The sequence below is a fragment of the Papaver somniferum genome, chromosome 10 (assembly GCF_003573695.1).
Source record: "Papaver somniferum cultivar HN1 chromosome 10, ASM357369v1, whole genome shotgun sequence".
NCBI classification, from domain to species: Eukaryota; Viridiplantae; Streptophyta; class Magnoliopsida; order Ranunculales; family Papaveraceae; genus Papaver; species Papaver somniferum.
This window is the reverse complement of record NC_039367.1, coordinates 51,781,819-51,913,701: the sequence shown is the minus strand read 5'-3', so window position 1 is coordinate 51,913,701 and position 131,883 is coordinate 51,781,819. Positions and strand designations below refer to the sequence as shown.

The 131,883-nt window shown below is 36.6% G+C and overlaps 3 protein-coding genes and 3 long non-coding RNA genes across 8 annotated transcripts; 3 read left to right on the top strand and 3 right to left on the bottom strand.

Annotated features, from left to right (window-relative positions):
• Positions 1-69,432: 69,432 nt before the first annotated feature.
• Positions 69,433-70,346, bottom strand: LOC113317865. Its single transcript, XM_026565989.1, has 2 exons — positions 69,760-70,346; positions 69,433-69,484 (listed from the first exon to the last, which is right to left on the bottom strand). The coding sequence occupies exons 1-2, from the start codon at positions 70,310-70,312 to the stop codon at positions 69,450-69,452; spliced, it is 588 nt and encodes a 195-aa protein (XP_026421774.1). The 5' UTR covers positions 70,313-70,346; the 3' UTR covers positions 69,433-69,449.
• A 147-nt stretch (positions 70,347-70,493) lies between these two features.
• Positions 70,494-73,807, top strand: LOC113317866. Its single transcript, XR_003344066.1, has 2 exons — positions 70,494-71,282; positions 73,497-73,807. It is a non-coding gene; the product is annotated as an uncharacterized LOC113317866 (long non-coding RNA).
• Positions 73,808-82,315: 8,508 nt separating this feature from the next.
• On the top strand, positions 82,316-87,135 carry LOC113317468 (serine/threonine-protein kinase HT1-like). Of its 3 annotated transcripts, none has more exons than XM_026565583.1 (4): positions 82,316-83,467; positions 84,098-84,553; positions 85,113-85,211; positions 85,700-85,765. In XM_026565583.1, exons 1-4 carry the CDS (start codon positions 83,024-83,026, stop codon positions 85,745-85,747), a joined length of 1,047 nt encoding a protein of 348 aa, XP_026421368.1. In that variant the 5' UTR covers positions 82,316-83,023; the 3' UTR covers positions 85,748-85,765. The 3 variants fall into 3 exon arrangements, with proteins under 3 accessions (XP_026421368.1, XP_026421366.1, XP_026421367.1); XM_026565581.1 differs by lacking the exon at positions 85,700-85,765 and adding an exon at positions 85,923-87,135 and having other exon boundaries at positions 82,317-83,467; XM_026565582.1 differs by lacking the exons at positions 85,113-85,211; positions 85,700-85,765 and adding an exon at positions 85,923-87,133 and having other exon boundaries at positions 82,320-83,467.
• Positions 87,136-89,624: 2,489 nt separating this feature from the next.
• On the bottom strand, positions 89,625-90,722 carry LOC113319545. The gene has a single exon (XM_026567800.1). The coding sequence runs from the start codon at positions 90,584-90,586 to the stop codon at positions 89,900-89,902; it is 687 nt and encodes a 228-aa protein (XP_026423585.1). The 5' UTR covers positions 90,587-90,722; the 3' UTR covers positions 89,625-89,899.
• A 28,783-nt stretch (positions 90,723-119,505) lies between these two features.
• On the top strand, positions 119,506-121,676 carry LOC113315248. The gene is made up of 3 exons (XR_003342876.1): positions 119,506-119,671; positions 119,973-120,104; positions 121,312-121,676. It is a non-coding gene; the product is annotated as an uncharacterized LOC113315248 (long non-coding RNA).
• Positions 121,677-125,885: 4,209 nt separating this feature from the next.
• Positions 125,886-130,131, bottom strand: LOC113319697. The gene is made up of 2 exons (XR_003345757.1): positions 129,951-130,131; positions 125,886-126,204 (listed from the first exon to the last, which is right to left on the bottom strand). It is a non-coding gene; the product is annotated as an uncharacterized LOC113319697 (long non-coding RNA).
• Positions 130,132-131,883: the final 1,752 nt, after the last annotated feature.

Below are 131,883 nucleotides of genomic sequence, written 5' to 3'. Positions count from 1 at the left end.
TCACAAGAGAGGATGGGTTGATCTGTAGGAGGAAAGTTGGAAAATGTGTGGAATCAATGGTATTCAAAGATTGTGGGTGTGTGAATTCTGAATATGATAAGCTACGAATGATTGAAATTTCTCAATTGAGAGTAGTTGCTCAATTGATGAGTTGATGATCTCGTGTTGTCGATGAGACGTGAGATTAATGATACTGTTGATGTCGATGATTCAATCATGATTCAGAGACTTATTTATATTGCTGGAATTTTAGACACCATGATTTTGTGAAGTGTGACAGTTGATGGAATCAAGGAGTGGGTTTGAAACCAGTTGCTCAACGTGTGGAGACTTGGTCGATTTTCCACCCACTACCTCGTGAATTCCTTCAACTGATTGCACGACTTGCTCACATTCCATCGTGTGTTTGAACACACGTGCCGTAGACCGCCAGACCAAAACCCTAAGTGATATCCCCCCAAAGTGAAACGATTGACGTCTCGTGGTATGTTAGTCAATTGATGACTTCGTGGTTTGATGGGACGATGAGTCCATGTAGTTGCTGAGTTGAACATGATGTTCTGAAACTCATGAGTTGAACATGTCATGAGACAGAGGTATAGTTCTTACGATGAAGTGAGCAAGTATTGATCATTCGATGGATCATTGAATATTGATTATTGAACCAATATTCCTTGGTTTGAGCAAATATTTATCATCTGAACAAGTGTTGCTCATGTGATGAATTGTTGAATATTTGATCGTCTGAGAATGTGTTGCTCATCTGATGGATTATTAGCAGCGTACCAAAAATATTAATTAGAATACTGGTCATTGAACCGAGCATAATTAATAAAATTAATGACCATGAGGTCGTCGTAAAATTATTAAGGTTGGAATCTGGAATGATGATCCTTGGATTCAGAAACCCTAATTTGATCAATTGATGATCAATTCATGGTTCATCAGAATTTTAACCATGGGACGAAGGAGGGAGCGACTACATGGGACCGTGGATCAACCATGTAGTGTCCATATGCTCACTTGAGCAAATACAAAGAACTCCTGAAGAGTTGACGATTTGTTGGTGAAAGAATGATTAAATGCTGGTTTAATCATTTATTCAAAAATGTTCGTCTGAGCCTTAGGTGAGAAAACCTAATTAATTATGACGGAGTGAGGGACCGACCATGGGGTCATGAAACCGGCCCTGGGTAGTCACGTGACCGCCTGATGATCACTTCATGAAAATCCAAAGTGTTTGGAAGAGTCTTGGACCTAATACGTGCAATTTTGCAAATTAGGTCAAAACTGTGAAACTTGATGGGACCGGCTTCTATAAGCCAAAGAGCCAATCTTGGTCGGTCAAGATAGCACGCTCGTGTCCCCAAGGCGTCAGCGTATCATTCCTGAGAATTTTGATATTTTCTGGCGTGCAATTGGGCATCCATTCGAGAAAATATGTCAAAAATAGGGTTTCGGCGAAACTGAGGAAAACACCATGAGATGATGGAAAATAATTACAAAATAAGGAATAAGGAGGCGTGGGACCGCCGAGGCCAAGGCATGGTCGGTCGGTCGTGGCCACGGTCCCGTGGTGCCTTTTCCTTAATTTTATAATATTTTGATGATTTTATGAAAAACTCATGAATTTTGAGAAATTTGATGAATTTAGGGAGTTTCCATGAATTGAAGGAGTTTTCATGAGTTCAGGGAAGCAAAAAATATTAAAATAATAAAAACAAGGGCGTGTGGGATCGTGGAGGCGCGACCGGCCGGCTAGGGCTAGGTACCACGAGTTTTCATAATTTTTAATATTTTTTTTAGGTATTTTTTCATGATTTGAGGGAATTTTTCCAATTTGAGAGAAATACCATGAAATCAAGGAATTTGATGAATTCAAGGAAAATAAAAATAAAAATAAAACAAAGGGGCGTGTGGGACCGGCTAGGGCATGGTCGGCCGGCCAGGGCCCGGTCCCACAAGTTTTCATAATTTATTTTATTTTATTATTATTTGATGATTTGTGCAAAATACCATGAAATCAAAGAGTTTTTTCATGAAATTAGAGAAATAATAATAATGATAATAAAATAATGAGGAACCGTGAGATGTGGGGCCGGCTAGGACCAAGGCACGGCCGGTTGGCCCATGGTCACACCCCACACTCCTTTCCTTAATTTTATATTATTTTTTATGGATTTATGACAATACCATGAAACCGAGGAGTTTCCTCGAGACGAAGGAGATTTGATCAAATGGGAGAATTTTCATCAAATCATGGAAAATAATGTATTAAAAATATAAAACCGGCGTAGGACTGACCACGACACGGTCGGTTGGTCGTGTGTCCGTGTTCCCAGCACCTTGGTCAATATTTTTAATTATTTATTATTTTCTTCCCTATTTTGCATAGGTTCATCGTTTCGTTGTATTTTGAAATACTCGTTCGTGTGGTGACTGTTAGTGCATCGTTGTTGAACACACTTTCACCATTTGGATCGGGGCTTACTTAGAGGTAGCTCAGACGCCCGGTTGTTGATTATTTATTACTAATTGTGAAATTCAGTGGAGAATAATTCACAAAACTGAGTAATAAGATGTTTATTATTAATTCATAGGATCAGCTGAGGATTCGACTACGAATTCATAATAATAAAGTGAGCATTACCATTCCATGGGATCGTAGATTCGACCATAGAATCAGAGTAATTAAGATTTATCTATTACCATTTATGAGACCAGTTGTGGATTCGATCATGAAATCGGAGTAATGAGATAATATAGTTATTGTTATTCTATGAGATCAAGACGTGAATTCGATCATATAATCAGAGCAATTGTTTATTGCCATTCCATGGGACCAGTTGTGGATTCGACCATTGAATAGGAGCAATTGTTATTGCCATTCCATGGGACCAGTCGTGGATTCGACCATGGAATAGGAGCAATAATAGATTATTCTGGAAATTCAGTAGTGAATGTCACGGCAAAATTAATCTTAATTAGGAATAATTAACTTTGTGGCTCTATACTAGCAGAGCAAGCTCTCTAGGAGCATTAATTATCCCGATATGAGCTTTTCGGTAAGTCATATCCTTTATATAGTCAGGGTAAACTCGTTGTTTGTTCCTGAAAGACGTTATCGCTCTATACTAGCAGAGCAAGCTGTCTAGGAGCCGTCCATCTCGTGATACTATATAGAAATAATCACTGAAAGTGTTCAGTATTCATGAGATATGCCGTTGTCCAGTCGTGAGACTACATATCTACATGTACTCCGAGAGAAAGTACTCTCCGTTGAGAATTCGATGAGAGACCCGTGTCTCAATACTCACGTCTGATTGCTGGATCAGAGCTTCGTATAATTATGAGTTTACGATTTTATCCCTTGTCGAAAATCCACCATCTACACCTAAATATTACCTTAAAAGAAAAATATGAACTTGCCAACTAAGAATCACCAAAATACCATAGCTTCGGTGAATCTCGTGTTGAGTTATCTCAAAAGTCTCGTATATTGCATGTTCATAAAAATGTTATAGTAGAATATCTTTTCATGATGAAAAAGAAAAGAATTATCACTTTGCCAAAAGTGTATTCTTGGGAGATGTTAAGTGATCTCTTCAAGCTTTGTTATTAAAGTATTACAAAACAATACATCAAGGATTCCCATCTCATCATTTCACATTCTATCCTTGTGTGACTCACTAAGGCAGTTTTTCTTCGTTACAGGTAACTATGTTGTTCTTGATCCCCGGAAGTAAAAAGTGATTGGAAATAAGTCTTTTCGTGGAGTCATTTTGGCTAAATTGTGCAATCATGAATCTCTAAAGAAAAATCTCAAATTTAGAAAATCTTGCTAATCAGATGTTTATTACTTTCTCATATTTTTGAATTGATTTGTTTTTCTTTTCTCGAGAAAACAATAATTGTGATCTCTAACTGTTGAGCCTTACTTCAAAGATATGCGTCTATCTTTCAACAGGTTATGTGACCGGTTGATGGTTTTTGGTTTAAATGGCTTCAAAATATATTTGTTTTCATTATTTTCTTCTATGCACCGCTAATTATGAGTCAATATTTTACTCGATGCTACCACGTCGATGTACATCCAAAATGTAATGACTCGTTGTAGGTATCAACAGCTCTTGTGCTCCATGTTAAAATTATCCCCACCTATTTGACTCATAAGTAAGAGACGAGAACATGATCCATGAAAGTTTTTATACTGCAAGCCTAAAGGTATATATGTGCTAAAAAACTTATCTGGTCATATGTTGATATGTAAACTTATTTTCCACGAAATGAGATTGAGCTTTGACCATCTCGTCTCAAAATTGTTGGAGATTATATCTTGGATTGCACATGTGTCGTTCTCACATGCAAGGGATTAAGTTAAAGTAGTTTTTCTGGTTCATGAACCGTCAGGTGCATCCACTTAAAAGAAACGAGTATTTCTTGTTTCTATCTCCATTCACTTTCCTTCAAAGTTCTCGAACAGATAAATAGAAAGTAAAACCTAGGTTACAAAACCTTAGTCTCTACCAAGATCATTCTTACTCCAAATTTAATTTATTGGTATTGTCAGAGCATTGCTCGGTCGAACTCGCAAGCGTTGCTATCTCAAGCTTATTTGTCAAGTTTAGTTGCCAAAACTATAAGTCTTAATTTCTAGTTTACTTATAGCTAAGTCTCGGATTAGGATAGTAAGTGTATTTGAGCCTTAGACTCCACGGCGTTCATCGATTGAAGACGAAGAGCTACTCAAGGGAACTTGTGGAACTTCATTAACAAAAGGTATGTGGAGACTTGAACTTATCTATCACTCAAAAGTCTATCTATTTTATCTCCTATTTTGAGACAAAAGTCATATTGCTATATAGATTTCAATTATACATATTTGCTATTACTAGCCGAGTTTATCTCGCCTATCTATTTCTCGAAATATGTGTTGGTAAGCTTTCGCTTTGGCCAAGTTCATCTTTACTCGTGACGAAAGTCATGTCGATTATTTCAATAACTTGAAAATCGCTTTGATGAAAATAGTTTGTGAATAGCAACTATTTTAACATCCTCTAAAAAAGTTTCAATGATTGAAATGAGAGTTCAGATCATGTAACCATGTTTGGATATAAACATAGTGTGTTCTCACATTTGTATATAAGTCCAAAACCGGGAACCAAAGTATGCGTACCCGTACGCGTACTGGCGGTTGTTGGAAATCCAGGTGAGTATGCGTACCCGAACGCATACTGGCGGAAAGTTCGCGTCCGTGAATTTATGCTGGAGTTTGAAAGTGAAAAACAAACTCAATACGTTTATTTAAGTACCCGTACCCGTTTGCATACTTAGGTAAGTTACTTTCTAAAATCGGTTTGTTCATGAACTAAAACATTAATATAATAAGGAATTTAATTTTCGCAAATCGTGGCTATAATGTTCATGAATCGATTCGAGTGAATCAAAACCGATTTTGCTTTGATTGGTTCCTGTCACCTTGATTTATCAAAATACGAAACAAAAAACTCGTAGGTATATTAAGTGATACAGATTGTTTATCAAGTCTTCAATTTTTGGTCGTAGCAACTCTTAGTTGTGGGTGAGATCAGCTAAGGGAATCAAGTGTGTGGTATCCTGCTGGGATCAGAGACGTAAGGAGCACCACTGTACCTTGAATCAGTGTGAGATTGATTAGGGTTCAACTACATTCAAGCCCGAAGTTAGCTTTGTAGTAGGCTAGTGTCTGTAGCGGCTTAATACAATGTGGTGCTCAAATCTGGACTAGGTCCCGGGGTTTTTCTTCATTTGCGGTTTCCTCTTTAACAAAACTTCTGGTGTATGTGTTATTTCTTTTCCGCATTATATTTTGTTATACAATTGAAATATCACAGGTTGTGCGTTGAATCGATCAATTGGTAAATCCAACCTTCGGTTGTCGATTGAAATTGGTTGATCCTTGAACATTGGTCTTTGGTACCGTTCAAGTTATTTCTCTTATATTCAATCAGGCTCACAAATTCATATTTGTTTGATTGCGGATTTAATTGGGAGATTGAGATATAACTCTTTGATATACTTTTTATTAAGATTGAGTCTGACTGTCTAGTTGATTCTCTTGAAAGTATATTGGAGTTAGTCCATACAGATTGCTAAGCGAAATATTGGGTGAGGTTGTTAGACCCCCGCTTTTTCAGGTATCATTAGTTTCATTGCGAAATTCTCTACAACGGGTGATCTTCGATTACGACTTCTACTCCCAATTCAAGGAACCACCATTATCCACAACTAATGGACCGGGTGAGTGCTTCATTATACTTGGTGTTTCATGTTTAGGAAGAAAAGAAACGATAGTGGAGAAGATTTTAGTATAGGTAGAAAAATTGTTGATAATGATGATGAAAATGATACTAAGATGGTTCAACCGGAAGTCCATAAACCTTTCTTTAATCCAAGTTTCTATATAAAATTCAGTAGTAAGCTTGCTCGTAACAAAATCTTGAATTTAGTGCATGATATGTAGTTATGGAAATAATTTTTGGTCGGACACTCTGTGCATCCAAATTTATCTCTTTTATGGATAATCAAGAGTGGATTATATTCATCATGGTATTGGAAGTCGTTAATGAAATGAAGAGGGTACCAAGTACACCATAATCTTTTTGATATCAACCTATATGACCGACATCTTGTGTGATCTAATATAGACAGAGACTGTCAAGAAGATAGCAACCACAAGGTATACACTTGGTATATAGTACAATTTCGAAACCAAACCTAAATATAGGGATCAACCCAAGTGTTTTGGTTAACATACAAAGTGTATTTACTTTAATTATAAAGACAAGCTAAATAACGGGGAAGTAAAGTAAATAACACAACACAAGATTTTGTTAACGAGGAAACCTCACATGCAGAAAAACCATGGGGCCTAGTCCAGTTTTGAATACTCTCATAATTAAGCCGCTAGTTGAGACCAAGTAAACAACCCATGGTTACCTAGTTTCCTCAGTATCCTTGCGCCTATAACCAATCTAGCCAACACACATGAATCCTAAGATAGAGTCCACTATCTAACTTGCTTCACCTCCCTGTGAAGACTCCAAGCACTCAACTCCTTTTTATCATCTTCCGATATACTGAAGGAATAATATCTTTTCGGTAACCACTTTGATCAATCTCAAGAAGTAAATCAAAGATTATTATTGATTTAAAAAAAGTCTCTTCTGTTTAATCAAATAAACTCTTTTATTTGGTTATCAACCAAGATCTAGATTATCAAGAAACCATATCTAGGTTTACAAACTATCATATTCAGACACTGAAGAATACTACCAAATGATAATTTGTCGATTTAATACGACTAGCAATCAATTGTCTATCAAAGATAAACAACGCTTAGTCAGATCTTGAAAAGGCGAGGGTACCCAAATATACCTCAAGCTAAAACTTTTCCTACCTATAAGTCCTTTCTCCGAAAGTGAGTCGAGACAATACAACTAATCGGTTCACACTTCGTGTGATTGTCTATGGATACGAGATCGAGACAATACAACAACGAAGTATGTTTACTTGATACAAAGGTTCGGACTTAACCAAACACAATAGGATTTCTTATCAAGTAAATAGGAATTAACATTTGTGCGATTTACTTTAATTATAATAAAACAATTATAATGCGGAAATATAAAGTAAATGACACAACAAGATTTTGCTAACGAGGAAACCGCAAATGCAGAAAAACCCCGGGACCTTGTCCAGAATTCAATACTCTCAGGATTAAGTCGCTACACAAAATTACACCAACTTCGTATAGTTGAGTCCGAGCAACTAAACCTATAGTTCACCTAGTTCCGTCTGTATTCCCATGCCTCCAACTTATAAATAAGTCACATACTTGGAACAATTCCTTTGTTTCGTATTCCAAACATTAAAGGAACAACAAATCTGTTTGGTATCAACTCTATTCAACCAAGTGATATGAGTCGGACAAAGGCTCTTCCGTTTATATTAGCATAAACTCCTTCGTCAGGTCCTTAGATCTATCTTATATTCAATTACCAAAGTAATCGTTTAAGATTAAGCCAACAACACTCTTAATCCAAAGAATTGTGTTGATGTCGATCTACTCAATTAATCAATCCAATCTACCACAAGGATAAACCGATTATTAATTGGATTCTCTTTTACCAAAACAAGTATTGTGCACACCAAAGATTATAAAACCCAAGTAAGATCTTTAATATCTTCTTTGTCTTCAAATCTTCTTAAATCTTCAATAAAAACCTGCACACAATCACTTGAATCTCTTGTGGTTAGTCATGCACAGAACGGAGTCTGTTAACAATGGATTATCACAAGATCGTCTTTAGAACTCACAACAGTCTAAAGATCCCTGTCGAAACTCTGAACTAGTTTGAGTGAATCTTATATCAGAAGAGAATATTCTCAAGAATAAACAAACCGGGTGCAATCATATTTCAACCACCGTTAGTCAATCAAATCAATCGAAAACAAAAGATAAACAGCAATTATCTAGTTTCCCACCAACAGTAGAAGCTAGAGCTTCTCAATCCCAAAGAAGACTTTAAACTGAGCGGCCGTAAGAGATTTCGCCTAATTAGGTTACTCTCCTCTCCGAAGAGGCGGCTACACCAATAACAACAACAAAAGAGGAAGTCTTTTGTTACGAAGGATTAGGTTGCTAGAAAGGCAAACTTCAAGTATTTATAGACAAGGAAGTTTGGACACCAAGGAATTTCCAAAACCGAAAATATTCTCAAGATATTCATTAAAGCACAAATTCGGTTTTCATAATTCCTGGAAATGCCCTGTCCAAAAATAATGATCGAAATCTCTCGAAAAATATAATTAGTAATTGCACATTACTAATTCTGGAATTTCCCTACAAAATGAAATTAATAACCTTAATTAAAAGATTCTTAACTTACTTATGTTTCGATCTTGGGATTCTCTTCCCTTAGCAGTTAAGGAATATCTTTGAACAATTAAAGAAATAAACATTCACATCACATGTTCAAAGTATGTCGACATCCTTACTTTGTAAGTTCTCTTACACACTTACAACCTTGAAACCGATTTGTCACACTTCCAAACAAGTTTAGAATTGGTTCATCTGACTTTCAAGAACTATGTGATTGATCAAACCAACATTCAATCACAATCATGGGTTTAACGGTTCTACCAAAACAAGTTTCGGTTCTACCTCCATGTGAGTATTGTGCATAGTCACACTAGCTTTCCAAAATTCGGTTGACTAGGTACTAGGATAGGTTCCCCACATATATATGGTATCTAACTGTGTTGCACATGTCCATAGGATCAGTTCCCCTTTGCCTAAAAACGTGTTGCACATGTCCATAGGATCGGTTTCCCTTTCTGCTGTAAACCTTGTTGCACCCCATACAAGGATCGGTTCCTCTTTGTGATGTACTACACCTCTTACTAGGACCGGTTCCTCCCATATTTGGTCAGACAAAACACAAACCCGATCATACCATCTCAGGTGATTACTTAAGAACGGTTTCACTAATAAAATTCATACCAATACATAAGTCAGGCCTTTGTAAATAGTTCTACCAAGAACACAAACAAGTTGTGAGCGGGTATACTCAATCACACATATTGGTTGTTCATAAGATATGCAATGAATAACAAAACCAATAACACCTGGCAATTTACTTTGGGTACATTATTTATATGTCCCTACTTTTGACACCCAGTAAATATATCCTTATACAACAATACATATGTCCCTACTTTTTAATCACCTTATCCATTTAAAATTAGATTACCTTAATACCCTCACCCATATAATATTTTTCTTTATTTCAAAATGGAATAAATTTCTTCCTCTACCACTTCACTACCACCGATTCAACTACCATTCCACCACCACCGTTCAACAACCACCACCTACCAACCGCCGCCACCACTAATATTCCACCACCACTCCTTCACCACCACCAACAGTCCTCCACCACCACTGTCCGTCGTCGCCGCCACCACTAATCCACCGCCGCCACCACCACCGCCACCGTTGCCGCCGCCACCGCCACCACTGGTTCAGAAATTTTTGTATCAACAACAGTAGTTGATACAAAAAAAAAAATAGAACCAACAGTAGAAGTTGATCCAATTTAGGGAATCAACAATGGTAGTTGATCCAAAAAAAAAAGGATCAACAGTAGAAGTTGATCCAATTTAGGGGATCAACAATGGTAGTTGATCCACTAAATTGGATCAACAATGAAAGTTGATCCATGTAAATGGATTGAACTTGGCGTGAGTCGAACACGCATCATCTGACATGGAGTCAGTCATGCTACCATTGCACCACAAGTTCAACATTGGAATAAAATTACATGATTTAAACTACAAGCATGATTATACTTATCCAAAGGAAATATTGTCAACAATAGGAGTTGAAAGGATCAACAACATTAGTTGATCCCACAAAAATTTGGGTCAACAACATGAGTTGATACAATAAATGGGATCAACAACAGTAGTTGATCCCATAAAAAATTGGATAAAGAACAGGAGTTGATCCCATAAATGGATCAACAACCGTAGTTGATCCTTAAAAATCGAAACCAATTCAGTCAATTCAGAAATAATGAGGCAAATCAATCACTTAAAAAATTTAATTACATTTCTACACAGAACTGCCGACCACTACCAACAACTGTACCACCACCCACCAAATTCAGAACAAAAAATAATTTTGTATAAACATCAAAAGTAATATAATTCACTTTAAACCCCTATTACCATTTATTAAGTTAAGTTAATCAAACCATTAAAAACTGAAATCTGAGAGAAAAGACGAACCTCAACAAGCAGATCCACGAGCAGGGAAATCATTAGTTAAATCAACCTCAAACATATCAGCGATACCATCTTCCTTAATCCAGTTGAAATCGAAATAAATCTAAGCTCTGAAGTTAGGTTTACACGCATCGTTTGCCACTAGATTTATTTTTGTAGCTGAAGCAAGTAGCAATCAATCTAAATCGACTGTTTAGGAGGAGATGGTGGTGGTGATGGTGGTGGGATTAGGTTGATTTTTGGTGGTGGCAGAGGTGGAGACGAGATGGAGATATGGTGGTGGAGTCTCGTTCAGTAGATTTTTCGTGGTAGAAGTAGATGGTGATAATGCCGACGGAGATGGTGGTGGTTGGTTTGGTTTGATTATCAATTGAAGATCTCTCTCTCAATCTCGCATCTCTATTGAATCTCTTTTTCTGACACTTAAATGGTGGTGGCGGTGCTGGTTATGATATTGACGGTGGAGATAGCGTTGGCGGTGATGGTGGTGGGATCGATGATGAAGACAGTGGTGGTGGCGTTGTCTGGAAAGAGAGAACAAATAATAGTTTTGGATCAGGAATGAAAGGGAAGATATTGATATTCGATAGACAAGAGGGTACGTTTAGAAGAAATAAAAACTTTAATGGACCCATGATAGGCTTGTGGTTAGAGAGGGACATATTTATTATGTGATAAGGATATTTGTGAAGTTCATCAAAACAAGGGACAATAATTCAATTTCCACATTTACTTTTCGGTTCAGAAACAAGTTTATGAACTTACTTCCTTAGAACACATGTAAACATTGTTCCCTATGATGAAATCCTCACCTCATACCCATACATAATCACAATAGCAATCAAATGATTATGGCGATGTCTTATCTACAAAGTTTAATGGTTAAGAAATAAACCTCGTATTGTATTCCTTAATACTATGTCTATCTAGAGTTCAAATATGCTTCGCAGTTATGTTTTCAATATGCACGACTTGAAACATACCTTGGGGAATGAAACAGTTCAAGTCAAATATCACTAACCTCAAGTGGAAGGATGATTGTTGTCGTTGTAGCTCCTTGCTTCTTCACATCTTCAAGACTTCCCAATACTTGTAATGTCTCGTATCCTAATAATTTCAAGCTAACCTATACGAAGTTGACTCTAGTACATAATCAAGCGACTCTTAACATGAGTTTTGATTCACTAAAATATGACAACCAAACTTGACATACCAACGGTTGGTGGGTTCAACCGAGCCATGCTCTAACAGATCTCTTCTGATCGATCAAGTATGTGCTAGAAGTAAATCACAAAGATCAGAAACCAATAAGAAATCTCCTTGTATACAAGTATTCAATGATTTCAAATTACCTGCACAAACAAACTCGATGCCCTTGTGATCGATCACACACGTAAGGAAATCTGTTAACAATGGATGATCACAAGCCTATCATCAGATCTAAAAATGGATCTGGTCTACCGTTAATCCCTGATCTAGATTGAACGGCCTTATTATATCATAATAGAAGGTTCTCAAAATAAACAAACTTGGTCCAATCAAGGTTTAACAACCGTTAGTCAATCAAATCAATAACTAAAAACTAAAATAACAATGCAAATTCTAGTTTCCCACCAACGGTAATATTTAGACGCTTTTTGATCCCACAAAAGTCTTTAAACTAGCATACGTAAGAGATTTCGCCTAATTAGGTTACTTTATTCTCCAATATAATATTTCAAGTAATATTATTAGTCGGCTACAAAAGTGACTACAAAATGAAGTGTCTGCCTCAGGATAAGTTTGTAAGAAGAACAAACTTCACTATTTATAGACCAAGGTAGTTTGGACACCAAGGAATTTTCATAACCGAAAATATTCTCAAGATATGAAATATATTCTCATTTTCGGTTTTTTATAATTTGAACCAATATCCAACTGTAATACCAAAATTCCTCTTGGAATACAACTCAATATTATCTAGCATACAAGTATGCTTTACTAGCATATCTTCCAGAGATATGTTTTACTTGATGGAAAAATAAAACATATACATTCGAAAATCTTAATAAAAACAGGGACAGAGCCAAAAATCCTATACAAGAGGGGCTAATCCACAATAAATATATGCAGGGGGCCTTAGTAAGAAAATTTTCTTATAAATATTAACAACTTCAAAGCATTTATAATGAATCAAAAAAAATGGGGGGGGGGGGGACCCTTGAGCTCCATGTAGCTTTGTCCCTGAATAAAAATATTCACAAATATTTCAGTTTGGGATCTCACCTTGAGTATCAAGGAATATCTTTGAACAATAAAGTATAAGATTTTTGCATATGTTCAAATTACTCACAATGTCGACATCTTGAACTTTCCTATTTTGCAAACCCAACTTCCAAAATTACGCAAACACTAAAGTATACGTGATATGGTAAATTGGTTTTTCCATGGGGATTGGTCTTACTATAGATCCCCAATAGGTATTGGTCCTTCTATAGATCCCCAATAAGAACCAGACAATCTAATTGATTTCTTTCAACTACGAAATCAAACATAGTTTCTAGGCATGAAATCAATCTTAAGTTCATTACACAATCTAGTAACAAGTTACAAATATAGTATTTGTGTTGCAATTGCAAAGTTGAAAAGATAAGCGTTATACTTCGTAATTCATAAGTTACGCACTTAACTCTTTTGTTAGTACTTGGCTAAAGGAGGAGTAAAATTTTTTTGCAATAATGATCATTCCCATGATTACACTTTGTGAATGTATTGCGGGGATTCCGTAAGATGGTTTTTAATCAACGTTTTATCTCTCTCGATCTGTAACTGGTAGGAAATAAGGTTGAGACTTTAAGGTCTAGTCCATACATGGAAAAAAAGAATAAAATCGTATGTGAGTCATAACATGAAACTTACACTATTTATTCGTACTGGATAAGAGAAATAATTTTTGTTGATGAATATTTTTCTCGTAAAAGTAATGAATCTTGATTCATTTAAAATCCAAGACCATCATTTTAACTTCTTTGTTCGTAACTGGCGAAAACAAAGAAAAATATTTGGATACAATTACTTGATGTCCAAGAAATCCTTATATTGTTTTCTAGAAAGGTCATTCATCGTCATTCTCCTGTTATTACAAGTGGACCAACTTGTAAAAGTGTTCAACCTTTATTGGGTCAGGAGATTGGGATCGTAATTTATATCACCCCATGTTAGAGAACTGCTCGGTCGAACTCGCAAGCGCTGCTATATCAAGCTTGTTTGTCAAGTTTAGTTGATCAAAACCATATACTTGATTTCTAGTATACTTATAATTATGTGTTGGATTAGGATAGAATGTGTAGTTGAGCTTTATACTTCATGGCATTCACCAATTGAAGAAGAAGATCTACTTAGGAGATTGGAGGAACTTCATCAACAAAAGGTATGTGGAAACTAAAACTTATCTATCACTCAGAAGTCTATTCTATTCTATCTTCTAATGAGACTAAATCGTATATCTGTATAGACTTTTACATTATACACATTTGATATTTCGAGCTGGGTTTATCTCGCTTATCTATTTCTCGAAATATGTATTGGAAGATTTTTGCTTTAGCTATGTTCATCATATTCTTGACGAGTTTAGTTGGAAACAATTTATTTGATGGAAACTAGATATTAAGTCAAAAAATGATCATATGAAAATTACCTTGAACATCTTATATGATTTGTGTGAGACAGTCATTTGATGTTAGCTCGGGAAGTTTCGTATTGATCATTCGATCACTTGAAAATTACTTGAAGCTAATGGTATGTGTAAGATTACCATTGTCGTCTTCAAAGGATGTTTCAATAGTTGAAATGAGAGTTTAGAACAATTACCCATGTCTGGATACAACACGGTACGCATACCTAGTATGTGAACTGTATTGTGAGGATTCAGGTCCGGAACTCTTGTTTGCGCACCTAGTATGAGAACGGGTTTACCCGAGAAGGTCCAGAACTATTGTTTGCGTATGTAATATGCGAACGGGATTACCTGAGTTGGGTCCAGAATGGTTGTTCGCGAACCGGGTTTGCGAACGGCTTAACTAGGCCAAGGTATGAAGTTGTTGTTCGCGTACCTAGTTTGCGAACACAGTGGTGAAGTTCTAAAATAAGTTATGTGTGATTCTCATACTCATGAACTAAAACATCTATGATTTAAGGAATGCAAATTAACTTTTCAAACCGTGGTTTAATGTTCATGAATTGATTCATGTATAAGTACTTTGTACGATTACAAATCAAACCGATTTTGATTCAATTTGTTCATGAATATTTATATGAGATAGTGAACAATTGAACAACTCTGTTTGAAACACAATTAGATTCATTTGATTATCTATCATGATTAATTGATATTCATTTTTGATCTAGAAGTGTTAGATGAATACGTCTAAGATAAAAGTGTTCATACGACTAACTTCGGTAAACTGTTATTAAGCCAACTCAATGTACACGTTTAGGCACGGTAACCCATATCTAAATATAAGTATATTTCATTTGTGTGTAAAAAGCTAAGACCATATAATGGTGGAGATTAATTGCTTACTTTATAAGCAGACTTTGCTTGAATCTTAAATCAGGAGCTCATCTAACGATGAATATTGAATGCTTTGTTACTAAGCTATCTTAGATTTGATTGTAAGAAACCATGTTTTGAAAGACTATATAAGGGAGAACTCTAGCAACTGGAAAACCTAATCCCGACACTTTCTTGTGACCTAGTTGCAAACTAGAGTCGATTCTCCTTTAACCTAGGTTTTTCAAAACCATTATTAGGTTAACGACTTGAAGACTTAATTTGGATTCGTGAAGCCAGATCCAACTATCTTCTCTGTAGTTGCGTATTCTGATCTTACTGGTTCTATCGTGTTGAGTTTTATCTTTTTTAAGATTTACTCGAGATTTATCTCCGGTAGGTAAAATATAAAAAGTAATCACAACAGTTCTTAGTCTCAGACTCTTGTGATTCCGCAATAACTTCTTCTGTTAATCAGTTAGGTTATTGTGAGGTGACTAATATTTCTAGGCTGCTCCTCGGGAGTATAAGACCAAATTATTAGTTGGTTTCTGTTCACCTTGATATTTGTATCAAAATACGGAACAAACAGAATAAAGGATAAACATATATGTGAGAGACAAATTTGTTTATAAGTCTTCGACTTTGGGTCGTAGCAACTCTTAGTTGTGGGCGAGATCAGCTAAGGGAATCAAGTGCACGTAATCCGGCATGGTTCTAGAGGCATAAGGAACGCGACTGTACCGTAATCGGTGTGAGACTTGGTTAGGACTCAAGTACATTCCAGTCCGTAGTTAACTTGTAGTAGGCTAGAGTCTGTAGCGGCTTAATACAGTGTGGTGTTCAAATCTGGACTAGGTCCCGAGATTTTTCTGCATTTACGGTCTCCTCGTTAACAAAATTTCTGGTGTCTGTGTTATATCTTTTCTGCATTATATTTATTTATATAATTAGAATATCACAGGTTGTGCGTAGTTCAATCAGTTGATAAATCCGACCTTGATTGTTGGATATAACTTGATTGACACTTGGGCCTTGGTCTTTGGTACCGTCCAAGTTATTTCTTATATCAATCAGGCTCGCAGATTTATACATGTTTGATTTGTTGATTGTATTGAGAAAGGGATAAAAAATCTTTGATATAATTCTTGATTGAGTCTCTATTTTAAGTTGGTGCTCTCGGAATTAAATCGGAGTTTAGTCCATATAGATTGTCGAACGAATTATTGGGTGTGGTTGTTATACCCCCGCTTTTTCACCTCATACCAATCCTTGCTTGCATCTGGTTCTGTTGATGCGTGTGTTTCTATATATGTGGATGACAGTCCCCAAGCAAGATAATCCACACGCACAACACACTTATTCCTCGTGCGTGAGAGGGTTGGTTGATTGTCCACCCACTACTTTGCTAAATCCCTCAACTGCCTGCACGACTTACTCACATTTCTCATCGTGGATGAACACACGTGTTGTATACCGCTAGACCAAAACCCTAATGAATATCCCCCATGTGACGTGATTGATGTCTCACAAACGTGGAGTCTCCAAGGCAGACGTGTATCTGATCAGTCAGTCATTGACTTGATTAGACAATGAGTCTAGGTATTTTTCAGTGGAGCATGATTGTCGAATGCTCTAGGATACATGGATCAAGCGTCTGCTAGGATGCATAGTTCTCGAATGAATGATGTTGGTAGTCTGAGCAAATATTGCTCGATGACTTGTTGAATATTGATAATTGAATCAATATTCGAGCATCTGAGCAAGTATTGCTCATTCGATAAATTACAGAGTATTGATGGTTGAATCAATATTCGAGCATTTGAGCAAGTATTGCTCATTCTATAATTTACTGAATATTGATGGTTGAATCAATATTCGAGCATTTGAGCATGTATTGCTCTTTCGATGAATTATTGGTAGCGTGACCAAAATAATTAATTAAAATATTGGCAGTTGTACTGAATATTGTGTAATTAATCCCAATGTGGATTGCTGGGTCAACATAAAATTATTAGTATCTGACCTTGATCAGAATTATGATTTGTAGAGCGTTTGTTCGAAACCCTAATTTTGATCAATTGCTCGTCAATTGATGATTTACTAAAAGTAAGTCACTGAGTGAAGGAGGGACCGACCACATGGGATGATGGACGACCATGTAGCGCCCAAGTGCTCGAGTGAGCATGCACCAAAGTCCTTTGTAGACCAGTTGATGAAAGAATGATCAAATGCTGGTTTAATCATTTATTAAAATAGTGCTCGTGTGAGCATTAGGTAATAAAACCTAGTTATGGAGTAATGAGGGACCGACCAAGAGGTCATGGAACCGGCCCTTGGTGGTCGTGGGACGAGCTGACGGTCATTTGAGCGAGTCCCAATTTCGTTGGAGAGAGTTTGGACCCAATATGAGCGATTGATAGCAAATTAGGTCAAAATTATAAAAGTGTGTGGGACCGGATTATTGTAAGCCTTAGGGCCGGTGTTGGTCGGTCAAGGTAGCATGCCCGTGTCACCATGATGTCCATGTCTCATTCCTGAGAGTTTTGGTATTTTCTGGTGAGCGATTGAGCAGTATTTTGGATTTTCAGAAGAGTTTGATCTTGACTGAAACTCTCAATTTTGCTCGAATGCACAAGCAGAACTTTTCTCATGCGACTGATATTTTGAGAATATTAAAATAATGATATTTTGAGAATATTAAAATAATGATATTTTAATTTTTGACGTGAGGAGCCTAGTCGGTCGTGTGACCATTTGACTTTTTGGCTTTTTCATGGTTTGAGCAATATTAAAATAACAGGAGAGGGGACCGGCCACGGGGGCATGGCCGGCCGGTCGGTGGACCCGGTCCCACGCCTCTTGCTTATTTTATTTAATATTATATTCCTCCATAAGTTATTCGTTTATCCATATATTCGAATGCTCGTTCGTGCGTTCGGGTGCTCGTTTGTGCCTTATTGTCAAGTACACTTACACCATTTTCCCGGGACTTACTCGGTGATGGCTCAGACCCCCGATTGTTGAACATTTATTACTAATTTATGGAATTCAATCGGGAATAATCCATGAAACGGAGTAATAAAATGAGTTGAATATCTATTATTAATCCATGAAATCTAGCAGGGGGATTCAGGGAATAAAGTAATGAGATAAAATGGTTATCTATTACTAATCCATGGAATCCACCGGGGATCAGCCATGAAACGGAGTAATGAGATAAAATGGTTATCTATTACTAATCCATGGAATCAGCCGGGGATCAGCCATGGAACGGAGTAATGAGATAAAATAGATTATTTTCTAAGAATTCAGTCGGTGAATGTCACACTAGAAGTAATCTATTGCAGAATCGAGATATGAGTTGAAGCATCATATTCGTTCTGAGGGGGTGTATAGTCAGGGAACAACGAGCGGCGTGACATCCTGAAGGTGTTAAGCTTTCTAACAAACAATTATGTCTAAAGAACCGCCTGATTCTATACACGGTCTCTCTACATAGTCAGGGAACAACGTGCAGCGTGACGTCCTGAAGGCGTTAAGCTCTCTAACAAACAATTATGTCTAGAGAACCACCCAATCATTAAGATTCTATGTAGAGGTGGGGCTCTCTATGTAGTCAGGGAACAACGTGCAGCATGACGTCCTGAAGGCGTTAAGCTCTCTAACAAACATTATGTCTAGGGAACCGCCCAATCATTAAGATTCTACGTAGAGGTGATGATGAAATGTGTAAAGCATCGAACGCTCAGGCGGGGAGGCCTTTCGAGAAACATATTCATCATAGCCCTGAGAGGAATGTTCGCTCAGTTAGAGATCGTGAAACATTCACGGATCGTAAAATATGAATCGTCACATGCGTTCCTGAAGCCGGGTCAGAAACATGCAGTATCATGATTTTACGATTTTATCCCTTGTCGAAAATCCACCATCAACATTAAGTCCCCTGCTTAGTGAGGGACAGTCATGTTCCACAGTAATCAATAGATGATGATTTTCCAGTAGACGAGATAAGTAGTCGAACTTAGTCGTACAAAGGCATTTTCAGAATCCCCGATTTGCTCCAATGATGTCATGTACGAGCAAATGCCCATATAAGGACTCTGGTAATGTGATAGAGCGTCATCTCACGAGTACGGAGAGACAAGGCACTGCTGATTTGATCGGTCAGGTGTTTAGTTTTGGTCGGTTTAACATTTTCCGGGCCCAAAAAAGGAAATCCTTGTTTTAGGAACAGATGTTCGTTCGTTCGTTAGTTTAAGAAACAAATAATAATCCCTAGCATAAGAGAGATTTTTTTTAATAGATCTGCGTCTGATGATAAAAATTTTGTCTATGAGTTTTCATGAAAACAAAATTTTATTTGAATATGGGGATTTTCACAAAAATAGAAAAGTCTCTCGCCCGTAGACGGATGCTCGTTCGAGCGAGAAAAGATTTTTTATTTCTGTGAGTTATCCACGTCAATATTTTTTGTTAAAAATCAAATTTTGATTTTTTGAGCAATCATTGAATGCAAACAATTATTTGTGATGAAGTAATATCTTTATGTGAATTTTCAGAATTTGATGTTCACACAATAGAAAATCAGTCGATGTTCACACGGTGAAAATTATGTGATCACGGTTTTATAAAAATTAGTGGATGTTAAAAATTCACGTGGGTTGTTCACGGTTTTATGAAAATCAATATGTGATTTTTGAATAATGGACTTTGCTCGTCTTTGCAAGTTTGAAGAAACGAGCAAGTTCTTGAAACTTTTTTTTTTCTAAGTTCACTATTGTTAGTGAAATTGTAAACATGTAAGAGTCGGAGTGTTATCATTTTTGTTGCGTGTTTGTTATTGGTATATCCATGACTCCATGTCTTTCGCCTCAGATAATAGTGACTTCCAGTTACAACCACCCTTCTGGCTCTTCCGGGGAACGCTCCAGAAATATCAAATCAAAGATAAAAACTTCTACAGATGTTCAAGCCAAGGTGAATCAATCTTTCAAAGATGCTGGAAAGCTGATACATGGTATGTACCTTGATCATCTGAGAGTGGTTCATGCTAAGATATATGCTTTATTGGTCTTCGCAGATGCCGAGGGAAAGCAGGGACGTGATGAAATATCAAGGAAGAAAAGAGCTGAAGATGAAAATCTCATATCTCATCAGCAGAAGCACCGCCGACTTGCAAGTGTGACTATCGTCTGAAGATGAAGTTCGGCCTTGCGTTGATAGTATGTAGCTCCTGATTCAGATGTGGATGAATGCATAATTTCGTCATAATTCGTCATCAGAATATTCAGAAGTTAGGTCTTCATTGAAAATGTTGGAGAATCTTCATCTGATGTCGGATTTTTGTGATATACCCATGTTTATTCATCCTCAGAAAATTTCCAAGCTTTTTCAAAGAATATTTTCGGCTTTCAAGAATGTTTAAGGATCGAAATTGACGAAATAGTAAACTTCCAAGAGGTTTTCAGAAAATTTTCAGTTGTCATTGTAGTCCAAAGTTTTGGCTACGTCTTTTTGCTCGTTTATCCAATTGCTGTGAATTTTGGATATGTTGTATAGGACATCCATACAAATAGAATGACATATGACTTAACCTTAGATTACTTACCAATTGCTCCAAGCTCGCTTCTTTGTGCAGGACAGTGTAAAATCATCTCAGACGAGATTGTTGTAAAACGCCCCTGTTGTGTCTTTAGACCGTTTGATTGTGTATTGAATGCTTTATGATGGATTTCAATGCCATTGATTAGTTTGCAATCTTAACCCCATGGTTGATACATGAGCCTGGTGCTTGCAGTACCATTTTTTGTTTCTGTCAATCGTAGAAACATCACTTCTGAAAACCTGGCCACGGGACCATAACTGAGGTTGCTCTCAAGAGGGGATGATGTAATCACCATGGTTGTATGTCTCGGTTGTAGAATTCGTTTTATGATGAATGATTAGCATAGGCAAGCTTGGTGCCAGTCACGACTCTTGGACTGTGAAACGATCGTCATGATCAGTGGATCGTCAGTCCCCAGTATTTAGTTAAATTTCCTTTTCGTTTTTCCTTCTTATGGCCCAGACCTAGATAGAGGACCCAGGTAGAAAAAACATGATGTAAAGACCTAGGTGGTCGAAGTTTGAGGTACCTTGATGAAGGACTTAGTGGAAAGACCAGGTGGACATCAATCGATTGTGAAGGTAATGAATCCCGTCTAAGAATTGTTGCTTGCATGTTGTATGCTCTAGAAGCTGTAGGAACCTCATACGACGTCAGAATACGGTGCATGACCCTAACTTTTGAAGCTAAGAGACTGAGGAATCATATGAAAAAAGAATCCTTCAGTTTGGAGATGCCTAGGGAAGTCAATGACGCATGCACATTCATAACTTGTAATCCCGTGCAAATTTTCGGATTCCATAAACATGATTGTGGGAGCCATATATTTCTGCTCATATGTCCGGTTGGCATGCCCTTTTGGTATGTTGTAGAAGAGACATAGACGAACATCTTTTGTTAAGGAAGCATTATCCCATTCCTCAGCCATTGGTACGTTTTTGTAAACCCATGGCCTGAAGTGTGTTGTATCTCATTTGTAGAAGTGATGAGAACATCTTGTAGAAGACTTTGGATTGTGCTCACCAGTCATGCAAGCTTTGGGAAGAATTTTCTGTGAACATGTTATCATGTCTACACATCTTGATACGAATCATTAGTTCTTGGAGAAGTCCGCTTCATGTGTAACACTTCAGAGAATGGTTAGTTGATGAAGCCATGTCATGAGGATGTTGCTCCTGAGACCGTTGTGATGCTGAGACCATGGACGGAGTTCCTCCAGATATCCTTGTTGATGCCGATACATCGTCGGAGTTTCTCCAGAGACCAAAAAGGATAGAACCATGATTATCGACATAGTATTTGCTCCTCCATCCAGTGAGCCTTTACATTCACGAAGTAGTTGGTGGGATGAGCATCCCTAAGATAAAGGTGTACTGGGAGTTCAAAGAGAATTCTCCTGAACATTATGACTTTACTGTGAACTGGCTTCGTCAGTGAATCGAGCAACGGTCTTCATTCTGGATGTGATTGGTGAAGAGATGAAGTTCCTTAGTCGTGCAGGGGATTGTGATATAGAGAGGCCATGTTGATGAAGTTTCATGGAATCACATCAGGTTGCAATAACTTATTATGTGGACAACATTTATTGAAATAGATTTGAATCGATCTCTCCAATAAGATGAAGTCCCAAGCGTATGTTGAAGGAGTTTGTGCCATTTATGGATGAATGATGTTGCATCTGCTTCAGAAAGTTTTATCATGGGATAGTGAAGAGTTATCTATTGTAATTCGGTTGCGCTTTGATCGTGTTGGTGTTGAATCAGCATGCCATCGTCAAGATATTTGTGCTGAAGATATTTATCTCTTTGATTGGGAGTACAAAGGCTTCTGAAGAATATAGCACTTAGAGATGAGAGGTTTTTGAATTTAGGTTGGCCTTGGAGAAGTATATGATTGGAAGTTGTAGGGATTTTATTTTGGTTTGATAGATTCAATTTCTTAATCCAAGGAGGAATTGAAAATAATGGATAAGTTAAGAAAAAATCCTAAAGGCCTCAAACCTTAGCTGCTTGAGCGTTGAAGCCTCACACTCCTTAAATGTCTTAGGCTTGACCGTCTCGATCTCGAGTATCTTTTGTTGATTCGGCATTCCTTTCGTTGTGGTAGTGGGATTCAATACTTGTGCAAACTTTCTGGTTTTGTGGCACACATGGACACTCCTGCAAGGCTATGGATAAAACCTAAGATATTATTTGTCGTGCTTGAACATCTTCTCGGTAATGAATGTCTCGGTGAGATGCTCGATTTGGAGAGGTATCAGATTCAAATACTTGGTAAATTATTAATGTGGTGAAGCTACCTATTTATAACTGAAAAAGCGGGGGCCTAACAACACCATCCAATATTTTGCTTAGCAATCTGTATGGACAAACTCCAATATACTTTTTATGAGAATCAACTAGACAGTTAGACTCAGTCAATAAAAAGATATATCAAAGAGTTTATATCTCAATCTTTCGATTTGATCTTTACTCAAGCAAATGGAAATCTGCGAGTCTTTATCAAAGAGAGATAACTTGGACGGTACCAAAGACCAATGTCCAAGGATCAATCAATATCAATCAACAACCAAAGGTCGGATTTCCAATTGATGATCTTTAACCCGCAACCTGTATTATTTCAATTATAAAGATAAACAATATAATGCGGAAAATGAAATAACACAGACACCAGAAATTTTGTTAACGAGGAAACCGCAAAAGCAGAAAAACCCCGGGACATAGTCCAGATTGAGTACACACTGTATTAAGCCGCTACAGACACTATCCTACTCCAAGCTAACTTCGGACTGAACTATAGTTGAACCCCAATCAGTCTCCCACTAATTCAAGTTAAAGTTGTACTCCTACGCCTCTGATCCCAGCAGGATACTGCGCACTTGATTCCCTTAGCTGATCTCACCCACAACTAAGAGTTGCTGCAACCCAAAATCGCAGACTTGATAATAAACAAATCTGTCTCACACACAAAAGTCTATCAAAGGATGAATCTGTCTCCCACAGAAAAACCCTAGGTTTTGTTCTGTCTTAAGATATAAAATCAAGGTGAACAGGAACCAATTGATAATCCGGTCTTATATTCCCGAAGAACATCCTAGATTAATCAATCACCTCTCAACAATCCTTCTTGTCTACACAAGTGGTTTGTCGAGGAATCACAATCAGTGAGATGAAGATGTTTGTGACTTCTTTATCTTGCCTATCGGAGAACTCTCACGATCTCAAGCCAATCAAAGATTGTACTCGTACGATAGAAGATGCAAGATCAGATCACACAACTACGATAAAAGTAGTATCGGTCTGGCTTCACAATCTTAATGAAGTCTTTAAGTCGTTAACCTGGTTTTAGAGAAGAAAACCAAAGGTTAAAGGGTAATCGACTCTAGCGAGCGCACTAGTATCACACAGACGTGTGGGGATTAGTTTTGCACAATGCTAGATGTCTCCTTTATATAGCCTTCAAATCAGGGTTTTGCCTTAGTTACAAAGCAATTCATATTCACCGTTAGATGAAAACCTGATTTAGATTCAAGCTAATATTTCTCAACCGTCATATCGAAAACTTATCTTGTCACACACACTTTGGTAGACGTTTACTGGGTTTGTGAAAACCATGCCCAAACGTGTACGTGTATGTTGGTTCAACATAGTAACCCAAAAGGTTAACCATATGAGCAATTCATATTAACCTAGTTCTTCTTCACCATAACTAGTTCAATTGACTCAAATGAACTAGTTAGAGAGTTGTTCAATTGCTATGAGATCTTATGTAACTACACAAGACACAATTGAAACAAAGATGATTCGATTCGATGAATCGGCTCATGAACTTTATAGCCACAGTTTGCATAATGCATGCCTTAGTAATTTAAGTTTCATGTTCAGAGCACATCTTTAGATCATAACCGCTTAAGCTCACAAACAAGTTCGCGGACTTAAGGCAACTGGCAGAGTTTTCCAAACTCAACAGAAAATCTCGGCAAAGAGACTTCCGTCAGTTCGCGGACTAAAAACGCAAACGAGTTTTTGGAAAATCCCAGCAGAAATTCTCGGTAAGAGAACTTCTTTTAGTTCGCGGACTGAGTTTGCGGACTTTGCAAAGACAATTCCTCCGGTTTCTCTCAATCAACAAAGTTCGAAAACTTCGGATTAAGGAATACATGGTTATGTAATCTAAACTCTCATTCCAATCATTGAGACATTCTCAGAGGACGTTATATATCCGTTATTCATAGACCGTTTCACGTCAGATCAATTCTCAAAGTAATTGAAACTTTTCATGACTTTCGTCACTAGGTGAAGATAAACTTGATCAAAGCGAAATGCTTTACCAACACACGATTTCAAGAAAAAGATAAGTAGTGAATACTCAGCTCGAAATGTCAAATGTGTATGATCCAGTCTATATAGCATACGACTTTTTGTCTCATAAGAAGTAGGATATAGAATAGATATACTTTTGAGTGATAGATAAGTTCAAGTCTCCACATACCTTTTTGTTGATGAAGTTCCACGGTTCCTTGAGTATATCTTCGTCGTTGTATGATTAATCGCCATGAAGTCCTTGAGCTCAACTACACTTTTCTATCCTAGTCCGAGACTTAGCTATAATAGGATAGAAATCAAGACTCATAGTTTTGATCACTAACATTGACAAACATGCTTGATATAGCAACGCATGCGAGGTTGACTGAGCTATGCTCTAACAATCTCCCCCTTTGTCAGTTTTAATGACAAAACTATTAATACATATGGAATACAAAAAATATAAACTTTAGTGGCTCCTATTCCATAGTCTAATCTTCAACGTTCCTTGAAATCTTCGTCCTTCCAAGTACTCCAATGATCCCAAAGGTTGTAAGTTTAGCACCACCGTTGTTGAAGATCCGTAGCTATAACAATGAGAAAAATCGAGATTCTCGATCATTATTATACAGTGTCATAGTATCATTATGTAACATCAAAGTCCAATTGCATCACAACTTTAACAACAATACTATGGTGATATGTATCACTCCCCCTTAGTCAATACTCCATCTTGATCATGGAAACCACTCCCCCTTACACAATGATCCGAAAACCATATGTATTTGTAGTGTGAACTACATTATTTCTCCCCCTTTTTGTCAATAAAATTGGCAAAGGTAAAAGAACGGGATCATAATGAAATTTCCACAAGAGACATTTCATAGACTAAAAGAAAAATACATACCAACTTAATTTAGATGCAATCATAAAGCCGAACCTAAATGCATTCATCAAGGAGTTTTAAGATACAAGATAACCCTTATAAAGTTCCACAGCCGCACACCCCGCAAGATATTACCATTAAGCACAAGTTCAAAAGAACTCTCCCCCATTTGATGTCATTTCCGAAAGAACAACAAGAGCGACCTTAATTTCGAAAGAAAAGAAGGATTTTTTAATTGGACACCAAAAACCATGGAAATGATTTTTTATATCCAAAACTCAACCAAATTAATCACAAGTAAACCCATGATTAGTTTAATCGGAATACGCAACTAAATCAAACCACAAAAGTGATCAATTTAATTGATTGTGCTCAACATAAGAAAGCTCACGGAACTACGACTAAGATAACCACACAGAGATGACTACCTTAATCGTTGAAATACTCAACATAAGGAAAACCTTACGGAATATACGACTACATCAACCAATAGAACATGATTAGTATAGACGTTCAAATACTCAACACAAGAACTTGTGGAATATATGAAAAACTCAACTAGATTAATTACAAGAGAACTTATAATTAATCTAATTAGAATACACAACCAAACTAATCACCAAAGCAATCAATTTAATTGTCAAAAGATTTTTCTCGACAAAAGAAGACTTTCGGAGCAAATAACTAAATAACCAATCAAGATGATTAATTTAGTTCAAGAATGCTCAACATATAGCATCTCATGGAACAACCAACAAGGCCAATATTAATCGACATAGTTGTAAGGTGCTCAACATAAGATACACAATGGAGCCTTCACGGTAAAACATAACAAAATGTATCAATGAAGATCAATATTGTGGATAGCATACAAGGATCTATTTTATTTTCCATCACTATTTGCATAACGACATAATAGACTTTATTCTTGTCAACAAAACATTTTAACCTATCTTCCATCAAATAAATGACAATATAGGCTTTAACTTTGTCAAAAGTCTATTCGTCATTTCATCAATACGAACATCAATTTATGAACGACTTTACTTTTGACAACATATGGGACCTTCAAGTTCACGGATGCAAACAATACATATCCCATAAACAATTGCAATATCACAAAATCATAAAGATTAATACTGCAATAACAATCTTTACCCTTAGAAGGTAGAATCAATCTTTTTCACACGGATTTATACCAAGAGTGGTTACCAAAAGCGTATAAAAAGATTTCCGTAACACAGAAGAACATACAAAGTCATTGACGAATATGCACCATAGATCACATGAGATGATTGTGAACACTCAAGAATATATAACAATGTGAACTACTACCCATTCCCGAACTTTCTTCTTTGTGATTCACCAACATCACTCTTGTAACAGCCATAAAATAGCTTATAATAGGATTTCTCCAAGAATCCCAGTGCCCAAGTCCAAGAGAATAGAACAAGTGCAACGAAACAGAGCAAACACTAAAAAACAAGAGACAGGACAAAGACCAATATTAACTCATCCAAATTCAACAATTCTCATCTCCATTTTGAAGGGAATTCAATAAGGAAGAGAATTCAAAAAGAATGAGGTAAATCCGAGTTCGGATGAAGAAGTTACGGCCAAAACAAGTTTACCGAATATCGACGTCAAGTATGCATACGGGTTTGCGAACTTAAACCCCTGGATTTTGATTTTAAATGTTGTTATGCATACTTGGTATGTGTACCATGTAGTCCAAACATCCCGAACTATTATTTTCAAACCTAAACATTTAAGAACCTTAAATACAGATCAAGTTAGGTAGAAATGAACGATAAGCAAGATTATTATAAGTATTCTAAGCAAATAAAAGTACAAATCCTGCTCAAGTTTATAGAAATACATTTTTATATGAATCCAATCGAATTCTATCGCCTTACCGAACATAATCTGTGTGCCCCAATTCTTGTGCTTCCCTCACCGTATACAAAGCAGGGCATTCCCTGGTGAGGATGCACTTCCAACACAATCAAGTTGTGTTGGGGTGAACAAAGTCTTGCTCACCACAAGTGACCTTTGGATTATCATTAAAGAGATCACTTTTAGAACCTTTCACATCCAATTCCATTTTTCCAAAAAACTTGTTAAGTTCCAACATCATGGATACTGCCTTTTCCATAGTCATGGAGTTTTCTGGAAGATAATTCCTTTTCACACTCAAAACATCATTGTCTTTCTTCCGTATCCACTTTTGAGTGCGTTTAGGAACAGTCGGAACCTTCTTCCCATCACTCTCTTCTAGAATTCTTGGAAGATAATTGGATTGACTATTTGATCGCTGTCGTATGAGTCAAAAATAATTTCACTTTCCTAAAGTATATGAAAAGAAAGAGTTCGTTTCCACAGAGAGGCAATTGTAGTTATTATGTATTCAATTTCTTAAAGTAACCAATTGGGGGGAATTTCTGATTTTTATGTAAGCAATAAAAGTAAATCAAAAGCAAAGTAAATAGTAGAATGTAATCAATGAGAGAAAGATATTGGTCAAGGAATTCATTTTCTATCTTAAACAAGTGCTTGCATTCATGATTAGAATTACAATTTAATCTCTTTTATTATCAAAAGCCTAGAGAATCAAGAGAGCAAGATAATCTATTAATTTCCTAAGTTTATCAACATACACATTAAAGCTGCGTATGTGAATTCTACCTAAAGAATAACCTAACTCCTTGCGCTAATTAAGTTCAATTCCCAGGAGCATTAAGTTTTGGAAATAGGCTAATCAATGCAATTGTCATACATTGCGCATGACAATTCGGACAAAGGTCAAACTCTACATATGATTACAAGAGTGTATCACTACAAACCGTAATCATCTTGTATTCGGGGTTATCACTTGATGAAAAACCCTAAAATATCTATGGACAAGTATGCAAGTTCAATTAATTGGCCACTTAACTAATCAAACATCTAAGTCCTATCAGAATGCTTCAATCATGTGATTATTAAAACAATAGAGATTTGAACGATAATCAAGAGAGAAAACTAATGCATTAATCAAGCAAAAGTTGTAGATACAAGACTACATCCTTAACCAATAATATAAGATTTATCTACTCATAGCGATGGAGTTCATCATAATCAATAATCAAATAAAGAAGATGAAAGCAAAGCAAACCCTCGTAGCGTAAACAAAAGAATCTCTCTCCTTAGCTCCAAGTAGAATACGTCCTCAAAGTTGTCGAAACTTTTCCTCTTTTGTAGCTTTCCTTAGGTCAAGCCTTCAAAAGCCCATACCAATATATCCACCAAGCCCATATGTGAAATACCCAAGTAGAAAATCTGCTCAAAAAGTGTTGCTGGAAGTCCCAAAAGTTGGCCGGAAACCTACCGGAAATTGGTCGGGAAAGTCACTTGTAAGTAGCTCAGGTGACAGGCAAAGCCACCCAGTCACCGGTCATTGTCAGTCAACTCGGTCAAGGCTCAGCCGAGTTAGGATGAGTCATCGAGTTAACTCAGTTGATTTGGTCCTTACTGCCAAGGCCTAAGCCATTTTGCATTGGCCAGCTTTTGTGTTGCACAATCATTGTGCATGACTGCTCTTCTGCTGCTCCATCTTATGCCAATTTCAGACCTAGACATTGATTCCATTTATCCTTAGTTGCGACGCAACAAAGTCTTGTTCAACTGCAGCATAACCTCTTCAGTAGCCACCAAATCCTTGTCTCTGTCACCAACTCAGCTGCATAACCTTAGCTGGCTCCAAACATCGCTCGCCTGTGAATGATGCTTCTTCTCTTCTCGAATTCTTCCACCAACAATAGTCGTCTTTTACTTCTCATATCCACTTCTCCTCTTCAATTTCTATTCATCACTAAAGCTGTCATGCTTTTCAGACAGAAATTGCATCACTAAAGCCGACATACTTTTCAGACATAGCTGAAGAAATAAAAGCAAATAATGAGAAATAATCCGCCTCCAACAGCATTTGCACCTTTTTGCCTTTTAAGCGACGTCTCCCCTTATTTTGTTCCAAATGACTCCAAAGTACCTAAATACTCAAAAACAAACATAAGATACATAATTTATAAGAAAACTTAGCAAAGAAAGCATAAACAATAGATAAATATTATGGTGTTTTAGACACCTATCAAATTCCCCCACACTTAGACTTTGCTAGTCCTCGAGCAAATCAAACAAAATAATTATAAAACATACAAAAAACTCCGTCTCATCGAGGCAACGGTTACTCTTAGCATAAATAACAAGCCTTTAAACCCCTAGGTGTCCCTAGTGGACGAGTTATAGTCTCGTGAAGGTTTACAAGAGGTGTACCTACAAAACCTTTTCTTCCAAATTCCAACTACCTGTGAAAAGTCTATGAATGACACTAAACATTTTGTACTTGGCATACTATCAATGATTACATGAGGAAGTACCCACTTTCAAATCCAATTCATAAATTAGTAGTAAAGCTTTATCAGAAAGTTAACACAACCACAATACTCGGAATCGAATCAACCACAATCACATGAAAAGATTAAGAAGATGGATATATAAAGTAGATGGTGGCGGACTGTTGACTAAGGTGAACGGTGTTTCCCATATCTGTCTGAAGGTCACTGCCAAAACAAACCTAAAAATCCTATTGGATTGAGCTACTGGTCCGAATACTAATATCAACATAGCTGGCATATACAAGGGAACCAGCGGTCGACAAAATTAATTCTAAATCAATTCACTGCCATATACAAGGGAAACAGTGATTGATTTTATTCTACACAATAATAATATTTTTTCTTTTCTTTTCCTTTTCTCAAATTTTTTTTTCAATGACATCATGATTGGATCTTGTGGATCCAAGCGCATGTTTCTTATCAGCAGGTTACATGATAATTCCGTTGGATCCTGCACTCCACGCTTGCTTAGGCGACAGAGACAGGGAGAACACACACATAATGCTTTATCCAAGTGTCATATTTATTCCTTTTGGTCAATTGGTCGCTATTTTTTTTTTGTAGTAACTCAATCACTCTCTTTCATCCTAGCAGTGATAACAATTCGATGTTCGTGCCCCACCAATTCACTTAGAGAAACAATAGATAAATATGGAAAAATAAAAATAGAACGTGATATGGTGACGACTCCGAGATATGGTGACAACTAACATGTTATTTATTCTTATATTTTGTTCGTTTTCATATGAATAGACTCTACTAATGGGTTCCTCAACTCCTACAACCACGATGTTTTCATTAGTGTAAGGCACAAGTTGCTAGACTTTGGAGTTAATAAAGCAAGTTTTTTTTTTTCTTCTATTTTTCTATTATTTTTTTTTTGTTTGTTTTTTTTTCTAATTTTTTCACTAAAGGCATCAAATCAACTAACTATACAAACATATAAATGCTCCCCCACACTTAAACTTTACATTGTCCTCAATGTAAATTAAGTCATTCAAAGTAAAGTTCAAGGTGGGAAATTCCGCAAATGATATGCAAAAACAAAGATAAAATGCTTAAAAATAAAAAGATAAAGATAAAGATAAAGATACAAAACCGGTGGGTTGCCTCCCACTTAGCGCTTGGTTTAAAGTCGTCATACCGACTTGCAACTCCAATCACTCCTCCAGAGGGAGTACTTCCACAAGGTTAACTCCTTCCACGACTTCCGAAGAGAAGTTCTCATAATATGGTTTCAGCCGGTGCCCATTCACTTTAAGCTCGTTTCCTATAACTAAACTACGAATTTCCACTGCACCATGAGAAAACACATTAGTCACAATAAAAGGTTCAATCCAACGTGACCTTAATTTACCCGGAAATAATTGCAAACGAGAATTAAATAAAAGCACTTTCTGTCCAATGCAAAATTGTTTCTTTGTAATCATACTATCATGAAATGCTTTAGTCTTTTCCTTGTAAATCCGTGAACATTCAAATGCATCATTGCGAATCTCCTCTAACTCTTGGAGTTGCAACTTCCTTTGCCTTCAAGCACCATCCTACTACATATTGCATTGCTTAATAGCCCAAAACGCCTTATGCTCAATTTCACGGGTAAGTGACAAGGTTTACCATACACAAGCCTAAAGGGAGACATCCCAATAGGTGTCTTGTATGCGGTTCTATACGCCCATAAAGCATCATTAAGTCGCATGCTCCAATCTTTCCTTGTTGGATTCACCGTCTTCTCAAGAATGGATTTCACCTGCCCGTTAGAAACCTCGGTTTGTCCATTTGTTTGTGGATGGTAGGGTGTTGCAATCTTATGCGACACATTGTACTTCCTTAACAAGTTTTGCAAGAACCTGTTTTTGAAGTGTGAGCCTCCATCGCTAATTATAGCTTTTGGAATTCCAAACCTTGCAAATATATTCGCTTGCACAAAATCTGAAACAACTTTAGAATCATTAGTTGGGGTGGCCTTAGCTTCCACCCATTTCGATACATAATCCACAACAAGCATGATATAATAATTCCCATTAGAATTGACAAAAGGGCCCATAAAATCAATTCCCCGTACATCAAAAACCTCAACAAATTGAATAATAGTTTGTGGCATTTGATTTCGAGCACCTAGATTGCATGTTCTTTGGCACCTATCACATGTGATACAAAATACATGTGCATCCTTAAACAAAGTTGGCCAGAAGAAACCACATTCTAGTACCTTGAGAGCGGTTCTCTTGCTCCCAAAGTGTCCTCCACAAGCATATGATTTGCAAAAAGACAAGATAGAATTAAATTCTGATTCGGGAACGCACCTTCTTATTACTTGGTCACTACAATGTTTCCATAAGTATGGATCATCCCATATGTATTGGTTTCCTAACTTCTTAAGTTTGTCCCTCTCAGCACGAGACATGTTCTTTGGGATTTGTTTAGACACTAAGTAATTAAAAATATCAGTGTACCATGGTTTTCCAAAGGCAATTGAGAATAGTTGCTCATCCGGGAAACTTTCACGCAATGGGATAGCTTCCTTGTCCACAGCAAGACGATCAAGTGATCTGCAACGGTGTTCTCAATTCCTTTCTTGTCTTTAATCTCTATATCAAATTCTTGCAAGAGCAAAATCCATCGTATGAGCTGCGGTTTCGCCTCTTTCTTTGTAAGCAAGTACCTAAGTGCTGCATGATCAGAAAAGACAACAACTTTTGTATCGATTAGATAAGAGCAAAACTTTTCTAAATCAAAAAAAATAGCTAATAACTCTTTTTTAGTGGTTGTGTAGTTTTGTTGGGATTCATTGAGTGTCCTAAAAGCCTAATAAATGGCATGAGGTATCTTCCCTACACGCTGCCCAAGCACCACACCAACCGTATAATCACTTGCATCACACATGAGCTCAAGAGGCTTGCTCCAATCCGGTGGTTTAATGATAGGGGATGAAATCAAACGTTCTTTCAAACGATTGAATGCCGCCACACACTTATCATCAAAGTTAAAAACCACATCTTTTTGCAATAAATTGCAAAGTGGTGATGCTATCTTGGAAAAGTCCTTGATGAATCTACGATAAAAACCTGCATGACCAAGAAAAGAGCGTATCTCCCTCACCGTAGTGGGAGGGTTTAGAGCACAAATAAGGTCTATCTTAGATTTATCGGCTTCCAAGCCTTTAGAAGATATTATATGGCCTAAAACTATGCCATGAGTTACCATGAAATGACACTTCTCCCAATTCAGCACAAGATTTGTTTCAACACATCGTTCAAGGATTAATGATAAATTGTGCAAGCAAAGGTCAAATGAATCACCAAAGACACTAAAGTCATCCATGAAGACTTCGATTAACATATTCTGAGTAAATTCTTACCATACACCTTTGAAAGGTAGTTGGAGCATTGCACAAGCCAAAGGCATCCTTCTATAAGCAAAAGTACCGAAAGGACAAGTGAAAGTGGTTTTCTCTTGATCCTCCGGTGCTATCAAAATCTGATTGTAACCTGAATAGCCATCAAGGAAGCAATAGTAAGAGTGTCCAGCTAAACGTTCAAGCATTTGATCAATAAAAGGTAATGGAAAGTGATCCTTCCTAGTGGTGGAATTCAATTTTCTATAATCAATACAAACCCTCCAACTGGTTTGCACACGAGTTGGGACAAGTTCATTCTTATCATTCTCCACCACCGACACACCTGATTTCTTTGGTACTACTTGTACCGGGCTTACCCACTTGCTATCGGATATGAGGTAGATAACACCCACATCCAAAAGCTTGAGTATCTCCTTTTTCACAACTTCCATCATGGGAGGGTTCAAACGACATTGCGCTTCCCTTGTAGGATTTTTATCGTCTTCCAATCGGATCTTGTGCATACAAACGGCAGGGCGTATACCCTTGATATCGTCAATTGTCCATCCTATGGACGTCTTGTACATCCTTAGCACCCTTAGAAGTTTTTGCTCCTGTAATTCACTAAGCTCATTAGAAACAATCACAGGTAATTCTTCGTTATCACCCAGGTACAAGTACTTTAAGTGACTTGGGAGAGGTTTCAATTCTAACTTTGGAGATTTAACAATAGAAGGCACAAGTTTTTCATCATTGCAAGGTAAAGAAGCATATGAAATATTCTTAATTGCTGATTTTTCCGGTAATGAGTCAAGAGAACCAATGGTTTCTTTAATCTCATCACCATACTCCAAACCATCATCAATGGGTGTAGTGAGCATGGTTTCCAAAGTATCAACACCATTCAACTCAAACATTTGTTGCGCCAATGTATCCATCACATCAATGGAGAAACAAGAGTGGACATCACTAGGATATCTCAACGTCTCAAAAATGTTGAAACATATTATTTCTCCATCAAACTCCATATCCAGCATTCCCTTGTCCACATCAATAATGGTTTTTGCCGTTTTCATGAAGGGAAGCCCAAGTAGCAATGGAAGTGATGAGTCTGGTGAACCTTCATCCATCTCTAACACGCAAAAGTTAGCTGGAAATACTAGTTGATTAACCTGCACAAGAACATCCTCAACAATACCCATTGGGTAAACATTAGAGCGATCGACTAATTGCAATACAATTCCAGCCTTTTTAAGAGGACCAAGATCGAGTGAGTTATACATAGATGCAGGCATAACATTAACGGATGCACCTAAGTCCAACATAGCTTTGTTAAATGTGGTGTTACCAATTGTGACGGGAATGTCAAAGCTATCGGGATCCTTGCACTTAAGTGGGAGTTTGTGTTGTAAGATTGCCGAAGCATTCTCCCCCACACTTAGCACTTCATTACCTTTGAGCCTTTGCTTATTGTTACACAAGTCCTTCAACACCTTTGTATACTTTTGAACTTGCTTGATTGCATCTATGAGTGGTATGTTCATATGGATCTTCTTGAGAACGTCTAAAATCTCCTTTTCTAGTTCCGCCTTCTTGGAATTTGCAAATCTACGAGAAAAAGGTATAGGAGGAACATAAGTAGAAATCGGAGTTTTAGAGTTAGAAATAGGTACCTCAGAAGTTTGGGGAGAATCCTCATTTTTCTCCTCCAAAACAGGTTCCTTTGGTGTTTCCACCTTGCCCGAATCAGTAACTTCGGGTTGCACAAGTTATGTACCGCTTCTCAACGTAATTGCATTGACACCCTCTTTTGGGTTGATAGGTTGAGAAGGGAGTTTCCCACCATTTTGTGCCTTCAACTGGTTCAACTCAATAGCCATAGAACCAACTTGAGTTTTCAGCTCCTTAACCGTGCTCTCCGTTCTTTGCATAAAATATTTCAGCAACTCTTCCATATTTGACCCCTGATTTTGAAGTTGTTGTTGTTGTTGTGGAAATTGTTGTTGTGGAAATTGTTGTTGCTGAAATTGTTGTTGTTGTGGTTGAAATCCACTCGGACGGTTGAAAGTAGGTTGCTGAACCGCTCCTTGCTTGTTGGCATAGTTAAAATTGGGGTGATCTCTCCATCCCGGATTGTAAGTGTTGGAGTAAGGATCATACCGTCTTTGTTGATTTGGAAAGACATCATTAGCTTGTTCATTGGAGTCTTCATACCCTTGAAGAGAACTTGGTATCACCGCCGCTGCAACTTGTTTCATCATTGCCGTCATGTTACCCATTTATTGACGAAGTTCCTCGACCTCGCTCACTTTATTTACTCTCCTAAGAAGCACATCCGAACCACGACTCAAGAATTGTTGCGAGTTCGCTTCCATGTTCTCAATCAACTCTCTAGCTTGTGCCACCGTTTTGTTCACTAGTGCACCACCACCCGCAGCGTCAAGAAGATTCCTATCACTTGTTTGGAGTCCTTCATAGAAGTATTGGATTATCATAGCGTCACTGAATTGTTGGTGAGGACGGCTTGCCATCAATCTCTTGTATCATTCCCAACATTCATATAAAGATTCTCTCACATTTTGCTTCATCCCGCAAATCTCCTTGCGAATTTGAGTAGCCTTTGATGCTGGAAAATATCTCTCTAAAAAGAGTTTCTTCAACCCATTCCATGTTGTGACACTTCCGGAAGGCAAATAATACAACCAATCCTTAGCACTATCCGCCAAAGAGAATCGGAAAACTTTCAACATTGCACCTTCCGCATCAGTACCCGCTGAAAGCATGGCCGTGACAATGGTGTGGAAGTCCATAAGATGCTTGTTTGGGTCTTCATTCACCATGCCATGGAACTTTGGTAATTCTCTAAGCAACCCCGGCTTGATCTCAAAAGTAGAGTTTGTTTGAATACACCATTGTTGTGTATCCAACTTGTGAGAAGCCAAGTCCTTGAGTGTACGATTTGCATCACCCATTGCTTCTTATTCTTCAACTAGTGGTTCTTCTACGAATGGAACCTCTTGTTCTTCTTCTAGTTGTAACTCTTCTTCCACTTCTAACTCTTGTTCTTCCGTTGTGTCCTGACTTGGTTGGAGTATTGTGCCTCTTCGAGTAGCTATCCCGCACCTTGGATAGTTCCAATCTTTAGAATCCAGGTATTAGGTACCTGGAAAAAAACAATTCTCACAAACAAGTAAGAAAAACGAAACAGGAAACGAAAAGCAAATATGGAAGCAGAAATGATGATAAGAAACTAAAAACTTAATAACTAGCCGTATGCCTCCCCGGCAGCGGCGCCAAAATTTGATCGCTGTCGTATGCGTCAAAAATAATTTCACTTTCCTAAAGGATATGATAAGAAAGAGTTCGTTTCCACAGAGAGGAAATTGTAGTTATTATGTATTCAATTTCTTAAAGTAACCAATTGGGGGGAATTTTTGATTTTTATGTAAGCAATAAAAGTAAATCAAAAGCAAAGTAAATAATAGAATGTAATCAATGAGAGAAAGATATTGTTCAAGGAATTCATCTTCTATCTTAAACAAGTGTTTTCATTCATGATTAGAATTACAATTTAATCTCTTTTATTATCAAAAGCCTAGAGAATCAAGAGAGCAAGATAATCTATTAATTTTCTAAGTTTATCAACATACACATTAGATCTGCGTATGTGAATTCTACCTAAAGAATAACCTAACGCCTTGCGCTAATTAAGTTCAATTCTCAGGAGCATTAAGTTTTGGAAATAGGCTAATGAATGCAATTGTCATACATTGCGCATGACAATTCGGACAAAGGTCAAACTCTACATATGATTACAAGAGTGTATCACTACAAACAGTAATCATCTTGTATCCGGGGTTATCACTTGATGAAAAACCCTAAAATATCTATGGACAAGGATGCAAGTTCAATTAATTGGCCACTTAACTAACCAAACATCTAAGTCCTATCAGAATACTTCAATCATGTGATTATTAAAACAATAGAGATTTGAACGATAATCAAGAGAGAAAACTAATGCATTAATCAAGCACAAGTTGTAGATACAAGACTACATCCTTAACCAATAATATAAGATTTATCTACTCATAGCGATGGAGTTCATCATAATCAATAATCAAATAAAGAAGATGAAAGCAAAGCAAACCCTCGTAGCGTAAACAAAAGAAGCTCTCTCCTTAGCTCCAAGTAGAATACGTCCTCAAAGTTGTCGAAACTTTTCCTCTTTTGTAGCTTTCCTTAGGTCAAGCCTTCAAAATCCCATACCAATATATCCACCAAGCCCATATATGAAATACCCAAGAAGAAAATCTTCTCAAAAAGTGTTGCCGGAAGTCCCAAAAGTTAGCCGGAAACCTACCAGAAATTGGTCGGGAAAGTCGCCGGTAAGTAGCTCAGGTGACAGGCAAAGCCACCCGGTCACCGGTCATTGTCAGTCAACTCAGTCAAGGCTCAGCCGAGTCAGGATGAGTCATCGAGTTAACTCAGTTGATTTGGTCCTTACTACCAAGGCCTAAGCCATTTTGCACTGGCCAGCTTTTGTGTTGCACAATCATTATGCATGACTGCTCTTCTGCTGCTCCATCTTATGCCAATTTCATACCTAGCCATTGATTCCATTTCTCCTCAGTTGCGACGCAACAAAGTCTTGTTCAACTGCAGCATAACCTCTTCAGTAGCCACCAAATCCTTGTCTTTGTCACCAACTCAGCTGCATAACCTTAGCTGGCTCCAAACATCGGTCGCCTGTGAATGATGCTTCTTCTCTTCTCGAATTCTTTCACCAACAATAGTCGTCTTTTACTTCTCATATCCACTTCTCCTCTTCAATGTTTATTCATCACTAAAGTTGTCATGCTTTTCAGACAGAAATTGCATCACTAAAGCCGACATACTTTTCAGACAGAGCTGAAGAAATAAAAGCAAATAATGAGAAATAATCCGCCTTCAACAACATTTGCACCTTTTTGCCTTTTAAGCGACGTCTCCCCTTCTTTTGTTCCAAATGACTCCAAAGCACCTAAATACTCAAAAACAAACATAAGATACATAATTTACAAGAAAACTTAGCAAAGAAAGCATAAACAATAGATAAATATTAAGGTGTTTTAGACACCTATCACTATTCTTTTGCAAGTTAGTCTTTCTCCAATTGGGAGCATCGGATCTTGTCTTCGTCTTTACGAATTTATCGTTTTGATAACCAATACGATTATGAAAAGGATTCATACGACGTTTATAGGCAAATCTAGGTCTATCATAGCACTGATTCCTTTTCCTAAAGGTTGGACAATTACAACCTGTAACGTTAAGAGGATCAGTCTTTGGTTTCACAACTTCTTGTGATGCCCGAACAAGAACATCATCAAGTTTCTCATTCTTTATACGGAAACGACATCTCCTTTCCAGGTGACCTTTATTTCCGCAATATTGGCAAACATAAGGAATGTTCTTACCTCGATCCGTGTGTGCTAACTTTGGAGGTTGATAAACTTTGCTCTTTTGAACCTTAACTGTCGGAGAAGGTATTTCACTTTTTCCATCAGTAGAAACCTTTTGTTGAGAAGAATCACTAGTCTTGACAAATTTTACCTCTTTGCTAGTACTTGGAGCATCTATTACCTTATAGCCAATCCTCGTGTATCACGATGATTTTTACTTGCTCCTAGCATAGTGGTTAATTTGCTTGAACTAGTATTGAACTTTTTCAAGTCATCTTCCAACATCTTGATTTTATCAAGAGCAACAGCTAAATCAGCCTCAAGGCGTTTTTCTCGAGTGAGATAAGCGCTTTCTCTGTCGTCAAAACTTGTTTGCTGGGAGTTAAACCTTGCTTCAGATTCTGCAAGTTTCTCTTCCAACAAAAAGTACTTTTGATAAAGATTATCATATTCAAGTGACTTCATACGTAGGTTTTCCTCAGAATCCTTGAGGATCGATTCAGTAGAACGATTCGAAAAATAAACACATGCGTAACATCTTCTCAATTTCTTGTTTTCTCGACAGAGTGGAGTCAGAAGAGCTGTGACATGAGAAGTTTTAATCTTCTTCATATTCCACGAATCCAAAAACTTAACATACTCTGAGACTTCCTCATCAACATCTCTATCAATATCTGAATCACCTTCATCAGAAAGTTCATCCAACTGTTCTTCTAGGAGAGTTTCCCAATCAACAGTTTTTACATCAAGAGAATGTTTGGATATTGACTTAGATATGACAGTTCTCTCAGGTGAATCCAAGCTTTTAGAATCATCTGGTAATTTCTGAACTGGTACGTTATTAGAGATAGACTCGTCCATAATCAGATCGCTACAAACACATACTTATAAGGTCTTTAACGTGTTTGCCTGCTCTGATACCAATTGAAAAACGGGGGTCTAACAACACCACCCAATATTTCTCTTAGCAATCTGTATGGACAAACTCCAATATACTTTTTATGAGAATCAACTAGACATTTAGACTCAATCAATAAAAAGATATATCAAAGAGTTTATATCTCAATCTCTCGATTTGATCTTTACTCAAGCAAATGGAAATCTGCGAGTCTTTATCAAAGACAAATAACTTGGATGGTGCCAAAGACCAATGTCCAAGGATCAATCAATATCAATCAACAACTAAAGGTCAGATTTCCAATTGATGATCTTTAACGCACAACCTGTATTATTTCAATTATAAAGATAAACAATATAATGCGGAAAATGAATTAACACAGACACCAGAAATTTTGTTAACGAGGAAACCGCAAATGCAGAAAAACCACGGGACCTAGTCCAGATTGAGTACACACTGTATTAAGCCGCTACAGACACTAGCCTACTCCAAGCTAACTTCAGACTGGACTATAGTTGAACCCCAATCAGTCTCCCACTAATTCAAGGTACAGTTGTACTCCTACGCCTCTTATCCCAGCAGGATACTGCGCACTTGATTCCTTTAGCTGATCTCACCCACAACTAAGAGTTGCTGCAACCCAAAATCGCAGACTTGATAATAAACAAATCTGTCTCACATAGAAAAGTCTACCAAAGGATAAATCTGTCTCCCACAGCAAAACCCTAGGTTTTGTTCCGTCTTAAGATATAAATTCAAGGTGAACAGGAACCAATTGATAATCCGGTCTTATATTCCCGAAGAACATCCTAGATTAATCAATCACCTCTCAACAATCCTTCTTGACCACACAAGCGGTTTGTCGAGGAATCACAAGCAGTGAGACGAAGATGTTTATGACTTGTTTATCTTGCCTATCGGAGAACTCTCACGATCTCAAGACAATCAAAGATTGTACTCGTACGATAGAAGATGCAAGATCAGATCACACAACTACGATAAAAGTAGTATCGGTCTGGCTTCACAATCCCAATGAAGTCTTTAAGTCGTTAACCTGGTTTTAGAGAAGAAAACCAAAGGTTAAAGGAGAATCGACTCTAGCGAGCGCACTAGTATCTCACAGACGTGTAGGGATTAGTTTTTCACAATACTAGATGTCTCCTTTATATAGCCTTCAAATCAGGGTTTTGCCTTAGTTACAAAGCAATCCATATTCACCGTTAGATGAAAACCTGATTTAGATTCAAGCTAATATTTCTTAACCGTTAGATTGAAAAATTAGCTTGTCACACACACACTTGGGTAGACGTTTACTGGGTTTGTGAAAACCATGCCCAAACGTGTACGTGTATGTTGGTTCAACATAGTAACCCAAAAGGTTAACCATATGATCAATTCATATTAACCTAGTTCTTCTTCACCATAACTAGTTCAATTGACTCAAATGAACTAGTTAGAGAGTTGTTCAATTGCTATGAGATCTTATGTAACTACACAAGACACAATTGAAACAAAGATGATTCGATTCGATGAATCGGCTCATGAACTTTATAGCCACGGTTTGCATAAAGCATTCCTTAGTAATTTAAGTTTCATGTTCGGTGCACATCTTTAGATCATAACCACTTAAGCTCATAAACAAGTTCGCGGAATTAAGGCAACCGGAAGGGTTTTCCAAACTCAGCAGAAAATATGGCAAAGAGACTTCCGTCAGTTCGCGGAATAGGTTCGCGGACTAAACACGCAAACGAGTTTTTGGAAAATCCCAGCAGAAATTCTCGGTAAGAGAACTTCCGCCAGTTCCCGGACTGGGTTCGCGGACTTGGCAAAGCCAATTCCTCCGGTTTCTCTCAATCAACAAAGTTCGAAAACTTCGGATTAAGGAATACATGGCTATGTAATCTAAACTCTCATTCCAATCATTGAGACATTCTTAGAGGACGTTATATAACCGTTATTCACAGACCGTTTCACGTCAGAGCAATTCTCAAAGTAATTGAAACTTTTCATGACTTTCGTCACTAGGTGAACATAAACTTGATCAAAGCGAAACGCTTTACCAACACACGATTTCGAGAAAAAGATAAGTAGTGAATACTCAGCTCGAAACGTCAAATGTGTATGATCCAGTCGATATAGCATACGACTTTTTGTCTCATAAGAAGTAGAAGATAGAATAGATAGACTTTTGAGTGATAGATAAGTTCAAGTCTCCACATACCTTTCTGTTGATGAAGTTCCACGGTTCCTTTAGTAGATGTTCGTCGTTGTATGATGAATCGCCATGAAGTCCTTGAGCTCAACTACACTTTTCTATCCTAGTCCGAGATTTAGCTATAATAGGCTAGAAATCAAGTTTTGATCACTAACATTGACAAACGTTCTTGATATAGCAACGCATGCGAGGTTGACCGAGCTATGCTCTAACAATAACGTCTTGCAATAGCAGATTTGCTAGCAGAATTGAGTCCCCATGCTAGGATAGCATGTGAGGAAATAGATAACATAGGCATGGGGGAATGAGATTGCCTGAGTGAAGAACCTCTTGATGAATGTCTATGCATCTTTTGCAGATTCTTGTTCCAACCTCGTTGAAGTTCGAAATTCCTCCAAGTGCTCTGATGATGGGACGTCCGCCAAATCTTCTGGATCAGAACTTTCTTCGTTGGAGAGATTTGCAACCGAAGACGCTTTCTTAGTAGCCATCTTTTCAGCGTGGATCCACGCTCGTCCGAGGATCCTGTCATATCTTGGATCTTCCAGACTATGTGAAAGTTGGTCTCAGTTCAGGTTGATGTAACCATACGCATCCCTGGATATTCCTTCGTGATCTTTGACTGAGACAGGAGCATGAGTGGCTTCTTGTTGAGTGATGCCTGCAGCTCTGAGAGTCTTCAAAGGGATAATATTGACATCCGTTTCAACGTCGACCAACGCTCTCTTGAATTCATTTCCTTTGAGATTGACCGTGGTGAGAAGTTCCCAGTCATACATCTCTTTGTCAGTGACCGGAGTTTCAGGGAGTGTTTCTGGAATGGACGGACGTTTCCCAGACACTATATGGTTTAAAGCCGCGAACATGTCCTTCCTTTGAGCCTTCGAAAAATAAAGCAATTCACAGATGTGCTCGATCAATGACTGAACTGCTTCTTTGACCGGTTGTTCAAAGAGTGTGAATGTTCTAATTGGGAGAGGATTCTTGTGTACTCCTTCAGTCCCCAGTTCTCCTGAATCGGCTTTTTCTTTGAATGCAATCACTTGTTGGATGAAAGACATACCTATGGAAGCGACAGTAGCGCGGATTTTCCATTTTTTTCTTCTGTCGGCTCTCTCCTAACGGGAGGTAGTTTGACGACACCGTCTTGGATCCATACTTCCAATAGCTCGATCAGTTCTTTGATGGGGAAAGGAAAGTCTGGTTCTTCATGGTCATTCTGCTGACGCTGAGGGGGTGCTTGTGCATTTCGGGCTTGGTTTTTCTTCCTTGACGTCTTCGTATGATGGGAAGTTGGAGGAGCATTCATATGTTGTTGCACCTCGGCTTTCTTCTTGCTTCCTTCAGCAACATTCATGGAAGGTTGGAGATTGTACTGCTTGTTGATCATGCGCCTGGAACTTCCTCGATCTTCTCGCGGTTCCACTAATTTTGTAGTTTTTTTCTTTCTAGTAAGGCTGGAGCAGTAGTTGTTGATCGCTTGGCCGCTTCATGGAGTTATGAGAAAGTCTGGAACCAGAGATTTTCCAATAAGGCTCTGTAGACCGAGATCATTCCGTTGATGCACAAGTCCACCAGTTGTTGTTCAGTGACATTCGGGTCATGACAATCCAGGGCTTGGGTTCTGAACCTCTTTACATAATCGTTTGGATGTTCATTGCTCTTTTGAGACATTCTTCCTAAATCAGAGAGAGTAATCTGCTCTGAGACGAAGAAGTATTTCTGGTAAAAAGCATTAACCATTTCTCCCCATCTAGTGATGCTCCATGGTGCGATGTTATTGTACCAAGTATATGCTCGACCTGTCAGAGATTTTGAGAATTCCTTCAGGCGGACAACATGGTTGTGATCATGTTCGCCTAGTGCTTCCAAAAATCGAGAGACATGTTCTCGAGCATTTCCTGTTCCATTGTAGAGTGTAAACGTTGGAGAAGTGTACCCTTTGGGAGAGGAATTCTTTGCGTAGCAGCGGGATAGGGATGTTGGTGACGATGTACATATGATGTCTTGCCTTTCCCTAGATCCTCCAGAAAGCGTTCCAGACCTTCACGAGTGATGAAACCTGCAGACTCCTTCTCTACGTGAGTTATCTGCAGCTTTGCGAACTTCATCATCACCCACCACGTGAATTGGAGAGATTTCGGGGTCAACTTCTTTGGATTTTCCTTTTTCCGACCCGTCTTGAGTTTTCTTTGACATTTTGTCTGTGAGAGTTTTGAGATAATTGCATAGTTCCTTCTGACTGGTAGCCATATCAGTATGATTTTTGGAGAGAACTTCCTGGACCTTCATGAGATCAGCTATGGTAGGCGGATTTTCTATGATTTCCTCGGGAGACCGGCCAAAGAGAGGATGAGTTTCAATGTTGGTTTGAGGAGGAGTGGTATCACCAGCACCGTTGTTGGAAGCAAGAATAATTTCTGGAGTACCACCGTTGTTGCTAGTGCTGGCGTTGTTTGTGTTAGGATTGTGACTGAACCTGACCTAAGATCAACCATTTTGTGAAAGTTTGAGATTGCAACCGAGAGATTAATCTCCAACTGTGGTCGCCACTTTGTTGATGGGGAAAAACGATTTGCTGGTTTTCTAGGGGACGAAGAGACGACCGAGCGTACGGAGGCTCCTCAACCGATTAAACTGCCTAACATCAAACAGATGCACTCTACGAGAGTGCTTTAAGTTCGAGAGATTAATCTGTAGGACTCCGACCTAAACCAAGACAATGACCGTTCCAGAGTCAATTCGGTCACAAAGAGGGAAGAGTGTTGATCTGTACGAGGGAAGCTGAGAACTGTGTGAGATCAATAATGATCAAAGGATTGTGAATGTGTTTAAGTTTTCTGTGAACTGTTGGGTTCGAATAAGTTCTGGTTGATTGATTGAATTCTTGAGAGTGATTGCTCGATAAAATCCTTGACGAACGTTGTTTTATTTTTGTCTTTTTCTTCAATCATGGATCCAGAGACTTATTTATATTGCGGCAATGTAAATACATTGATCTCCAGTAAGTGTGACAGTTGTTCGAGCGAAAGAGTGGTAAAGTGGGAAATCGTGGTTTCACCAATTCCTCGTACGTGAGAGGGTTGGTTGATTGTCCCCCACTACTTTTCTAACTCCCTCAACTGCTTGCACGACTTACTCACATTTATCACCGTGGATGAACACACGTGTTGTAGGCCGCTGATAGACACATTTTTGTGTCTAATTTGATCTCAATACTATATATTGCTGGCACTCGATTTTGTACTAATTTTGTTATTTTATGTATTTGTAGGTATTTTTTTGGAAATAAATATTTTTGGAAAATTCGGCTCGAAAAGTTGATTTTGTCACCCGGAGGACAAGTGTTATTCGGACTCTCGCTTTTGGATAAGGGGTAACCTAATTACTAAGGGGCACCCCCCAGGTCACCCCCAAGGAAGCTGCTATTCACACCCCAGTTCTGGTTAGGGGAAGGACATCTTTTTCCCAAATTCAAAAACCAAAAATTGGCGGGAAAAAAATATATCAACTGGCAGATGTTTGTTGGAATTTTTGAACGTGTTCTAGGGCGATTCAATGGCTGATTTTTGGTAGGAAGTTGTGTTATGTCCTATAAAACACGTTTTGGGCTTTTGGTTCGATCAACTTTGGCCATAATTAACTGGACAATTCACGGAAGCAAAACAGGGAAACACGGGTTGAACACGGGATTGGAGAAGATTTGAGCGTGTTCTGATCATGCATGAGGGCTCTAGCAACGTTGTGGGTCGTGTATAAACACTTCTAGAGTGACCAGGATGGAAATCTATGCGTACCAGAGCAAGAATGGAAAGAAAATATTCCCAAGAATATCTTTCTTTACTGCCGAGTTAAAGAGAATTATATGGAGTGAATGAGCGAGATTCGATGGGTCTGTTGGCTATAAATATGTTTCTATGGTTGCCTAGAAGGGTTGTCGAGAGTTTGGTGTCGAGAGTTGGGAGGAGAGAAGGAACGCTGCAGAATCGAGAACCATGATTTCTCTCTGCTGCTGCTGCCGCCATTGATGAAGATGAAGAACACGAAGAACAGACTCGCAGCAGCAGTCGTTTATCAACAGTATCTAAGACGCACACTCGTGGGTCGTAGTTAGTCGTACAACAGCAGTTATCATTTATCGTTCCTCTTGTAACAGCTGAACAGCGCCTTTGCAACAGTTATTTCTGTTGCGATTTTTCTGTTCAATTGTTTTACACCTTTTCATCATTTGTAAACCACTTTTTGAGCAATAAATAATTATTTTGAGAGCATTTTTACTATGATGAGCTAAAACCCAACACTGGGACGACGGAGGAGGCCAAACTTCATACTTGGGGTAATTTCATTAATTCTTTTTAAGACTTTTGCATTAATTTAAAATTGAAATATGATTTGAATTAATTGGTTGTTATTTAATTTGATGATGTATGCTTGGCTTAGGTGTTTTGATACATCATGCTTAGGAATTACAATCAATGTTTTGAAAATCTACTTTGGCAAAATAAGAGTCCATATAATTTATGTTTTGAGCGATTATTGTTGAGAATAAATCATTGAGCCCTATGTTATGAAAATTGGCCGAATCATTAGTCCCAGTACCTCTCGCCCATTGTGACAAATATTGTGTATATATTTTTATTTTTAAATCTTTACAAGTCCGAGCAACGAACTTTTACTACCACTTTCAAGACTACAACAAAATGGCGCCGCCGACGCGGATTTGTGCTTAGGTAGAATTTTTAGGTTTTTATTATTTTTTATTATTTTATTTGTTCCTTTTTACGTTTCTTTTTGTGTCTTTGATTTACAGGTTCGAAGTGGAATACTAAGAACTTGGGAACAAAAAGCTTAAAGCTTAAAGCTAAAAGCTAAAAGCTAAGGGAGAAGGAAAAAAAAGACATAATTTTCTTTTTTAGGATTTAATATTTATTATTATTATTTATTTTTTTTGTATATAGCTTTTATTTATTTTTTTAGAATTTGTAAATAGGTTTTTTTTTCATCATTTTTGTAATTTTTTTTTGGACTTTATTCTGGATTTTTGGACATTTTTTTAACCCTACGGAAGGGTCTTATTATTAATAAAAAAAAAATTATATATAAACTGTGTGCAGGGAAGGACGACGATTACTATATCGTCTCGGCCCCTCGGGTTCGTACATGACATAGGAGTCGTGGCCCGAGTCGACTTCAACGGTTCATCCCCCGTCTGGTACGGGGGTAAGTCCATCGAAACACTCGCGAATCTCCTGTAAGCGAGTTACTGCATTCCTTAAGGTGATTCATTGATTGAGGACGAATTTGGACTGTTTTTAAATTCCTAGTAAAGGGCAAGGCCTGGCCAATACAAGATAAGGTTCGGATTTCATCACCGCTCCCTTCTTGCCCGCCTTAGGAAAACGAAACCTAACGCGAACCCAAGCTTAAAATTTGGAATAGAACGAGACCGATAGGGTAACGAGCTTAATAGGAAACTCGTTCGAAAAATATTGGTTGCTCTTTAAGCACACTCCAAAGTTCATGATGGTTTCTGTGAGTTGAATGCGTGACTGCGCTGCCTTGTGATAGCGGTGAGGCCTTGGGTATCAAAGCTCCACTGAGCTTCCCTCGCCTTAGTTCAACTTATTTTGACTCGGATTGATTCCAGAGGGGTTTGCTCAAATTGCAACGAATTCCCTTTCGAAAGATAGAAGCTGGTCTAGAAACAATCTAAGTGGAGCCATCATGCTTTTTGTTTGCTAGAAATCTTTAAGTTTGTTTTGGTGGAGTCGAGTCGGCCTTGTTTGTGTTGTGTAGAATTCCCTTGCAATTAAGAATGTCGAACTGGTATGATAGAAGCCAATACAACGAGTATCAACCTGAATTTGAATATGGACATCATCCTTTTTATGACCATGTTGGGAATAGTGGTTGGGAACGCCATCCTTTGGAAGGATATGGGTCATACCATGGTGAGCCCAATTACTATCCACACATGCATCAGTCTTACGAGCAAGAAGATTATAGTACTAGTTCTTCGTCTCTAGAGGATATAATCAAACTATTGAAAACTAGTCCCTATTATGATCCTTCTGAACCTGTTGTTCCTCTAGAAGAGTCTCTCAAACAATTAACTGAGAATACAAATAGGTTTGTGTTAGAAATGAATAAACAAAATGCACCCATGAGTGAACCTTCTATACACGATACCATAAGGAAGTCATGTGAGTCGATTCAAAAGCTTTTATTCGAGGCCCAGAACAGAACTGCTCAAGATAGTCTTAATTTCCAATATAGTGTTTCCAATTCTACCCTTGATATCAATAGTGAATATTTGCCCAATCTAGAGGACGAGGTTAGAATAAAAGATACTACTTTAGATGAGGTTCATGATGATTATGATGAAGATAATATTGATGAAGAATCATACATTTGTAGGCATAGTGATCCGGAACTAGTTACCCCATTTGAGCTTCATAATGATAATATTATTTCTGGTTCATATCCCAATAATTTTAATGATTATTCACCTATTCAAAAGGATGTGGATCTGACTAGAGATACCACCGTTTTAGACGATGTAGTTCATGATCCTTTAGCCTACAGAGTATTGGACAATCCATTATTTGATGAACTTATTAATGGATCGGAGGAAGTAACTTTGATTAACACCTTAGTTAATGAGCCTTTATATGAAACTTTCTCTGATAATCCTTTATATGATTGTGATGATGGTTTAGAGGAAAGAGTTTACCCTGAGAATACTGTTTTAGAATCTAGCGATTTAGAAATACTAGTCTTAGAAGATGATAAACTCGTAGAAATGAGTGAGGATGAACCCAACTTAGAAGAAACTATTGACCATTTCCAGGAATCTGATGACCTAGAAATTAGGGAAATTGTGACTAGTCTTCCTAGAGACACAGAAAACTCTAAGTTTGGGGGTGATTATCATTCTCCGTGTGCTTTAACTCTTATAAAGTACCCTTCTGTAGGACTTGACATTTGTGCCTCAACCATCTTACAAGATTATCTTCGTACACGTTTTCCCGAACCTAATGATGTCCAGAAAGAAGCTCAGTTGTTAGAAACCCATCCTCTGGTTGATGTGGTTAACCCAGGCTATGATACCAAGATTGACTTTGTTTTCCCACCAAAAACTTTTCAACCAATTGTGGGAACTTTTGATTTTAAGATGTGTCGGTTATTAAGTTTTGAGACTAAACCTAATCACTTTAGGATATTAGGGTCGACACATTTTCTTAAGGAAGACCACCTCTTTCATTGTGGTCAGCTGTGTGAGTCAAATCTGATTGACTTAGAGGATCCCCAGTTATTCAGGTTGTTGGTATGTGCTTATAAGTTCTTAGTTGAGTTTTTCCAGACTCTAATACCTGAACCGGATCTTAGATTTGAGGAAACCCAACCGATGAAAACCTGTTATCTAGACCCAGTTATAGAACCTGAACCTGAGCCACAACTAGATGTAGTTGTCTTAAACAAGGGTATGTTCGGTATTTTTTGGTCCGTTGCAGTTTCCTCTTCTTGTGGGTAATACTTTTTGATCCAGATGACCCATAGTTATTCCGACTACTTCTATATGATTCTATGAGGGGACTAATTCCTTCCGATGTCTGGCTGAAGACTTTAAACTTAGCACTTCTTGGGAGGTAACCCAATCTCATGCAGCATGGTAATATCTTTCCTTAACTCTTTTTCTTCAAGTGGTAACAGTTTCTCCTTGTTCATGCTTTTAATTTTATCTTTAGAACATTGAGGACAATGTTAGATTTAAGTTTGGGGGTGGGGAAGAAACTTTTTTTTTAGTTTTAAGTTGCAATAAATAAACTCCAGAGCCTAGAAATTTACGCCTATTAAGGATAGCACTAACCAATCTAAGTGGATGGAAACATTTTTGTTTTCGGAGTTGAGGAACCAATCTGACTAGATGGAAACATCTATAGAGTCTATTCATAAAAGCACAGAGCTCAGGTGTTAGAATTAACATGATAGTTTCGCCATATCTCGTCGAGTCCTTTTCACTTTCTATTTTTAGTTTTCTTTTATTTCAAGTGATTTGGTGGGGCACATGATTCAAGTTGTTACCTTTGCTAGGGTGAAATAGATTGACTGAGTTACCTTTTCAACAAAAAAAAAAGAAAAAAAAAAGACCAGACCAGTAGACCAATCGGAATAAATACTAACACTTGGATAGCAATATGTGTGTGTTCTCCCTGTTTCCGTCGCCTAAGCAAGCGTGGAATGCAGGACCCGTGGGAACTATCGTGTAATCTGCTGACAAGAAGCATGCGCTTGGATCAAAAAGATCTATTCATGCCGTTAAGTTAAAAAAAAATGGTTATTGTTATGTGTAGTCAACTGCTGGTTCCCTTGTATTTGCCAGTTTGTTGATCTAGATTTAAGTTATTGACCACTGGTTCCCTTGTATATGCCAGTTGTGTTGATATTAGTCAGACCGATATCTCAGTCCATTAGGATAGGTTCATCTTGGCAGAGGCCTTCAGACAGATATGGGAAACACCGTTCACTTTTCAACCATCTACATTTTTCTTTTTCCATCTTCTTAATCTTTTCATGTGATTAGTCTGACTCCAAGTATGATGTCCATTGTGAAACTATCTTAGTAGAGCTCTGTCACTTATATGAATTTTAGTATGCTTGAGTGCAAACTCGTGTACAGCAATTGGAATTTCGCATCAGGGTTCTTCCTCTTAGAGTCAATATTTGTATGCCAACCAAGGAGGTTCTTTAGTGATTTCCAAGGTTCTGCGTAGATATATAGGGTATGGAGTATTGGTTTTTGTGGGTACACCTCTGATAAACCCACCCGAGATTAACTCGGTCACTTTTCAAGAATAAATTTTGCTCGAGGACTAGCAAATAATAAGTTTGGGGGTATTTGATAGACACATTTTTGTGTCTAATTTGATCTCAATACTATATATTGCTGGCACTCGATTTTGTACTAATTTTGTTATTTTATGTATTTGTAGGTATTTTTTTGGAAATAAATATTTTTGGAAAATTCGGCTCGAAAAGTTGATTTTGTCACCCGGAGGACAAGTGTTATTCGGACTCTCGCTTTTGGATAAGGGGTAACCTAATTACTAAGGGGCACCCCCAGGTCACCCCCAAGGAAGCTGCTATTCACACCCCAGTTCTGGTTAGGGGAAGGACATCTTCTTCCCAAATTCAAAAACCAAAAATTGGCGGGAAAAAAATATATCAACTGGCAGATGTTTGTTGGAATTTTTGAACGTGTTCTAGGGCGATTCAATGGCTGATTTTTGGTAGGAAGTTGTGTTATGTCCTATAAAACACGTTTTGGGATTTTGGTTCGATCAACTTTGGCCATAATTAGCTGGACAATTCACGGAAGCAAAACAGGGAAACACGGGTTGAACACGGGATTGGAGAAGATTTGAGCGTGTTCTGATCATGCATGAGGGCTCTAGCAACGTTGTGGGTCGTGTGTAAACACTTCTAGAGTGACCAGGATGGAAATCTATGCGTACCAGAGCAAGAATGGAAAGAAAATATTCCCAAGAATATCTTTCTTTACTGCCGAGTTAAAGAGAATTATATGGAGTGAATGAGCGAGATTCGATGGGTCTGTTGGCTATAAATATGTTTCTATGGTTTCCTAGAAGGGTTGTCGAGAGTTTGGTGTCGAGAGTTGGGAGGAGAGAAGGAACGCTGCAGAATCGAGAACCATGATTTCTCTCTGCTGCTGCTGCCGCCATTGATGAAGATGAAGAACACGAAGAACGGACTCGCAGCAGAAGTCGTTTATCAACAGTTTCTAAGACGCACACTCGTGGGTCGTAGTTAGTCGTACAACAGCAGTTATCATTTATCGTTCCTCTTGTAACAGCTGAACAGCGCCTTTGCAACAGTTATTTCTGTTGCGATTTTTCTGTTCAATTGTTTTACACCTTTTCATCATTTGTAAACCACTTTTTGAGCAATAAATAATTATTTTGAGAGCATTTTTACTATGATGAGCTAAAACCCAACACTGGGACGACGGAGGAGGCCAAACTTCATACTTGGGGTAATTTCATTAATTCTTTTTAAGACTTTTGCATTAATTTAAAATTGAAATATGATTTGAATTAATTGGTTGTTATTTAATTTGATGATGTATGCTTGGCTTAGGTGTTTTGATACATCATTCTTAGGACTTACAATCAATGTTTTGAAAATCTACTTTGGCAAAATAAGAGTCCATATAATTTATGTTTTGAGCGATTATTGTTGAGAATAAATCATTGAGCCCTATGTTATGAAAATTGGCCGAATCATTGGTCCCAGTACCTCTCGCCCATTGTGACAAATATTGTGTATATATTTTTATATTTAAATCTTTACAAGTCCGAGCAACGAACTTTTACTACCACTTTCAAGACTACAACAGCCGCCAGACCAAAACCCTAATGAATATCCTCCATGTGACGTGATTGATGTCTCACAAACGTGGAGTCTGCAAGGAAGACGTGTATTTGATCAGTTAGTCGTTGACTTGATTAGACAATGAGTCAAAGTATTGTTCAGTGGAGCATGATTTTCGAATGCTTTAGGATTCATGGATCGAGCATCTGCTAGGACGCATAGTTCTTGAATGAATGATGTTGGTAGTCTGAGCAAATATTGCTCGATGACTTGTTGAATATTGATAGTTGAATCAATATTCGAGCATCTGAGCAAGTATTGCCCATTCGATAAATTACAAAGTATTGATGGTTGAATCAATATTCGAGCATTTGAGCAAGTATTGGTCATTCGATAATTTACTGAATATTGATGGTTGAATCAATATTCGAGCATTTGAGCATGTATTTCTCTTTCGATGAATTATAGGTAGCGTGACCAAAATTATAAATTAAAATATTTGCGGTTGTACCGAATGTTGTGTAATTAATCCCAATGTGAATTGCTGGGTCAACATAAAGTTATTAGTATTTGAACTTGCTCAGAATTATGATTTGTAGAGTGTTTGTTCGAAACCCTAATTTTGATCAATTGCTCGTCAATTGATGATTTACTGCAAGTAAGTCACTAAGTGAAGGAGGGACCGACCACATGGGATGATGGACGACCATGTAGTGCCCAAGCGCTCGAGTGAGCATGAACCAAAGTTCTTTGTTGACCAGTTGGTGAAAGAATGATCAAATGTTGGTCTAATCATTTATTAAAATAGTGCTCGTGTGAGCGTTAGGTAATAAAACCTAGTTATTGAAAGATGAGGGACCAGCCAAGAGGGCATGAAACCGGCCCTTGGTGGTCGTGGGACGAGCTGACAGTCGTTTGAGCGAGTCCCAAGTTGGTTGGAGAGAGTTTGGACCCAATATGAGCGATTGATAGCAAATTAGGTCAAAATTATGAAAATATGTGGGACCGGCTTATTGTAAGCATTAGGGCCGGCCTTGGTCGGTCAAGGTAGCATGCCCGTGTTACCATGATGTCCATGTCTCAGTCCTGAGAGTTTTGGTATTTTCTGGTGAGCGATTGAGCAGTATTTTGGATTTCCAGAAGAGTTTGATCTTGACTGAAACTCTCAATTTTGCTCGAATGAACAAGCATAACTTTGCTCATGCAACTGATATTTTGAGAATATTAAAATAATTATATTTTAATTTTTGACGTGAGGAGCCTAGTCGGTTGAGTGACCATTTGACTTTTTGGATTTTTCATGGTATGAGCAATATTTGAGAAAATATTGAAAAACTAGGATTTTCGCTCAAACGCTAGAGTTCCATGAGATGATGGAAATAATAATATGAGAAAATAAGAGATTGTGAGGTGTGGGACTGGCCACGGCTAGGGCATGGCCGGCCGGCTAGGTGGCCCGGTCCCGTGACACCTTTTCCTATTTTTGTTTGATAAAAGTATGGAGAAACTAAGAGTTTCGCTCAAACGAGGGAGTTTGCTCAAATGAAGGAATCTCTATGAGATGAGGGAAAATAAACTAAAGTAAGAAAATAAAATAACGGGAGAGGGGACCGGCCACGGCGGCAAGGCCGGACGGCCGGTGGCCCCGGTCCCACATCTCTTGCTTATTTTATTTAATATTATTTTCCTCCATAAGTTGTTCGTTTCTCTATATTTTCGAATGCTCGTTCGTGCGTTCGGGTGATCGTTCGTGCCTTATTGTCAAGTACACTTGCACCATTTTCTCGGAACTTACTCGGTGATGGCTCAGGCGCCCGATTGTTGAATATTTATTACTAATTCATGGAATTCAGTCGGGAATAATCCATGAAACAGAGTAATAAAATGAGTTGATTATCTATTACTAATCCATGGAATCCAGCGGGGGGATTCAGGGAACGGAGTAATGAGATAAAATGGTTATCTACTACTAATCCATGGAATCAGCCGGGGATCATCCATGGAACGGAGTACTGAGATAAAATGGTTATCTATTACTAATCCATGGAATCAGCCGGGGATCAACCATGGAACGGAGTAATGAGATAAAATAGATTATTTTTTAAGAATTCAGTCGGTGAATGTCACGCTAGAATTTATATATTGCAGAATCGAGATATGAGATAGTTGAAGCATCATATTCTTTCTGAGGGGGTGTATAGTCAGGGAACAACGAGCGGCGTGACGTCCTGAAGGCATTAAGCTTTCTAACAAACAATTATGTCTAAAGAACCGCCTGATTCTATACACGGTCTCTCTACATAGTCAGGGAACAACGTGCAGCGTGACGTCCTGAAGGCGTTAAGCTCTCTAACACACAATTATGTCTAGAGAACCGCCCAGTCATTAAGATTCTATGTATAGGTGGGTGTCTCTAAGTAGTCAGGGAACAACGTGCATCGTGATGTTCTGGAGGCGTTAAGCTCTCTAACAAACATTATGTCTAGGGAACCGCTAAATCATTAATATTTTACGTAGAGGTGATGATGAAATGTGTAAAGCATCGAACGCTCAACCGGGGAGGCCTTTCGAGAAACATATTCATCATAGCTCTGAGAGGAATGTTCGCTCAGTTAGAGATCGTGAAACATTCACGGATCGTAAAATATGAATCATCACATGTGTTCCTGAAGCTGGATCAGAAACATGCAGTATCATGATTTTACGATTTTATCCCTTGTCGAAAATCCACCATCAACAAGATTACAAGAATCGTGCTTGTTGGAATTCGTTTCGTATAGTTTGGGTACATACTATGTTGATTCTTAGATATTAATTTTGGATATCTTCCAAGTAAACTTGTTTTACAACTCAGGTACAGGATCTCATCTGTTGATTTATACTACCGAGTGTAAAAAAAAATTGTCCATATAACTTTCCGAACGAAAAAGCTGGTGTTGTACTTTTTACCCTCTCTTTTTCAGTTTCATACATTGCGGTGTTTAAAGTGGACTAAGTCCCGGGATTTTTCTGCATACTGCATTTTTCCCTCGTTAACAGAATCGTGGTGTCTTGTGCTATTTTCATTTCTGTAATATATTGTTTTACATATGTAATAGAAATATCACAAGTAGTACGTAATCAACCTAAATAATCTTTGATCCCTAATTGACTGAGATCTTACAAGGCTTATTCTTGTTGAATTTATATCTTGAAATACATATTACAAGCGTTGTGCTTGTTGGAGTTTTGATCTTGTAAAATTCAGCTACATACTAGGTTGATATGGAACATTATTTTTTGAAATCTTGTACACAATCAGGAACACAAATCTTTGGTATACATATAATGATTGTGCAAGAAAAATAGAAACTTCATATACAATCATATATAAGGATCTTTACCATTGATCTACTTGTATTACGTTTGTCCATACATGTTCACAGACGAAAAAGTTGGTGGCCTACTTGGTACCCTCTCCTTTTCACCTAGTATAAGGAATAGTAAATTGAGTCGCAATTGTAGTTTATAAAAGGCAAATTGATTCCAATATATATAACCCAAATACCTCTCAAATGATGGATTTTCAATCACCAATACTCCATCAAATAAAGGTTTGATGTTTTCTTTAATAGATCATACGTTTCCACGCCTAAGAAGCATTACGAGGGCATATAGAATTTCGGAAGTCATGCTTAGGAAAATATGTATAGAACTTTGGGTAGGAGAGTGTCCAAATTTTTAGTTAGTCTCGGGGATTTCTTGCGGCCCTTAACAAATATTATTTCTGGATTTTTTTTTAATTGTTCTTTGTTCTAAGGACATTACAATGTTAAGAAATACAATATTATTTGAATCTTGAGGTACCAAATAATAAAATTGAATTATAAAAATATGAGTGTTTTATAAATCCATTAAAAGCGTAAAAGAGCTTTACTTATTTGCAGATAATAATCACATGCAAAAACTAGAGATTTTATTGGTTTTTCATATGTAATGCAATGTACATTTACTAAAAGGAAGATGCAAACGTGAAAAGAAATCAACTATATTTGATCTGAAATAACTTAACGACACTAAATATTTTTACGGGAGGTCATGTATTTAAAACATGATAATAATTACTCTCTTCAACTTTCTCCCTTCTCCTCTCTGTATATATAATACTAAGAGTCTAAACCTACTACTGATGACATGAGATTCTTCTAGTAATAAGGTGTAAACTACTCATAACCTTTTACTAATTCTTCTAGGTTTGACCACATCGGAAGTGGTGGTCCTCTTATATATATTTTCCGTGTTTTACTATACTAATACTGCTACGTTATTGAGTACCAACGACATATATAGTGGTCAAAAGTTTTTGTACTTACAGAAGAATGGAAACATCAATAAAAAGCTATTAAAATATGCACTGATGGAAATCAAGCTAACATGAAGAAGAACAACGAAAGTCATTTTTATGAAAAAGCTTTATATATTTAAGAATATGCCTAAATGGGGTGCGATTCAAGTTGGGGGGCCTTTGTGGTCGTTGGCCGCCACCAGATGTTATGAAACAGTTCGAGGGATCACAGATCACAACCAATAAATAAATTAACAACACTAAATAAAGTAGTTTTTATCGAGTATTATAAAAGTCTTTTCCGGAATTGATAAATAAAATAAGATAGAAAAAAAAATTAATGTTGCTTTATGCAGATCGAAAACCAAGTGATAGAAAAGAAAATAATGTCCTATCTGTGAAAAATAGTTTTCTCCATAACACTCTACTAAAATTAGTAAACATTTATACCTACAAAACATGAAATTGTATGTTGTCTATTAAGTCTGACTTTAATAATATATTGTTAGTGTTTCATAACTTAATGTAAATGTGTATTCTATAACTTGAATATAGAATTTGAAAAAATTGTTTACAATAGAAAAAGTTCTCATCTTATTATCTCATATTTTATTTTTTTCGTCTAAAATACGAATAGAATAATAATTGATCGATTCATGATTAAACATGATAATCTTCAAAGAAACTTTTGTTTATTGTTCTGATGATGACACTTTTGGTTTCATTAATTATATCAAGTATTCCTAAATCTTCTGCTAGACGTTATACTCGTAAACATTTCCATGTTAGATGTGCGAGGGTGAATTTCCGACAATGCATGTTTGAAAATGATCCCAGAAAGAATTCAGGTTTTTCTTATATACGGGATAAAGATGGATGCGCAATTGTTGTAGATATATGTTGTGGGAGGTATCATAGACCAGGTCAACCACATATCGAACGACATGTGTGCATATCAAAGTTCAATCAGAAACTTGAATGTAAAGGATGAAATCACGATTGGATGATTTCGATGGTCCATGGATTCATATTCCTTGCATGGTGGGATGTTAAATTATAAAATAACATGAAATATTATTTTTTTACTCGTTGTGTCACGATCAATTATAATAAATGGTAATATATTATATTATTTATTGCATACAAATTTTTGATAAAAATCAGTATTGTTATCAATCAAATAAAAGTTTAGCCATTTAAATCATAGGTTACATAAAAAGAAAATAAGTCGCTTATCTTGACCTTTACTTTTCTCATAACGAATATACGAGTTGGTGTTGTCTGTATTTTGTAAACCTTCTTTCGTATTCCGTTGTTATTGTTGAATATGCTATGAGGAGGAATATCATCATGACATGAAATTTTACAAGAGATATCAGATATCATAAAATCTATCTTTATTTTGTCAATTAGAATCTCATAAGTTTTTCTCATTTGGAATACCTTTTTATGACAAAAGTCAGTTCTTTCCTTAGTCGCTTTAAAAGAGGATTTTGGGATCCATTTTTGGCGAGGTATTTTAACGGTAAAATCATTCTTATTTTGTTTTTATTGGGAACATTTTATTTTAATGAACAGTCGTGTGAACCATGATAATTCTAGCATGTTTGTAGAACACCGTTTTACGAAAGAAATGATCAACTTCTTTATCGCGTCGTCGCGAGTTGCTATGGTTCAGAGGACACTTAAAAAAATTTCTACTTCAGAGAAATATTTTAAGTCTTTTGGACAAGATACTTCCTTTAATACTTTTGTTAAAGTATTTTGAAGTAATATTTCCAGAAAACAATAACAGCCCGCAAATAGAACAATGTTCACTTGAGCAGAGATTTTTAAATTTAACAAAATGAATTTAATGAATATGTCCTAACTTACTATGAGGATTTTGGGAGAAAGAAACTGCAAAGTCTGCAATTTTGAGTTAATAGATTATGTAAAATTTAAGGGAAACCCTCAACACCACTCCAATGAGCTATTAGTTTCCACATTTTCTAGCTATTGAAGCTACCTCCCATTTTTCTCTATTGGCTTTTTCTGAGACCCTTTATGTCTCCAATATCATTCAGGTACTATTTGCAGTAGATAGGGGTCTGAAAACTTAGCAACTACATAGTATGATACAGATATTTTCAACCTGGTAATTTATTGGCAAGACAAATAGATATGATGTGAAAGAAACTGAAAATTTTGGAAATATATTATTACCAAGTTATTGGGTATGTTGGTTTACGTTTTACTTGCGCAGAAATATAAGTAGGTCGAGTCAGAGTTTCGAGAGCAGAAGGAGATCTGCTACACTTACCCCTTGTGGTGTGATGGACAACGAGGAGTGCAGAAGCTGACCGAAGAGTTAATCAAGGAAGCATCCACCACTAGATGGATTTTGCAGGTTCAATGGGATGGTTTCTTAGATAGAGGAAAAAGATGGGGTGTCACTGGAATGCATTTTGCAGTATGTTTGGGGTTTGTTAAGTTGATCCAACAATTACCTCTTTTAACAAATTAGTTTGGTCCATCTACAACTATAAAGAGTCGGCACAAAAGATAAATGTCCATATTATTCTTTCACATTGGTTTGGTTCATTCTCCATATTATTTTCCTAAATTAATGGAGAACAATTTGAAATTTGCAAGGCTAGGCCAGTAATAAAATTTACTTATTCCATTCATTTCCAACTTCATTCTCAGAAGATAAATATGGATCACCTATCTTCATTTTCTACATTCTCGAGGGCTGAGGCTTGCCTTTAAAAAGGGCATGTTATGGTGGTTCACTAAAACCATGTAATAAGATGTGTACGCAAAATGTAAAATCATTTATAAATCAAAACCAAAACATATTGAACTATTTTTTTTTTTAAATATAAATTTTTTGAAGTAATATTAACTTCTTGCCAATTAACAAAACTCACATTTGCTTTGAATATGATCTTTCTTTGAACGATGATAGCAACGTTGTTAGTACAAATCAGTATGATGATCTTTTATGAAGGTAAGTGGAGGAGTTTTTGTTTTTATTTTTGACTTAATTATCCGTTTAGGTAATAAACCAGGATTGGGACAATTATGCCTTGTTGCAGATACAGAGTGAGATAATCAAGGCTTCTTAGCTTGTTCTGACAAAATTGTGCTAGGACTTATCGTATCTTCATCTGAAGAAACTATAACAGGTTCCTTAGTCAAAGTATAATGAAAAAATCTTTGTTCTTGTTACAGATTTATTAAGAAAATATGTATGGCACTAAGAGTGATTTGTTCTATGTGGCCAAATATTCAGCTTCAAGTTTTTTATTTTTCTTCTGATTTCTTGTGTAATAGTATTAGCTTATGTTTTTAATCTAGGAACCTTAAAAGTCAGAAAATCAATTCGTTATAGGAGTTTGGCTAACTCCTTTTCAACTTTTTTTTTAATACTTCTGAATCAGACTCACCAGACATGTGCTATGAGCTTTCATTCTTCTTATTTGAGAAGTTTCATGAAATGATGGTATGGCTACATAAGTAACTTCTTGACTTACAATGTCGAAATCTTGTGATGCGTTAATTGAGTATTTTTATGGTTTTACCATAACCATTTTCTGACTCATATATTATAGATTGGACCGCACCAAAGACATATTGTTAGATCTATTTGTGTTTTCCTGCTCCGATACTAATTGAAAAGACGAGCCTACCGAGTACACCACAAATTATTTTGTTTTTAAACTGCATCGGACACTCATTGTATAATCATTTCAATCTTGTAAAAATTAAGATTAATTGGAAAGGTGATCTTGATAATAATTTAAGTTTGTATAAAGAATAAATTACAAGATCTACCAAGATATTAATTAACGCACAATTGTATTTACTTTAATTATAACAATAAAACTTATAATACGGAAAGATAAATTGATAAATTTAATTATACGCCACACAAAATTTTGTTCAACAAGGAAAACTGCTTGGCATAAAAATCCCGGGACCTAGTCCAGTTTTGAATATTCCTAGAATTAAGCCGCTACACAAATACGCATTGGCAACCTCGTATACGTTGAGGCCGAATAAACTACTCCTAGAACTTACAACCAATCTGACCAACGCACGTGAATCCCTTAACGAAATCCACTACCAAGAGTCTTTTCATAATCCGCCGTGAATACTTCTACAAACCGAACCGTTATGATGTAACAGTAAAGGACCAAGCTGTCTGATAATCACTCACTCTCAAATCACAAATTAGAGCTTTAATAATTTAATTCAGAGTCAAGACTCTTATGTTTAGACCTAACATATCTATAAAATATCATATACGAAACTCATTGATCAAGATCAATCAAGTTGTTGATCACCAAAATAATCAATCTTGATTCCACCAGTTAAGTTTGCAAGCAAATAACTTTTCGATATTCACAATCTTTGTGTTTATGAAAGATAAACAACTTTTTTGTCCTAGACAATCAAGTCAAGCATATGATCACGCGAAGGTCAAAAACACAAAATAACTTCAAGTCTTCGAAGTCTTCAATCTTCTTAATCTTCAAAAGTAATTAACAACATGCAATTGATCCTATTAATGATTTCTCTCAGATCAGAGTCTGTTAATGTTGGTAGATCAATAGTTTAACCCCATAAATTTAGAATCATTCAGATCTGCAATAGTCAATCTTCAAATTCTTGAGTGGCCTTATATCATAAGAGAATGACCACAGAATAAACAAGAACTTATCTGTAAAAGAACTATATGAGTTAGTTCAGTAACAAGTAATACTCAACAAAAACTAAATAACGATCTTTTTTCTCACCAATGGTACTTCCAGTGCTTCTGGATCCAAAAACAAAATTTTAATGCATAAGCACATTCGTCCAGAACCATCGACCCTACTTTTCACCATGTTGATTTAACATAATATCACACAAAGTATAACCTCGGATGAGTTTGTGAGAATACAATATCCAATATTTATAGTGTTGTGACCAAGGCTTGTTTGGAAACCGTGAAACCTATTTCAAAATTCTCAAAGATATTTCATTAATACCAATTCTGAAAATAAAGATATTCTTTATATTTTTTCAATATTATTAACACACAATACAGTGATAAAATCTTAGATTATACCTCCAACTAATATATGAGAAAACCCACTAGTATGACAACTAATATTAGCTAGTGTTAATCCATGTACTTTGTTAAATTAGAAGCCAAGTTATCTGCAAACTTCTGAGAAAGGAAAACAGAACAATATCGATTCCAAGCTTGGATTCGAGAATTTTTCACATAATATTGATTAGGATCTTATCCTTGAGTATCAAAAGAATAAATACAAACAATATATTCTTAGTTTTATGTCATATAACTTTCCAGTCACACCTGCCCAACTTTCGAAATCTTAAAATATAGATTTTGAAAATAAAACTCTAGTATCAGTTCCTGGGATCGGCTCTGCAATGGGATCGGTCCTGAATTCTATTTGACATGGAAACTAAATTTTAATCAAGACAAACTTAAACTATGCAAAAGAAAAGAGCTTCTCCAACATGAGCTCAAGTCCGGATTCACCATTAAATACATATATTTAGTTTCTCGAAAGTGTAATACTACTGCATGACAAGAGTCATCTTAGTGTTATAACGACACAACGGAAGTATAGTAAGCTATAATACTTGACTCAATACAATAAGTTGTAGAAAAAATTGATGTATATCCTTCTTATGACACTTAGATCATATGAATGGTCAAGTCATCTAAACAACTAAATCCATGTAAACGAACTTCACATGTTATCTTTTCAATGAATACGACTGAAAGAACTTGATAGAAATGGAACAAGTCAAAGTCAATAGATACTAACCTCAATCTGAAGGATGACGTCTTCGTTTGTCTTCAATACATCTTCAACTCTTCAATGGGTAACTATAGATTTCCTAAATATTTCTATGTCCTAAGTCTAACCTAGAAAACTTATCTTTGATAACCAATTCAAGCGACTGAGTTTTGGAACTAAACTTGACAACCAAACTTGACATACCAACATTTGGTGGGTCCAACAGAGCATTGCTCCAACATTCTACCTGCGATCATATGAACAACTAAGGATACTCTGATGAGATAAACTTATTCCCTAGGAATAACATAATGATTTGTGCATTATTCCTCGATTCCCAACCTATACGACCGACTGTTTTATTTAGCGATGATAAATACAATTGAGTATTTCATACAAGTCATATACCGCTAGACCCAATCCATAAAGTTATCCCCCCATATATGACTTGGTCAGTCTTCATCATGTGTTGGGAGGGTAATAATATTCTCTGCAGTCAATACGAGCAAGATTAAGGAGTGTATTGACATCACCAGTAAGTATCGCAATGGACATCACTAGATTCCAGTCGTGGAGCTAATGTGATGAGTGTCTCGTGTTTGTACAAGATTAAGGAACATATTGACATGACTAGTGAGTCTTATTTGAGATTCATAAAATCTCATTCCCTAAGTTTATTGTGAATATGCCGATAGCCCTAGGTTTACTATGTAGAGCGGGCATGAGCTGCACTCTAATAAAACAAAGTTAAACTAAGGGGATTTTAATAAAGTGTCACACTTTCAATTTCTTATTTAATAAAGTGCCACCATTTTTTTTTTCAATATTTGCAAAATGCCACACTATTGAACTTTTCCATCCCGATTTTTTGAGAAAAAAGTTAACTGCCGTTAGTACCTACATGGCAGTAAATTAACGCCAGTAAAAGACATTAAAACCCCAAAGACATCTAACTAGGACTGATTCAAGTGCGAGTCATTGCGTGGTTTGGTTGCGAGCAAGTGCCGATCTAAACCACAACTCAACTTCTGTTCATCTTCTTTCCATTAAAACTTATTGGAAGATTTAGATCGTACAACCAGCAAGATTAATAATATGGAACTTATAATAGAATCGGTTAGTGAACTTATTACAAACATGTTGTACGTATGGTGGTATAACTCGAAGGGGACTTTTATCAAACAAGAGATGTGCATACTTATGGTGAGAAATAGATGGATATCTGTTCAAGTTTTTCAAGACTCCTTTTTTGTCTATCTTCTCTACAACTATGAATAGAAGAGACCCAACAATATAAACATACATAAACTCTATAATATTACCAAACCTATCTTAATCGAAAATACTTAATTAATGAATTAACTGGTAAACAAGTTAAATGGGTTCGTATAAGTCAAACCTATATCAATCGGAACTCAGTAAGGAGTTGTCTAAGAACCTAATTGAAGATTGCTCATCTTCTTCTTAAATTCATTCATCAAAATGTTCACACATACAGATTAGTAACACTTCACACATACATATTAGTCACACAATAAAAATTGGTTTGTATTTGTAATTAGATTGATCTGATATAGGGAATCCAATCAACCCACCATTAAATCAACAAATTAACCACATGTAAACTACTAGACAAGTTTTTTAAGACTCGGAGAATCAATTAATTTTGAACAACAAAAGAACATCCTACAATTAGCGTGTAACCAACCATAATTTCAATTTTCTTTACAAACCTCAGAGAAAGAAAAGATAACTGGAAGTTTGAAACAAATCCATCGCATTAATTAAGAAGGAGAGTAATGTTAGTGACGAAAAAAGTTTTGAATCCTTCTCTGCATAGAGAATCAACGCGGGTGGTTTTGATGCTGCTGATGGGATGAGATCTTTTCAACTCAATCAATCCCACAATCAATTCATTCATCTACCTGTTTCTATCTTTCTAAATATATATACACGAGAAGAGAGAGAGTTTTCTTTGAAGGCAAAAAATAATTTGAGGGGTTTTGGATTCGCCATTAAACCCTAGGTGACTAGTTATAACTCGAATGAATATGAACGAGATCTAACTTTCTATGTTTCTCTAAGATCATAAGTCGTTTAGGATTGAAAAGGGTAGTTAGGTAATGCTGACATATTTTATTGACTTTTCCAATGGTTATAGACCGAATCAGTGGGTCATGACGGAACATAACACTTGTGGCATTTTTGTAATTCTGAAAAAAAGATGGCACTCGGAAATTGAAAGTGTGGCATTTTCTTAAAATTATCTTAAACTAATCATGTTCTAAAATAAAACCGAGTTAGTCATGCACCAATGGAGCTTAATAAAACGGACTTGAACCGATCTAGTAAGACCTATTATAAGAAAGATCTTTTGGGGACCAGTCTTTTTTTGAGGGGACCCTTATATTATAAGCCCATTTATCCTTTTGTTTTAAGGGGTGTCCTAAATCCTAATAAATGTCTAAGTTACCCCTTCATTTATATCTAAACCTAATAACAAAACCAAAATCAACACCCTCTCTCAGGCGAACAGTTTCACAAAAAACATTCTCTTCTTCCTCCCCCTTTTACAAATGTTTCTCATTGCTGGTCCAAAAAATTCGTCGTAAATGTCATTTCAAAATGAAAAATGATTGCATAAAACATTATTAATCAAGATAAAAATTCTGAATCTACGGATACCAACTCTGGAAATTCAATTTAATCTACCCCAAGTTGAAGAAGAACTTGAAAAAGCAGCAGCAGAAGTTGTGCCCGAATCGAAGCTTTAACGCGTTAACCAAATCATTGTTCACCACATATATATATTAGAAGATTATTTTACGATAAATTCCTAAAATTCTATAGGTTTTTAATTGATAAATATAGCTGTAACAGTCAAATCAGGTCTTCAAATAATAGTTGCAGTTGAAAGTTCAGTTTGGAGAAGTTGATAACAACTCATTTCTAGATAACCGAACTTCTCACTATAAAGAAAGTCCCAAAAACAGTTCAACTTCGATTTGGAGAATTTGAGAAAAAGTCATTCCGAGATAATCGAACTTTTCACCATATAGAAACTCTTAAAAAAAGTTCGGTTGAGAGTATATGGGAGCCTAACCGAACTTTTCACCATATAGAAACTCCTAAAAACAGTTCGGTTGAGAGTATATGAGAGCCTAACCGAACTTCTAGGTTGTAAGACCATAAAAGATTGTTCGGTTGTCTCAAAATTTTGTAGTTCGTAACCGAATTTTTGTTGTCAACCAAACTATTATGATAGTAACCACGTTTTCTATTCCCACGTGATGGTAAAGTTGATCCACATTTTTGGATTAACATAAACTTAACGGATGGACTTCTCATCTTAAAGGATACAAAGTGATTGAAATACAACACCTTGTGAACCTGGTGATTATGCTACTGCCACGTACAGTCTATTTTTCTTTTGACTAGGTTGTAATATGTATTCTATATCAACCCACTTACTACCATTAATGTATACCTGCTCTAACAAGAATCATATAAAGTGATTGACATACACCACACAACTTTTTGTTTGTTAACCGATCATTTCAAAGTGAAAGTTCAGCTAGGAAAATGTTACACTCGAACTAGCCGAACATATCACTATAAAATCAAAATTTCATGTTTGGCTAGGAGTTTTCCAGAACTGGTAACCGAACTTAGACCAAAACACCAGCAGGTTCTCAGTTTGGTTATCTGTTCTTCAATTTTATAGCCGAACTTTCAAAAATTCAGTTCCAAAATTTTCATTTTCACCAAACTTTAACTAATTTTAAGCAACAAAATGAGTTTAATTTGTGTTCCGAACTATCACGCCACTCACCCATTTTGATTTAAAAATCTCGAAATGTAATTTTCCAAAATTCTTCTTCCCCCTTCTTCTATCTCAATAATTCTAATTCTAATTCTAAAAATAACACAAATTAATTCACATCACTAATCTAGCTCACTCAATAATCTTCTCTAATCTAATTTAATCTAATCAAATTAATTAAGGTAAACTTAAATATAATAGAGGGTATTTTGGCCACTAATAAAAATGACCAGATAAGGGGTATTAAAAGTTACTTTATAATGACCTTAGTCAAAATTGGGTAAGGGTCCCCTCAAAAAAGGGCTGGTCCCAAAAAAAAATGGTTCTATTATAACTCTTTTGTCCTTAACTTTGATTTTTACGTGTGCAAGCGGGCTTAATAATTATCAACACTCTTCAGGCCAATGCTATGTAAGACATAAGCCCAAGGAGAGAAGCCAATCTCCCACATAAAATCAATATCCGAATTTTTGATTCGGTTTCAGACCGATCGAGTACCCTAGAAGCAGAGTGATGCTGCCTCCTCTGGCCAGGAAAGCCATTACCGACGATCCCAAAAAGTTAGCAAACTTGATAGACCTTGTAAACCTTCCACCCCCCGAGAAATAATCAAATCATCAACATAAATTAAAACGTGAAGCTCACTGTCATGACGTTTTAATGTGAATAGTGAGTAATCGGCATATGATTGCATAAACCCAAAAATTTTTAGAGCACCTGCAAGTTTAGCAAACCAATTGCAAGGAGCCTGACGAAGACCATATAAAGACTTACGTAGACGACACACTTTACCGGGAGAATCACTAGAAAAACCAGGTGGAAGTTGCATATACACTTCCTCATCAAGATCACCATGAAGAAAAGCATTATTTACATCCATCTGATGTAGCTCCCAATCACGAGCAACAGCAACCGCTAAAAATGTCCGAACAAAAACCATTTTAGCAACCGGTGCAAAGGTCTCATGATAATCAACACCTTCCACTTGATTATTACCAAGAATAACTAAACGAGCTTTGAACCGCTCAATAGTACCATCTGAATTATACTTGATCTTATATACCCATTTGCAACCAATTTCCTTTTTGCCGGGAGGAAGATCAACAATATCCCATGTGCCATTTTTAATAAGCGCATCAATCTCTTTGATCATTGCCTCGATCCAACGTGGGTCACGCACTGCCTCGACATACCTAGTAGGTTCAATGCAAGCAGTAATGGCTGCCAAAAAATGTGCATGCTTCGCCGAAAAATTAGCACAAGAAATATAATTAGCTATTGGATAAGGCGTACCTGAGGACGTTTTTGGGAGTGGTGAGGTTGATGCGGGGTCTATAACTCGAGTTGAGTTGCAGACGTAATCACGTAAACGAGTATTAGGAATTATGGATCTGTCACTGCGACGGACAGAAACTTCATGATTTTCAGTATCCACAACGGGTGGAGAACACTGAGAATTAATACTCCCCCTGTCATGTAGCGAACTTGTTTCTTCTGGAAAATGAGCATCACAAGTAGGTGATTTGCTTACATCCATATCATTGGACGGAGAAAACTCATGTCCAGTAGTGGGGGAATGTACTGCCGTTGGAAAATTAGACCCATTTCCCATATCTTGACAATCCTCGAATAGTGGAGATACATGAGGTTGCATAAAGTCAGCTGGTGGAGTATCCAGTGTCATTTCCTGGTAAGGGAACTTATCTTCAAAAAATACCACATCGCGCGACACAAAAAATTCATGGTTTTCCAAATCAAAAACCCGCCAACCTTTCTTTCCATGAGGATATCCAACAAAGATACATCGACGACTTCTTGGATTAAATTTATTCTTGTCGCGAGGCACTATACGTGCATAACACAAACATCCGAAAATTCGCAAATGAGCATACGGAGGAGGCTTTCCATGTAATAAATCATATGGAGTTTTTCCATTAAGCAACGGAGTAGGTGTACGATTGATAATATATGCAGCACTCAAAATGCATTCACCCCAGAATTTTAAGGGCAAATTAGCTTGGAACCGTAGAGATCGCCCGACATTAAGTAAATGACGATGTTTGCGTTCAACACGCCCATTTTGCTGAGGCATATCTACACATGAGGTCTGGAACTCTATACCGTATTCAGCAAAATAAGGAACCAGTGGTCGAAATTCTGTACCATTATCACTTCGTACCACTTTAACCTGCTTATTAAATTGAGTCTTAGCCATAGCACAATTTTTTTTGAAGATTTGAGTCACTTCAGATTTATGTGCCATCAAATAAACCCAAACACCTCTAGAATGATCATCGACTATGGAAAGAAAATAATGTGCACCACAAGAAGAAGGAGTACTATAAGCACCCCACACATCACAATGAACTAAACCAAATAGGTCATTATCTTTATTAGTACTAATTGGAAAAGCATCACGAGTTTGTTTTGCTTTCAAACGTCACATGGTTCACCACGAAAATTTTCACAATCATCTTTACTGACATTAGGAAGCAATGAAACAATTTTATTGGACGCATGACCTAACCGTTTATGCCATAAATGATAAGTATTTCCTATAGTTACTCGATTTGCAATCGTTGGTGTTGCACTCCGAAATATATAGACCCCATCCTCTTGCTCACCCACTCCAATCAAGGTCCTCGTAGTGCGGTCCTGTATCAAACATAGCTTATTAGTTAGCGTCACCATGCATTTCATGTCGTTAATCAAACATGCCAAGGAGACTAAATTTCAATTGAGTGCAGGAACAAATAAAACATGATTCAGTTTTAAATTAGGCCCAAACACAACAGTTCCCTCGCATTGAGCGTGCAAGTATGTGCCGTTTGGAAGTCCAATAGGAGACAAGCCTATCTGCTGCAAGTGAAGTAATAATTCTTTACGTCCGGTCATATGTCTCGATGCCCCTGTATCAAGTATCCACTTACCAGTAAGATTTCCTTTCGAACTCTCCTTGTTCGATGAATTAAGCACATTCGCTATGGCTGTCAATTGAGAATCTGTAAGAGTATTCATAAGTGCTGCCCGATCTTGTGTTGATAGGGAGATGCCACTAAAATTTTCACCACCACTGGTTGGAAAAATAGTGGCATTAGCAACAGCAAAACGTGTCTTTCCTTGGCTGTTATTTGATCCTTGATACGCACGCCCTCCATTTCCTTTACCATGTTTTTCTAGCCACCAATCTGGATAACCAACGAGTTTGAAATAATTTACCGTTTCATGACCAGATTTACCACAGTTCTTACAAGTTGGTTTATCTACAGATGTTATGGACATCCTAGAAGTAGGTCCCTTTGTCGCCTTTGGAGCTTGTACTGCAAATCCCACAGCTTCCACACGTACATCACGTGTCCTAGCAATAGTATGGTGTCTTTCCTCCTGCACCACCAATGCATATACACGACTGAGTGATGGAAGAGGATCTTGAGCAATTATATGAGAACGAACAGTCCCATATATAGCATCATCAAGACCCATCAAGAACTGATGAACACGTTCTTCTTCTCGCTGTTTATCCCATTGGGCAGCAAGAGAACATGTACACTTATTACAGCTGCACATGGGAGGTCTAACATGATTACTAAGTTCTTCCCAAAGAACTTTCAGTCGTCCAAAATAAGCAGCAATCGCCTGTCCATCTTGCCTGCATTTGGCTAAATCTGAGCGCAATTGGAGCATCCTTGGTCCATTCCCAATCGAAAAACGATTCTTCAAATCATCCCAAAGTTCCTTGGCTGTCTCATAATAGGTAATTGTTGATCGCAGATTCAGCTCAATGGATGTAGCAATCCACCCAACAAGCATCGAATTAACACTCCACCAGTCTTCAATATCAGGATCATCTTCTTTAGGTTGCGTGATTTTCCCTTCCAAAAAAGAATATTTTCTTCTGGCTCGAAACGCATTACGCATAGATCGAAACCATTCCTCATAGTTATCATCATTCAGTTTCACCGGAGAAATAACCATACCCGTGTGATCTGAAGGATGCAGGTAATACTGTGAAGATGAATCATTTTTTTTTTCACCATTGGATGTCGTTTTCTTTTCAGATTCTTTCTCAGCTTCTTTCCCAGTCATGATGCAATGCTTCGGCACAAACAAAAGAAAGAACAACTCGGAATAAAATATTTGATTATTTTGTTTTTGGCTCGGATGCCATGAAACAATGAGTATGAAGAATAGAATTGATATATTCAATCTTGGTTAAACTCTTACGATTACAGAGAATATATAGATGTTGTACATAGCATATAAAAACAACCCAAAAGATATCATACTGTATACATCTAATATCTTGCCTAAGATACGTATATACTCCCTAAGAATGATTATAACAGAATATATGCATAATATATAGAGTATATTTCCTAATAGTCAGTCTCAGATTTCCCGTCTTGGATTCTTTAACAGTGTCTGGTCTTACATCAAGACCAACAACCTTCAGGTCATCTCTCTCTCTTCCTCTCAATCAATGTTCTAAATTTCTTTTATTTTCAGTTAATTTTGATCTTTTCTCATCTTAGGTTCTTGTTCTTCATGATAACTTGTTTTTGCTGTTTACTGTGTTTTAATTTATGAAATGATTTAAGTGTAGTTAGAACCCAAATATTCATCTTGTATGAAATGATCCTTGACCATTTTAAAGTTTAGGTCATCGAAATATGATCCAAAACTAGAATTTGGTTTGGAGAATCACATAATATTCTCCACCAATAGTCTTAGAAATTTTAGTTTATGTAAAACTACTTTAGAATGGTTAGTATGAGGACACCAAAGTTCCCGGCTAATAATAAATGGTGTTTCTGGAGTGCGAAACTATTGCGTGATCTACATGTCGTAGAAACTGAAAACTGATGTCTAATTTTGTTTGATGTTCCAATTTGCTGTCATAAGGCCCGTGGTAGTAGAACGGATCATTTTTGAATTATACTTTGTTCACACTGGTGAATGATCGAAGTTAACAGTAAGCTTGTGGTGGGGAAGATTAAAATGTAAGTATATGCCCTTAGACCTGTCTGGTTGTATTGGTCCACCATGTCATTGAGCTAAAAAGGTTTCTATCATAAAAGTAATGGGGGCAACAGAAAACTTATAGACTTCCAAACTACTAAAGTAAAATATATTGCGTACAGTCCTTATTGATACAACTGACACAGTGCATCATATATTTAGTGTTGCTTTCACCTCATCACATGTGTATTCTCGAGAACAAGGCCATCGGTGAAAATTAGGCAAGTTCATCTTGATTTTCCATCATTTAGTCAATCAGACAGAGTATTGGAAGGTTCTTCTTGGTTCTTGTTCTCGAAAAACTGAAGAAGAAAAAAAAATCCCGGAAATCCACTAATTGGTATCGACATGCTTATGGATGCCAGATATATTTGCAACCTAATCTTGCAAGGCTGCTGAGGAATGTTATCTGATTCAATTGATTTCTGTCATTGGGGTTGGTTTGATCTTTTTAAACTAAATTTGACGGTGTGTTAGTAGTTGTCAAATCTTATGCATTGGCTAAAGTCGAGTCTGAGTTGTCTGACATGTTTCACTTTGGGTATGGTTAGCTGTGTGGAGTTCTCTTTTATCATTGCTTGATATTTTGCCTTTATTTTCTTTATTGTGGTTTGTGTTGCTCCACTGTTTGGTATAAAACTATTAATTACCTTTTAGCTTGATTAGATCATCCACAGTGTGTAAAGATTATAGCATATATGCTATTAATTTGCTCACAATGGAGCTTGCCAAGCCCAAATTATAGCATAATGCTATAGCTGAATGCCAAATTTGGCAATCCTATATAGCAATTGCCAAATTTACACGGACCCGATCTCAAAAGGAGCGTCTATGAGACTCCTTCTCAGAACTGGTATAGTGGATGGACTAGTTTTGAGAAATGGTTTCGAGTTAGGCTAGCTTTGAGAACTAGCTCAACACGGGATGGTGTGATGGGGTTGTTCTGAGATATAGCCTAGTTGAGAAACCCAATCAGAGAACTGGCCTAGCATGACACCGGTTCTCAAATATAGTCCATCAAAAGAATTACCCACTGCGAGTACTAACTTGCTAAACCCAAAACTGAAGTTAAATTTAACATTTATTTTAGCTAGCTTTTACCATACACACGTTGTGGGTGGTCTTAAGTCTTATCTGTGAATCAAATAGGAGTGGCTTTACTATCTCACTATTGTCAAATTTAAGTCTTATCTGTGAACAATAGGAGTGGTGTTACTATCTCACTGTTGTCAAATTTGAAATGCCGAGAAATACATGAAATCAAAAGTATCCCATTCTAATTAGAAATAGGTAATCAAATCTTCATTACGTTTTCTTATTGTTTAATATGCATAAGCAGGAAAAGGGCAGGAAAGCCTTTACGATATTTATGTCCTAGGTGTGCATAATGAGTTGCCTATGCACTGATGTGTGGGGTGCTTGCCCTTTCCTTGCGTCCTAGACAACATAGATGACGTGCAACACACCTCCATGATTATGAATAATAACACTAGTAGCCATCTGACTGGTACTTATGTCAGATAGTTTTCTATTCAGCAAACTTTTGTTGTCCTGCATATTTATTTACTTTAGTTTCTATATTGTTTGGTACTAAAAAAAAATAAAGAACAATGACATGGAATTTGGAATTGTTTCTGTTTCGAGACAGGATCCAAACAACAAGAACATGGGACCAACTGTGATGAAAAGTTGAAGATGATTTTGCTTGGTAAGCCTCGGATTGAGTTGGCTGAACTCCCCATGTTGATCAAGCTCCATTTTCCTAAAGAGCCCAAGTGAAGAACCATCAGGTTCACGTAAGGCTGCCTACGTGTAACATAGTGTTTTTTCTTGTTCATTTAGGAGACCCTTTTAACAAAGAATCATGATATTGGGCATACCAAAAACTTTCAAGGCATACAAATGACTAGTCCTAACTTGGGTGACCTTATAAGGGGTACCCTATGGGTGGTTTAATTACCTATATGCCCTTAAATCCTATAAATTATTAATCTATCTCTAACCTTAATACAAAAATCTATAATCATAAACCTAAAATCAGTTTCAACCCCTTCTTCTTCCTCCTCATCCTCCACAGCCGAACCCACCTTCTCCTTTTTTTTTCATCGTATCATCGTCGAAATTTAATCATCGATTCATGAAAATTTAGTCGACGATTAAACTCATCTATATAATGGTTCGCCGAGCCAGTATCTCATTCTAATCGAGCGATTGAACAACCCATTGAAGAAGAAGAAGATTTAGAGAGTGAAGAAGAAACTCAAAATCAACCACAAAATCAACCGGAAGAAGAGATTGAAGAAGAACCAACTCCAGAAATGAGAATAAGAAGGTTAGTTTTACAAACCCATCTCGTATTTGATGTTTTTGATTGGTTTGATTGATTTAATTCGTCAAAATCATGTTTCTACGGCGGTTACAGGGTATGGTTCGGCGCAAAACAAATCTTAGATGTGCGACGAGCTGTTCTTGAAACTGAACCCTGAAAGTGCATATGAACGGCTCGGCGTATATCTGAAATCCGTTTTGAGCCGAACTTAGTGACACAGAGACTTATATTTAGGATCGGCTTATTCGATGGTGTTAGTTTTGTGCTGAATATGTTTTGTGAATTTCAGAAATTTTGCATGTGCGTAGGATCGGCTTGTATGGTAGTATTAGTTTTGTGCCGAATAATTGTTGTTTGAATTTCAGAATTTTTGCATGTGCTTAGGATCGGCTTGTATGGTTGTATTAGTTTTGCGCCGAATAAAGGTTTCAATTCATAAGTCTAGATTCGGCTTATTCGATAGTATTAGGGTTGCGCCGAATATCATTGTTAAAATTTCATAAATTTTACAAGTGTATAAGATCGGCTTATTTATATGATATCATGTTGCGCCGAATACATGTTTGAGTTCATAACCATAGACTCGGCTTATTCGACGGTATTGGTTGTAAGCCGAATATATAGGATCGGCTTATAATTGTTTTGTGGTATGAGCCGATCCACTCTCTGTGTAAGCTAATAACAATTTCAAGACATGATTCGGCTCATATGTGTTATTTCGGGTAAGCCGAGCCTTCTTATTTTCTTACAAGTTTTTGGATTTCCAAATCTCTTTGTTGTTCGAATTAGTCTTATAACTTTCATACTTGTGTCAGGACCAATGCAGCTACAAAGAGGAAGAAGATGGAGGTAACACCTTCTACTTCTAAAACTCCCGATCCTAGAAGAGGAGGTAAGAAAAAATTGGGAGCGGGAGGTAGAGGAGGAATTTTAGAAGAAGAAGCTGAACAAGTAAGAATTGAAAGACAAGAAGAAGGAATAGCTGAAGATGAAGAAGTTGATGATAATCAAGAAGTTCATCAAGAAACACAACCCCAAGGAAAACCCAATAAAGACAAGAAAGGTAAGAAGGTGGCAGAACCCGAGAAAGAGAAGAACGATGATGATCGACGGATCACTGGTTTACACATTCCTGATGAAGATGACGTAATTACACCTCGATCAGATGGTTTGCCTCATGGTCTTCCGGAAGATGGAGGAAATGTGTTGATTGGTTATGCCGATTCTTGGGCGAAGAAAATTTATGAGACTCCTGATCACAACCGTGCAGTCCGAGTATTGAGACACCAGAGGGCAGCGGAATGGAGTCTTGATGAAGAGGTTCCTGAGGTGATTGCTTACGTACAACGCAGTGCTTTATGCCCAATCATCAATTATGGCCATAAGGAATATGATAGTGTGTCGGCCTCTGCATTTACCGAGCGCTTTTGTCCAGAAACTTACACATTTCAATTACCTTTTGGAGAGATGGCAATCACTATAAACATTTACAGGTTTCGGCTTATACGATATCCTCAATATGTGCCGAACCACGAACAATATTTTAACCCAAAAATTAACAAATTCATGTTCGGCTCAGACGATAATCATATTATGTGTCGAACCTTGAACATAAGAGGTTTCGGCTTATACGATATCCTCCGTATGTGCCGAACCAGTAACAATATTTCAACCCAGAAATTAAAAAATTATGTTCGGCACATACAATTTTGGATATGTAAGCCGAATTAGTAATGATTCTATTCCGGGCTATTCAGGATGTTGTTCGGCTTACTATGAAACTTTCATATAAACCGAACTAGTGTCTAGCAAAAGGGTTGGAATTGGAAATTATAGGTTCGGTGCATGCAGTAAACAGATTCAGTAAGCCGAACCGTTCATCAATTGGTAGATTCGGCTCATAGATGTGAGCCGAACCTCAACCTGTTTCGCCGAACCATGATTCAAAAAACCTAACTTTTGATAATTGAGAGTTATAGAAGTGAGATTAAGTATAGGATATAAGTGTACCTGTGTATTAGAAACATTGAGTTCCTCATCAATGTCTTCATCATCAGGATTTGGCTCATAAAAATCATCATCTTGAATTTGTGTTTGAGTTTGAGTGGGTGTAAAATCATTCTCATAATCTAAGAAATCAGCCATTTCTGGATCATTGTTGTAGTTGATATGTATTTTCCTCATCCTCCATTGAATCATTCTCTTATAATTCTGAAAATTATTTTAATCACTAAACAAAATATTTAATCACTAATCAAGATTATTAACACTAAAACGTAAAGGGCAGATTTGCCATTAAAAAAATTTGGGTTAAGGGGTTATCTGATTTTGCTATTTCACAACCTTTTTTGTCTTCATTCAGTATGCCTTGGAAGATTTTGGTATTCCCAAAATTATAGTTCTTAACAAAAACAATCGACAGGTTAGTTATTGCTTACTAACAATTATAAAATGTGGGATTAATGAAATTCTGATTAAACTTAGATGGCGGGGATTTGCCAATATCTATGTTTATTACCCACGAATATATCAGGACCTTCCGAGATTCTTCTTTATAAGAATTGCTCTATGGCCAAATAGTCCAAACCATAACTTGCTCTATAGATATGCCTGTTAACACAACGTGACTTAACCCTCAAGTTAACTCAACCTGTATATTTGGAAGTCTCTGTATATTAGGGAATTGTGTTTATTTGGGAAAGATAGTATCTTAACCCTCAAGTTAGTTATGCATATATATGCATTGAGTTTCTGTATATTCTGAATATATTCAAATCAATTGAAACTGTATTGTTTAACCTCGTCATCTTGTCTCTCTTCTCTTTAGTTAAAACCTAGTAGTTAACCCTTTAACCTAGGAGTTCTATCTTGGTATCAGTAGGTTATTCGATCCTATTTTAGTCATGACAGAATCATCAACCACATCTTCTACAGCCTCTTCTACAGTTTCTGCTATAATCAACTCTACCTTGTCTTCCCTGCAGTCCTCTACGATGTCTTCCTTTCAGTTCTCTCAGCCACATCACGTGATCACCGTAAAGCTAGACGACACCAATTACTCCCTGTGGCGTGCTCAATTTCTTCCTTACCTTTAGGGACATGACTTGGATGGTTATGTCACTGGTGCAACCCCATGCCCTACAGAAACTCTTACTGCTGATCTCCCAAATCCTGCCTATCTTTCCTGGAGAAAACAGGATAAACTCTTAGTTAGTTGGATGTTTTCTTCTCTTACCCCGGCTACTTTTCATCATGTCCATCGATTAACAACGTCCAAAGAAATCTGGTCATCTCTGGAATCTCTTTATGGCTCTAAATCTGATGCTCAAGTTCATCATCTTCACTGTGAACTGCGAGCATTACGTAAAGGTTCTCAAACTATGCGTCAGTACATAGACCGTGCTCGTGATCTTGTGGATAACTTGGCAGCAGCAGATACCATTGTCACAAACAAAGAGTTTCGTCATTGTCTCTTAGCTGGCTTGGACAGTACCTATGATGCTATTGTCACATCATTAACCACCACGATGAGTTCGTTGTCTGTTGAAGATTTTCTCACTTTTCTCCTGACATTTGAACTACGTATTGATCAACAGACAAAGCTTTCCAACTCTCAACCAGTTGCTAATCTCGCTGCCCAGAATCGACAATCTTCGTATCACTCTTCTTCATCATCTGGATCATCTTCAGCACCCAACTCTCAGTTCTCTTCCTTTCGCTCTACTGGTAACAACAGAAATCAAAATCACCATGGGCCTGGTTCATCTCAGCCTGCTCGTTTTCAGAATCAACGTGGGCCTGCTTCACCTGACAATCAACGTGGGCCTATGACCTCTGATTCTTCTTCTCCTCGTTGTCAATTTTGTGGGCGTAAAAATCATGAAGCCCAAGACTGCTGGAATCGTTATGACAAGAGTTTTCGACCACCTAGGCGTCAACCACCATCCTATGCACCTCAGGCTTATGCTGCTTATGGACCTGGGTTTTCATCATCACCTTCTTGGACGCCTGATAGTGGTGCTACAGATCACATTACCAATGATTTCTCTCGTATTCAATTTCCTACTGAGTATACTGGCCCTGATCAAATTCAGATGGGTAATGGTTCTTCTATACCAATCTCTAATGTTGGTTCCTCAATTTTAGGGACTCCCAACCGTAAGTTTCAGCTTCGTAATGTCCTCTTTATACCCAAAATCTCTCATAATCTCTTATTTGTTTCTCGTTTCACTACTGATAACAATGTCTTATTTGAATTTCATCCAAATTTTTGTCTTGTGAAGGATCGATGTACCGGGAAGGTTCTTCTTCGCGGCATTAGGAAGGGTGGTCTCTATCAACTTGATGTTTCATCTCCAGTTCCTCAGGCTTACATAGGAGAACGTGCTAGTTTACAAGCCTGGCATGCTAGAATGGGTCATCCAATGATGCGCACAGTTCACAAAGTTATTTCTCAGTTTTCTCTTCCAGTTTCAAATCAAACTATCAGTTTTTGTTCTTTTTGTCATGAGCATAGAAGTCATAAATTACCTTTTCAATCCAGTACAACAGTTTATTTGAATCCATTAGATTTAATTCTCTCCGATGTATGGGGACCCTCTCATGTTTTATCTAATGAAGGATATAAATATTATATTATATTCATTGATGCGTATAGTCGTTTTACTTGGATGTTTCCTATGTCTCAAAAATCTGATGTTTTCTCTATATTTTTCTTATTTCAAAAGCATGTTGAAAATCTTTTTGGTCGAAAGATAAAAATATTTCAATCTGATAATGCTGCTGAATATCGCAAACTCACTCCACATCTTCAAGAACTTGGAATTTTTCATCGTTTTTCATGTCCACATACTTCTGAACAAAATGGTTTGGTTGAACGTCGTCATCGTCATATTCGTGAAACTGGTCTTACTATTCTTAACATGGCCTCTGTGCCGTCTTCCTATTGGTATGACTCCTTTTACACTGCCTGTTATTTGATGAATCGTGTCCCTTCGACTTCTGTTAATAATTCTTCTCCATATGAAGCTCTTTTTGGTATTTCACCTGATTACACTTCTCTTCGTGTATTTGGCTGTCTATGTTATCCTCACTTGCGTCCGTATAAGTCTCATAAGATGGATGCTTTGTCTTCTCCATGTGTTTTTATTGGCTATAGCCTCTCTCATAAGGGTTATAAGTGTCTTCATATTCCTACGGGTCGAATATACATCAGTCGACATGTTGTTTTTGATGAGACTACCTTTCCCTTTGCATCCGCGTCGTCACCTTCGCCGTCGTCGACTCCTTCACAGGTAATTCTTCCCTTGTCTGCTCTTCATAATTTTGTGCCGTCATCAGTGCCTATTAATCATCAGCCGCCAGTCTCCAATCATCAGCCGCCAGTCTCCAATCATCAGCCGCCAAATTCTGTTTTCAATCATCAGCCGCCAAACCCTGTCTCCAATCATCAGCCGCCAAACTCTGTCTCCAACCATCAGCCGCCAAACTCTGTCTCCAATCATCAGCCGTCAAATTCTGTCTCCAATCATCAGCCGCCAAACTCTGTCTCCAATCATCAGTCGTCTGTCTCTGTCTCCAATCATCAGTCGTCACCTGCTGTTACTTCTCAGCCGACAGCATCCTTCTCTAATCATCCGCTGCCGGTTTCTGTCTCCCATTCTCAACCGTCACCTGCTGTTACTCTTCCGCTGTCGCCAACACCTGATGCTGTCGATTCATTGTCTCCTGTTCCTGATTCTTCCGACTCTCAGTTATTGTTGCCGTCTTCTTCTGCTGCTCAATCTGTAACTTCAACAGATGCTTCCCCTGTTACACACCCGATGACTACAAGAGCTAGAGATGGTATTTTCAAACCAAATTCACGATATGCTCTCATCTGTGATTCCGTTCTTGAACCGTCTTGTATTTCTCAAGCTCATAAGGACCCTGACTGGCGTACATCCTCCGACGATGAGGTCAATGCATTAATTCGAAATGGTACTTGGTCCTTAGTCCCGTATCATCCTTCTTTGAATGTTATTGGTTGTAAGTGGGTTTTTCGAATCAAGCGTAATCCAGATGGTACCATTGCACGTCGTAAGTCTCGCCTAGTTGCCAAAGGATACAATCAACAAGAAGGAATTGATTACTCTGAAACGTTTAGTCCGGTTGTTAAACCATGCACTATACGTATTATTCTTACATTGGCTTTATCCTCCAATTGGCCCATTCATCAACTTGATGTGCAGAATGCTTTTCTTCATGGAGAACTTCAAGAGGAAGTCTATATGAAACAACCTCCAGGTTATGTTGATTCTCGTTTTCCTACACATGTTTGCAAATTACATCGTTCTCTTTATGGACTTAAACAGGCTCCTCGTGCGTGGTATCACAGACTTAGCAATTTTTTGTTGCAAATTGGTTTTGTCACTTCCAAGTGTGATTCGTCCTTGTTTATTCATACTGGGACTCATGGTGTGATCTATTTGTTGGTGTATGTGGATGATATCATTGTCACTGGCTCTAGTACTACAGGTATTTCCTCTATTCTCTCTCGTTTGCAGCAAGAATTTGCAATTAAAGATCTTGGTCAATTATCCTATTTTCTTGGGATTGAGGCATTTCGTACTTCTTCGGGGCTCTTTCTCTCGCAACATCGTTATGCTCAAGATCTTCTTATTCGAGTATAAATGGATGGCGTTAAACCAATTACTACTCCGCTAAGCACTTCTGGTGATGTTTCCTCTGATCATAGCACTTTATTAACAGATGCTACTGAATATCGTAGCATTGTTGGAGCTTTGCAATATTTAACTTTTACTCGTCCGGATCTTGCGTTTGCTGTCAATAAGGTTTGTCAATTTATGCATGCTCCTACAGAGTTTCAATGGGGATTAGTTAAACGTATTCTTCGTTACCTCAAGCATACAAGTACGTTTGGTATACTCCTTAAGCCATCCCCTTCTCTACAATTATCTTTCAGTGCATATACTGATTCTGATTGGGCTGGTTCTCTTGATGATCGTCGTTCTACAAGTGGATATTGTGTTTATTTGGGTGGTAACATTATTTCTTGGAGTGCTCGTAAACAAAAGACTGTTTCTCGTTCTAGTACTGAAGCTGAATATCGAGGACTTGCTATTGCTACTGCCGAAATTATGTGGATTCAGTCGCTTATTTCTGAGCTTCGTATATCCACACGCTCTCCTCCCATATTATGGTGTGATAATCTTGGTGCAACTTATCTCACAGTTAATCCTATATTTCATGCTCGGACGAAACATATAGAAATTGATTATCACTTTGTTCGTGATCAAGTAGCTTCCAAGCTTCTTGATGTCCGTTTTATATCCTCTAAAGATCAAATTGCGGACATATTCACCAAACCACTTTCTAGTGATCGGTTTTTTCTGTTAAGGTTCAAGCTTACGGTTCAAGATAACCCGTTACGCTTGCGGGAGGGTGTTAACACACGTGACTTAACCCTCAAGTTAACTCAACCTGTATATTTGGAAGTCTCTGTATATTAGGGAATTGTGTTTATTTGGGAAAGATAGTATCTTAACCCTCAAGTTAGTTATGCATATATATGCATTGAGTTTCTGTATATTCTGAATATATTCAAATCAATTGAAACTGTATTGTTTAACCTCGTCATCTTGTCTCTCTTCTCTTTAGTTAAAACCTAGTAGTTAACCCTTTAACCTAGGAGTTCTATCTATGCCAATTGCATTTAGATCTTTTTATCTGACATGAATGAAGTTCAGTTCAGTTATCACATGGATCTCTTGCAGACTTCACTGTGAAAACTTTCAGCATTGAAGTATTTTTTTTTGGGTAATGGGATTTCAGATTGCTTTTGATAAATTCATGTTGTGGTTGTTTTTACCTTGTCCTTGTTTTCTGAACTCCAAAAGGATTCTCTTTAATGCGTGGATGTAGTTACCTCCCCTAATATACTTACCTAGTGTGAACCCAATTTGAGCCTCCTTTTTTAGGTTTTGAAAGCAAGGCACCTGTTTGAGACTTTAATGGATGAAGGAGTACCCTTTATTCTAACTTATGGCCGTGATTTTATGAAATTGTCTTCTCATATTTAATAGAGAACACAGGCAGAGAAAGACTTATATTTGGGTTCATTTTTCATCCATCCATTTATTTGCGTTGCACCTGAGTGCCCAAATGTTGGATTGCATGACAAGTTGTGCCTAAATGCACAAGATGGAAATGGGTGGTTGTTTGTCTTCTCAAATGGAACCATATGAAAACCACCGGACTAAATGTTTCCTCTGTTTTCAATAATAAATGAAGAAAAGAAAAGAAACAGATGGATTCAGTCGAGAAAAGTGCTTCTTCTTTTTCTCCTCCTGTCTCTCTTTCTCTAGAGTCTAGTGGGTACCACGAAATCACGAGATATCCTTGAATCCTTGAGCTTATATTCATTCATCGCCACTTCATTTCTATATATAAAACAATCAGTTGAAAGCAGTTATTTTCAGGGTATTTACAATATCATTAACCTTGCTCTGTTTTTTTTTCCGTTAGGAATTTTCATGGATTCCTTTGTTATTTTCATCCAAAACCCATTTATGTTTCATCTTTCCCTGCAAAACCCATGGTTTAAACAATTAAAATAATAACCTCTGTTATCCTTTCTTCTGATCATATCTCTGTTTTCATCATAAAACCAAACAAAGAATCAAAAACCCATTTTCCCAATTACATAACCTATGTTTTCAAATCAGCTTTTCCTCTTTCTAGAAATAATTCAGTCATTAGTTTTTCAAGAACATACTATAATATATTTCTGGTTGTCTTAGTTGAACAACAACACTTTTCCTTGTCTTTTTCTTTGTATAAAAACAATGGTGAAGTGTTTTTTCTTTAGAGCACTAGTTTGCTTTAGGAAAGGGAAGAAGAAATCAATATCTCTTCCTTCAACATCAAAGAATCCAGCCTCTGAAATGGAGAATATGGAGAAAAGAAGATTTGATAGTTTGGAATCATGGTCAATGTTACTTGATTCTGAAACTGTGGATACTTGGGAGGCATCACATTATGAAGATGATGATAATGAGGATCAAGGTAAAGAAGAATGGACAGCTGATCTTTCTCAATTGTTTATCGGTAACAAGTTCGCTTCTGGAGCTCATAGTAGGATTTACCGTGGGATTTACAAGCAAAGAGCAGTTGCAGTCAAAATGGTGAGAGTTCCCAACCAAGATGAAGAAACCCGTGACTTACTTGAGAAACAATTCACGTCTGAAGTTGCTCTGCTTTCACGCCTTCTTCATCCCAATATTGTTCAGGTTAGACTCCACTGAATCCTCAATGTTATTGCTTATGTTGCTTATGGTTGCATATTAGAGTTCATGGTCCTAAGTTCCTAAAACTGGTTTTCAAAGATAGAATACAAGTGAGGCTTCTGTGAGTATATGATAGTTGCTACACAATTTAAAGTGCACAATGAACTCATACTTAGCAGAATTATCAATGACTATCCGCTTAGGATAATCATTTCATTTTCATTTCAAGAAGATTAAAGAAGTCAAGCTATGCACAAAAATCACTGAGGAAACATCACCGAGCTAGCATGTCCTAGTTTTCCATGTGAGTTATTCTATGATCCTTACTCCTAGAGCCTAAATATGGTCAAACTAGCGTTCTTTAGGGACTTCTGAAGGAGCAGATACGAATTTTGGTTTTTAGGAATCTACCAATTTGCAAGTCTATCCAGCAACAATGTACTGGAATCAGTTACATTGCTGTCTAGTTGACCTCCTTTAAATAAATGACCACTGCTTTTTTCGACTTCGCATCAACCAACTCCCTAGATGCTAACATCATCCTTTGGAGTGCATATGAACTTTTCTATATAACAAAAGCATTGGCTATGTTTATGGTAGAAAGATCAACACCCTTATCATCTTAATTTACAGTTCATTGCAGCGTGTAAAAAGCCTCCAGTGTACTGCATTATCACTGAATACATGTCACAAGGAACTCTGAGGATGTACTTAAACAAGAAACACCCTTACTCGCTCTCAACTGAAACAATTCTGCGGTTAGCACTTGATATTTCTCGAGGTATGCAGTATCTTCACTCACAAGGGGTGATGCACAGAGATCTCAAATCAAATAATTTGCTACTGAATGACGAGATGCGAGTTAAAGTGGCAGATTTTGGTACCTCTTGTCTTGAAACACAGTGTAGAGCATCAAAAGGCAACATGGGAACTTACCGCTGGATGGCACCGGAGATGATCAAGGAGAAACCTTATACCAAAAAGGTTGATGTCTATAGCTTCGGTATCGTTCTTTGGGAGCTCACGACAGCACTGCTCCCATTTCAAGGGATGACGCCTGTTCAGGCTGCATTTGCTGTTGCAGAAAAGGTAAAGCTACTTATGTCACTTTTTATTTCCTCACTATTTATGGCATAATGAAATCTATGTTTATCTTGGTATCCTGATGTGTTGTTAATTGGATTACTTTAGGAAGCACCTGTTATGTTGTACTGTTTGGATCTTTTGTAGTTTTCGAATATTGTTCTGATGTCTATCACTATGTGCATTAGTTGATTATTATTGGATCACATCAACATAGTTCTGAGGTACACTAGAAGGGTTATCTTCCAATGACAGATAATATATAGGTGCTGAATGCGCTGTAGGGTTAATTGTTTAGCTTGATTGCCACAAATTGTGTCATGCTATTACTTTAGTCCATTTCTTAAAGGGAACATGTACCATTTTAGCCCATTAGATTTGAAAAATTGAGCAATTAGAACCACAAGAACATGTGCATAGCATAGTATCTCTTTTGGACCATATTCTCTCTTTCATCTATGGTTACAAACCTTTGATGTGCTTTACTAGTTACACGAAATACTTCGCATGTTCAGTCAAGAATGCGAATTCAGTTTAGCCATGACCGGTTCCAATGCTTATGCAGACATTTCGGCTTGTTAGTTATCAGTGCCAATTTGCCTTGAATCTGGTATGGAAAGATGTATGCCAAAGGTTGTTCTTTTTCCCATCTTTTGTTTCCCAGGTATGCTTTTTGCTTCTGTTTTGCAGGCAGCATCATTGCTTTCTCTTGTCGTTTTCATTTCTTAATAAAATTAAACATGGTCTTCTGGAAATAGACTCTACCTTTTAATTTGCTTGATTATTTTGGAATGTGCTGGTCTCATTAATGCTTGATTTCTCATATCAATTGAATACTTGATTTTACATGCAAAGCAAGTTGTGTTTCTTTTAACTTACAGTGAAGAATGTCTTAAATTGCAAATCTACTGAAATGCTGACACTACAACTGAGAAAGTTTATGTAGGGTCTGCCAGTTTAAGAGCAGTGGTTGTAATAGATGCCAGCATGCTCCTGTACTGAGATGCGAGTCTTCATTTTCCACGATTGGGGACTAAAATGCCACACTAGGAAGTCGAGCATGTAATAAGAAATAGAACACAACCATCAATCTAAATTTGGACTCTTTAAGTTGTTTAGAAGGTACTAATTTATTCAATTATTGTTGAATAGGCGATTTTCAAACCAGTGAATGTTGCGGATTTCATTCAGTTTTTGTGAGAATGTAGCATACAATGAGAAGACAGTCCTAACAAAAATTTTTTAGCTTCTCACTAGTTTTGATTTGGCCGCAACAAACATTTAAGGTTGAAAGTGTGAGATAGTATCAGTTAAATTATGTCAGCAGAATCTGACTATTCATATTTCACAGTTATCTTTTTCTTTGGTTTTGCAGAAAGCGAGACCGCCATTGCCAGCTAATTGTCAGCCTGCGCTTGCAAATCTAATTAAACGATGTTGGGCTTCAAATCCATCAAAGAGACCTGATTTCACCTACATTGTATCTGTCTTGGAGAACTACGATGCGTGTGTTAAGGATGGACTTCCTCTTCCGTCTCATTCATCAGGCCAGAACGTGATCTTAGACCGCTTCAAGGACTGCATTTCAGTGAACTCATCTGTACCTGTACATGCATGATTGCACAATGTAGAGTATGTGGGTCTTTCGGAGGTAAATGGTGATGTTGGTATGTTATATAAATTTGTAAATAACTTAGGCAATCTGTTAATATCTAATCTCTAACTAGTTGTACGCTACGAATATGTCGTGTACATATATAAATCAGTAAGCCGTGGCAACAGACAAACCAACCAATCCAATTTAGGATGTTCTTACAAGAATTTTATCATTGAGAAGAGGAGTTCTGTTGGCATAAGGGGACTACCCCGACCATACACACGACACCAAGTTGACACGAGCATACTTGGCCAGTTGGTCAACTTGATTATGTTAATTTAGGCAGTAGAGTTAGCACCGTCTTTTTCAGCATATCTAGATTTTGTGGTTGTACTCATTTTAGTCCTGGACAAACTCTTGGTTTTCACGAGTGCTACTATATCCTAAGTATTCTCATAGAACTGAACATGTTTCTCATTCATATAGGTGATCTGCTACCGTTATGAGTACCTTGTATTACTCCACTTATCTCTTACTATAGGAATCATTGGAAGTTCATTTCTCAAATATGTTAGTCCACCTTAGGCTAAGCATTATGGCAGTGCATTTTGCTTGGCTATAGCCCATTATGGTCCATCGGTTAGCTATAATGTGGCCAAAACTTTTGACTTGGCTTAAGAGGTCAACCATGCCTTCCCACTTTGAGTTTGGCCAAAATCATTGTAGTGGATACTTGGAGCATCCTGATTTCGTTCGCGGAAACTATTCTCAATGGCTTGGACTAATGTGCTTCATGGCATGCTCTAGATATTGGAAAGGACTTGATTTCAGGATCCCTGCTAGTTCAGAACGATTTTAACTATGAATGAAGTTGGAGACGGTTAACTCTCCACAATTGGACTTTTAAGATGCCGTCTATGAATAAAATTAACAATTCCGCCAACTTGCTTCAGTCTTCTAATTCATAGCTTTGATCCTCACCGGAAGTCGTCTTATTCTTAAGCACAACCGACTGCTGACTCCCGAATAGATGAACAGCAAGTGAAATCCAAAAGAAAACAAATGTGCGTAGTCTACACTCTACAGATTCATCCGGAACAACGTCTTTGGGCCATCCAAGAGTGACTCTCTGACCTCTTGCGGTCAACATAATGAGAAAGTTTGACTTGACTACGGCAGGGAAATTTTGTTTGTTTTTCTCCACAGTGGCAAAGTCTAATAACCGTGTCTGCTTCCAAGAGTGTGAAAAGTTGAAAATGACATGCCCTTAATTCTGTGTTTTTCACTTTTCAGACGCATTGCCAGGTTTGTCGTGGTTCCATTTACACCAGACAGCTCTGTGAACATGGTTCCATACACCATACTAGCGAGGAGAAAAAATATAGTAAAATAGTTGCATAAAAGAAACTACCATTTTTAGAGACCAACTAAAAGGAATTAGGGCCACCAATAAGATAAAATAGGGTCACCTAAACGTAAATTGAAGCTAGTCCTTATCTCGCGTATTTCATAATGACAAAATTATCCTTCCACAATCGGTAGTTAATAGTACAATCGGTAGTAAAGTGTGTTAATTTAACCTCCGAATGTATTCGATTTTCAAATTTTGGTACTACCATAGTCGGTAGTAAATTTAACTTCCGAATGTATATTGTCCCCAAAATGAGATTTTGCCAAAATCCTAAAATTTTCGAACTTTGATACTACCATAATCAGTAGTAAAGTGTGTTACTTTAACCTCCGAATATACTAAATTTTCGAATTTTAACACTACCATAATCGGTAGTAAATTTAACTTCCGAACGTATATTAGCCCCAAAATGAGATTTTGCCAAAATCCTAAAATTTTTGAACTTTGGTACTACCATAATCGGTAGTAAAGTGTGTTACTTTAACCTCCGAATATACTCAATTTTCGAATTTTAGCACTACCATAATCGGTAGTAAATTTGACTTCCAAATCTATATTGGCCCCAAAATGTGATTTTGCAAAATCCTAAAATTTCGAATTTTGGTACTACCATAATCGGTAGGAAAGTGTGTTACTTTAACCTCCGAATATATTCAATTTTCGAATATTAGTACTACCATAATCGGTAGTAAATTTGACTTCCGAATGTATATTGGCCCCAAAATATGATTTTGCCAAAATCCTAAAATTTTCGAACTTTGGTACTACCATAATCGGTAGTAAAGTGTGTTACTTTAACCTCCGAATATACTAAATTTTCGAATTTTAGTACTACCATAATCAGAAGTAAATTGTGTTGATAAGTGATGCTTATTATCTGCCGATTGTGTTCATGGCCTCAAATTCAAATTTTCAAAACTTAACAAAAATTTCAAAATTTTCTACTTTCACATCGGTAGTTAATGGTGTTCATTATCTATCGATTGTGCGTAACTTTTTGTACAGAGAAACTTAATTTTTAGAATCAAGAATAATCGGTAGGTAAAGTAGATTATTATCTACCGATTATGTTTCTGCTAGTGTAAATCCAAGAACAACAACCATAATCGGTAGGTAAAATAGATAGTTATCTACCGATTGTGTTTCTGCTACTGTAAATCCAAGAAAATTTTCGGATCAAATTTTTGATTTCAAGTAATCAAATCCTAATTTTGAATCACAACTACTATCAGCTATTCGTTTTGTTTGTTGAACTCCTTTTTTTTTTTTGATGTTCTAAGTTTCAACTTTAAGGTTAATGAAATTTGGGTTTTAATTTTAAACAATCAATCATAACATTTGTTTGATCGATGATCTTTGTTTTCAATCAAAATTAAAATGATGAAAAAAAATTTCAATGGGTAGAAAAGAGAAGAAGAAGTGGAATGATATGATTATGAAAATACAGGATATAGGTTTAGATTTAGTATAAAGGTGAAGGACAATATAGACAATTTTCTATTTTTAAGACACCCCTTAACCTCCTTCAATGGATGGGAATAAAAAGGTGGCCCCTAATTCCTTTTGAGTGGCCCCTAAAAACGCAAGGTAAAAGAATGATCGAGGATAATATTTGAGATAAACTTTGCTTTAATCGAAGAAGCTTAATTTTTTTTTACGGTCCGCGAGTTATAACCCCAGAGGTATCACCATCCTTCCACAAAAAACCCATCAAAACAAAAGTAACACAAAAACCCCATCAAAACAAAATTAACACAAAAACTCCAAATTTAAATGTTGGTTCCATCAAATTTTATGTTGGTTCCCTACATTACCACGCTTAGGCCGGTAACCTCGTGGGATTTGGTAACGCTTCTAGCAGCCTCGAAATCTTTGGCACAACCTAGCCGTAGTGGACTAAACAAATATCTTCAACTAGAAGCAATACTATTCCATTTTTGTTGCAATACAGTTTTGCAAATTGGCAATTTTCATGTCATACTTCAAAAATTAAAATTAATCTCATCAGCCTATAAATGTGGTTGGTGTATGCCTAAACCTCAAGAGTAAGCATCATTGTTGATGCAATTTCACTGTTACTTCTGGCACTGAAATATTTAGAACCACCAAATGAGGACATTCTAGCAGTTAAAATGTAAGGGTTTGCAGATCAATGAATAAACAACAATCAAGATTTCAAAGGGGTGAAAAAGCTAGCTCAATAAACTAAGGAGAAAACGAATTTTTTGCTAGTAAAACCCTAATCCGAAATGTCAGCAAATAACAAAAATTAATAAAACAGACTAACCTCTTTTGGTTTCTTTTTTGCCATTAAACTAGAAAAATTCAGTAATTAATAATCAAATTAACCCCAAACACCCCAGATTTTTCCACCAACAAAACTAATTAATTTCCTCATTGAACCCTTTTCTAAATCTTGTTGTTTTACTTCTTCAATAACAACATTATCATCATCATCATTCTCACTAATATCTCCAACACCATTAATAATCTCAAATGATCCCGGTGAGTCAAAAATTTCTTCTGAAACTTGTTCAAACTGTTTCATCTCCAAAATCACTACTTCATTATCATTAATAATACTTGCTGCGGTGTTGGTATCAGAAGACTCTTTCTTCTTCCTATCTTTCTTGTTCTGCTTCATCTTCTTCTTTTTCTTATCAGTTGATAAGACTTGATTATCATTTTCATAAGCATCGATGATCTCATGAATCAATTGACGATTAGGTGAACAATCCCACCTAAACCAAAAACTTGTATAACATCTAAAACAATCACAGTTGAATGAGGTTGAATGCTCACCGCCATTAAAACCAGAACCGCCGCCGCCGCCGTAGTTTTTCTTCCGATTATTACCGGTAAAAGAAGATAAATTACCTGAGAAACAGATTAAATAAGCTAAAACCTCTCTATCTTCCGGTGACAAAGCAACTGTGAGAGTCAAAATTGTTGCCGGAAGAAATGCCAGTTGATCCGAGAAGTGGTGCGGCGGTGATGGATGAATTTTTCCTTTCTTGTAGAGCTTTTTCATGGCTACTTGAGTTTTCGATTTTCTTGGGGCTTTGGATATTTTTTCTTGGTAAAGAAGGCCGAGACTTTGAACTAGTCTCGACAGATTGAGAGAAGTTCGTTCCAGTGTAAAGCTTTGGGTTTTAAACAAGGAAGGAATTTTGATAAAGTCAGGAGTCAGGACCTTTATTTATGTTTCTTACGCTGTTTAAATACTGTGGTGTATGTTCCTCGTATTTCGTATAATTTCGTTCAGGGCGATGTATTTTGCTGGGACCAACGTAATTAGAAATAAGGATTCCTTTCGGCTTTGAGACTTTCAAAGCTACGACTACGACCTAACTTTTCTTCACTTTATACGGATGCTTTCAAAGTATGTGTGCCTTGCATGATTTTTTTTTTTTTTTTTCTGAGTACACATTGGAATGTCATTCGAAGTTGATCCTCAATCACATAGTGATAAGAAACCGAGGGTGCATACCAATTCAAATTGTTGCTCCATGTCTGAGGGATTGCGTCTTGTCGGCTGTAAAGTTTGGGAAAGCATGATTTACTAGGTTTGCTTCCCTGTAGACAAAATATCTCCCAATTTGGTATTTGATGCAGTAAAAATTTGATTTTGTGGGCTAGAGGTTGGATGTGCCATGGTGGGGAGGTATCGGTGGTGAGGTAGCATACGAGAGCTAACGAGTCAGATTCGATGATTAGCGAAGTGGTATTCAAAATGCAAGCTTGTTCCAGCCCCAATTACCGTTCTTCTCGTCTCAGCCATAATTGCCGTAGCAACTCCAAGTGGTTCTGCTATCGCACAAATCACTTTGTTGTCTTCATTTCGAAGCACCGTTCCAGCTCCAACAATGCTTGGGTTACCTCTTGAAACTCCGTCACAGTTTAGCTTAGTAGCACTCGTTGGAGGATGATTCTGTCCCACTAAAGCATAATAGTGAGTAGTACCAGTGTTGTTGTTCTGAGTTGCTGGGTCAAGCCCCGGTGCTAAAGGTGGGTGGTGATGTTGAGCCCATTGGAATCCAGTGGCTCCTTTAGAGATTAAGAGCATGGTGATGTTTGGTGGTTCACAAGTGTGTTGGAAGCATAATTTGTTTCTTCGAATCCATGTGTCATAAGGTATAACATAGGTGAGTTATGGGTTCTGGCGGAAGTTTTGGTTGTGGGTGTATGGGATGTAACAAATTCTGAAGATTGGTTAGAGGGGTAATGGTCAGAGGATTGTTAGGATATTTTTGGTGCACTAAAATCCCTACTCATTCTCATACTAATTTAGTTTCGGGACACAAAAATAACAAGTGGGATAAGGTTTCTAGGGACTCATTGCAGCAAGGGCAAATAGGTGTATTTATGATTTGTCTATGATGAAGCAGTTCTTTAGTAGGTAACCCATTGTTTAGGATTTTCCATATAAGAATTTGGATTTTTGGAGTGCATGGAAGAGACCATATAAAGTGATGGGAGTTAGTATTCTGGGTTGGATTTATTTGTTGTGAAAAAGTCTATATGCAGATTTAGCAGAGTAAACTCCATTTTTATAGGGTATCAGATGACTTTGTCAGACGTTGGGTTTAAAGGTAGAGGTATGGTCATAATTCTTAAGGTGGTATCTGGATCGGTGATGGTTTGCATGAGTTGGATGTTCCAGGTGTTTGTTTCTGGGTTGATCAATTGGGAGACAATCTGCAGGTTTTGAGAATAAATGTTGGGTAAAGAGCTTACTCCTGGGATCCATTGTTGGGACCATATGTTTGTTTGCTCTCCTGAGTTTATTTGGTGAAACAAACCCAAGTTGAAAAAAGGCAGTAACTTATTGACATCTCTCCATAGAGGGCTAGGGTTTGAGCAATTAATTGCCACCGGCTAGAGAAGGGAAAAGTTTGAAAAATACTTACCCGTGATGGTGCAGGAGCATAAAGAGTTTGCTTGATCATGTATGACCCATAATCTTTTGAGAATTAAAGCTTTGTCCATTGTTTTACTAGTTCTGATACCTATCCCTCTTGTTGATTTGTTGTTACAAACCTTTTTCCAGTTGATGGGATGCAGTTTCCTTGTATTTCGTAAGTGTTCCCAGAAAAAATTCATTTTCAATTGATAAATTCTGTGGTGAATGTTTTGAGGTAAAAGTGCAGTTCGCATAACATGACTATCCATTAGGTTAAGCGAGGTGTTGATTAGTAAAAGTATTCCATAAGGATTTAGCATTTTAATTTTCCATCTTTGTAATCTACTGATAATCCTTTGCTGCAAATGGTTTTATCTGTTCTTGGATATTCTTCCATGAGGGATAGGAGCACCGAGATAGGTTAGGGGAACAGACGTGGTTGTGAAGTGAAAAATGGTCTATAGAGTGTTGATCTGGTGGCTTGGGAGGTGTGGGTGATGAACGATACAAGATTTGGAAGCACTAATTTGCTACCATGCAGAGTTACTGTATTTGTTTATAGTGTTTATGAGGTTGTAGCATTGCGTGGTGTTGGCATAACAGGTAAGAAGTAAATCATTAGCATACATCAGATGTGATATGGGGGCAGAGTTGTGAGAGATTTTGATACCTCTAAATTGGCAGTTGTTGTTCTAAGTGGATTAAGTTTGTCGAGAGGATTTCGATACACATGATGAAGATATATGGAGATAATGGGTCTTCTTGGCGAATACCACATTGTGGTTGGATAAAACCACGAGGTGTGCCATTTATTTTAACAGCCAAAGTAACATTCCTAGTGTAGAACATTATTCGAGTTACAATCCAACATGGTAAGCCTAACGCTGTCATCGCCCTTTTACTGAATTGCCAATTAAGCTTGTTGTAAGCCTTGTGAATATCAAGCTTTAATGCAAATTTCGAATGTTAGCCTGGTTTAGACGTTCTAATAGTATGGAAAACCTCCACAGCCAGAGAGATGTTATCATGTATAAATCTTTTTGGTATGAAAGCACTTTGATGAGGATTGATGAGGAGAGGGAGAAGTGGTCGCAGTCTGACCACAATGATTTTGGAGATGACTTTATAACTTATATTACAGAGACCGATAGGATGACATTGTGAAGGATTTTTCGGGTTCTCAATTTTGGGAATTAACGTAAGATGTGTATGATTTATCTGAGAAGAAAATGAACAATTCGCGAAAAAATTCGTTACCAAGTTCGAGATTGTTGGTCCAACAATATCCCAAGCTTCAATGTAAAATTTGCTGGAGCATTAGTAACCATATGAGCCTGGTGCGCTGTCTTTTCTGATGGAGAATAGATCCTGTTTTATCTCTTCATGTGTCACAGGAACTTCAAGATGTTTCTGCTGTTCTGTAGAAAAACGAGGATGCACATTAGTGAACAAATCATTATCAATGGTATTTTTTGTTTGTGAGTACAACTCCTCAAAATAAATAACAAAAGTGGAGGTTATCTATGATTTTTCATCAGTCCATAAATTATGGTTGTTTTTGATTTGGTGAATCAAGTTATGGCTTCTATGAATTGTAGTTGTTGTGTGGAAACCGGTATTACCATCACCATCTTTAAGCCACTCGATTCTTGATCTTGCTTTCCAGTACTCATTCTTGCAGTTGAGTAAGAAAAGATGATGTTGGAGCACCCTCTCAGCATCTTGCGAGGCCTGTAACATATGTTGTGTAGGCGCATTTGCACAATTGGATTGCGCATACTCTAAATTTATTTCTGACAACTTGATTTGCTCCTCTAACTTCCCAAAAATCTCTTTATTCCAGCGACAAAGATCTTTTCTAGTGTTAATGAGTTTTTTTTTGTAGAACAAACGCAGTAGACCCATTGGCCGGCTTGTTCCAAGCCACTTGGATAGTTGACAAACAGTCTGGATGTAACAACCACATGTGTTCTGAAAAAGCGGGGGTCTAACAACCACCCCCAATATTTTATTTAGGAAATTTGTATTGACTAACTCCAATATTCCAAGAGAATCAAGTAGATAGTCAGACTCAATCAAGGAAAATACATCCAAGAGTTATATCTCTGTTTCTCAATATAATCAAGAAATCAAACAGATAGAAATCCGCGAGCCTGATTAGTATGAGAAACAACTTGAACGGTACCAAAGATCAATGTTCAAGTGTCAATCAATTTACATCAACAACCAAAGGTTGGACAATCTAATTGATTGAACTACGCACAACATGTGATATTTCAATTATATAAAAGTATAATGCGTAAAAGAAATAACAAAGACACAAGAAATTTTGTTAACGAGGAAACCGCAAATGCAGAAAACACCCCGGGACCTAGTACAGATTTGAACACCACAATGTATTAAGTCGCTACAGACTCTAGCCTACTACAAGTTCACTTCGGACTGGAATGTAGTTGAGCCCTAACCAATCTCACACTAATTAAGGTACAGTTGCGTTTTTTACGCCTCTGAATCCTAGCATGACTCTACGCACTTGATTCCCTTGGCTGATCTCACCCACAACTAACAGTCGCTACGACCCAAAGTCAAAGACTTGATAAACAAATCTGTCTCACATAGAAAAGTCTATTGAAATAGATAAGTCTGTCTTCCACAAAAATACTTACGAGTTTTTGTTCCGTCTTTTGATAAATCAAGGTGAATATGAACCAATTGATACATCGGACTTATATTCCGGAAGAACAGCCTAGTAATATCAATCACCTCACAATGATCTTAACCGTATGGTAGCGGAACAAGATATTGTGGAATCACAAACAATGAGAGGAAGATGTTTGTAACTACTTTTTATATTACCTATCGGAGATTTAATCGCGAGCAAATCTTAGAGAAGATAGTACTCAATATGATAAAACAAAGTAAGATCAGAACACGCAACTACAGAGAAAATAGTTGGGTCTAGCTTCAAAATCCCAATGAAGTCTTTAAGTCGTTAACCTATGATGGTTTTAGAAAAACCTAGGTTAAAGGAGAATCGACTCTAGTCGCAACTAGTAACACACATGAGGTGTGGGGATTAGGTTTCCTAGTTGCGAGAGTTCTCTCTTATCTAGTTTTCAAATCAGGGTTTGCAGTCAATGTTACCTTGGTAACAAAGCATTCAATATTCACTGTTAGATGAAAACCTGATTAGATTCAAGCTAATATCTTTCAACCGTTAGATTGAACTTAGCTTGTTACACACAAATGAAATGTACCTATATATTTAGATTTGGGTAACCATACCTAAACGTGTACACTTAGTTGGCTCAACAATAGTTAACCAAAGTTATCCATATAAACACTTTCATATCAACCTTGTTCATCTTTATCACAACTAGTACAAATGACTCAAATGAAACTAGTTATAGAGTTGTTAAATTGTTTATATTCTCATAGAATTAAACAAGACACAATTGAAGCAAAATCGATTTTGATTCACTCGAATCAATTCATGAACATTATAGCCACGTTTTGCAAAAGATTGCATTCCTTATTGTATAAATGTATTTTTTCACGAATAAACTGATTTTAGAACTTAACCCACTCAAGTATGCAAACGGGTACAGATACTTAGAGTTCTGGACTTGGTCTGCGAACGGGTATGCATAATGTCGTTCACGACTGAACTAAGTTGAATTAGTATGTAAACAGGTACGCATACTAAATTCCCGGACTTGAAATTTTAAGCCAGTACCCATACGGGTAGGCACACTAAGTTCCCGGAATTCAACTGTTAAACCAGTACTCATACATGTATGCATACTATGGTTCCCGAACTTGGAGTAACATGCAACAGTTAGCATACAAGTACGCATACTGTGCTATATCCAATCAATGTTTAATTGTTTTAAACTCCATTTTAATTATTGAAACATTCTTAGAAGACGGGAATAGCTGTCTCACAAAAACTATTAGCTTCAAAGCAATTTTCAAATGACAAATAGATCAATACGAAACATTCCGAGTCTACATCAAATGACTATCTCACACAAATCATGTAAGATGTTACCAGACGATTTTCACATGATCATCTTTTGACTTTCGTCAAGAATAAAAGATGAACTTGGTTAAAGCGAAAGCTTACCAACACATATTTCGAGAAATATGTAAGCGAGTTAAACTCAGCTCGAAATATCAAATGTGTATAAAATAAAGTCTATATAGCTATACAACTTTTATCTCAATAGGAGATAGAATAGAAATAGACTTCTGAGTGATAGATGAGTTCAAGTCTCCACATAACTTTTGTTAATGAAGTTCCACAAGCTCCCCTTAGTAGTTATTCGTCTTCAATCGATGAACGCCGTGAAGTCTAAAGCTCAATCACACATTATATCCTAATCCGAGACATATCTATAAATATACTAGAAATCTAGACTTATAGTTTTGTCAATTAAACTTGACAAACAAGCTTGAGATAGCAACGCTTTCGAGTTCGACCGAGCAGTGCTCTAACAATCTCCCCCTTTTTCAATTTTAGTGAGAAAACTATCAATACATATGGATTAAAAAATAAATAAACTTTGTAACTTCTCATACAAATGCTTGATTTCCTTGGTTCTTCAACATTACTCGAAATCTTCATCACTTCTAAGTACTCCAGTGATTCTGAACATGTTCAACTCAGCATCATAGTTGTTGAAGATTCGTAGCCATAACAATAAGAAAACAATTGTTCTCAATTATTGTTATACAATGTCATAGTATTATTACACAACATCAGAGTTCAATTGTATCACAACTTTGACAATAATACTGCGGTGATATGTATCACTCCCCCTTAGTCAATACTTCATCTCACAATGAAAACCACTCCCCATTACATAATGATCCGTAAACCATATGTATTTGTAGTGTGAACTACACAATAATTCTTCCCCTTTTTGTCAATATAAATTGGCAAAGGTACAAAAACTAACGGGATCATAATGAAATTCTCATCGAGATACTTCATGACTAAAAGAGAATATATCAACTTTGTTTCGATGATTTCACATAGTCGAAAATTAGTGTGTTCATCAAGGAGTTTATATAGATACAAGAAAACTCTTACAATATTCCACAGCCGCACTGCCCACAATGATTTGGCAATTAAGCACAAGTTCAATTAAGAACTCTCCCCCATAAAATGTCATTCTCGAAAGAAAAACAAGAGAGACCTTACTTTTGCAAGAAAAGAAGGATTTCTTTTTACATTAACAAATTACATGAAACATGAATTTGTATCTAAAAAACTCGATTAAATTAACCACAAGAGATCCCATTATTAATTTAATCGGAAATGTTCAACATAAGAGAACTTACGGAGCCATACAGTATTTTCACATTGAAGTGGATCCGGGAAAGATCGATACTACGGAATATACAAAGATTCATTCTATTTTTCATCAATATTTGCATAATGACACAAAAGACTTAATCTTTGACATCAAAAGTTCAATCTATTTTCCATCAATGTTTGCATAATGACATAATAGACTTTAACTTTTGACAAATAATCATCTAAACTTCTTATGGATTTAACACGTTTAGCAGTTTAATTGAAAGATAAAATCATTCAAGGATAAAATACCATTAAAGTTATTAAAACCATTAAAAAATAACAGTTTTAATAAATTCAATACAAGAAGTTCAACAGAAAAGACATAAGAAATAGTCTGAAATTGACATAACAATATGAAGAAAAGAACACTAATCCAGATTGCGATAATAATCCTCAGCAATCTTAGATATTGGTTCAGATAAGTCTGGATCAACCTTCACAACATAAGTCAACTGTCTTTCCAAGCACTCATTCCTTTGTAGAAGAAGGGCAACTTCAGAATTGGCAAGTTTTTTCATCTTTGTTAATGTCCATCTGGCTCAAGGGATATGGAGTACCAACACAAGTTCCAAACTGAGCAATATTAAAGTGCCTACAAATTCGTATGATGAAGCATAGAAAACCAGGGTTTTTCTTCTGTGAGACCATATGTATCATTTGACGAACAATTAATCCACAGAAATCAACCTCTTCACCAGAAACAAGATGGTAAACCAACTCAGCCATAGTTTTGCTGCAGAGATTTTTGTCGAGCGTACTGGGAATACAGTTATCCACAGCCAGCTTACCAAAAATCTTCAAATGAAAGCTTATATTGTCCACAGGCAGTTTGCTTTTTGTCCATGGAACATTCTTTCCTAAAAGCAGTTCAGACAACTGATTCTTATTTGGTCTTCAACCTTCTGGTTGAGGAACAACAAATGAATGATGAAGAGGCAAGTTTAATAACTCAGCTATAACACTACGATTAACCTCAAACATTGTTCCTTTGACCATAGTCTTAAAACAGTAGTCGGTCTTGTTGGGTGCATGTAGGTTACCACAAAATTCATAAGTCATTTCAGGATATGATTCCCCCAAACCCTTATGAATATCACCCCACTCAAACTGGTTCATGAACATGTGAATATCCGGTTCTTGAACCGACTGATCATATTCCCTCTCCATGACAAAATTACCACTATAAGGTTTATTATATTTGTCCCTGACAGAAATGTTGATAAAACTAATTCGACGGCTAGCATCAAAATAAGGTTGTTGAACGTCTATACCAATATCATCATCATCATATTCATCATCACTATCAATCTCCCTCCTACTTAAACTAGCATTAGCACCCGAACTCTCACCACGATTCCATCTTTTCCTAGGAGCCATTGAAACTAAAGAGAATCCAAAAACGATGAAGAACTTACCGGGAGCGTGAAATTTCGTTAATGGTGAAGGTCCAAAACTAGAGAATATGAAGAAATAAAGACAACTCGGTTGAATGATTTCGTGTTTCAAGCAAAAAGATACCAATAACACCCAAAAGGATTAAGAATTGAGGTTATGGTGATTGAGAGGTTACAAACTCTTGGGTTTTCTTTTTCGTACTGGAACTATATGGAAGAAGAGGTGAAAAGAACGAGTGATATTCCTCTTTTATATGTAAAACGGTGGTATATGAACCGGCTAAACACGTAATGGTTACGAGTTCAGGGTATGTGAACCGTACGTGTGCGACAAGGGCACGTTTTTTTTATGAAACGTCATATTTTTATTAAACTATGAAAAAGAAAATTGGAACAAAGCTCAACAACCCTTTAACAAGCAACTCATTGTGAAAACAAGAGAAAACCAGCACCATGACACCAAGACAGAGTTTCTTTCCAACTACTCTTACATCTTACAGTATTGAGAGAAACCCAAGGGACTGTTTTTACAAGTTTTTTTAAAGAACTTAAAAAGAGCACATGACAATTTGTGTTCCTGATTTTTTCGTTTACAACTTATAACAAACAGTCTCTGCAGATGATATTTAAACCATGAACTGAACCAGATGAGTATGGAGGATTTTGTTGTTCTAATTTAAACCATGAACTGAACCAGAGGTGTAAACCGAACTCCCGGGCAGTTCATTTTCTATCAATCTTTGTTGTTTGTTGGTATTGTATCCGAAAGGTCTTTAAACTGACATATGTTATGCTGAAGGGATATCCTTATACATTACTAAACATATATATGTAAAGGAGACACAAGTTCAGCATCAAGTATATCCCCTCCTAAACCTTAATATAAACTATTGTCGCTAATTTTAAGCTAAGGGAAAAAGTTTAGATTCAGACATATAGATTGACTAAATGAGAAATAATAATAAGCTGGAAAAAAATGAGAAGATGTAATTAAGGCGGAAACATATAAGTACTAAAGCTTCACAAATAAAACCTAACAGTAAGAACATATATAAATTTTAAAATATGAAACTGTGAGTTTGCAGGAAGGAATGGTATATACCTACAGGGCCAAGAATATTGGGTTATCTCCATATCCATAAGTTACGAGAAATATGTTGTAGTTACTGTAGCCATTTTTATGCTATAAAAGTATCCTATCCTTGGTGCCATGTTGAACTAATTTCTCTTCCACTGGAAAACTTTCTGCCTCCTTACTGCACCAATGAGCTTCCTAGCTGTCTCGGCAGAGTAATGCCAAGGTAGAACTCAAATTTTCACGGATAGAGTTAGAAAACACTCGCATTGAAGCTTGCACAGAAATAGAAGATGAAAACTTGGCTCTCGGTATTCACATTACCTTGCTGCTGCTACTATCTTCGCTACCAGTAAAGGCTACAAATCCTGGTCTGGTTTATGACACAAGTGCAGATAAATATGTCCAATTTCTATGTGGTATTTGTTAGAGCATTGCTCGGTTGAACCCACCAGCGTTGGTATGTCAAGTTAGTTGTCAATTTTAGTTTCCAAAGTGCATTCTTGATTTAGTATACTATAAATAGTTTCGGACTAGATTAAGTCTAAGAAGTAGAATAGCTATCCTTGACGGATGGAGTTTGAAGACTACAAGAAGACATCAACAAGGACTTCATCAACATAGGTATGTGGTAACTGATTTCATTCTGATTCTTGTTCAATTCTACCTTTCTAGTCTATCGAAACAAATGTTCACTCTATGGAACAATTCCTATGACGGTAAATGTACATTTATGTATATATATTCGAGGTTATTTGAGCCACGACTTTTGTGACAATAACCTTTATCCCTGGAAAGGTTCTCATGTTATACTGAATGAGCTTACAAATTCAACGAGCCAAGAATCACTCAATTGCGAGTTATAACGATGAAGTTATAAGTGATTTATTTAAGTAACATTCATAAGTGTTGTTGTAATTGTTACAGTTCGTTAAGAAGAAACAATCCATGGACTGCTTCTAACGGTTCACGTACTTGGGCCCAATTACGTGACTAGAAGTCTTTTTTATTCAAATTGGTGATGTTTCCTTATCTAGGCAAGATGGCTATTAATCCAAACATATTTGATTGCCATATTAAAGTGTTTGTGATAACTTTTAATTCCTTCCTAAGTTAAAATGTGATTTATTCACATAAATACAATATTTTCTAATTAATTATTTAGTTAATTATTTTGGCAAGAGTTGTAACTTAGGAAAGACTCCCAAAATTAGGAGAGTCTTGAAAAAGGAAAATATCTTTGCTTAGCTTTCAAGCTACCTTTCATTATAAATAAAGGGTTCGTGAGTGCTACACGTTTTTATCCCTTTTGGAAAATTGGTGTAAGCTCATAAGGTTGTTTTCCATGTCTTCTGTTCTTCGTGAACAAGAGCGAGACAAAAGTCTTTGCATTGTGGATCACAAATCCAAGTTGGGTTTAATCTTCGTGATTGATTATATAACTTGTAATCTAGGTTTTTCACCTCTTGTCTATTCTAAGGTTTTCTCTTCTGACATAAAACCATTCAAGAGTTGTTGATCATAAACCCTAGGTTTTGATAGATTTCAGTTTCCGATCGTATACCAACACTTGTTAGTCGAAATCGGAAGCTAGAAAGAAAAATTCTATTAAGGTATCTCGTAAAATTCCTTAAGAAGTTTAAAACAAGATATCTCTATATTTATCTAGTTGTTCTTGTTGTAGAATCATTAGGGTTTTCTTAACTTGGAAATTGATCTTTGGAATCACCCAAGTTCAATTACAAAAATCAGGTTCACGGACTTCTTGTGAGTACGCATACTAATTGTAAGTTAAAACCCTAATCTACAAGTTTGTTTTGATTTCACTACTTTTTATTTGGTAGTTATTCACAACAAACACAAGATTTCCAAAACCTTGATTTACATCTAAAGGGAAATCGATTTGGTGTTTTGTGAACACAAAAGATCGAAAAATATCAATTGTGTTGTTTGTATCTTCTAAAGAGAGCCTTGGGTTCTGCTAGAAGATATACGAGAAGAATTCCTAAAGACAAACGGTTTTGTGCTAGGATTTATATAAGTGCTAAAGCAGGTATTAAATCTAGTCCGAATGGGTAGTAGGAAATTGTTGTAACAGCTTATATTCAGTGTATGTTTATTCTGGACTAGGTTCCGGGGTATTTCTGCATTTGCGGTTTCCTCGTTAACAAAATTTCTAGTGTATGTGTTATTTCTTTTCCGCATTATATTTTATTTATGTAATTGAAATAATACAGGTTGTACGTTAATCAATCATAGTTGTTAAATCCGACCTTGTTTGTTGGATAAGACTTGATTGATCTTGAACAATTAATTTTGTTATTTTCACATTGTTAGATTAGTCTGGACTAACCCTATTTCAAGTGGACACTGTGTTGAAATATTCCTTTAGTGATTGTATCTTAAAGAGGTTTATATACGGTGGATATTGAATAGGTTGTGATTAGCACAAAAGATTTTGGTTCAAGAGCTTCACACTAAAATCAGGTTTACGGATTTGTTTCTGTTTAACTCTGATTGTGTTAAAATAAAATAGAGATATCGCTCCTTGATATGCTTTCCTATAAGATTGAGTATGACTGTCTAGTTGATTCTCTTGAAAGTATATAGTTGTAAGTCCTCTCAGATTGCCAAACGAAATATTGGGTGTGGTTGTTAGACCCCCGCATTTTCAATTGATATCAGAGCAAACAAACACGTTAAAGACCTTTTAAATATGTGTTTTTAGTGATCTGATATGGACAGAAGTGCTATCTCTATAAAAGCGCGATATTTTCAATCATGGGTTCGTATTGTTAATGTCTATAATCCTCCATTAGTTACAATAGACGGTGTAACTGTTGCGAAGGATATTGGTGATTATGATGATCTTGAGATTCTTGTTGCCAAGAAAAACTTGGAAGGATTAAATGCTATCATCCATGCCATTACTCCATATCTCCAGCATCATGTGACTACTTGCAATAAGTCTAAAGATGTGTGGGATATCTTAGAAACCGTATTTGAAGGGAATGCCACAGAGAAAGAAGCAAGGCTTCAATACCTATCTTCTGACTGAGAAAACCTTCGTATGTCTGATGATGAAACCTTTGATGAGTTTAACCAAAGACTTTCTCAAATAGTTAACTCCTCATTTTCATTAGGAAGAACTATTCCGGAGAAAGATATTGTGTGCAAAATTCTCAGGTCTCTACCATCAAGATACGAGTCTAAGAAACATGCCATTGAAAAAGAAAACGATCTTTCTACACTCTCCAGGAATACTCTTGTTGGAAAGTTAAAGATCTTTGATAATGAAAACCGATCTGGAAAAGAGGTGATTTCTTTAAAGCTGCAAACAATTCTGAATCCTCTAAGGATAAATCTGGTTCTCCAGATTCTAAGGATGTTACTCCACGACAATTTAGAAAAATCTTGAGAGACAGGAAAAAGAGTTTTTCTAAAGGTACAACATCTCCTAATGATGATGTACAATGCTTTAATTGTCGTGGTTACGGGTACCTTTCTTCAGTTATGTCCTAGTTGGAGCCGTAGACAATCGGCATATGCAGCAGCTTTGCATACTCTTGATGATGGACCCGAATATTATGATCACCAAGAGTATGCAGGCGAGGTTGCATTAGCTTCTGAAAAGATTCTTTCGGATACTGATTCTGATTCTGTCGAAGAAGTGTTCCATAGAGATCCAGTTGCTAATAATCTTCTTAAGGAATGTCATCAAAAACTCTCTGAAGCTGAAAACACCATACTCAGTGAGAAAGTTAAATATGAGGGACTTCGTTGTCGGAATAAAGACTTGCAAGACCAACTTGATTCTAGTGATGTAAGAGATTATCTCAACGAAATACGAATGCTTAAAGAAGAAATTGCCGGAAGTTGAGATCGGGAAAATATTCTTCAAACAAATCTAGATAACTTGGAGAATATTGAGATGAACTTGTTATTTGATTCAGAACAAGAAGATCTCACAGTTCAATGTGAATCATCCAATAATGATCTAGTTATTGCGCTCAAAAAGGTCAAAAGGTTGGAAGAAGAAAACTCGAGCTTAAAAGAGAGTTTGTCTAGAAATTGCAGCTCAGAGAAATTAACTCGATATTGGGAGCATGTAGAATTCATCGTGATACACGAGGATTGGGATATGAAGGAATAGAAGCTCCTGGTATTAGCAAAGAGGTAAAATTTGTCAGAGATAAAGATTCTTCTAAACCAAAACCTTCCACGATTGACAAAAGTGAAGGATCTCTACCAACTGCCGATGACGAAAAGAGAAAATTCTGTCAAGCTCCAAAGCAAGCACATACACATTCAGGTAACACTAAACATAACTTTTTCCATTCTGCTAAACATTGCTTTTATTTTGGAAAACAAGGTCACTTGCAAAGGAATTGCAGATTTCTTAAACGAGATAAATCCAGATTTGACTCTGTTAAGATGACAAGATCTGATGTTCCAAACTGGAGAAAAACTGTGTCTCATAATATCAGTTCTTCTAGTATTCCCTCTAAGAAATTTCATAATTATATTGGGGAGAAAAAGAAATATGTTGCTCCAAAAGCTACTCAGAAATGGGTACCAAAGAAGATTAATAAAGCAACAAGTACTATTAAGAAGGATCTCCCAGACAGAGTTCGACAAGGGATAACATCTTAAAAAGGTATGGAACAGTTATTGAAAGTTTCAAGGAAGTTGTTAAATTCCTAGAGTCCATGCATGATTTTGTTTCAAATACCTGTGGTGAGCAAAATTTTGTTCACCTCAACACAACCTGATTGTGTTGGAAGTGCATCCTCACCAAGAAGCCCTAGTAAATGCGGTGAGGATTGCAAAAGAATTGGGGCGCACATATTGTGTTGGGTAATTTTTGAATATGTGGAACAACTTATTATTTCGAGCTGAGTCTAACTCGCTTACATAGTTCTCGAAATATGTGTTGGTAAGATTTTGCTTCAACCAAGTTCATCTTTACTCGTGACGGAAATCATGTTGATTATTTCAATATCTTGAAAATTGCTTTGATACTAATAGTGTGTGAAAACTGCTATTGTCATTATAGAAGAATATTTCAATGATTGAAATAAAGAGTTTATAATCTTATAACCATCTTTGGATATAAGCATAATGTGTTCGCACATTAGTGTATAAATCCAAAACCGGGAACCAAAAGTACGCATACTTGTGTGTATACAAAATGGTTGAAGGAGACTGGGTAAGTATGCGTACCCGTACACATACTCGCGGAAGTTCACGTCCGTGAATTTCTGCTGAGTTTGAAAACCAAACCAAACTCAAATCCGGTTACTTAAGTACGCATACCCGTACGTATACTTAAGTGGTTACTTTTTAAAATCGCTTGTCTACATGAACTTAAACATTTATAAAATAAGGAATGCAATCTTTGCAAACCGTGGCTATAATGTTCATGAATTGATTCGAGTGAATCAAGCCGATTTTGCTTCAATTGTGTTCTTATATACTTCTATGAGAATATAGCAATTGAACGGCTCTTTAACTAGTTTCATTTGAGTCATTTGAACTAGTTATGGTTAAGATGAATATGGTTAAATACCACGCGTATGATTCTTAATTACCTAACTTGATTTGTGATTAAAATTCTTAAGCATACATAACAGGTTAGAAGCAATAATCAAAGCCATAGGATGTTGGTTTTTATTGTCAAAGAAAATTTTTCATACACTTACGGTAACCATTCTTGGTGTAATGTAAATCCTTGTGAAAAAGTTATTCTTCCTCCTAGGCATATTAATTCTTGTTTATACAAGTTTGTATCTTAGAAAAGATGATCACAATAGTTGATCTTCATGATTACAAATTGTGTATCGTTACCATGAGATAGTTCTATTTTTTTAGTGACACGATCTCATGAGAGACTTTCAATGATTGGTCCTTAGCTCGTATCTCCTTGTGGGATTTCTAAAATCCAATTCATAAATCCTTCTCCTTGGAGAAAGGTCACTCTTGTTGTTCTTTCGGGAATAACATTTTATGGGGGAGAGTTCTTAAATGTACTTGTGCTTAATTGGTATATCTTTGAGGGGAGAAGTGGTTGTGGAACATGTAGGGGTTAAATTGTATCTTAATAAACTCCTTTATGAAGTCACTAAGTTTCGACTCTGTGATATCATCTAAAGTAAAGTTGATGTTAGAGGACTGCTCGGTCGAACTCGCATGCGTTGCTATCTCAAGCATGATTGTCAATGTTAGTGATCAAAATTATAAGTCTTGATTTCTAGTATACTATTAGCTAAGTCTCGGACTAGGATAGAAAGTGTAGTTCAGCTCTAGACTCCATGGCGATCATCATACAAAAACGAAGAACTACTCAAGGAACTGGTGGAACTTCATCGACTAAAAGGTATATGGAGACTTGAACTTATCTATCACTCAAAAGTCTATCTACTATATCTCCTATCTTAAGACAATAACCATATTGCTATATAGACTATAATTATACACATTTGCTATTTCGAGCCGAGTTTATCTCGCTTATCTATTTCTCGAAATATGTGTCGGTAAGCTTTCGCTTTGGTCAAGTTCATCTTTACTAATGACGAAAGTCATATTAGTTTCAATTACCTGAAAATCGCTTTGACGAAAAATAGCTTGTGAACAACAACTATATAACGTCCTCTAAGAATGTTTCAATGATTTTAATGAGAGTTTTGAATATAACCTTGAAAGGATATAAACATTGTTTGATAACTCATACGTGTGTAAGTCTTTATTCCTTGAACCAAAGTATGCGTACTTTGTTGCTGAGAAAAACCGGAACTGAAGTCCGCGTACCAGTACGCGCACTGTCGGAAGTTCACATCCCGTGAATTTCTGTTGGAGTTTGTGAACGAAAAACAAACTTATTCCGGGTACTTGAGTCCGCCTACCAGTATGCGTACTTAAGTGGGTTAGTTTCAAAAAATGATTATTCGTGAACTTAAACTTATATAAACTAAGGAATGCATACTTTGCAAACTGTGACTATAAAATTCATGAATTGATTCGAGTGAATCAAATCGTTTTGGCTTCGACTGTGTCTTATATACCTCTTGTAGACACCCCAATTTTGCACGGTGACGTTAGTATGCCGCGAAATCGTATCCGAAATGGTCTTGGTGTTAAGGTCCAAATTAGTGCAAATTAGGGTCGTGACTACCACCTTATAATAAACCAGCCCTTAGAAAAGCAACACGTACAGACTTGTTTCACCAAGTCCCAAAATATGAACTAGTACCCACTAGTTCTGAAGACACCAAGTTAGTGGACGTTAAAATGAGCCTAAAGATAGTCCACCAACAATTAAGTCCCACAGAGACACCCAGTTCGTATCCGTGACCTGTACATGTCCAAAGTTGGACGTTTACTCTAATAACAAAATGTGGACACCCTAGTTTTACTTTGTTCCCAAGACTTGCCTCCCTAGCTTAGATTTTAGGCTTAAATGAAAATATTTTAATTTAAGAATGAAATGAAATAATATAAAGAATAAAAGAATAATGTTTGTTAAAATGGAAATGAAATTTAGATTTTAGGTTAGAATCGTCGGATTGGATCGTTTAATCCCAAAATCGTAGTTAAGGGAGTAAGACTATAAATAGGGAGTCATTCTTTGGTGTCGGGGGAGGAGAAAAATCTTTTGGAAAAGAGGGTAGAGAAGAAATCATATTAGTACGGTGATTAGTTTGGTGTTTTGGATATATGATTTCCCGGCAGCTAGCATTGTTGGATTCGCTCATTAAGCTAAGTAACATAACAGAATTCTCGACAACCAAACAGGTAGCCGCACATTATATTTCATCTTTGTATTGATGATTTGATCGTGTAAGGAGAATTAATTGATAATTGAAAAAGCATTCATCGTTTGTTAACACCATAAGTCCATTGTTATTCCCTTTGTTTAATTTGAACTTGGCTTATCTAGTTGCTGTAACACAGTGAACCCTTACATCTTGTTTGACTTTGATCATATGCTAAATCTGTTTTGTCATCTTTTGTTCCATGGTCATATGAAACTTTCTGAAGGATTTTACATTTGCAGCATTAAGAGTTGAAGTCACCATGGTCTGTCTAGTCTCATGTTCTATATCTTAGTCCTAGTCGTCCATATTCCATGATTTATATTAAATAGCATACACACTGCAATTTGGTAGTAGTCTGCTCGACGATCTGCTAGTTCTAGGTTATGTTCGGTCCAATTCCATATCATGTTATGTCGTGTCTATCTCATCTTGGTCAAGTATCAATGCATGTTTTAATGGCCGATAAGCGAAGTGAAATATAACAGTAATAATTGTTTGGTTGAATGATATATTTGGGTGCGTAGACTATTTAGTAATAATAATAATTTTCTCATAATAATAATAATATTAATAATAATATTGATAATAATTTTGGTGATAATAATATTTCTTTTGATTTGACCGGGTTTTGTTTTCATTTTACAGGGGGTGCATTGTTACTTAGCTTGATGATTTAATTGGCATTTACAATTTTATGATTTTATTTCATTATTTGTTATTACGAAATAGAATCCTAAAATCCCGATTATAAAGTAGAGGACAATCTTTGGATTGGACGAGTTAGATGCCCCACATTTTCCTAGCCCGTATCTTGGTTCCCAGACCTATCTCTGTAAATTTGGACTAGTGCTCCCTTTGGGTCCCAACTCCCTAAGTTGGGTGGCGGCTTCGATAATAATAATCCCTAATAATAATTTTCTCGTGTGTTTAACCATTTTGGATATTTAGAGATCCTAACCGATTTCGACGGTATCTACACTTCTATGAGATCTAAGCAATTTAACAACTCTCTAGCTAGTTCTCTTGAGTCATTTGAACTAGTTATGGTTAATATGAATATGGTTGATATGAAAGTGCTCATATGGCTAACAATTTGGTTAACTATTGTTGAACCAACTAAATGTACATGTTTGGGTACGGTTACACAAACCTAAATAAACGTGCATTTCATTTGTGTGTAACAAGCTAAGTTCGATCTAACGGTAGAAATATATTAGCTTGCATCTAATTAGGTTTTCATCTAACGGTGAATATTGAATGCTTTGTTACTAAGCTAACATTGATTGCAAACCCTGATATGGAAGACTATATATAGGAGAACTCTAGCAACTGGGAAACCTAATCCCCACACCTCCTGTGTGATACTAGTTGTATTAGCTAGAGTCGATTCTCCTTTAACCTTAAGTTTCTATCGAGACCCTGTAGGTTAACAACTTGAAGACTTCATTGGGATTGTGAAGCCAGACCCAACTATTTCTCTGTAGTTGCGTGATTTGATCTTGCTGTTTCTATCGTATTTGAGTACAATCGTAAGATTGGCTTGAGATTAATTTCTCCGATAGGCAAGATACAAAAGTAGTCACATACACCTTCATCTCATCGTTTGTGATTCCACAATATTTTGTTTCGCTAGTCAATTCAGATTATTGTGAGGTGATTGATAATTCTAGGTTGTTCTTCGGGAATATAAGTCCGGGTTATCAATTGGTTCCTGTTCACCTTGATTTGTCAAAAGACGGAACAAAAATTCGTAGGTATTTCTGTGGGAGAGAGAATTATCTATTACCGTAGACTTTTCTGTGTGATACAGATTTGTTTATTAAAGTATTCGACTTTTGGTCGTAGCAACTCTTAGTTGTGGGTGAGATCATCTAAGGGAACCAAGTGTGTAGTATCCTGCTGGGATCAGAGAAGTAAGGAGCGCAACAATACTTTTGGTTAGTGTGAGATTGATTGGGGTTCAACTACAGTCCAGAACGAAGTTAATTTGTAGTAGGCTAGTGTCTATAGCATCTTAATACACTGTGTGTTCAAACTGGACTAGGTCCCGAGGTTTTTCTGCATTTGCGGTTTCCTCGTTAACAAAACTTCTGGTGTCTTTGTTATTTTTTTTCCGTTATTATATTTTGTTATATAATTGAAATATCACAGGTTGTGCGTCGAATCGATCAATTGGGAAATCCAACCTTTGGTTGTTGATTGAAATTGACTGATTCTTGAACATTGGTCTTTGGTACCGTTCAAGTGATTTCTCTTGTTCAATTAGACTCGCAGATTTCTATTTGCTTGAGTAAGTATTGAATCGAGAAAGTGAGATATAACTCTTCGATATACTTTTAATAAGATTGAGTCTGACGGACTAGTTGATTCTCTTAAAAGTATATTGGAGTTTTTCCATATAGATTTCTAAGCGAAATATTGGGTGTAGTTTTTAGACCACCGCTTTTTTAATTGGTATCAGAGCATGCAAATACTATAAATCTAGTAAATTTGTGTTTGACTGTTTCCTAAAGACTGTCCCTATGGGAAATTTCTTTAGGAAGCTTGCTCTTGGCATCTGTAACGCACGCCAGAATTCCGTAAAGATTGCTCAAAGATTATTGACTAGACCTCTGGTCTCTCGTGATAATCCTGCTTCATCCAAGACATTGGAAAGCTTAGATGATGATGAACAATCTAAAGGAAAAAATTAAAAGCTCTCCTAAGAAGAGTCTGTTAAAAAATCGTAGTCGACGCTCAAAGATATGTGAAAAAGTGAGGGTATAACAACGACACCCAATATTTCGCTTAGCAATCTGTATGGACAAACTCTAATATACTTTATAGAGAATCAACTAGATAGTCAGACTCAATCTAAATAAAAAGTACATCAAAGAGTTTATGTCTCAATCTCTGATATATACTCAAGCAAATAGAAATTTTCGAGTCTTTATCAAATACTAGAGAGATAACTTGGATGGTACCAAAGACCAATATCCAAGTGTCAACCAATTTAAATCAACAACCAAAAGGTCGGATATTCTAATTGATTGAACAACGCACACCCTGTGATATTTCAATTATATAACAAAATATAGTGCGGAAAATAAATAACACAGACACCATAATTTTGTTAACCAGGAAACCGCAAATGCAGAAAAATCCCGGGACCTAGTCCAGATTGAACAGACACTATATTAAGCCGCTACAGACACTAGCCTACTCCAAATTAACTTCGGTCTGGACTGTAGTTGAACCCCAATCAATCTCACACTGATCCAAGGTACAATTATGCTCCTACGTCTCTGATCCCAGCAGGATACTACGTACTTGATTCTCTTAGATGATCTCACCCACAACTAAGAGTTGCTACGACCAAAAGTCGAAGACTTTAATAAACAAATCTGTATCATACAGAAAAGTTTACGGTAATAGATAAATCCGTCTCCCACGAATATACCTACGAGTTTTTGTTCCGTCTTTTGATAAATCAAGGTGAACAGGAACCAATTGATAAACCAGACTTATATTCCTAAAGAACAACCTAGTATTATCAATCACCTCACAATAATCCTAATTGACGCAGCGAAAAAAGATATTGTGGAATCACAAACGATGAGACGAAGTGTTTGTGATTTCTTTTATATCTTGCCTATCGGAGATATCAATCTCAATCCAATTATTACAATTGTACTCGTGCGATAGAAACAACAAGATCAGATCACACAACTACGAGAAAGTAGTATCGGTCTGGCTTCACAATCCCAATGAAGTCTTTAAGTCGTTAACCTGGTTTAGAAGAAGAAACCAAAGGTTAAAGGAGAATCGACTCTAGCTTAGCACAACTAGTATCACATAGAAGGTGTGGGGATTAGGTTTCCCAGTTTCTAGAGTTCTCCCTTATATAGTCTTTCAAATCAGGGTTTGCAATCAATGTTAGCTTGATAACAAAACATTCAATATTCATCGTTAGATGAAAACCTGATTTATATTCAAGCTAATATCTTTCAACCGTTAGATCGAAAACTAGCTTGTTACACACAAATGAAATGCACGTTTCTAGGCTTGTGTAACCGTACCCAAACTTGTACATTTTTTGGTTCAACAATAGTCAACCAAATGGTTAGCCATATGATCACTTTCATATCAACCATATTCTTCTTCACCATAACTAGTTCAAATGACTCAAATGAACTAGTTAGAGAGCTGTTCAATTGCTTAGATCTTATGTAACTACACAAGACACAATCGAAGCAAAAACGGTTTGATTCATTCGAATCGGTTCATGAACTTTATAGCCACGGTTTGCAAAAGCATTTCTTAGTTTATATAAACATGAGTTCAAGAACAACCGATTTTAGATATAACCTACTCAAGTTTGCGGACTGGGTTCGCGGACTTAAGCTCACGGATGGAGTTCACAAACTCCAGCAGAAATTCTTGGGTCGAGAACTTCCACCATTTCGCGGACTTGGCTCACGCCACATTCCGTTTCTCTTGATCAACAAAGTTCGCAAACTTTGGTTCAAGGAATAAGGACTTATACATATACGTGTTTCCACAATAATGCTTATATCCTACCAATGGTTATGTAATCTAAACTCTCATTTCAATCATTGAAACATTCTCAGAGAACGTTATATAGTCGTTATTCACATACCATTTTTCGTCAGAGCAATTTTCAAAGTGATTGAAACATAACATGACATTTGTCACTAGGTAAAGATGAATTTGGCTAAAGCGAAAGCTTACCAACACATATTTCGAGAAATAGATAGGCGAGATCAACTCGGCTCGAAATAGCAAATGTGTATAATCTAAGTCTGTATAGCAAAATGACTTTTGTCTCAAGATAGGAGATAAATATACTTTTGAGTGATAGATAAGTTCAAGTCTCCACATACCTTTTAGTCGATGAAGATCCACCGGTTCCTTGAGTAGTCCTTCGTCTTGTATGATGATTGCCATGGAGTTCTTGAGCTCAACTACACTTTCTATCCTAGTCCGAGACCTTAGCTATAATAGACTAGAAATCAAGACTTATAGTTTTGATCACTAACATTGACAAACATGCTTGAGATAGAAATGCATGCGAGTTCGACCGAGCAATGCTCTAACAATATGGAATCCCACTAAATTAATTCTTAATCTTTATGAGGAATACTATCATGACGGATCAATTGACAAAGATCTATTTATAGCATTTGAAAGTGTTTTTAGATTCTTATAGAAACTTAATTCCGTTAAATCTAAGAATTAATCCGATAAAAGTTCGGTACATGTAATATCGTGCAACCATGGTGTACGAACTAAACCTGCTGTCAAAACAAGTAGATCCAATAAAACGGGTTCTCGTGTTGTTAACACAGTTTCAAGTTGTCGGAAAAATCTTCTTTCTGGTCAAATGAAAAGGAGGCTAGAAAGCTCTAGTAACCATGATTATCATCATTACTATGATTATATCACTGGGAATGCTCACAAATATCAACCAGGAATAGTTCATGAAAGTCTCTCTGCACATAGTTCCTCTTGGTAACAAGTTTGGCTCTACCCAATGTATATATATATCTTGAGATGGGGCAAGAAATGGTTTGATTTGTGTACAGTTGGGTTAAAAATGTTATTATGTCCTTCTAGGATTTTCGAATAAGATTTCTACTGCATCCGTCTCCTCTCATAAATTGTGTTGTCACGGAATGCACAACCTTGATGTGAGAACATCAAAGAAAATCCCACATTCCTTTTGTGGGTCGCGGTTCATAAACGAGTCCAAGCCCATTAGTGGGGTATATAAAGAAGAAGTACGCGTACCTTCTTCTTCATCCAATCAGTCCGCGTACGTGAACTTTCTAGGGTTCATGAATTTCCTCCATTAAATTCCTTGGAGGAAAACAAGACAAAAGGGTGTTCAAGGTTCATTCCAAGTAAGTGATTTCCTCTTGTTTTTCTTTTCAATTTCTAGACCTCATGATGAATTTCAAGGTTTCAAAATGAATTTCAAAAAGTTTGGGTTCTTCTAGCATGAATCTTCCTTTAGACCAAAATTCTCTTAGGATTAGGTTTGTTAATGATTCTTGTGCTAATGTTTTTGAAAGGATTTCATCTAAGGGTTTTATTTTAGAAAATAAATTGGTGGACATAAAGAGGATTTAGTTTTCTTTGAAAAATTCAATCTTGGAAACATCTTTGATGGTCTTGGTCAAGGATTTGATACTCTCGCAAGAATTTTCTATGCCAACATTCATGATGTTGATCTCGAAAAAATGGAATTCAAAACCATGATAAATAGAGAAAGGTTTCTTGTTAATAGAGAGTTGATTTCGAAGATTACCAAAATTCTTTTGGGTAATGTTCGTCTACCTAGGCCAAGTGATGACCGACCATCGTATGAAGACATCTCTCATGGTCTTTGTGGTAAGAAGGTTGCTTGGAATGAAGGAGAGTTTTCTACTAATGTTCTTAGTGTTGCCTTGATGGCTTTCTGAAAACTCGGTATCTCTAATCTTTGTCCCTCCACAATTGAGAATTCTCGGTGGAGTCGAGAGTTTGCGGAATTGGTCTATTTCCTTGAATTGGGTACTCCAAGTCTCGATGTTTGTGGTTTCATTATTTTTCAAATGACTTCGATGACTTCATCCAACAAGAAGTTAGGCTTCCCTTGCTTGATTGGTCAAATTTGCCGTGAACGTGGTTTTGATCCAATTGGAAATTCTCTTGGAACACCCAAACATGTTCGTCCATGTACTTTCAAACGTACAAGGGAGAATGTGTGCAAAATACAAAGAGATGATTCCCTTAACGGTTCTTGTGATCCTACCACCTTGAGTCTTCTTGAAAAATTCACAAGGGTGTGCGTAAGGTCAGTTCAAGGGTGAAGTGTGTGCAAGAACAATTGTTATTGGTTGCAACTAAGTTTCCCGATATCAAGGAAGATTTGAACATAATTCAAGCATCTTGGATTGTTTCCAATGATGAAGATGATAAGTAAATTTTTTAGATTATTGATTTTATTTTCCTAGTAAATCTTCTTATGAGAATTAATTCTTGTGTTTTTTAGGAAGAATAACTAGAGTTTGGAATAGCCATTATTGTGATTACACATATCTATGTCCAACGTTTTCATCTTCATTGTTTTTAGGTTTATTTGTTTAAACTCTAAAGTTGTTTGGAAGATGATTTTTGCAGTATTAATCTTTATGGTTTTATATATTGCAATTTGTTATGGGATATGTGTGTTTGCGACCGTGAACTGTGATTGTCCCATACTTTGTCAAAAGTTAAGTCTTTCACATGTCGATATGCAAGTATTAATAAAAGAATGAATGAACTTTTGACATTAAAAAAGTTGAGCCTATTGTATGTCATCATGCAAATATTTATGGAAGATAGGATGAACTTTTGTTTACGAGGATTATGCATATTATTTGTCATTGTGCAAATAGTGATGGAAAATAGAATGAATCCTTGTCTTTTCCGCAGTATTGATCTTCCCTGATCCATATTTTTATGTATATATTGTGCGGCTCCATAAGTTCTCTTATGTTGAGCATTTCCGATTAAATTAATCATGGGTTTTCTTGTGGTTAATTTAATTGAGTATTTTGGATTCAAATTCATATTCGTATGTGATTTGTTATGTCCAAAGAAATCCTTCTTTTCTTGTGAAAGTAAGGTCGTCGTTGTTATTCTTTAGGGAATGACAATTTATGGTGGAGAGTTCTTAATTGAACTTGTGCTCAATTGCCAAATCTTTGTGGGGAGTGCGGCTGTGGAATATTATAGGGGTTATCTTGTATCTTTATGAACTCCTTGATGAATGCATTTAGCTTCGGCTATATGATGGCATCTAAAGATTTGATATGTGCTTTCTTTTGGTCATGAAATATTTCTATGGAAATTTCATTAGGATCCCACTAGTTTTCGTAAATTTGCCAATTTTATTGACAAAAAGGGGGAGAATTAATGTGTATTTCACACTACAAATACATATGGTTTTCGGATCATTATGTAAGGGGGAGTGGTTTCCATGTGAGATGGAGTATTGACTAAGGGGGAGTGATAATATCACCATAGTATTGTTGTCGAATTTGTGATACAATTGAACTTTGATGTTGTGTAATAATACTATGACACTTTGTAACAATGATTGAGAACTCTTGTTTTCTCATTGTTATAGCTATGGATTTTAAACAACGATGATGCTAAACTTACAACCTTTAGAATCATTGGAGTACTTGGAAGTGACGAAGATTTCGAGTAATGTTGAAGAACCAAGGAGATCATGCATGTGGAAGAGAAGCTACAAAAGTTTATTTATTTTGTATTCCATATGTATTGATAGTTTTGTCACTAAAATTGACAAAGGGGGAGATTGTTAGAGCACTGCTCGGTCGAACTCGCATGCATTGCTATCTCAAGCATATTTGTCAATGTTAGTGATCAAAACTATAAGTATTGATTTCTAGTATACTATTAGCTAAGTCTCGGACTAGGATAGAAAGTGTAGTTGAACTCTAGACTCCATGAAGATCATCATACAAAGACGAAGAACTGCTCAAGGAACTGGTAGAACTTCATCGACTAAAAGGGATATGGAGACTTGAACTTATCTATCACTCAAAAGTTTATCTAGTCTATCACCTATCTTAAGACAAAAGTCGCATTGCTATATAAACTATGATTATACACATTTGCTATTTCGAGCCGAGTTTATCTCGCTTATCTATTTCTCCAAATATGTGTTGGTAAGCTTTCAGTTTGGCCAAATTCATCTTTACTAGTGACGAAATTCATATTAGTTTCAATTACTTGAAAATCGCTTTGACGAAAAACAACTTGTGAACAAAACTATATAACATCCTCTAAGAATATTTCAATGGTTGAAATGAGAGTTTAGAATATAACCTTGAAAGGATATAAACATTGTGTGATAACTCATACGTGTGTAATTAGTCCTTATTCCTTGAACCAAAGTATGCGTACTTTGCTGCTCAAGAAAACCGGAACTGAAGTCCGCGTACCAGTACGCGCACTGTCGGAAGTTCACATCCCGTGAATTTCTGCTGGAGTTTGTGAACTGAAAACAAACTTATTCTGGGTACTTAAGTCCGCGTACCAGTATGCGTACTTAAGTGGGTTAGTTTCTAAAAACGATTATTCATGAATTTTTAAACTTATATAAACTAAGGAATGCATACTTGCAAACCGTGTCTATAAAGTTCATGAATTGATTCGAGTGAATCAAATCGTTTTGGCTTCGATTGTGTCTTATATACTTCTATGGGATCTAAGCAATTGAACAACTCTCTAACTAGTTCTCTTGAGTCATTTGAACTAGTTATGATTAAGATGAATATGGTTGATATGAAAGTGCTCATATGGCTAACCATTTTGGTTAACTACTGTTGAACCAACTAAATGTACATGTTTGGGTACAGTTACACAAACCTAAATAAACGTGCATTTCATTTGTGTGTAACAAGCTAAGTTCGATCTAACAGTTGAAAGATATTAGCTTGAATCTAATCAGGTTTTCATCTAACGGTGAATATTGAATGCTTTTTTACTAAGCTAACATTGATCGCAAACCCTGATTTGAAAGACTATATAAAGGAGAACTCTAGAAACTGGGAAACCTAATCCCCACACCTCCTGTGTGATAATAGTTGTACTAGCTAGAGTCGATTCTCTTTTAACCTTAGGTTTCTATCGAGACCCTGTAGGTTAATGAATTGAAGACTTCATTGGGATTGTGAAGCCAGACCCAACAATTCTCTCTGTAGTTGTGTGATCTGATCTTGCTGTTTCTATCATATTTGAGTACAATCGTAAGATTAGCTTGAGATTAGTTTCTCTGATAGGCAAGATAGAAAAGTAGTCACAAACACCTTCGTCTCATCGTTTGTGATTCCACAATATCTTGTTTCGCTAGTCGATTAAGATTATTGTGAGGTGATTGATAATTCTAGGCTGTTCTTCGGGAATATAAGTCCGGGTTATCAATTGGTTCATGTTCACCTTGATTTATCAAAATACTGAACAAAAACTCGTATGTATTTCTGTGGGAGACAGATTTATCTATTATCGTAGACTTTTCTGTGTGATAAAGATTTGTTTATTAAAGTCTTCGACTTTGGGTCTAGCGCAACTGTACCTTGGCTCAGTGTGAGATTGATTGGGGTTCAACTACAGTCCAGACCGAAGTTAGTTTGTAGTAGGATAGTGTCTGTAGCGGCTTAATACAATGTGTGTTCAATCTGGACTAGGTCCCGGGGTTTTTCTGTATTTGCGATTTCCTCGTTAACAAAACTTCTGGTGTTTGTGTTATTTCTTTTCCGCATTATATTTTTTTATATAATTGAAACATCACATGTTGTGCGTTGAATCGATCAATTGGGAAATCCAACCTTTGGTTGTTGATCTATATTGATTGATCCTTGAACATTGGTCTTTGGTACCGTTCAAGTGATTTCTCTTGTATTCAATTAGACTCGCAGATTTCTATTTACTTGAGTAAGTATTGAATCAAGAAAGTGAGATATAACTCTTTGATATACTTTTAACAAAAGAGTTTGTCCATACAGATTGTTAAGCGAAATATTGGGTGTGGTGGTTAGACCCCCGCTTTTTCATGAGGATCCCACTAGTTTTCGCACCTTTGCCAATTTATATTGACAAAAAGGGGGAGAATTAATGTAAATACATATGGTTTATAGATCATTATGTAAGGGGGAGTGGTTTTCATGTTGAGATGAAGTATTGACTAAGGGGGAGTGATACATATCACTGTAGTATTATTGTCAAAGTTGTGATACAATTAAACTTTGATGCTATGTAATACTACTATGATGGATCTTCAACATGTACAGGATGAACACATGCATAGTTGAAGAACCAAGGAAATCAAGCATGTCGGATTTTGGAGCTGTAATGCTTTTAACAAGTACAATCCATATGTAAAATGATTTTGTCACTAAAATTGACAAATGGGGAGATTGTTAGAGCACTGCTCGGTTGAACCCACTAGCGTTGGTATGTCAAGTTAGATGTCAATTTTAGTTGCCAAAATACATTCTTGATTTAGTATACTATAGATAGTTTCGGACTAGATTAAGTCTAAGAAGTATAATCGAAGCTATCCTTGACCAATCGAGTTTGAAGACTACAAGAAGACATCAACAAGGACTTCATCAACAAATGTATGTGGTAACTTATTTCATTCGGATTCTTGTTCAATTCTATGTTTCTAATCTATCGAAACAAATGCTTACTCTATGAAACAATTCATATGACGGTAATAGCCTGTCTGGATAGACAAACATAAGTAAAGTCTATAAGTCGAAAGCTCGTTTGGGTGTTAGTTTTGGAAACAACTTATAGAAGTAGAAAACTAACTTTTTTTCAGAGCCAAATGTTTTTGCTTCTCCCAGAAGTCGACTTCTCCCAAAAGTTGCTTCTCCTCGGTATTTGTGTCCTTCTTTTTCTTTCTCTCCTCGTTATTAAACTCTGTACTTCAGTCTTGAATAGAACTCAGAAAAGATCAAAAGAGTGATGGATTAAGAACAAGAAGTTGTGGAAGAAGAACAGGTTAGGGTGTTTTTTTTTTCTTTTTTTTTTTCGTTTCTCTCATCATATGGTCACTCTATTGTAGTTTGTCTGTCACATTTTTTTTTCCATTTCTTCTCATCTCAATTTCTTCAAAACTCTTCAAATCTCAATCATTTTTTTTTTTCAATTTTTTTCCGGATTCTTCTAATAGAGCGACAATGTTACTCCTGACATCAAACTCTACTTTGATTTTCATCCAACTTAAAAAAAAATCGAATTCTTAATTGTTTGTTTCAATTAACTTGATTCGATTGACTGTGATGTTGAATACAACAAGCAGCAGTTGCAAGAAGATATGTACGAAGGGAATTGGGTTTAGAGAAGAGGTCATTCTGGTTTTTCATACTCCAACACAGTTGCAAATGTTCATGGAATTGGAATTGCTGAATTGATGGAGCTGCAATTGTCACTGGTAAGTGTTGATAACTAACTAAATTCCTTATTTGGGTTTTTCTTTTTTGATTGTTTTCGTTACCGGGTTCTTATTAATTTTGTTTGAAATCAATAAAGTAATGAATTGTTTAGGTATGGTAGGTGTTTGATGAAATTTCTGACAGAACTAAAAATAAGGGTTGTTTTAGAGAGATCCTGGATGAGTTTTCTTGATTCATAACTGAAGGAATGTCGAATGTGAATGGTATATATCGGTTCATATAGAACTTGATTCATTTGTACTTGTAGATCATGTTCTCTTTGTTGGAAATGATTTTGGGATTAAAGACTAATGGGTATTGAAAATGAGTAAACTGGCTCACTTAACTCACCAATCACTCAAACGTGGTTTAAGAATCGTGAATTTTAATGCTCTCAAAAACATTGGTCGTACACACTCACTTTTTTTACAAAACTCACTGACTCCACTTACTTTTCGCATTAGAGTAATTCTCTTCTCAGTATATTACCGCTCACTTCTTTTTCCACTTAATTACAACTCAACATGCTTACATCTGATGCCTATTTACAGGCCATACACCCATACTTAACCGACTTCATATACTCTAGCTTTGTCTAGAATATTCTCTACCTGATTCCTGTTTACAACCGACTTCGCATCCTAGAATTCTCTAGCTAATTACCTGGCCCTTCATTCACTTGGTTTACAACCAACTCTAGAACTTTCTGCCACTTACAAGAGAACTCTCCAATCCCGTGTACTTTCCAATGTTATTTAGATTATTCCAAGAGTATCATCATTTAAATCAAAACAAGAGATGATATTAGGTCCATTAGAGAGTTGTATTCACACATTTCATGTACTATTCAAGCGCTTGCTGTTTCATGTCGCATCTCATGATGTGGTTATATATGTGACTACTGGTGATCAGTGTCCTTTTTGGTTCAACTTTGAGCGTCAACTAGGGGAGGGTTATGGTGGGTTCCGAAAAGTCGAATAGTTTGCAAAGTAATAGAGTTGTTAATGATGTTGTAATTGCCTTGGTTGTTGTTGTCATTTGTTTGCAAATTAGAGTATTTTTCCATCCGTTGGGAAGGTTTATTTAGGTGTCACTGCCTTTGAGTTGTATACTTCTGACTAGTTCAGTGCATTTAACTCCTTTTCTTTTACTACTTTGTCTGTCTTAGTTACTGCAGCTGGAGTGCTTATATATTTGTGCTTGCAGGGACCAAAAAATGCAACACCAACCCCATCGCCTCCCGCATCCGAAGGAAGTACTGCGCCTTCATATACAAGTGCTGCAACTTTCTCGATTTTGAAGATATCAACTCAAGTTACTCAACTAACAATAACCTATCTTTTGGAGCAATACTAAGGATAAGTTACACCTAAGAATAAACACATAGAAGGCCATCGTTCTCACATTTTCTGATTTTCTTTTTTTTTTTGTAGATAGTAAAAATTTGATGTTGGTCTGAAAATGATGTTTTTTTGGTGCATAAATTTGTTTTGCAACAAACAATAAAACTGATGATTTATGTTCTTTTTTCATAACAATTAATTTTATGATACTAAATATATTTTGACTTCTGCCTTGTTGTGTTGCCAAACTTACTTATTGACTTTTCAACTTATAAGTCAAGCAGTTGCCAAAGCTAACTTATCCATTTTTTAACTTCTGAGAAGTACAGAAGCACTTCTGACTTCTGCTTCTGTATCCAAACAGGCTATAAATGTACATTTATGTATATATATTCGAGGTTATTTGAGCCACGATTTTTGTGACGATAACCTTTATCCCTGGAAAGGATCTCACGTTAGAGTGAATGAGCTTACGAATTCAAACGAGCCAAGAATCGCTCAATTCCGAGTTATAACGATGAAGTTATGAGTGATTTATTAAAGTAACAATTATAAGTGTTGTTGTAACTGTTATAGTTCGTTAGGAGGAAACAATCCGTGGACTACTTGTAACGGTTCACGGACCTGCGCCAAATTACGTGACTAGAATTCTTTTTTAGTCAAATTGGTGATGTTTCTTTATCTAGGCAAGATGGCTATTAATCCAAACATATTTGATTACCATATTAAAGTGTTTGTGATAACTTTTAATTCCCGTCTAAGTTCAAATGTGATTTATTCACGTAAATACAATATTTGCTAATTAATTATTTAGTTAATTATTTTGGCAAGAGTTGTAACTTAGGAAAGACTCCCAAAATTAGGAGAGTCTTGAAAAAGGAAAATAGCTTTGCTTAGCTTTCAAGCTACCTTTCACTATAAATAAAGGGTTCGTGAGTGCTACACGTTTTTTATCCCTTTTGGAAAATTGGTGTAAGCTCATGAGGTTGTTTTCAATATCTTCTGTTCTTCGTGAACAAGAGTGAGATAAAAGTCTTTGTATTGTGGATCACAAAGCCAAGTTGGGTTCAATCTTCGTGATTGATTATACAACTTGGAATCTAGGTTTTTCACCTCTTGTCTATTCTACGGTTTTCTCTTCTGATATAAAACCATTCAAGAGTTGTTGATCATAAACCCTAGGTTTTGATAGGTTTCAGTTTCCGATCGTATACCAACACTTGTTAGTCGAAATCGGAAGCTAGAAATAAAACTTCGATTAAGGTATCTCGCAAAATTCCTTAAGAAGTTTTAAACAAGATATCTCTAGATTTATCTAGTTGTTCTTGTTGTAGAATTGTTTGGGTTTTCTTAACTTGGAAATTGATCTTTGGAACCACCCAAGTTCACTTACGAAAATCAGGTTCACAGACTTCTTGTGAGTACGCATACTGATTGTAAGTTAAAACCCTAATCTACAAGTTTGTATTCATTTCACTACTTTTTATTTGGTAGTTGTTCACAACAAACACAAGATTTCCAAAACCTTGATTTACATCTAAAGGGAAATCGATTTGGTGTTTTGTGAAAACAAAAGATTGAAAAATATCAATCGTGTTGTTGTATCTTCTAAAGAGAGCTTTGGGTTCTGCTAGAAGATTTATGAAAATAATTCCTAAAGACAATCGGTTTTGTGCTAGGAGTTCTATAAGTTCTGAAGCAGGTATTACATCTAGTCCGAATAGGTAGTAGAAAATTAGTGTAACAACTTATATTCAGTGTGTGTTTATTCTGGACTAGGTCCCGGGATTTTTCTGCATTTGCGGTTTCCTCATTAACAAAATTTCTGGTGTCTGTGTTATTTCTTTTCCACATTATATTTTATTTATATAATTGAAATAATACAGGTTGTACGTTAATCAATCATAGTTTTTAAATCCGACCTTGTTTGTTGGATAAGACTTGATTGATCTTGAACAATTGATTTTGTTATTTTTACATTGTTAGACCAGTCTGGACTAACCATATTTCAATTGGACACTGTATTGAAATATTCCTTTAGTGATTGTATCTTAAAGAGGTTTATACACGGTGGATATTGAATAGGTTGTGATTAACACAAAAGATTTTGGTTCAAGAGCTTCACACTAAAATCAGGTTTACGGACTTGTTTCTGTTTAACTCTGATTGTGTTGAAATAGAATAGATATATCGCTCCTTGATATACTTTCCTATAAGATTGAGTTTGACTGTCTAGTTGATTCTCTTGAAAGTATATTGTTGTAAGTCCTCTCATATTGCCAAATGAAATATTGGGTGTGGTTGTTAGACCCCCACATTTTCAGTATTGGTTACGACTCAACCAAAGTTAAGCTCATTACAAACAGTAGTTTGCCCCAGCAACAATGGATCTACAACTGATCAACCTTGGAATCTAAATTATCCTTCATTTGGTGCTCATGTCGAAGCGGGCAAAAAGATTCACTTAAAGTTTACAAGAACATTGACCAATGTTGGCACCATGAAATCAATGTACAAGGTGAAGATTACATCGGATGATAGGATTACGGTGTCAGTGGAACCTAATGTTCTTTCTTTCAAGTCACTAAATGAGACGAAGTCGTTTGTTGTAAATGTTGCTGGAGATGGGTTGGGTTCAGATGAAATGGCAACTGCATCACTGGTGTGGTCTGATGAGGATCACACTGTCAAAAGTCCAATTGTTGTTTATTCTCAGAGTGAGTAAACTTTGGATCGTCACTAGTGATGTGTGAGCTTAAACGTTTTACTAATAACTTCATTAATTCCTTACTTAAGGCTTGGTCCTATGGGTGCTAATCTAGCAGCTAGATTAGCAGTCCACGTCATCCAGGACTACTTCCTAAGTCCTATCGGAGTGCTAATCTAGCAACTAGATTAGCAGCCCACGCCAGCTGGGACCACCGCCAACACTGTTTGGTTAAGCACAACCAATTTCAGCTGTCAGATCAAATTTTATGATTTTTGTGATACGTGTGATTTTTGTGAGCGCTGAACCATTCAGCGTAAAGGTGATTTTTGTAGCACTGAACCATTCAGCGCTTCAATCTCGCTGCTATTTCACCTGCGAGCAGATGCTAGGAGAGAGAACTAGTGTTAACTTTTAGGCCACACTTTTTTTTTTTGAATTGCAACATTTAACTGCTAAGCTAGCAGCTCAATCTAGCCCATTGTACTTAGTGTAACAACTGTCTGCAGCTGGAAAAGTCGGCCCCTTCCCTCCTCCTTCTCCAAGGGGCAGTTCAGCATCTCGGTCTCACTATTGCACTCTTCCATTGCTTCTTATGCTTGTTTAAACTTTCAATCAAAATTTGAGGGACGTGCTTGATTATTAGTTAATACTATGGAAATCACAAGACTGTCAGTATCGCAAAGTCAGGTGTAATGGTGACAACAATCAACTTGGAGAGCAAGAGGTACTTTCAACCTAATCTTTCTTTTATATCTATTGATTGTAAATGGGTGTTTGTAAATGAGATTCCAAGAAAAATATGTTATGAGAAATAAAGTTTTATGTGACTTGAGTTGATGATATGTTGTTGGATCTTAACTTAGATAATTATATTTCTACGGAGAAGCTATTTTATTTTGTTGCCAAGGATGGTTATACAAATATAACTTGCAACCTATACCTAGACATGGCCTGGATGGCAATTTGACTGTGTTGTTATGTTCATAGCCTGACTGCATGCCTCTTTTCTCCTCAAACTGATTAAACTTTTGCCACTTTGAGCAAATTGTATTTGCAGTTTGCGAGCTAGGCCTTAGACATAGTCACATAGATGTCTCTGCAGAACCTAGCAATGATCCATATTCTCTAGTACAAACCTTAAATATCTTTGTAGAACCTAGTAATGGCCTATCAATCACACAAAGAAAACCTTATGTATCTCTGCAGAACGTAGTACCGGTATCTCCCTGGGTAAAATCCACCAAGTGCTGACAAGTACCTTTCAAACATGCGTTCACTGTTTTTGCTGCAGTTCCTTCTTGACATTAGGGCTCCTACCTTGGCAATGCAGTTTTGGGTTTCTACTTAATTTGAGCATATGGAGGTACCCTAGTTAAAAACTATGGATGTACTACTACTAGACATTCCCAAATACAACCTTTGTAAAACCCCTTTCTTCTCACATCTAAACTTAGTACTACAACTTCTACGAAGAAGAATTTATTTATTTATTTTATTTTTGGCAATTTCAATATCCCAAAGTTAGCTGCAATGGTGAAAGCAGTCAACTTGGAGGATCAGAGGTGCTTGCTTACTGTTAGTTGTTAAGTAATTTTTCTCAGAGTATGACATCAGGTCTTCTTAATTACATTAGATTAAATGGCCACCTGGGAAATATGGGATTGTTGAGGAATGTGCTGAATAATAGCTTATTTCCAACTAACCAATCCGTCTTCCACAACAAAAGATGAAATCAAACAAAAGTGTGACACCCAAACCTAGTCACCTGCTTAACTAATAGGATTACAACCTAATTGAAGCATCAAACCTATATTACCGATCTTAAGAAACTCAGTTACATAAGCTAATTCCAAAAACAAACCCATACACTCTGATATTGTAGAAATGAAGAACTCTCATGTGATATGAATATATTAGTGTATTGTTTTACAGAATAAATAAAAAATAAAGAAATATAAAATATTCGTAACATCTCTAACATCGCAAAAAGCTTTAAGCTATGCTAACAGGCATCTTCACGCGCGCCATTCCTTCTGATTACTGAAACTGAAGTGGGAACGAGTGAGCACATCATACCAAAAGGGTGCCCAGTGGAAACTTATAACCTAGAAATAATCACTAACATGCTTCACGGTTCTAAAATATAATGAAATTAAAACAAAATATCAGAAGAAAACAGATAACACCTTTTACACACAACACGAAGCAGAAGATTGCTTCAACTCTTTTCCCCAGATATTGCGTCCATCGTGGAAATATCCATGAAAGATCCACCATCAGATGGATCTACGAGAATAGAGTTAAACAACCTAAACATATGTTATCCTAACCTCGTCTCACTCAATGGAGAAGAAGATGCTAGTAATAACTCCAATCTCAAATGATAGCATGAATCCAGGTACCGTAGGATATTATTGTGGAATGCGTACACCTCATAGATCCAAATGCCACCATCTAAGTCTAGAATATAATAAGGTTTTGATTACTATGATCTGACCCTGCACATCAGATTCACAAAAGGCCCAATCATTATTTGTAGGCCGAAGTCTCCAAATAATAACCATATCCAGTCATGAACCTAAAATTTCTTCTTAAGTCAAAGTCATAGTAACCCAGTCATACTACTAAGACTGAACAAACAAGTATAATATGCACATGAGTGACTTCCCCAAATAAAATATAGTATATATAATAATCAACCAGGGTAAAGCCGGACTACTATCTTAAGACGATAAAATGTAATAATATTCAACCGGGGTAAAGCCGGACTACTATGTAATATTCAAACAACGTAGCATTGCCCTACTAAAACTTAGCCAAGAGCTATGGGGAACACAGACACTCTTCACGGGGAAACCACACAACGCATATCACACAACATACCCATTGAATTACAAACAATATGCTTACACATCATGCTCGCAGATGAAAGTAACTTAAAGATTACAAGAGTCCCCACCTGATTTGATGACAAGCCATGAATACCTCGAGATCCTCAATCCAGTGGTTCGTCCTATAGATTGATTGTTGTTAAATAAAGATTGATTGTTAATCACACAGGCACTCTAAGAATTAGCCAAGAGGCTCATACAAGGCTCATACAAGGCTCATACAAGTCTAACTAATGGTTCCAAGCCCATTTATGACACTACACCTTTTCATTATCACTCTTTAGCATATCTAAAGGTAAACTAATTCAATTAGATTATTTATACAACCCATTAGATATGACTTAAGAATATATACAACTTTGTAGGAGGAACCAAAGGTCAATTCAGACCATAAGAGTCCAATTCATGTTCAATGGGAAAACTGGCTCTAAGTCCAATCCCAACAAACCGACCCGTTAAACTAAGGTCCAGTCCATCTGAGTCAACTAGCGGTCACTAACGGTCAAACTGACGGTCATAGGTCAACTAACAGTCAACGTTTAAGTCCAGATCAAAGGTCAGGTCAACGGTCAACTGGTCAAGGGTCAAATGGCAACTAGGAAAGGTCCAACTCGGTCCAATGAGTCTATTCTGAGTCGAACCGATTCAACTCAGTCAAATACTACGAGTCAGCTGAGCTGACTGGGATGACTAACATGCCACAGCTTCTGCACATGCCAGAGCCATTGCTCAGGCAAAAGAACTCTAATGCACAATCATTGTGCATCAAACAACAATAACACACAGCACAACAAAACTCTAAAACAGTTTTCATTCATCTTTTACTCTAAGCAACAATAACAACAACAACAACAACAACACTCTCTTTTTGTTCTTCATCTATACTTGAACTTCATCAACAACAGTCACACTAATATACAACCATCCCCATTCATTCAATTTACAACTTCAACTACATGTATAACTCCCCTGCTATTCAACTAACAACAATGATTACCAACCACCAACAGCTTAGTCGAGTTCAATTGAACAAACACATCAACAAAGTATATGTTGTATAAATTTCATCTTCATAAACTGACTTCATGAATAGTTCACTCCAAAGATATCCAAGCCATCACCATCATCATACTTTTATCTTCATAACTCATGTATCTCAACATAATCTAAGTTATAAACACCACTCAATCTTCTCCACTCAAAACTCCTATCTTCATCCTTGTATTGTCATAAACCCTAACTCTAATTTACCAACAACAACCCTAAATCATCTCAGGCCACACTAAACTCCTAATTCCTTTATCTTTGTGATTAAATTTCAAAATTAACCAAATCCATATGCAATCCTAAACATACATCTACCTGTCACTATCACTATAATCATCTTAGCACGAAAATCAAAACCTAAGTTCTTCATCAACTTCAATTCCACCTCTATTTCGGAACTTCAAACCTTAACTTCTCAGTTTACAACAAGACCACTTCAAATTATCAATTGAACAAAATTCTTACTTCAGTTAATTAAACCCATCTCCAATCTCTTCTTAATCGTCACCTAATTCGTATCCCAACTCAACTCGGGAAACCCTAATTTACAATTCATCTAAAGAAACTTAAACTAGATGACCGCGCGCGGTGAGGGCCGACGAAGAAACGACACTGAACTTTAAAACTAGAACAAATTTAGTTGTAATAAGACACCAATATTTGGCTGAATTCATAAAATAAATGTATAAAAAAGTTACCAAGTTCATCTAATATTTATCCAAGTCCATGCTTCTAAAATATCAAGTTCAGTTTAAAAAATGTACGACAAAGTGGGCTCATTTGACCTTACTAAATTTGGGGATCAAATAAGAATGCGGGCGTATGTGCTACATGCTACTTCATTGGCGTACCAAGTGTCCAACGGGTTTGATTTTACTGAATGCATGCACACGTGTTCTTCAAAGTTCAGGAGTTGAAGGATTTTGTTGTAAACTGGCATCATAATAGAAAATCAAACCAAACACGGTGCCTCCTCCTCGTACTCCTCTCTTTCGTTTGTCTCTAGTCTGTATCCGGTCTATCAATTTCATTTTTTTCCTAGTTTTTTTTTTTTTAAACCCTCTATTAGAGTTCAAAAAGGGTCACAAAATTGTTTAGTTTTAGTCACTGATGGGTGAAGATTCAGGGGTTTTAAGATGGAAGATGCTCAAATTCCTAAGATGATGGGTTTTAAGATAGAAAATGCTTATGATTCGGTAATCAGCTGAGTTTTGTGTTTTTGATATTTAACTATAGTTCAGAGAAATATCTACAGTAATACAATAATTAAAGAGAACTCAATCAAACGGGGTTTACAGTGATGAAGTGAGTAAAGCTAATTTAAATGGGTTGATGATGGAATTTCTATTTCAATTTGTGAAATTTCCAATTTTGTGTGTGTGTGTGTGTGTGTGTTTTTTTTTGGGGGGGGGGGGGGATATAAACGTGGATCGAATATGGGTCATTGGGCGGGTGCAGTGAAGTTCGCATTGAATAGTTCATCTTCTTTACCCGTTTCTCTGCTACTGCAGTAAGTCTGAATCATCTGATCTATTTAGTTGATTATTAAATTAAGTTTGAACATGTAATTTGTTTACTCTATCATCTTTTATTGGAAACCATAATCAATTTTGTCAATTGTCTCTGTTTGATTCAGAAATTCCAGAGATTTTTTTTTCTTCGTTTTTCTACACAAAAAATGTGACGCACAAACACACATATTTTCATCCCTTAAGGACTCCTCCCTTCGGTCTTCGTCCGATTAAACCTAGTACATCTAATTATACTTCAATTAAAAGCAAACCCATTATAAACAACTCGATTAATCAACCAAATCAGACAACAAACCCTTGAATTAACAAAAACCTAATTTACCTTTTCTCTGTTGATTCTTTTTGTGATCGAACAACTTCAGCACCATAGCCTTATCCATCAAAATAACAAAATACTAAGCTTATGAATCACTCACATCAATTTAAGCTCATTTCGTCAACTTGAAGACGATTGAAAGAAAGAAAGAAAGAAGAAAGAACTGAAGAGAGAAAAAGAAAGAAGACAGAGAAAGAAAGAAAAGGAAATGATTTTCTTCGATCGGTTTTGGAAGATAAGACCAAGGAAAATACTAAAGATCCCACGAGATTTGATAAGGGCAGACAAGACGGTTCATCATGAAAAAAAGACAAATTTGCCCTTCAGAGTAATCTGTTGATATCTTCTTTGTCTGATATCCGAATGACACGTTCGACTAGTCCAATTCGCGTAACTTTTCAAGACCTATCTAATGGTACTAGTTTCGTATCTAGATCGTTGTTAGATTAATTTTTAATTATTAAAATTTATATTTAACTAATCGAGTCATTAGCGGCTAAATCATCTCTTGACTGGTCTAATAGCGTTGACAAGCTTGAGGTCCTTACAAAAAGCATATCTGTTTTATCCTCTCACTCTCCCGCTACCTGTGTACTGACATGAAATTTTAACCAAGAGTTATTAGTTCACAGTTACCATCCCACAAATTAAAGTTCCTCGTATCACATTTAATAATTTAGATATGTTTTATTTACTCTAGCCAATTAAGAAAGATATGATATGATTAATGATATCTAGCTAATTAAGATGAAAGATTTTCTTAATTTTGGAATCTATCTAATCCTCTTTTAAGTCGTATGGATTTCTACATATGTATGCCTTGTATTCAACCTATAAATTAAGGTACCAATTCAACGAGCAGAAAAGACAACAGCACAGAGATCGGAGATTCAAAATGCCATACCACCATGCGATAGTCGTCCCATTGCTAACAAATTACTTTTCGTTGGACTTTATTTTATGTACCCCTTTATGTTCTATAAAATTTTCTTGTGAGTTGCTTTTCGCTCTTTCTCAGCTATTTCCGCACGCTGTGTGCATATTGATCTATTCTCTTTGAATGATCAAAAAAGAAAAAAAAAATTCTTGAGTTTGTCGGAAAAATTAAAGAAATAGATATCAACGAAATTTTTATTTTTGCAGTCTTCACATCACTAACATTTTCTTTTCTTTGTTGATATTGTAGCAATCGGACGGGTGACTTGGCCGCAACTCCTCGGGAAACCAGCTGCGGAAACAAAGGCAACCATTGAAAGAGAGCAGCCAGGAGTGACTGTAGTTATCATACCAAAAAATGAAGTCAGAACTATGGATTTTTGTTCCAACCGTGTTTGGCTTAATGTGAACAACGATCGCGAAAGAACTAATGCCTTCGTTCCCATGATTGGATAAGTAAGTATGTAGTTGATATAAAAGAATAGAATAGAATTATTGGCGATATTTCCCCAATTTTTAATAATTTTTATAAGCAATCAAACATGCCATCTTACTGTTGGAGAAAAAGAATTCATTTTAATTTTATTTTTTTTATCGTTCAAAAGCAATTGCATTAAGATGCACACAAGTTGTGGGAGGGCGAATGCAACTTAAAGAGAGCTCAACAGACCTAACAAAACAAAAAGAGAAGACATCAATAAAATGTAACTCGATGTACTTTAGAAACAAATTTTCAAATATAACTTACGAATCAAAACAAGAGCGTTGTACCTTAGAAACAAATTATCAAATATAACTTGCGAACCAAAACATGACCGCTAGCTACGATTAAGCAGGACTTTCATCTACCTCTTCTATGATTAACCTCTGCTGGTTTTTTCCCGGATCACTCAACTTTTTTTGGCGATTTGCTTTCGAAGAGGGGAAACTTAACCCTATTATGGATCCGAACTCCATCAAATTAACTGTTGAAACTTTTCTGAGTTCAGTAAGAGATCTAGAG

Bases quoted from the DNA above. Each gene is read 5' to 3' on its own strand.
- LOC113317865 (XM_026565989.1), bottom strand. From the start codon at position 70,312: ATGGGTCTTGATGATGCTATATATGGGACTGTTCGTTCTCATATAATT. The intron at 69,485-69,759 runs GTAAGTGGATAC...TGTTTGATACAG, and splicing joins TTCGAAAGGAAATCTTACTG to GACCGCACTACGAGGACCTT.
- LOC113317468 (XM_026565581.1), top strand. From the start codon at position 83,024: ATGGTGAAGTGTTTTTTCTTTAGAGCACTAGTTTGCTTTAGGAAAGGG. The intron at 83,468-84,097 runs GTTAGACTCCAC...CTTAATTTACAG, and splicing joins TTCATCCCAATATTGTTCAG to TTCATTGCAGCGTGTAAAAA. The intron at 84,554-85,112 runs GTAAAGCTACTT...ATGCTTATGCAG, and splicing joins CATTTGCTGTTGCAGAAAAG to ACATTTCGGCTTGTTAGTTA.
- LOC113319545 (XM_026567800.1), bottom strand. From the start codon at position 90,586: ATGAAAAAGCTCTACAAGAAAGGAAAAATTCATCCATCACCGCCGCAC.